The sequence below is a fragment of the Lepidothrix coronata genome, unplaced genomic scaffold, assembly GCF_001604755.1.
Source record: "Lepidothrix coronata isolate B3197 unplaced genomic scaffold, Lepidothrix_coronata-1.0 Scaffold62, whole genome shotgun sequence".
Classification (NCBI taxonomy): Eukaryota; Metazoa; Chordata; class Aves; order Passeriformes; family Pipridae; genus Lepidothrix; species Lepidothrix coronata.
The window spans coordinates 892,756-1,036,934 of NW_016690242.1; the positions used below are offsets into that span (position 1 = coordinate 892,756).

The following is a 144,179-nucleotide window of genomic DNA, read 5'->3' on the forward strand; positions in this document are numbered from 1 at the left end:
AAAACAAGAATAAGAAGGAAGTCAAGGAGTCAAGAGACTAATTCTTAATTCTTTGTGTACTATAAAGACCTCAATGTCATATTTGGTAAACAGTGCAGGTGGCTTTGGGCAGTCTACATGTTCAATATAGCCAGGGAAAGGATGTCACTTGACTAGAGCTGAAGACCCCCAATGCAGCACATGAAAGGTGTATCCTGTGTTGAGTGATGGTCCTTCAAAAGCTTGCAATGTGATTTCTTAAGACAGCAAATTCAGAGGGGTAGAGGAAGTAATTCATTCAGCAAAGTCAACAGGGGATAAATGGCAGGCCTAGACTTGGAATTTTGATCTTCTAACACACAGCCGTGTCCTACACACAGTCCTGTGGTTTTTTTGGAATTTAAGTTTGCCTCAAGAACAGAGTCTGCTGAACTGTGTCTTCACACCAAAATAGTTTGTCCTCAATCAAAACAAAAATCCTCTCTACATAAATATTTTTTAAACATATTTCTTAACATTTGTAAGTCTTAAAATTCAAAACTCTCAGAAGTAAGGCTTTGGTGTCTCAAATATTATGTATTACCAATGGAAGAGGTAGATGTGATAAAAACACAATATAAGCCTAATTGGGACAGAAAACTGTTAAGTAAATATTTTCACAGTTGATTGCAGGCTTTTGAGGATGGGACATTTGCCATTTGCCAAGGGCAGCAGAATCCCTGTAGTCAAACTTGCACATGTTGCTTTCATCCTAAGTTTTAAAAGCTTAATTTTGAATAAGGTGCACAGTGAGCAAATGGAGCTTTGCAATATGATCTTTGGAACAGTGAACCAACAAATGGCATGTGACCTAAGCTTATAATTTACAGACTAAGTTGCCCAATTTATGTATGTTCTCTATACATTTGTCATTCAAAACACAAGCATCAAAATTTCAAATCACTTAAGCTACAATGCAAATAAATGGTAGTGCTTCTTTTTTTAAATAAACTTAAAAACTTCAGCTTATACAACTTCAGTTACTATCTGGGCACCAAGCAAAAAAAAAAAAAAAACTTATTCCGATTTGTTCATTGTTAACTTTCTGCAGACATATAAGCATTGTCAGTACAATTAATCTCAGATGCTTAATAGAAAATCTTGTTCCATTCAGGGTAAGCCCAGATACAAAACAGAATGTTCGCAGAAACAAATGTTTAATTAGAACATGGAAGGGCCAGTAAAATGGTTAGAGTAATGGAGAGATGTGTGTACATGGATGGATGAAAAGTGTCAAACACCAGCTCCAAGACTGGCAGCTGCATTATCAATCACATCAGGCAAAGGCACTACATAATGACCAGCAGGTCCTATCTTTGTATGACCTGTGTTCCTATGATCACAACTTGGGATGTTCTGCACGTCAAAGGGGCCATAGCATTTTCTAAATTAGAATCCTATATATGCTAGGCTATATTTTTGCTGTCATTTTGGAGTTGAATTTCTACTAAATACAGAGAGTGGATGGATATTTGTGTGTGTATATACAAATACAAAATATGTGGTATTGTGTATTTTCCCTTTGATGGAAAGAGAGCTCTATAATGTATGTGAGTATTACACATGATATGCATCACTTCTGAAGAAGGCAGGTATGAAACGGGAGGGGTGTAGAATGCAAGCTGGAAAGGATGAAAATAAGAACTGTGTTGGTTACAGTCAGAACCATAAAGGTTTCTTCCTTGTTTCTGTTATCAATCCTTTTCCTATAAAAGCTGTCTGGAGATTCAAACATCCATATTAGCATTTAATAAATTTATTCACATATTCAAATGTTTCTTTGGAATCAGAGTAGTTAATTATTTGTCAATGAAAACTGAGGTTGGTAGCAACAGTGCCTGCAGTGGAAGACTTGGGATATGTGCATATCCAAAGTTACATATGTGCAACTTGTCCAAAGTGTATCCAAATCCTATTAAGGGAAGGTAAAGTGAGGAGCCCAAGAAGTGTGTCATCTACGAATCCCGGCTGCCAACTAAGCTTCCCACACCTGCTCACGGTGGAACATATTCATATCTCCATGTGCTTCTGTCCCTGCCTTTATTACTTTTTTGTATTGGTCTATGCAGAGAAAAGGTTCCTTTTCTCCTCTTCCCCGCAGCCAGGCTACCCCAGGCAGGACTGTCTGGGGTTTATCTAAGTGGTCTCCCAGGGTAGTTTTTTTCATGACTAGACGTTACTGATCGACCAGGCTCTCCCTCCAAATTCCGTTCCAGTGGGGGCCCAGCTCCCGACACCGGGGCGGGGCGGTCCCAGGGCCCGGCTGAGCGGCCGCTGCCGCCTGCCCGGGAGTGCGGCCCCGGCGGGCCGGGCCGCGGCTGCGTGAGGAGGCACCGCCCCGCTACCAAGGCAACGGCGCGGGCCGCGCTGGCGCCGCGGCCGGGCGGCACCATGTCCTCCCTGGCTGTGGTCGAGCCCCCCGCCCCGCGGGCGGCCCCGCGCTCCCCGGGCCCCGGCCCCCCGCGCAGCGGCGGGGACCGGTGCAGGAAAGCCTCGGACACCGCCCAGGTGAGCTCTCCCTTGGGCAGGGTCACCTCCGGCCAGGAGCCCCTGCCCTGCCGTGCCGTGCCCTGCCCTTCCTTGCCTTGCCTTGCCTTGCCTTGCCTTGCCTTGCCTTGCCTTGCCTTGCCTTACCTTGCCTTGCCTTGCCTTGCCTTGACTTGCCTTGACTTGGCTTGGCCAGGCCACTTCGTCGGCCTGAGAACAAGCCCTGGTCTGTGCTCCGCACAGAGCCTGGATTTACCTATCCCTGGAGAGATTCATGTCGGTTCAACGCGGCTCTTTCACAATTTAAGGTTTAAGCACCTTTAAACATAAATCTCAAAAAAAAAACAAGCAAAGAAACAAACAGTTTAAAGTGTGACTTTTTCAGGATACACAGTTAAGATCAGTGGATTTGGATCACGTCATCAAACTACTCGAAGGTTCGGACTCTGTAAGTAACCCCGATAGCTCTTTATCGCAGTTACACAGGTAGTAATGGGGCATAGACAAATGTTTTATAACAGTTACTTTAGTACCTGCACTAAATAAATCCAAATGAGTTTATTATATGCAGCACAGGTGGCTGAAGCTACAGAGCACAAAGCTGAGTATTTGTTCTGGTATTTGAACACTTCTGAAGATGGTCATTGTAATAGAAAATAGTATCAGTTCTGTTTTTATATTAAAACATACACATATATATAGGGAGAGGTAAAATCCAGCATGGCTTCACACAGGCACTTAAAAAAAAATGCAAAAGCATGTGCATTTAAAAACTAGACATGCAAAATTTCTAGCTCATCTGAGTTTAGAGTACTGGAACTTACAGCTGAGAAACAGAAATACATACAACCTTATAGAAAATATGTAAAGAATTTATGTAATTTCCCAAGTTAATTGCAAACAATTCTCTAGGGAGGTGATGACAGAGAAATATACCAAGTTCACTTTTGAAGAAAAAATATGACTGCCTAGGCACACAGGAAAGCAGCATCTCATGGGCTTCCACAGACTATTTTTGGTCTCCACAAGATGTTTTGGCAGATTCAATTCACTAAACCATCAGTTAATTTTGATCCAAAATACAGATAATTTATATTCTTAAAACAAGAACTTGATTAAACCTAGCACATTTTAAGTTAATGCCCCAAAGATAAGTAGTTCAGGTATCTCCCCTCCCTTTTTTTGATGCAGAGCTGATAGAATAAACTGAAGAAAAACGTGCTGGGTGATACTGTTTACTGCTTCTATGGAGAGCATAAGATATATGATAATATGTCGAAAGGATTCTGAGCTTGTAGATTCCTGAAACAATTTCCTGGCCTGCCTCAAATTGCAGGCACTCAGAAGCACTGGAATGAACGCTGCAACATCCCTGACACACCCTGACATATCCTCACTTCAGTTGTTTTCAGCTTTGAATTTGAACTGTTTCCTAGTGGCACAGAGCATTCTAAGCCACTTAGATCTACATGTGTACACGTTTCTGTCATGTGTGACGTGGGTTTGGTTTTCTCAGTTGCTTTCCACAGAATCCCAAAGAATTTAAGAGAAAGAACCTACACATTTGAACAAGAGTTTTAAAAAGCCTCTTCAGTTACAAGAGAGCAGATTTCATACTTAGAAATGAAACTTGATCAAGGAGTTAATTCTGCTGCAAAGTACTTTCAGAATTTCATTGTGTCTTGTGGTTTTTTTAATTTGCTTTCCACTTTCATTTAAAGGGGATAAACATAATCATTTAATGTTCCGAGGCAAACTGCAATTAAAACCTGCTTTTCTTTCTTTTACTTAAGAAAGATTTGGAAAAAGAGCAGCTGAAAACTCTCAAGAAGGTAGTCAAGCATTTTGAAAATGGGATTGTATCCTTTTTGCCACTGTAGAATTCTGAAGTCATGTTGTTTTATATATGGTAATACTCTGACTTCTCTGCAAAGCATGGAGACCAGGGATGGTTCACATACATCCTTGTCATTGGCCTCCTTGTGCACACTCAGCCAAGGCTGGTAGATCGGCAAGATTCTTGGATACTAGATTCATGTACCACAAAATTCAATAGAGGGATCTCACCTGTACAGTGGTGGAAAATGTCCAAAATGTAATTTGTGTACTTTCCAGTCAGAATAGACAAGCATAATAATTATCACTATTTAAGAAGCAGCAAATAAAATAGCAATGGCTTCCAGTAAGGAGACATTTTAAAAAAAATTGAAGTCAAACTAATTTATCTGAAACTATTTTCATGGTTATAGTACAAATGGAGTAATCAGAAGTACTAGGAAAGGTGTGGGCATATGGAAAAATGTGATTAATTTCATACAGTTCAGCTAATTGAACAGTGATTTCAGCTCTCACATTACTTCAAAATTGAGCTGTGGCAAAGTACTTACAGGCAGTTTCTATGAGTCAGTGGATTGGTAGTAGTTTCTCAGTCTCAGTTATCTGTTCAGTTTTGATTTTGTGCCTCTACCCTAAAATAGATAGTATGTTTTTGGGTCCAGATTTTCAAACTTCACTTAATCACTTGGGACTAGAGTAGAAAAGAATTTAAATAGCACAAGGCTGTCTAAGAATTTAGACAGGTAAATCTGACACCAGGATGTAAAAACTTTTCATCCTTCACTTTTAGAAATATAGTGCTGAACTTCTGGTGAGTTCAGCTAAGACACCTAAATCATATCTGCAAAAGTTATGTTTCTGTAAAAGTAGGGCTGCTTCGAAAAGCCTCAGTATTGACTCACATGCTTCTTTTAGACATCTAACTTTGAAAGCATTGGTCTTGTTTTTTCTTGGTCATGTCATTGAAGTATACATTCAACATTGAATACAATTTTCAACTTTTTCTTCTAATGCATAGCAGTACAGACAATCTGATTTCCTTAATTTCACATTAAAAGCCCCTTAAGGATTTAGAACAAATCATCAAAATTCTTAACCTGTGTTCAGAAAAAATGAAGCAACGAGAAACTTTCTCTGAGCCTTTGTGTGAACTTATTAAATTATTTGGGTAAGTACTTCCACTCCTCTTTTAGAGATTTAAACACTGCTTATTAACATGTTTATACATTTTCTAAGGCAAGTGACGTATCCATACAGAATCTATCTAGGAACACCTGTATCTGCAAGGTATCCTTTATATCACCTTTCCTTGTTATGAACTATGTTTTCCATGTGTCAAATTTCTCTTAACGTGAAGGAGGGACCCAGTTTAGCAGTTCAGTATCTGTGGAGCTAGGTATTACATCATTCAAAACTTATTGAATGTGTCTTGTTGCCTAAGTCATTCTGCGACTGCTGGCCTCAGAAGATTCACCATCCAAGTAGTGCTGAGAAGTTTTGCTGTTTCAGACAAGTTCCCTAAGTGAGTTTATAATCTAGGGTGACACAAAGACACTTTAGTACTTGAAGGTAAGCTTTACCAAATTACAAGCCATATTGCAGAAGAGAACAAACCACAGTAATTGGAGGATGTAGGATTTATATTTACTTTAAAAATGTATTGCATGAAATTTTGGGCATCTTCTTTGTCATACTGTACCTTAAATAATCTGTAGAATAGAATTTAGGTGTTACGCACAGTTGTCAGTAGTTTTCTCCTCAATAATTCAGTAAAATTACTTATAGTATGTTTGTAACTACAGTTACTTCTGTATTTAATTACAAATGAAGAGAAAAAGGATTAAAAAAACCTGTCAGATAGAAAATTAGTGACATGGTAAAACAGATATTCAAATACATGGCTTCCTCTCAGCTGTTAGGTTTAATAAACGTAGAACTTATCAACTGAATCTTTTAGTTCCCTAGAGCACCATCAGTTGTACTGCTTTGCTTTGCTGCCACACAGTGGAGAATGAGAAGGTACATCACAGTTTCATTTTCTTTGGCATTTGGTAGAAGCATGACAAAACTGAGAATGAGTGTATGAAGTCAATAAAATGTAGCTGTGAGACTTTTTGTCTGTTAGAGCAGTTCAGCAATAGTTGTGGTTTTTGCAATGAATATATTTTGGAAAATTGCACCCTTGGGTTTTGATTTAATTTCTGTACTATGGAAATTCCACCACAATTCACTGCTACTTCATATGACAGAGAAGTCTATAACTAGAGGCAGAGACTGTTTTTCACAGTTTAATTTCAGATACATGAACTCCTGTAGTAAAATATTCCACTCTTTCATAACTGCTTCTCTTTACCAGTCTTCTTCCCACTTTTTTTTCCAATGTCTGTTTTTCCCTCCCCCACCTTCCCCTACATTTCTTCCATTATTTGCTCTCTCCTTTATTTTTCTTTGGCAGTGTTTACAGAGGTAAACCTACCGGAAAGCTGCTTCTCCACAGTGTGCGGTGCAGAGACCTCAGCATAATATTGTAATGTTTACTGTTAGATAGTTTTTAGCACTTACATGTTTATATCATATCTGAGTATTTTGAAAATGCCATTGCATATTTCTTAATATCCTGTTTTTTAAAAATAAATTTGTTGTTGAGCTATTTGGAGTCAGCTTGTTGGTTTTACTTTTATCCATTTCAAGAGGTCTTGCCCAGAGATGTGATCCAGTTTTTTTCCACCTCTGCACGTGTCAGTATATAACCTAGCTCTGCAATAGCCTGACAGTGCCTAGCTTCCAGGATTTATCTTCCACATTTAAATGACATTTGTTTATTCAGCATTTCTTGTTTCATTATCTATGCATTGTGAAAATACTACCTATGGACGTGTAGCACTAATTGCCAACATGTACTTGCCAGATTATGAACCTGGAACTTTCAGTGAAGAATCAGCATTGCAAAGAATGTGTTCATTGTCCTTATTTGCAAAAATTATCAAGGAAGAAGAAAAAAGCTGTTGAGCTTTTCTTGTGACTTGATTAAAACATAGTTGTAATATTTTTAAATTCCATTTTGCAGGTTACCATTTCAAAAAAAGAAATCATCTGATGAAGTAAACTATTCCACTAAAGTTTCAAAATGCATTGCACAACTGGGTGAGTGGAACCTGATATGCCACAATAAAATCAACTGTATTATTAGCATGATTTTAATTTCTTGTTACCTTCTTAGTAAATGTAGGTAATTTCTTTTAATTATTCATTCAGTCCTCTCTGCTTTTTAGTATTAGAAACCATTCTCACTTTGCTGTGCAGCTAACGTGAAGATTAGCTAGCAGAATTACCTATTTGCCACTGTCAAAAGCTAAGTGAGATAAGTTTATCAGTACAGATGAAGAACTAAACCTGAATATAGCCTCTTTCATTTAATTTTGATCTGAGAAATTCGTGTATTACTATAAACACTGAAACCTGGGATAAGAGGAACATTTGTCCTTCCTGCTTCTTTGAAACCAAATGGAAGACACAAGTGAGAAACTGTAACTTCTGACTCCGAGCTCAAACCTTCAAAACCCAAAAGCCTGAGACCTATCACCTACAAAGGCAAAATGCAAGGCAGTTTAATGCCATGCCTTACTAGGAGTAGTAGTTTCTGGCTTCAGCCTCCTGCTGCATATGAGCCATGAGCATCTATGTTTCAGAAATATGTTTTAAGAGTGCTGTTGAGGAAAAGGTGTCAAAATCATATTTTAATGTCACTGGACCTCTTAATACCAAAATATCTTTTTACGACCCTTTTACATCTTTTTGCATGTCACATTTCTGATTTTCAAAAAAAAATACTGTAAGCACTGTAGGTCAGAAAGGATTCAGAATAGAGCAGGAGTGATATGTCAGCTCACTTAATAGTAAGATTTAAATGGTAGAAAGGTAGCGCAATCAGCCTGTCACTCATGGAAAAAAAATTATCTTTCCAATGGGTAAAAAAATACTTTTAGAAGTTTTTATTTTCACAGATCCGGGTAGACAGCAGAACGACCACCTGGTTTCAGGTAGTTACAGGTTCTCTTCAGAGTTACATGTCCAAAAAACCACTAAAATCTGAAAGGTTGTTTATATTGTCCATACTAGGCACTGGTAGCTGTCAATGAAATTATCTTGTGGAGAAAGATCTCTTTCTGTGCTCCCTTGATTTCATAACTGCTAGGAGCAGAGTTTCTGACATGGCAGTGATGGCAACAGCTTAGTGTAGTAGCTTTCTTTAGAATTCCACAATTTCTGGAATACCATCCAGTCTCTCTCTTGTAGCCATAAAGCAGAGAAGATAACTTTTTGATTAAACTTATGCTACTCTTCCAAGACCCCTTTGTCCTCTTCAGTGTGGGAGTCTCTGTCCCTTCAATATTTTATAATCAAAATTTGCATTAAATTACAGATTTGTAAGGGGTATGACCAAAGGAAATTCTAAGTGCTGTAAAGAGAAGTGTTAAAAATACTTTCTAAAAAAATTATAAAGTTTGTAAATTACAATTTTTTTTCCTGTTTCTGACAGGTTATTTGATGAGAGTGCCAAGCTCCCAAGTTAGAATACAAATTTGTAAGTGTGTTATTAACTTTTATAAAATGGAGCTACCAGGAAAACTACTTTCAGGTAAAGCACAGTATTTTTATTTTTTTATGATCCCAGCTACTTTGAAATGCCTATTTTAATAAGCTATGGATTAATTTTTCTTTATAAATGCAGTTACTTTATCTCATATATTAAATATATACCATTGGCAAATGTGTAATTAACATGTTTTTATAGAAATGTATGCTCAAAATCTGAAATTAGTTCACCAATGTATAAGGAACTGTTTGTTACATTTATGGAATTCAATAGCATCCAGAAAATATGAAGTGCTCACAAGTTCTCTGAAATGTGGATAATAGGGGGAAAAAGCAAGTTCGTTAGGATCAGAATTGTAAGAAGGGAATGTAGTTTTCAACTTTGTATATGTAGCCTGGAGAGAAGCAGCTCTGGTTTCACCTGTGTTTGTTTGTGAGGGATAGATCTGAGCCCATCTAAATTCTGTTGAGTTCATATCATATAGACATGTTTGAGCATAGGCTTTGAATAATTTCTGTGACTTGTCTCTGCAGAAAGAAGCTACAGAGAGCTCAGGCATGATCCTCTGGTATTATGGATAGGCATGCAAACTGTCACCAGAATCCACTAGTATTTATTCCTTTGACCCGTATGATGGTGCCAGGGGCTGTTATCAGGCAAAGACAGTCATGGATCCCCTCCCACAGGATGATGTGCCCTGAGACAGCACTAGATTTATAGGCAGCCAAGCCTCAGGTGAACATTGTCACAGTGTGGATCCAGAGCGCAGGTCGGGGAGCAAGCTTGATGTCAGTGTGCTCCTCTGCTGTGTTCCTGCAGCATGGCACTAGTTCCTGTGCTCCCTTGGTACTTTTCATTTATTTTAGGAGGCCTAAGCAAGCTTCAACTGGTACAGCCCTCACAAGATTCTAGAAATATGAAAGCATTCCAATCTGGTTTTACCTTTTAAACAAGACTCAAATTTTGCAAGCAGCTCTGTGTACACTTAGTTCTGTATCTGTAAATAATTCCATTAGGATAAGTGAATGTTAAATATTGAGAGATTTTATTCTTCTTCTTCAGATTTAGAAAATCAGATATGTTGTCACAAAATGAAGAATATGTTTCATTCTGATTTTTTTAAGTCAAATTTTTTATCTCTAAGTATATATGTAACTCTTACCAAGTTTAATCTTGCAGAGTTCTCATATCTATAAAGTAATATCAACTTGGAACCTATCAGAGTTTATGCTTAGTTAAAACTCATTTCACTATGTGCATTATCTGTATTTATCAATCCTATATTTCATGATGTTTGACATATATATATATTTATGCTGTTTAAGATAAACTTTACTTTCATAAGTTACTATGTAAAAGTAAATCTATTTTCTTGATGCTTCCCCTCTCCCCATAATTCAGTAATGAAATACAGATTTGCATATGCATGGCCAAAAGTAAAACCAGGAACACATTAGAAAGTCAAGCTTATAAATCAAAGATTGGATGTTTTAAGTAATATGATGATAGAAGGCATTAAGTCTGTAGTGAACAGGCTACAGAAGAGAACTAGGCTGTGCACCAACAACTTATTGCATGACTGAAGAAAGTTTTTCACCTCTCTCTAAGCCTGCTTTTACTTTCATTCTGTAAATTCTAAGAAGCAATTAATTTGTTTATATAGCATTTAAATCTGCTTGAGGGTGTCTGTTGGATGTGCTTTAGGCACTATTTAGATGTAAGAAAAGCGGGTCTTATTGTGTATTTTTTTTTAAAGTGCTTTAAGACTAAGGAAATATGATAGATGGTTGTCAATCCTTTCTTAAGAAAGGAAGAATATTTTATGAAAATATTTATGAAAATTCTGAGTATTTATTGCATCAAAACTAAAGCTATTGTATGTGCAGGTTACCAGCCAACAAGTGCAAGTTATAAAATCCAGATGGCTGAATTAGGAGGATTAGCAGAAACTCTTGTTTTGTCACTAGCATTAGTTGAAAATCAACTTACTGAGAAGTTGTGGGTACTTAAAGCTCTCCAGCATCTCTCCAGCTCTGGTAAGTACAAACTGTTCTTTCAACAGTCTCATTACTGCTGTTCTTAGACCATTTGTTCTCTGAACATACCTAAAACAATTACTGACCTACAGGGAATTAATTATTCAGATTTTCATAATTTCAGGAGCCAATTGCAGACTAATGATGAAGGCCCAAGCAGCCAGCAGGCTCTGTTTGTATCTAAATAGTGCTGATCCCTCAGGACAGCTGGTGTTCCGCTCCTCACATATCCTATGGAACCTGCTAGAAAACGCCTCAAAAGAAGAAGTTGTTAATCAGCTCAGTAGCTTGGAATGTGTTCAGTAAGTACAGGGAAGCATTTTATGAATTAGTATTGTAATTTTGGAGACATCTAAAGCATTGCTGTTATGTAGCATTTTGCTTGAAATTAATTGAGAGAAAATGCAAATGGGGAATGGAGGTCTCTCATTACATCCTCATTAAGTTTTCAGTATTGTCACACAGTTGTGACTGTTATAGGGCAAGAACAAGGTGTTCTGCTGCATACTGCAGGAGGAATAGCCCTATCTAGTGCTTTGTATGATGAAAAAGTTCATTGCAGCATTTTCAAGCTTGCATGTTAGTCTCAGCAGGCCAGTATTCCTTCACCGCTGAAGTGCTTATGTTATAAAATTAGTAGGCAATTTTGTGCTATGATATACAAGGCTTATTTCTAGATCTTCTGCTGGAGTAAATAACAGGTTCTTCCTTACTGAGTTACAGTGTTTTAACTATTTAAGTTTAGACCATTTCTTGTCAATAATCATTGAACAACATCCAGTTCCATGCTTGAGTAAATATTAGGTCTTTCTGCTAATTAGTTATAACACAAACAGTGGAAGGTGTAATTTGTAATACATGCACCTTGCATGTATACTTAAGTTGGATGTCTAGTGGTACACTAAGAATCCATTTTATAATAAAGCTCTATGTTATTTCTCTTCCAGTTAAACCCTAAGGCTTTTTATCCGTGTGCAATGAGAATTCATATCTGTAGAGCTGTCTAACATTAGAATATGAAAGGAAAAGGTAAAATGCATTTAATTTTCTTTAAAGTGCTTTGAAAGAAGTATTTGTAGATGCCCTGCATGGTTTCCGGCACTGTGATCGTCAGCTACGGAATGACCTCTTGGTGATTGCCACATTACTAGCTGAAAACCCTGCAGTACCTATGATTGTAAGTATTTATAGTTATATTCCAGAGACTGTCCTTTGTTATTATATTGCTCAGTAATTTTCCCCACTAGGGTTTTAATATTTATTCTACTGTGTCTCCAGTGCTTTCTTTTTTCTTGGATTTGCTGAGCAAGAAAGCATTCTTAATGAAAAAAAGGCAATTGTCTTTACCTCAAAGAGACTTCAGATCTGGAGGTCAATAGCCAATAGTGATGGCATCAACCTTATTTGATACTTAGAAAATTACACTAATACTATTTATGTGCAAATGTTAATCTTAACTCTTGTATTCTTGTGCAGATTCTCGGATGTGCCATTCTGTTACAATGAGTTTTTGCACTAAATCTTATTTGTTGTGTGAAGATATAGGAGTACAGTCTACATTCAGATGGCCCAAATTCAATCTGTGCCTCATAACCAGCAACAAGAAGGGTTGTCCAAAATCAGCTCAGAAGCTCTAAGTAAGATGCTGAGAAAATAATTACTTAGGTCCAGTTAATGAGAGGCACATAAATTCTTTTTAAGACTGGATCACATAATGCACTATCATGACTTGCCTGAAATGTAGATGACTCATTCTTCTGTAATATTTCAGAATTTTTATGAGAAACCTGAAGAGAAGTTAACTTTTTATAGATGTTAATACTCCTTTCCTTTCTTGTTTTACAGTTGAGATTTAGAACTTCAAATGAAGTTGTGGCATATGAACTGAATAATTACGCAATCAGATTCCTGTAGATCTGTTGGCTGTTCAGGAATGTGTTGCTTTCTCCTTGAGTAGAAGTTTTCCAATTGGCTGCATTACTAAAGAGATTTCCTAATCTGTAATGAAAATTACAGATTTTTCATTCAAGCTTTCCATTTAACGCTAACTAGTATGAAATGTCTGTTATACTACTGCAGCAACATATTTGATGCATAAAACATTCAAATTGTTTATCGGGCTTTAGAAATAGGGCAGTTTTTTCCTATAAGATAAGTAAAGAGGATGCATATTTTTAATTCCTTATACTAAAATGAACAAAAATTGTTTCTATGCAAAGAAAATATTAAAATAAATTAAATTCTGTACTCTCAGCCTTCATAGAGATTTTAAAAGGTATAAATATTGGAAAAGCATTAACATTACCATTTAATCCTGCTTTATAGATAATACCAGAGGAATTTGCTTCAGAATGCTCCCTTCTTTTCTTAATATACCATCCAAGCAACTTCAGAAATGTCAGTCTGGTATTTTACATAATTCAGAAATCGACACAGAAACCTGAGCCTTTGAAAAGTAAAATAGTTTTCTCACCACAAGCAAACTGGAAAATATATGTAAAGTAAAGCTCATAAGGATATTATCTCTCTGTTAGAACAAAATTGTCTATTTGCTAATTGCTTACTGGTTTCCATCAGAATTTAGTACTGCTTTAATCAGTAAGGAGAAAACATCAGTAAATTTTAATATTGCTTTTTATTTAATCACTTTGTAATGTCTTTGTACAGAGAATTTATACCATAGAGACAAAAGCTAACAGGTGATATAGTTGTATACTTCAATATTTTCTTTAAAATTACTTTTGCAACATTTTTCTGATTGTTAAAATCATTTGCGTGGATGCTAACTTCCAGAGTTAGCCCAGCCCAGCCCAGCCCAAACTTGAGCCCAGCTTTCTCTGGATGCATCTAAAAAGCTGCTATGAAACTAGAACTGCTTGATTCTCTTGGGATGTGTCCACAGTCTTTTGTGAGCTCTGCTCCTGTTGGAACTGGTGGAAAGCTCAGTGGTGGCTTTGCCACAGTACTGAAGCCAAGCTAATGTGTTATGTTGCTCAAGAAGAGCAATGTCCTGGTTTCTAATGTTTCTAATCACCTCAGAAAGAAAGCTCTTTTGCCTCTAGTGTTCTACATAGACACCTTTTAGCCTTGGTCTTATCCATACTTTTATTACACATTGCTGTCCTTCTGTTAGCTCTCTAAGAGCTACGAATTACAAGAGGGTTTTTTCTGAACTTTTAATATGTGGTATTTGTAAATGCATGCTGCCCATACATGCGGTTTTCATATGTTTACTTGTAAATGCACTAAAGTTGAAGTGTATTAATATGCACAACTGAAGCCACAAAATTATATGTACTGATGGCTCTGATGTAAAAACATGCACAAACGCATTTTAAAACCCACAATTCTAAGAGTACTGAGAATAGGGTTTTCCTGTGTGGTAGATTATAGCAGCGCATACATGTGTTTGAGAATTCCCCATAGAAGTTCAGACTTGTACTGAATGAAACATGGATTTAACTAATTGTACCCTTAGGGCTGTCATTGTTATTGTAAACTGTCCAAATGGCTGATCTCTTCTTTGATAAAAGTCTGTTTATTCTGCCATAGGATACATTAAACTCCATATTCTGAGGAAACAAATCAAAACTAAAATAAATTATAGGTCTTAATTTTGCTGCAATTTAATTAATGTGTGTTTTTCGAATGTCTATTAGGAAAGTGGATTTACAAAGCTCTTAATAGTACTTGCAACATTTAATGAAGGTAAGAGATTTCATACTACATAATTACATTATTTTTGCTTTTGATGATGATTTTTTTGTAACTCATTTACAATTTCCTTCATAGTGAAAATTCCCAATCCCTTGGTAGAAGGTCTTAAACTTACCTACTCTTATGAGGACTTTGAGATGAAGAAGTTACTATTTAACATAATAGGAGTCTTATCTAAAAATCCATCTGCTGCACAGGTGAGTTGTAACAGAACAGAAGATACATTATGTGGGAAAAAAAAGACAAGGGAATCACATGAATATTACTTAGCTGTCCATCTGGCATAGTTTAGTACACTGAAATCAGCTGTTCTCAAAATCAAGAATTCATACATAGCTTAGGCCAAATCCTGCTGCTTAAAGCAGCATACAGTTTCTATTTTAGAAAAGTTAGAAACTTAGACCGTGCTAGGAAAATTGCAGACAACTGATTGCAAAGTATTATTAAAATACACGTGAAGAACATAATAAAGTTTAAGAAACCACAACCTGTGGGAAAGCTACAGAGTATAAAGAACACTTGCAGTGTTCGTGACATGCTTTCTCAATAAAAAAGTAATTTTCTTAGTGTAGGACAGATAAAGTTGACTCATTGCTTTAGATTTTTCTTATTTGCTTGTGAAACCTGCAAGATGTCTCTCTTTCTGTTTGTCTCAACTCTGCAGCTCCTCAGTGAAAATGATGTGATGCCAGCTTTGCTTTATTATGTAAAACCAAATCAAAAGCCTGGATTTTATGACTGGTCTGCTGCCCAATATGAAGAATTACAGCTTCATGCAATTGCTGTTTTAGCTACAGTGGCTCCTGTGTTAATAGATAAATATTTGTCCTGCCAAGCGAATACTCTTCTCCTTGTGTTTCTAGAATGGTGTATAGGCCAAGGTCAGTAAGTGCTCATGGCTTTCACACATAGGTAACCTCAAAACACAGTTCAACTGTACGTACTTTCTTTGACAGGAAGGAAAAATGTAAAATTCATGAATTCATAATGATTCTTTTTCGGTAGGTCACTTAGAAAGCTAATGTTTCTGAAAAATAACCAACCATCATTTTTTTTTCTACTGAAGGATAAGCTGTTGCCCCTTTTCCTGTGTACCACTATACTGATATTCCTTCAGCTCTGTGGGCAGCCAAACACCTCTGCTGCCCGTGTTTTAAGCCAGTCAGATACTTCTATTGTGGCAGCAAGTCCAACCAGTAATTCTTGCTATGAGGGAGGACATATTAACTCAGAGGTGTGCACAGTAAGACAGCTTCCAGACTAAAGATGGTTTGTGGGCATCAGGTATGGGCTAAGCAAAAAGATAACTAACTGCACTCAATTTTAGTGACTAGATTGCTTGGGATAGATATTTTTATCATAAAATTGATGTTTTATTTGGGCCGAATGGATATCAAAAGATTGATATTAAATGTCATGCTAAAGGAGATATTTTCAGTTCTGAAGACTGCTCATTAACCTAGTATGGTTAAAAAATGTTAAAATGATTTTAAATGTTCACCAAAATCATACCTTTCTTATGCATGTACAAAGTATAGCCTTACACAGAAAGGCTTATTACTACAGGGTTTTAAACAAGAATCCTGTTTAATTTTAAGGGGGATTTTTTGTTAATTTTTAGCTTACGCTGATTTCTTTTTTTTCCTGAGAACATTCCTTTTCTGAGCATACACTGTGCCAACCCAATATTCATTGTGATTGCTCCGCAGATCCTTTCTTTGGTCAAGGTAACAGTTTCCATGGAACAGGTGGTCGTGGCAACAAACTTGCACAAATGCGCTACAGCCTCAGAGTGCTGAGAATTGTTGCCTCCATTTACGATGATGCTGTGAACCTTAACTTGTGTGACCAGGGAGCAATTAGCCAGCTACTGGGTAAAGCACAATTTGTATTGCTGTACTTAAATTAATGCATTTCTGTTGACACTAAGACTGCTCGTGCTTTTTGGTGTGCTGTGCTTTTAGTGTGTTATTCCTTTGCTGAAAAACTGAAAAACCTCTAATAATTAATCCAAGATGTAACTGATTTGATTTTTAATTTTTTTTTTTACATTACAACATACACTGAATGAATTAAGCAAAACAGACAGCTCTAAAAGTCCAGGTATTTAATTTCAAAGCAAAAGCTGTCACTTCTCCCTTTATGATACTGCATTTGTTACATCTTGTATTTTCATTGTGGTGGTCCCTAGGAACTCCAACCATGAGTATTTTCCTACCTAAGTCTATTATGGTGTCGCTTTCCACAACTCCTCTTTAGAGTAGAAAAAAATTAATAACAATGTACTTTTATATAAACAACATGAAGAATAAGAGAAGAATAAAACTGCTTAACTGCTGCTCCTGCAATTTTAGAGCATTTTCTTGTTTAGTAACAGATACCTACTATTAAATTTGGGGTTAAGTTCAATACAAACTGGTTTAAGTTCTTTTCTTACAATAATAAAAAGTTTTCAGTACTCTGAGTGAGTCATACTGAAGGAAACAAAACAGGAAAGATCCTTTGGAATTCAGAGAATATGTTCTAATAGAAAACCTAGAAATAAGATATTTTATAGCCTCAGTTGAACTCCAGTGAAAACTGAAAACTTACAGCTTCCAGTGAAAGCAAAATTAACACTATACCTGACAGATCAGATTTAAGTAGCTTTTCTTGCTTTGCGGGAGTCTTGTGTCCTAATGTCCTCTTTCACATAGTGGTTCCAAGGCTGATTTTCTCAGCAGTGGTAGTATTTTATGTCTCTTCTACATTTCCACTGTCAGTACAAATGTTTGTGAAGCTGTACAGTAGGGCAAACCAGTAAGTTTGTTGCTTTTTTCTGAGAGTCCCTGAATTCAGATCAGTTCCCTGAATTTCTTGTACTGGCCCAATACAAGGGACAGCACAGAGGCTGATCAGTGCAAACTGCTATCAAAACTGTGCCACCAAGAGTAAAGGCCATGAAACTACAGCATCAATGCTGCATTTCCGTAAGTTATTATAAAACACAGGAGATAAAACTGAACAGGACAAGTAGGTTACTTTAAAAATCCCTTAGTGTAAATTTGAGTTTTTTGAAAAGTAGCAGCTGTAATAGAATTTTGAGTTGTTTATTGAACATTCACATAAATAAAATATATTCATTTACAGACATTCTAAGGTATGCAGCAAACAAATCTAAAGAGAAAGAAGATGCCATTCTACTGGAAATCCAAGCTGATTCATTATTTATTTTGTCTGTTCTCTGTGAAAATGATCTCCACAGAAAGGTATGTATCTTTCTACTTTATACTGTGCAGAAAATGTCAAAACTTGTTATATTTTCATTTAAGGGATACTGATTTTTTTTTAATTCAAAAGCAGATGTCAACTGTAGTTGATTGCTAACAAGTTGGGTCTGGCAACTGGTTTCTGTGCAAAACCACTCAGAAATCCACTAAGAAGTGTTGAACCTATTTAATTGCTAACTTACATGATTTTGAAATTAATATATGAAAGTGTGTAAACAAATGAGATTAGCACTTTGGAAAAACTGAAAATCTCTTTTTCTTATGTATGTCATAACGTCTATATCCTGGTCTAACAAGTGGGCTAAAAAATATTACAATGCAAATATTTACATTTCCCAGTTCGCATTGTATTTCCTTACATATTTCCTATTTAGTAAATGTTGTTTAAGAGACATATTGCTTTAATTAAATGTTTCAACAGGAAGTCTTCAGCTATGAAGGAATTGGTATTCTTATCCCGCTCCTTAAGATGGATCCAAAGGAGTTATGTAGTGGATTAGGCCACAGTTATCTCCTCTTCAGTGCACTTGACTGCGTGTGGTTAGTAAAGTATTTTAGCAGCAGTAACTCTGAAAAATGTCAAGTCTTGTAATTTTTAGGCCTGCAATACTATATCCTTTCTCTGCACATATATGCCTTTCTTCTATTTATAATGTATAAAAATCCTTCATAAAATTTGACTAATTAAAAATTATGGAAAAGAAATTGAATATTCTGCATGTAAGGTTTTCTAAATAGGGATTCAGTATGACAGCCTAACCCCCACACAGTGACCTCCTGACATGCAGAGTTACTCAAGACTTTCTAAGAGAGGTATATGGTTAGAGTCTGTAAATAACTTCACAGAAGTAAACAAGGCAAGAATAGACCAATATTAGCAGAAAACTGTAAGCATAAGAAGTGTTTGTAAACTGGCTATATTGGGCTAGAAATATTTTAAAGATTGCTATTAGAGAATGCCAATACATAGGAGGATAAAAAAAGTTAATTTGTTTTAAGGCAGAGGTTGGTAAATACGTTGGAAACCAAATATGTCTGTTGGGAGAAAAGACTGATACAGAAGATCCCTTTCATTTCTCTGTAATGACCATAACTGAGGAAATAACAGAAGGAGGCAATTTAAGGAAGCAATAGCAACAAGAATGCTGGCTTTGTGATAATTTTAAGCCAGGAGAAGCAAACTGTTGCCAAAAAACACAAGTCTTGCTTGTCTCATCCTCTTGATTTTGCAGAGCCCTGCAATAAACCAGATCAGGGCCATGATCTAGCTAAATTTTAACATTTTTTACTGAGTTAGTTTTAGTTCCAATACACGTCCTAGTCCAATTCACATGAACTTGCCAAATTTCTTGGGCTGGTACAAGGAAGGCATGCCACCTGCAGGAGGAGAAAGAGCAGTCAAGCAGGGCATATTTAGTTATACAGTGTAAATGAAAAGGCATATGAAACGTGATTTTTCTACTCCCTGAAGGTATGAAGCCTATTGCATACCAAATATATTTGTGCAATTCAGTAAAATAAATGGGATGCTTGTAGAATGCTCTAAAGCATAAAAGTGTCTCTACATGGTAAAATTACTTCTGTTTAAGGTCCTGTGTCATTGGATGTTACATTGCAGAGGATCATTTTCTTGAAAAACAGGGCATTTTTCGTCTTCTGGATTTGTTGGCAGTAGGTATTTTTACTATTGTTTTTATAGAATGAAAGAATAGGAAAACAACATGTAAAACTGCATTATTTTTGTTACAGTATCTCCTAAGACTACTATAATACTAATAAAAAAATCAGTGTATTTAATTCCCTGAGACAGACCTGGATATCTGCTCAAAAATGATTGTAGGATCTTCCGTGTGTCTGCTTTTATTTTTTTTAATAAATATTTGACAGAGGGAGTTTTTAATTTAACAAAATTATACTATTTTTCAAAAGAAAACTCTAGCTGTGCTCTTACTTTGGATGACATCTCTGTTTAGAAAAGTACCTCAGTTCTCTACTTTGTATTGAAGTTAGTAAGAGCAGGGTTAATATACACTTCATGGCTTTAAAAGTTTTTATGTTTAGAGTTACTTTATACATGTATTTTGTCTGTGTAGCTTACTTCAGGGGTATTGGACATAGAGCTGGCACAGACATTTCACCTTTTACAAAATAAAAATGCACCTTCCTTTATTCATTCCCTCCTCATTGTCATTGGTTGTACTGTCAGCACTTGATGTCCTTAAGGCTGAAGGCTGCAGACCCTTAGACTCACAGAATCATAGAATGGCCTGGGTTGGAAGGAACCTTTAAGATCATCCTGTCCCAACCCGCAGCCATGGGCATGGACACATTCCATTAGACCAGGTCACCCAAAGCCCCATCCAACCTGACCTTGAACACTTCCAGGGATGGGGCATCCACAGCTCCTCTGGGTGACCCTTCCCTCCTCTCAGCTGCTGCTAAAAGATCTGTCCACAAACCAGAAGAGAAGCCAAGTGGTACCGCTCAGCCACTGCCTTCATAGTCTATTTCTTACAGCAATAAATCTTGGTAGCAGTATATTCGCCAGCATGTGAGCCTGGAGGCACATACCCAAAACCTGCTGTGTAATTCTACACACAAGAATGCACATCTTATATGATCCTACACTCGTTCCCCTCATGTTCCTTGATTTATGGAGCCTTGCATGGCAGGATTCCAGAAACTTGAAAGATTTACAAGTTTATACAAGTTTTGTGCGAATAGTAGTGATAAAAAGCTTGCAGTTACTTGATTACATGTTACACAATTTCTCTGAAGGGAGACATAGACATCACTGTGTTTTGAACAGTTTAAATTTTTTTTTCCTTTTCCCTTGACCAAGTTAAAGGAAAAGAACCTGTGCAATATAATTCTTGGAATCTTGGTTGAATTTTGTGGCAACCCTAAAACCACTTTGCACATCAATACCTGGCGAGGGGAGAAAGCTCAAACAGCAGCTAGCCTTCTAATACAGTTATGGAGACAGGAGGAGCTGGAGCTGGGAGTCAGACGTGATCAATATGGAAGGGTTGTTGGTAAGTTTTATGATGCATGTGAAACTGTGAGCGGTTCCACTGATTAGATAAAATAATGACAGTATTTGCTTTTGTAGTCTGAACCTGATGAAAGTAAATAACAGCATTTATAGCTTTATGCTGTAATTCTTACCAAACCCCAAAGATCTTCTATTTCATTTATTTTCTATTTTATTTTATTTATTCATTTATTTTCATTTCTTTCTGGCCACTATATGGCATTTTCTACATCAGCTAGGAATGAACCAGATACTGGACAAAACCATGACCAGCTTTTCTAATGCTGGACAGTTAAACTACTTAATTTCTTCCACAAAAGGCATTGTGTTATGTGTTGTAAAAAGAAGTGAGTGCTGGTCTCCCAAATTTTTAATCATGCCAGTTAAAATTTCCTGGCCTGAATTATGTTCAAATTGCTGGCCAAACTATCAAAATGATTCATGGTGTCCACAAAGTAAGTTGGATTTCCTCTAAGTTTGTGAACATACTACTTCTTCATTCTTCTACTCTGGTTTTATGTTTTGAAATTATTAGACATGAAGAGACCTATTGCTAGCAGCTTCCAGAGACAGCAAAAGGTCATTCCTGTGCCTGCCAGCTGTCCCAGCTTTGCCATCATGGAAATTTCAGAGAACATGCGGGCAAAACTTTATTCATTATTTTGCAAGTTGGGTAAGACTAATGAATTGCCTTGTCAGTGTCTTATTTGTCATTAAACTGAACTTGTTCCCTGGTGATCAATAAAGTGAAAATAAAAAGGTCAAAGAAAACTTTGTGATGCATCACCAATACTGTTATTAATAAATACTTGCTCATTCTGTTCTTAAAAGTCCCTATTCTTGGGGATTTCAATACTTCTTCAGTACTTTGCTGCCCCTACCATTAGGGAAGTTAGGAAGACTCCTCTAATTATTAGGAAGAGTTTTTGTAAGACTAAACCTGAAATTTGCTTGAAATTCTCTGTAATTTGTTTTCCCACACACAATATCTCTTTCACATATTTTAGCACTTTTACATTTATTTCCCTAGATTTAGAAAGACAGTACTCATTCATTTTCTCTCATTTTCCAGCATAGCTTCTAATTATTTTTTTCTGGAGTCTTTCCAATTGATTCAAATTGTTCCTGATCTGTAGTGTCCCAAAACTGACAATACTCCAGAAGAAGCTTCACAGCCAAATAGAGCTATGTTGCTCTACTCATCTCGTAAATAAACATTCAGAGACATTAATGTAACAATTGCTGTATTCGTAGTAGCATGATATTGTTTGCTTATTCAACTTAGATTCTTGTTCAGTCATCTACCATCCTGGATTTGTATAGATAGCTATTCCTGCATTTAGAATTTTTTATTTGTCCTTACTGAATTAAATTCTGTGTGTTTAGATAATTTTTCAGACTGGCAAGATTAATTTGCATTTTAATATTTTCCTTCAAAGTGCTGTGGTCCCTCCTAATTCTTCATTGTTTGCACACTGAGTATGAATACTCATTACATCCTTGTCTTAAAACCTAGATTGAAGTCAAGATAAGTGATAAATTCTTCCACATGCATAGGATTTTTTTATCTGTCTATGGACAAAAGTTAGGTCTTAGTTTTTACTAATTCGTGGTGGATATTATTTTTTTTCACTGTTACCATTTAGCTTCATAAGCATTATTTATTATTGGTTTCAGGTTTGGGGTTTTTTTTCAGGAACTGAACCAAATCAATATTCTCTAGCCTCTAAAAATAAGCCTCATTTTTGTTTTTTTCACATCCATCCTCCACAGGTTCAAAGGTGATCAGTAATTGTTCTGAGATTGCTTCAACCAGTTCCCTGGGTAACCTAGAGAATTAACTGGTTTGAAAACATCCTTAGTTTCTCTAATAATCTATAGCTAGTGTCTCCTCTGTTGTAACCCAGGTTCTTACTAATTTTAATTAGCATTGATTATGTTAAACGTTGGATCACAGCTGAATTCTTTACTAAAACAAAACGGCATAAGATTTTCTTCGAACTTTCTCCTATATTCACACATGCCTTAATGTTAGTTATATATATTGTAATGTCTTCTGTGAAGTACTGAAATGACATGAAAGCAGATAATATAATATGAAAATATTTTTGTAGTCTTTTCTCGGCATCTTTCCCTTACTGTTAGGCTCCACAACAGCCTGTAACATGGTGATCCAGAAAAGCAGTTTTAAATGGTCGTTATTTATGGCATTTCTTAGCTTCAAAAGATGATATAATATACTCTATACAAATGCTACATTCCCAGTTAGCACACGGATGGTATGATGAAATCTAGAAAGAGATTTGATAGACTATATATCGATTTTTTTAAATTAAGTACAATTAACATTCAATATTCAAAAATATTCAAATAATCAAAAATATTCAATATTCAAAAAAAATTAGGCATAGTCTCAGCAACTATCCTTCTCTGCCTTATTCTTTTGCACATAGTGGAAACGTATTTTTTAAAGATGGAGTCATGATGCTTGAGGCATTGTGCTGAAGGCACAAATCTACAGTATGGAGGACACCCTCTTTACACAGCTTTGAAACAAAACACTAATATAATTTTCCTATTGGCTGCTTCACAGTTAAAGCAAACTCTCTTTGTGCTGAGCTGCTGCTTTAGAAACTGTGATCTGTAGATTCAAATGTTTGTCTGCTTTAACAGAAGATTCAACCCTTACCACAAAAGTGTAGCAAATGCAGTACCATCCTGGCCTTCAAAGTGATTGGAAGGTCAATAGAGCCACTCCTAAGTAAAGATTTTAGTATAGAGAATTTATTATGGAGAAAACGAGGGTTTTATCAGCTAAAGGCTGCTCAGGATCAAGAATGACTGATTGGTCTATGTGTGATGAAGATTTTGCATGTGATTATATGATAAATAATGTCTTCTCTTATAATGTTATATTTTAAGATAAATTCATAATACTGTTAATATAGCAATTATTAATATTCTTTTAGGTTTTGAAAATTTACCTGGCTTATCTGCTGAGGATTTTGTTACACTTGCTATCATTCGACGTTATATTGACTTTAAAGTGAGTATTGTTCAAGAAAATATTACTACTGTATCTGCATTTCCAAAAATAACAAGTATATCTCAGGATACGACAAACAAATAATCCTTCAGAAGCCATCCCTTATGTCACAAGTCACCTATAGTTTCACAGAGTATAAACCAGTATTTTCCATCAAAAGAAACAAGCCCACCTCCAGCATTGCAACAATCCCCAGACTCGTCCCTTGTACTGCTACAAATCTTTGTGACCACACAGAAAATAAGACTAGAAACTAATGCTAGTTAAAAACACCTCAGAAAAAAGTAGTTTTAACTGTTTGCCAGCTCAAGAACAGGAATGCACCAGGAGTAAGAAACTGGGGCAGGACTGGTAAGTAGGAGAGTAGGATTGCCTTTTTGGGCAGTAAGGTCAGTTATGGGGGACACTATTAAAAATTATATTAAATACACATTATGATAAAGGTTCTTCTGCGCTTTCCCATCTTTATCCCCACATGCAGTAACCATCCATCCATCCTGTCTAAAGTTAAGAAAGATATGCCTATAGGAAACTAGAACAGGATAACAAGCATTGTAGGAGTCATCCTGCTCAAAAGATCCTTTAGTTTATGCCAATTTTCTGCTTAGGAACAAAGTCTCTCAAAGAGAGGTTGAAGTGTTCAGGAACTAGCGAGACTCGATCTTTGGTTGATAATTCCAACTTCCGTTCATGCCTCATGTCACAGTTTGCTCTGGTAATGTCTGCAATTTAAGATTCTAAGGAGCAGGCAGTAGGACACAACACTTCACTCTTGTAGTTCGATATCTTAAGAGTTATCCATATTTCTTCTGAATTTCTGTACTTATCAACATTCTAGTTACTCCTCTGTGAAATCAAGCTTGGGCTTGGGAAGGCTTAGGGAGCAAATTCATTCATGAATGAATTTGGCATAGCATTAGTTAAGGCTAACCTTGCATAAAAATTCTGGGAAGTCAAACAACAGTAAGGAGAGACATGGTTGCTCTATTACATTTTGAATGATTGAGTAATTTTGAAAAATGAGATCAATATCAAATAGTGTGGTGTTGTTTCACATGAAGGTTGGAGAAGTTTGGAGTGAAATATGTGCAGAACTAAAAGAAGAATTCAGGCCTATTATGTCAGATGAGGATGCCTTGCAAAGAATTTCAAAGGTATCAGAAGATATTGGAAAAGCAGTTAATGCTGTACAGACTCAATTGATTGAAAGTCAACTCCACCAAGAAATCCAAGAAGAGAACCAAACATATAGAAAAGTAAGACAAGAAGTATTTAAATATGTAAATAAGTAAATAAGTAAAGCCTGTGTAAGCTTTTTTGTCAATTTATATGCAGATTTTCTTGTTATAAAATGTTGAGACTTTTATACGTCTACCTTGCTTGAAAATGGTGTAATCTGTCTCAGCAGCAAAATTTTACCTTTAAATTACACTAGGTTAACATCAGTCCTCCCAAATACTACAATTTTCCCAGTATTTAGAGAGTAACATGAAAAAATGATGCAGTGTCATCAGTGATGCATCAGCAATGGTGTGAGGAGAAATTATCATTATGTTGCTATAGAGTTGCAGCTGTGTTCATCTGTAGCAGATAACAATTAAAAGTACCAATTACAACTACATCTGCTTCTTAAAACAAAATGTAAGCCTCTGTTATGAGTTCCCTTGGCTGAATATTCACAGAGCTTCATTACTTCAGAAAGTAGGGCTTTGGGCTTCCCAGCACGCTGAGGATGAGCAGATATAGATATTTCCCAGCTTTAGTTATAAGGCAAGTGTTTGGCATTTTTTCTCATCTATTGTCTCACCTTCTCCTGCTTTCTGAAAGTAAGATCAGTTGGTCCAGTTATCTAAAATCTCATGCTAGTGTTTTTGAGGGATTGTCATGCATTGTGATAACTGCACTTTTGTTACCTGAACTGATTCTATCTCTCTTGTTCAGCATTTGAGAGTAAGAATATATAGAAAGTATTCCTGAATGAACTGGGCCTCTTGCAACATATGTGTCCAATATATGTGTTGCAAGAGAGGAAAATAAGCTTGCACAGAGCAAGTAAGCTTCTTTTTGTTTTTAAAGGCAGTGCATAAATGAAGTTTTTAAACAACAAGTACTTTACTACGACATTATTATCCAATTTCAGGTGAGAGGGATGATCTAAGGTAGCTAAAGGGGCATAGGTGAACACACCTTTCAAACAGCACAAGCAGAGAATTCAGAAAAGCTCATGAGAATAGGATTGTATTGCACCTTGTAAATCTCACTTATATTACAGATCCGAGCTACACGTAAGCAGAGGGAAATGATAAATAAATCTTGGGAAAATTTCTTGACTCGGACATCAAACTATGAGGCACTGAAGGTAAGAAATCTGATGGAGCAAAAAATTTACATTGACTGTGTAGTTATAATTGCAAAGTTCCAGAGACATTTCTTAATGAATTATGAGGTTATTCAATTAGAATATAGTAAATTTTATATTCACACAGCCATAGAAGAAGTAACTGTAAGGTGTACTCGCTTTGATCCTTCTGCTCTTCTGATTAAAATCACAAATTGAGGATCAACCTTGTCACTTGCAATTGAGGGGTGTGTGTATATATGTATATTTGACCTGAAACTGTTGAAACTAAAAGTCTGTTCATTCTTACTTCTCTTAATTTTTTCTTAATTTTTTCTAATGCTATTTTTAGTACAGCAAACATCTTTCAGGATGGGAAATATTTTATGAAGGAGTTTCTTCTAGCAATACTTGTGCTTTCCCTAAAAACCATAAAAAATACTGGAGTCCTTGTTTGGGAATTAGATTAAGTTGTAGAATGAATGAAATCAGACTTAAACAAAGCTTTGGCAGCTAAATTTAATTTTCCTCATTTCCCTAAGATGTAAAGGAAAACAATTTTCTCCCTGTGCAAGCACCACCTCTGGCCTGTGGTAAAGATCTGTGTTAGAATTAGAAATGAAAAGGGGCCCAAAAAGGATTTGGAGAACTACAGACTCATTAGTTTTAACTGAGTCCCTGGGAAGCTATCTTAGGCACATGAGGGATAAGTAGTTTGTCTGTTATGGGTTTACCAAGGACAAGTCATGCCTTGCCAATGTGATTGCCTGAAAAAATTATTTGTTCTAGAGAAAGAGGAAGGTAGATGTCTTATTCTCTTGGCTTTAGCAAGGTTTTTGTCTTGTGGTAGCCTTCTTGTAGCCAAAATGGGGAGATACGGACTGAACTACATACAGGTGGACTACAAGTTGGATGAAAAACTGGCTGGACTGATGGGCTCAAAGGACAGTGGTCAGTGATTAAAGTTTAACTAGCAGTCAGTTTTGAGTGGTATTCCTCAGAGTTTAGTATAGGGCTGATAATATAGGGTTGATTTAACATTTTCATTGATTACTTGCATATTGGATCACTATCCATCCTCATCACATCCCCATTCCAGGTGTGGATGCCCCATCCCTGGAGGTGTTAAAGGCCAAGTTGGATGGAGCTCTGAGCAACCTGGTCTAATGAAAGGTGTCCCTGTCCACAGCAGAGGGGTTGGAACTAGATGATCTTTAAGGTCCCCTTCCAACCCAAACCATTCTGTGATTCTGACACTGAGCTGGAGGAAGCAATCCATATGCTGGGAGGTGGGGTTGCTGTTCAAAAGGATCTTGACAACCTGGAGGGATGGGCTCATGAGGTTCAGAAAAAGAAAACATTCAGCGGGGATATATTGAGGTTGTGTTGTGATGCCTCAGAACAGCTGGGGGACTGAAAGGCGATGTCGGTGTGTGCATGGGGTGACAAGCTGATCATGAGGCAACAGTGCGCTCTTGTGGCGGTGAAGGCTCACAGCAGCTAATGCACATCCGTGTGTTAGAATACAGCCCGCTGGTCACAGCCAGCGAGGATTCCCTTCCCTCCCTTGCAGTGCCACGTCCATTTATTCTGTTTTCAGGTCTTCAGTACAAGAAAGAGTCACGAGCCAGAGGGACGGTATTACAATTAAAGGAAATAGGATTATCACCTCATTTATTTTGTCATTTTGTTAGTATATTTTTGAACAAGTGCAAATGACACAATTAATTCAGATTAAAACAATTTTGCCTTTTTTTTATCTTCAGAAAGCAAAAAAGCTTCAGGAAAAAGCAATAGATGCTTCCAGACCTAAAGTAAAGACTCAAACTGGAGCAGTCCATTCTACTGATATTGAAGGTCTGCATACAACAGTAAGTAATCTTCAATGACACTGTTTTATTTTCATTAATATGAAAGTGGTTTGGGGGTTTTTTCTGGCTATATATGTGCTGCTGCTTATGCTTTCTTTAAGAATGTTTATGTTGACAAGCTCCAAGTATATAAGACAGAATCTGTATCTCCTGAAAACCACGATTTCCCGTTCTGACGTATCCTCAGGCAAGTAGTTGGTCAGAATGAGATTCAGATCTGCAAATTACTCTGAAAAAGTGTGGGCGAGATGGTCCCTATGCTACTTGTCATGTAGCTCTTCTGAGGCAGCCACTCATGAAAACCTTGCTGAGGTCAAGATCTCCTTCATTTATTGTTGGATAAATGTGTGGTCTCTAATAAATCCACAGAGGGGTTCTTTGTCAGTTACGTGTTCCTGACTGTCTGCAGATAAGCCAGTCATTGTATCTGCAGAAGACTTTGGTTTTTTCTCATTTCTGTCAGTTAATTCAAGTGTGAGAAAATAAAAGCCATAAAAGCCATTGTTAAGATCTCATTCAGGCCTAAGAGCATGTTTAGATGTTGGGTTTTGACAAGATGTGGTAAGGCATGAGAGAATCCCCATTCTAGTCAATAACTGGTTCTGAGCTAGCTGGATTGTTTCTGTGTAAGCATCACAACTAAAGAGGATTTTAGGGGGAGGGATAGTTTCATGGCTGCTTATAAGTTACTCTTACACATAAGAGAAACAAGCTGAGGTGCTGTTTTCAAACTTGTACAAGACAGATTCTATTATCATGGGCTCTCCACCATGAATGAATAATGACAACTCAGGTGGCTGCAACTTGAAAAAGTAAAGAGGCAGTTCACATTTGATGTGATGAAGAAGAGATAAGCTTAGTGAGAAGCAAGGGGATTGTCTCAAGAGTGCCGGACTAGGATTTTTATCAAATTATCTTTGTCCTAAACTTCAGAAAGATATGGAGGGAAGCATCTGTGAATGCAAGATGAAGCGGGCTGGAAAAGTTTACTTACTTGCATATACATCACTGATACTGTTAAACAGCAATATTTTGCAGAAAGTATCTGAAAAATTTAGATATAAACATGGGTGATCTGACAATTGTTAGTAGAGAGAAATATATTGTTAGATTTTATTTTAGAGGCTTGAACCTCAAGCCAAGATTGTTCATTTCTTTGAGGAAGAGGATTTAACAAGAAAATATCTTCATGATTCTATAAGAAATATTTCAATAACTGTAGATAAAAACAGGAAAAAGGTTAGTCCATTTTGCAAAATAAGTGTATTGAGAAAATGAATACATCAGCAGCATCATATAAAATTCCTTGGGTACATTGCTTAGAAGAATTACAAATGACAGATATGGCTAGAAAGTTTTTTTATGCAACAATTTTCTTCCCTCCTCTCTGGCAAACACCCTTAGCAGCATGAGATGAAGATTAAGCTACGATGGTTGTTGCAAACCAGTCAAGGTCAAGTAATCAAATGTGATCCACATGCACTCAAAGAGTTGCATTTTTTGTTCCAGTAGGTCACAGTTAGAAGACAGAGCTGTCACTCAGGAATTTTTGTTCAAAGACCTAAACCTATTCAGTATAAAGAGTAGTAATGAGACTGTAAAGGGTATGCCTCTTTCAGTCTTGGAGTCTTCCTGGAGCAGTACTTATAGGCAATTGCAAAGAGGATCTGTTCCTTTTTTTTTTCCTTTGAAGTACTAATGTGTAGCGAAATTCTGAGGACAAAATCTGTGGCTGATATTCTATACAAATCCAAATAGCATTGCACAGCAAACTTCTATTGTAATAAAAGCTTGATTTTCTTTTTTTCATTTCATAAGATCCGAATGAAGGCAGAAAAGCAGAGCACATAAAATCACCTGCTGAAAAACATTCTCCTTTTTTTTTTTTTATTGATGGGAACAAATTGTGAATTTAGTGTAAAGGATATTTTTAGTGGGCCTCAGAAACCTTGGAGGCATCTCCACCAGTTGAATAATATTTTCAAAAGACAGTTCATGATTTAACTTTCATCTTTTTTAAATGCTAACATGAAAGTCAAGCAGTGTATTTATTTTGTATTTCAGATCGGGCCTGGTCGCTTAGTAACTGTTGAAAGTACACCTCGTCAATTCATTCAAGGGCCACTGGCTGTTACAGACCTTGCTCATGGAAAGCCCTCTGTAAAGGGGGGCTCAAAAAAAGATCAAAAGAGATAAAACATTGGACTCAGTCAAGAAAAAATCAGTACCTGTAGAATAGACAATGTTCCAAACAGTGCTTTGAGTATTAATATATAATTACCTATATGTAGATACAGGATAAAATCTATTTGTAATGCTTTGATAAATTGCTTAGAACATCTTGAGAGTAAAATTGTATTCTCCCTTAATTAATATGAATATGGGGATGGTTTTTTAATAAAGTACCCTGTACAGTATGGTAGACAGGTATGTTGAGTCTATTAACTTTGTGAGCTAGTAGGTCTGCTATTTATATTTCCATCTCTTGCTGACACGTTCCACACATTGCAGTTTAAGTATCTCATTGAGCAGGGTGACAAACCTTCACATAAACACATTCAGTTCTTCATTTTCCTGGATACCATACCCATGTCGTTCTTGTCAAAGTCCATTTTGTTTCTTGAATTGCCACCTTTAGCATCAGGACTTCTGACACCTGCTTCTCTCAGTCTTCATCTAAACTCTCACTTAAAAGCTTGTTTATGCCAACAGTTTCTCTGAGCCTGTTGGAGAGACATGCTGGAATGTCCTGCTCCTTATGGGTTGTCCACAGCTCTTTAAATTGTTTTATTAATCTAATTATTTGTTGGGCTATTACTCATATGGTCTCTAACAAAAACTCATCCTCTTCCACCCTAGCACCTCTAGAATACCAACACAAGCTGGTAAGCAGCAGACTTTTATGTAGATAGCTCAGTTTCTAAGATATTTTCTTCTCTCTTAATTTGGGCAATGCCAGAATTTGCTACATTTTTGTTTCAAAATAGTCTACTTAAATTTTATAAAAATAAGAACTCTAAGAAAATAATGAAGTAAAATAAAACAGCTATATGAAAAATGGTACTTGAAGTTTAGAAAAGTCTCTAAACTGGCCCTCTGCTGACTGATACTTTTTAACTATAATCTACTTTCATTATGACATTTTTTTCCCAAAATTATCCTGATGTTTAAGTATGTTTTATAAAACAACCCTGGACGTGTATTTCTTGCCTGCCTGCAAGAAATGTTAGGTAAGGTATATAGATATTCTCTTACTGAAGTCCTCTGTGTCAAGTAAAGTCTTGCTCAGTTATTTATGTTTATATTTCTCTGACAACTCTGCAGCAGCTTTGCTCCTTTATTACTGCTTGAGAGATTGTATGCTCCATTGTCTTCTCACGATTAAAACCAAACAATAAATATTTTGCTAGGAGACCAAAGACTGTGACATTTAGAGGGCTTTTTACATGCTTGCACATATGTGAATGTGTGGGTGACTCATTACTACTGGCAGCAAGGCAAAGGCCTATTTAAAAATAAAAACAAAACTTAGAGGAATTCTGTAAGTCCTTCCAATTTTTGAGCAAAGACTACAGCAGTAGAGTGTAGCCAAGGTATGGATAAAGAAGAACTTTTAACTGGAAATCAGTTTTGCTTATGCAAAAACTAAATCAGGCACAAAGTGAGCCCCACAGAGTATCTCCCCCAGCTGCATTGTGCTTCTGCTACAGACACCCTGACTGCAAGCAAATGCTCTTGTTAATTGAGTGTTAATGAAAATTAATAATGACTGGAGAAGAAAGGGGATAGAATTTCCCCAAATGCTTACGTTTATACTTAATTAATTAATACTAACACAAGTCTTGCTGCAGCACAGACATTTAATTTTCCCAGCCAGCCATGGACCATGGTCTGGCCGTCAAGGGGGCAGGGGACACATGACACCCAAGAAACGGGGCTTGCTGTCCCTGCTGTAACCTAAGGATGGAACAGAGCAGGAGTACTGGTGGAAGAAAAGGTCTTCCCATTCCTTCCATGTTAATCCCTCAAGCAGACATCCCTGGGGTATCCAGCTGTGACTTTCCATGGCTGTCATAGACATGTCCATCATAGTATGTCCACCTGGAATTTGTTTGCTGCTGCTGCTTATGGTGCTGTGTTCCTGTGGTTCACAATCACCTGCCCCTTTGGCAGATGCCGCAGGGTGACCATAGTGTACTTGATTGTTCAAGCATTCTGCAGCCAATTTTGGTAGATGCTAAGCACCTTTGTCTCCTACAGAAAGCTAATTCAAAGAAAGACAGTGTGAAGAAAGATGAAGCCTTTAAAATTGCATAGGATACTTTGCTCTTACATTCAATTAAAAGACCACTCATAGAGGAAACATCACCTTTAAAATGTTATTATAGTTTGACAATTCTGTAGGTAATGAATAAAATTATTTGTGAACAAGGGGAATTTACTTATTTGATTCATGACAGTTAAAACATTTGTTGCCAGTGCAATATAGTACACCGCTTTATAAACTGGATATTGCTGGAACAGATTCCTGAAACTGCTGGATTTGGGTACGTCATGACTCCCTCTGTTTGCTCAAAAGAAAAGGTGTATTTAAAATATTATTTATATCAGGAACTTACAGTGATACTCATTAAATCAAGAAGGGTTTCATAATTACATATAAATACATATACAAACATAAAAATTTGCATAGGAGGCAGTGGGAGAGGGGAATAAAGTAATTTGGTTTTATTTCTCTGGGAGTAGGAGTGGAGATGGTCCAATCTTGGTCTAAAAGGCAGTTTCCCTAAAATATGCTTTATACTATGAGCTGAGCTCTGCCCACATGAATGCTTTAGAAACCTCAGTTCGCAACTACCTAGAGGCTCCTGGAACTGCTAAAGTCTCATGGGTAAAGAGAAATCTCTCACTACTTTTTTACCCTCTCCAAAATACTGTAGGAAACAAATTTTAGAAGATGCGGTTCAATATTGTGTTTACCTAAATAAACATTTACAAATCTATAAGAATTGCTGGATATTTTACAAACTATATGTGAGCTAGGCATTATGTGGGATGGATTTCTTGTTACTTATGGAGGTTTATATACCATTACTGCATAAGTACTCTTTCCTACAATAATAAAAACCAGCTGGAATCTCATAACAGTCTAGAATACAACAAGGGCTGAACAAGCTGCATTGCCCAAGGAGTAAAGCGGAGAACAGTCAGCATTTCTTAGGCTTTTTGTGCTCAGAAGAACTGGATTATCTAGGTGGTTAATCTCCATGAATTATTTTATCCATGCTCAATGGTTTACACTGGGAGCAGTAGTCAAGTCAGTCTCTCAGTCTTTCAAACCACTTGGTGCAGGGTCTCTTCTCACCCGTTGCCTGCTGTGACGGGGATGGATTGCATCACCTTCTTTGCAGGCTTGTGTAAAGCACTGTTCTTAATGTAATGTAGTGGTGGCTTTTCAAATAACATATTAATAGACAAGAAAATTACTAGTATTCAAACCTTGCTACTTAGAAAAATATTTTAATTAATCCATAGCTTAGAATAAGCAGTGATAAAATACAAAGTTTAGACTGCACAGGACATTACAATGAGCATAATCCTTCTCGTTAGCTTGATGTCACACTTCTGTTTTTTCAGTTCTTAGAAGTAAATAGTATCTGCCAGACACTGTATAAAATATATTTGTTGATATTTTCTCCATTGCTTAATGTATAAAAATATACTGGGTTTCCATCAAAATTAACTTTTTAAAAAGAGAATTATTGGTAAAGACAAGACTACAAAATTATGACACATGCAGACTTACAATCTTGCCTGAGAGAACAAAGGTAAAACAAAGTTCAAAACACAAAATCATTCAGACCATGCAGTGTGGAAAAGGCAAGATTGGTTGATTGCAAGACAGGAAAGCAAAAGTGACAATGTGGGAGCTCATATACTTATCAGTTTAGCAGTGATTAAGAACTTTATACAAGGAAAAGAAAAAAAAAAAATTAACCATGCCAAAGGATTTGTCTAAGCATCTACAATATATGCTGTGTTTTTGTGCTCCTTCATTTTGATGTTGCCTTGCTGAGGTATCTTAATTTTCTCCCCTTTCGGCCTAAAATCGGTTGGTGAAAGCAGACCCTGCAAGATTATGAAAGAAAGGTAGTTATTGTCTAAGCAGTATGTTAGGAAAGCCAGGATTAAATTATCTCCATGTTCAGTCTGAAAACCTAAATCATCTGACTGGGTACATCAGAAAAAAAAGTCCATTGCTGAGGAGGAAGGAAGATAACAGATCTAGGACTGGTTAGTAAGGTGTAAAGCCAGTACATGATCTCAGTACTCATCCTAGACAATGATAACCAGAATCTGTCACTGTTTAGTGATTCACAATGACCATTAAATCACATTATGTGTTAGTAGTTTTAATGGGAAGAATATGGTTCAAATGGTCAGGGATTTGGTCTTCCCTTTTCACAGAGGGATAATTCCCCAAAGCTGAGACTGAAGTCTGAATACCAGGAATAGTATTGTAACTATTGTATTAATGTATTATCACTGATATGCACACAGTGATAAACAGAGATTTCAGCATCCATTTCCATACACTCCCATGTGCATACCCAACATATTTTACACTTTGTTAAATATAGAAATGTAGTGCCCTGACGACTAGTGACTAATGTATTGTGAAAGCAGCTACTTTTGAAAGATGCAAACACTTTTGACAAGTAGAGATAGAAAACTGGAAATTATTATATTGAGTTGTCTAAACAATCAAGGACAAGGTTAAAGCAATGGTTCATTTTAATGTCAGTACATAACAGACTAACACCATATCCTATAATTACCTTCTAAAGTTCTGTGTGAGTATGTGGAAGAATATTTGGGAGATGTTAATTGCCTTCTGCCCATTCCATGGGATCTTGAGAGCACACAGTCTACATACATATCCCAGAAGTTCTGGGCTAAATCATTGAAGAGTTCATTGTGCTTGGGCTTAGGGGATTCCTTTAGGAACATCATGAAGTCCCAGAGAGCGATGACTGTATCTGCTACCTTGAGTTTCTTCATCTCCACCAACCCATGAGATGATACCTCCCAGCACTGATGGTCAATCTCACCCAGGCTTGGCGGAGTTTCTTTTTGATAGTCTAGATTGGCATAAACCAAATTCACTATCAATATACAGCCCAGCTGAAGATACCACCTTCGTTTCCATACAAATTCCATACTTCAACAAGATACCTGAAAATGAAGCATATACAATCACAGTCATTCTGCCATTATGTAGTTCAAGGGTACCCCAAGAGACTATTCATGCATTCATTCATATATACAGAAAAATACTTTTTTTTTTAAAACCACGTAATAAATACCAGTCAATGAACCCTGACACAGAACCTAGGCTGGAAATCGTTAATGCTGTTCAGAACATGAGACCCTGAAGCAGAAAGTTTGAAGTGACCAGACCTTATGTCAGAAAGGCTCCTTGAGACCAAGACTTCTTCCCTTAAACTCCTGCACTTGGATCATGAGTAAAATCAGGTCAATAGCAGATGTTTAAAGAATACTAGTGGTGTGCTATCAAACAAGTAACAGAGCTATAAATAGCCAGTCTTTCATGGAAAAGCTCAACTCAGAAAGATGGTAATGAAGGTATGGTAAACCAGACCATACACTCTACTGGGTGAGCATTAGCACGTTCTGAACTCATTCAGTAGGTGTTGAAAGACTGAAAAAAGGCAAATTCCTTTCTGGCTTATGTTAGAAAATTACGTAAACTTTTGGCACAATTATTTCTACCATATATTCAAAACACAGAAACTATCTGGAGAAATGGAGATGGAAAGAGCAATAATACAGGAGGCATAATGAGAACTTCAAATGCTACAGAATATGTATTCATTATTACACATGGATTCCCTCTGGGAAAAATGCAGTTTTCCTGTGATGTGTATTCCATATCCTTGAGGCAAGTATAGACAGAACATCACTAAAACACCTGATAATTTATTTTTTTTAATCAGTCCTTCCTGTCAGGATAAAGTACAGTGGAATAGCACTGTAAAACAAACAAACAAAACAAAACCAAAAAAAACTCAAATGAGCATAAGAAGTCTGAAAAGACAGTCAAGACTCTCAGATAGTGCCCCTTATATTGGTGTCCTAAATCAATTCTCTGTCAAGTAGCTGGTGCCATACTCACTCCCACAGTTTCCAATTCAGAATGTAAAAAACAATTATAAAATTATGTGAGGTTTTATGCAGATAAAAGGCAACATTTTCGGCAACTGTGCAAATTTTAGTGGGAACTTGGCCAGAACTGCAAGTGTGTTCTCCCATTCTGAATATCTCTGGCACTGTCAATATGAAAAGTTAGTCTATGATGTCTTCAGAGTGTTAACATCCTGATGTCCTTTCTGCAGCTCCTAGTGATGCAATTAAAGAGAGGCCAATCCATAGATAATACAACATTTATGTGAAATGTCTTTAAGAATACAGAGTTGAGGTGACACCATGGAGTTCAGGTCATACCAAACCAGGTCAGGAAACAGGACAGCTTGAAATGGGCCCTTTTGCTGTAGCCTCCAGCTCCTGGGATGATTTTTAGTTTGAATGTGTAATCACACTGCTGCAGCCATCTGAGGTCCCTAAAGTCATGTATTCCTTTACCTCAGCTTCAGAACCCAAGGAACTGAGACAAACTGATACCCCCCAGCCTAGCTCCTTTTTAAAACATCCTTGGCCAGCTGCATTCCAGCAGGCAGCAGGATTAACTGCCTCAGCATCCCAAGAGTTTATCAATATGCATTAAAGTTTCTCTTCCTTGCGCTTTACAAAACTCATTCCAGCAAATAAGTAGGGATGGAAATGCTTCTCTTCTCACTTCCACTATTCACTAGGCACCAGCATTCAGAGAAAGGATAAACTGTCAATTTAGCTACAATGTAGGAAAAAGGCAACCAGGAAACCACCAACATTTTTAGTTGTTTTGATTTCATTTCATGTTTTAATCCAGCTAAAAACTAAAATGCTAATGGTCCACTTGAATACCTCAAACAGGGGCAGAGACCACAACAAACCTCTTTTAACTAGTAACTCCTACTATTCAGTACAAGACAGATGAATTTCACAGAGGTAATAACTCAGGAGACACAGCAGAAATTGTACTTACAGTGTTTCTGTGAGGAGATGGAAAATAGTAGCCTTGAAGCAACAGAAGTCAGCCACTTGAAGAAAAAGAAAGAAATTCATGAGAGGGCTGCAAGTGCCCGGCAGCTGTTGGATGCTGGAATTACACTGCACAGGGACGACTGGCACTGGCAAAGCAGCAGCAGCAACAGCTGAACTCAGGTCGGTGGAAGGGTGGAGGGAGCTGTGGCTGTGGCAGCCCCACCTCTTTCTGCAGCAGTCACCAGTGTGAGCCCAGGCTGGGCTGGAGCCTCACCTGGAGAGACTGCCTTCGTGGAGGTGGGTGTCAGGGAAGAGGAGAGGCAGAGGGCTGTCAGAGGGAGGAAAACACAATGGACAGCAAATCTTTCTCCGAATCAGTAACATGAACACTCTCATTTAATGAACTCCTATTTCAAAAACCTAGGTTTCCATCCATGTTCCTGTTTGCCCACCAGAACATGTAGGGACAATGTTTGAAGTAATGGAAAAGGATAAATATGTAGTAAAATTGGGTCTGTAAAGGTTCATAATATGCTTTGGTGGACTTGAACATGATAGGAACAGTCTGTTATTTCAAGTGGAAATATAATGATTACTGTCTAAAAGCCAGTATACACAGTACTTAAACACAAATACAAATCTGCTCTAAAATGACAGTGTTCAGATTAATTTGGTATCTTCTGGAAGCCTTTGCAGCCAAGCAATGCCAACATCATTTCAAAATTTGCTTCAAAAAGTAAGCCATGTTTGAACCTACACAGTCATATAGACAAAAATATCTGCAAGACTGGAATACAGTTAGCTTATCTCTGAACTCTTTGTATCATTGAAAGGAGCTAAAGTGCTATTAGATATAATTACTCCTTGAAATTCTAAGGCAGCTTCCATAACCAAAGAGGTTAAAGTATTCGGAAGGCTGTAGAAAGAACCTACCTTTAAGAAAACTCCTTCATATCACTAATAAAAAATAACATTCAGTAAGTTTTCAAGTTAAGAAAACCTTTTCCCTTTTAGTTTGCTTTATGCACTATTGAATTTATTAGTGTGATCAATCTCACAGTGAAACAGCCAAATTTCAAAGGCATTTGAAGACATGTAAAGAAGTGGACAGTTGCACAGCTGCTTGGTTATGGCATCAATTCCTTCTTCTCATTTCATTCCTGCTTAAAACATCCACGTGTAGTAGCACAGGATAGTGGTGCAAACACAGTGATTTCATTTTAATCCAACAGCCACTGATGGCAGCCTTCAATAACATTTCTTCATCCTACAGATTTAATTTTATCATTCTCCTCTTGCTTTTCCTAATCTAGTTAATAAATGCACCATTTTTAATCTTAAAACAAGATATTCCTAGAACACAACTACAGAAATTAAAATGCTAAGGAACAGATTTTTCTTAGAAAAATCCTTTTGAATAAAAAGATCTCTTTTTAAAATGCCACCTCATCAACAGTGTTCTCTATTTATGTTAAAATTCTTCGGTAATATCTAAAAAATGTCAAAATGATTCTGAAGGCTGACTTTCATATTTCATTTTCCTTTCTGGTGTTATGCATCTTGTCAGTCAAGCACTGAGGGATCATCATCTGTGGGAGGATGCCACCTAGAACAAGGATTTAAGTTGACAGAGATCAAAATTATTGGCAAATAATAATCATGTGGAATGTTATGTGAAGTTTGTAGGATGGAAACACCACAAAGACAGACACTGATCATGTTTATTAAGTAAGTATTGTTATTACAATTTCTATTTCAGAACAAGTAAGGTCAAGGAAAGTCAATCTGTGACCACCTTCGTAAAATCTAACGTACCTGAAAGCTACATAAAAGCTTGGGCTGAAGGGAAAAGCCCTTAAAACCAGGGACCCTGTCCAAGGACTTGGAAAGCAGACTTTTTTGAGCTAGTGACTAAATATAAAGGGGATTTAGAGAAAAATTGTGTTGTGTTCTTCGTTCTGCAGGAGTTCAGGAAGAATTCCAAAGATGCAGCATATGCCACATGTAAACCTACAGCCTCCAGCACAGCTGTTTAACACTTAAGTTTTATGAGATGGTTCATATGGCTCATGGCTCATAGTAAAAGTGACTATTTCTTTGATTTTTAATTTTTTAGAATAGACAAACTTGGGCAAGATAAAATGTTTCCCTCAAAATTCTGCCAACATCAATAGTATTTCTATAGCATCTATTTTAAACTGTTGTACTTCAGCTTATTCCTTACTGCAGATGAGGTGCCTCCATCTAGTGGGACTTTGTTGTAGTGAAGAGTGTATCTTTGGCATTGGTTAGATCTCTTTATCTTTTTTAATAAAACTGTAAAATTAATACATCAATATTTTAGAACATTTGGACCTTGGGTATGTTGGTGTAGTTATTTCTTTTAGTTATAAAGACTTTCATGCCAGCTTCCCAGCATTGCAGTGAACCATTGTGTGGATGTTCAGAAAGACAAGGACATGAATACCTGACTTGCATTTTTTAATTATTTCAACTCTACTTTAAATAAAGCTATGTTGCTAAAATATTTCAGCTTAATTTCTACATATTTCCATTGAAGTTAGTTCTTTCCTAGACTGAGAAGAACAGCACATATAGCACAAATTGCAAAAAAACTGCTGGTGGAAATTTTAAAATTGTTGGGGAAAGAGATTTTATGGCTTCCTCTTGTTAGAGTTGATGACAGCACTCTACCTAGTGATTTATATCATGAGAGAAAAGAAATATAGTGGTAAAACTGTGATTTGATGTAGTTGTACCCTTGTGATTTTCAAGCAACCATATACAAGTATGTGAAGTACACAGTAAGAACAGAAAGAGCAGGAACTGAAGCATTATTTAGCATGGAACTCAGAATACACATTGACTATGTATAAATCCTTTTGGGGACCTTTAAAATGCTATCAACCTTTTGTATGACTGAATTACAGATATCTCTGTGACACAGGCACACTCATACGTAAAAAAGATTGATTCATTGAAGATAAAGACTTGAGTCACCCTCTGCATCACTGATTAGCAGCTTCTGAAGCAAAGAAATAACAGAGTGATGTTCTGCCACCAGGTTTGACAGTGAAGTGCTCACAATCCTGCTACTGAAGATCAAGTATGACACACACACTAGTGATAAAATCACTGCTGCCCTGGCATAAGAGAGAGTCTCTTTAGAGGACCAGATGCATTTCTGAAGCAAAGTATTTAGACAATGAAACATCTAAATATCCTCAAACTTCAGAGTTTTGTATTATTCCATTTCAGTAATTTATGTGTGATGAGGCACTTAATGGTATAAAAGGTTTCTCAAAATGCACAACGGCACTTTTCAAATTAAATATTATTTAATTCCCTGCTGGTATGAGCTTGCTGGTATAAGCTTGCTTTGTGTTGAAACAAATCTAGTGTTATATCAATAAATTTAACATCTTCAACTCATAGTATACAGCTTTTCTTTATTTCTCTTTTTTGAGGTTGAGTTGCGGATTGATTACATAAGTTGAATTAACATTGGTGAGTAGCTCTACTGGCATCTCTGGGCCACTTAACCTGTTAATCTTGTGCTGTATATTAGGGAAGTTCAGCACACTGATTTTAAGGCTCTGCTAAGTGGACCAGCTACAGATCCTGCTCTCAATAGTTGTAATGATTCCACAGGACTAAATTCTGAGAGTATGTACCACAAAAGCAGAACAAAGCACGAAAACAAGGGGTAATATCATATATACTTGTATTGGCATCCAAGAAGAACTCTGGCCTATGACTTGATCCTTAAAGAACTTTGCTGATAAACTTCTTGCCATCTGCAACTTCCCTGCACTTTCTTCATCTGACTTAGGAGCTCTTTTGCTTATCTCCTTTTTTTTGTTCTTTTCTATAGAATGCTGACATCATATGCTTTACCGAAGTCACAGTAGCACAATCTAACTTTTGCATATGTAAAAACTTCTGAACCTTGCCTACTATTCAGCTTGACTGACGGCTCCTTCTGTATTATGAATCATAAATCTGGACAAAATGTTCTGTTGTTTGTACTATGAACTGGCATGGTAACACAGAACAGAAAGGTCCTCCTGAATGACAGGGCCTAGTTCCCTGCCAGTACAGAAAGCTCTGTTGTACAATCACCTCGTACATTCATGAAGGGCCATATTAAAAACAGGTATATTTTTGCCCCCACTAATTCCATGAAAAAGCTGTTTCATAATTCGATTGCAGTAATGAGTAGAAACAGTGTTCTAATTTCCTGATATATTTATTACTGAATAGTACACACCTGTTTGTTCTTGTGTTTTTGCCCTGAAAATTAAATGGTTTTCATCCTTCATGTTTACCTTCCTGATATATTTATAGACAGCACTTGTGTCTCCTCTCTGATTTTGTTTTATTGAAGTAAACAAGTTGAGCCATCCTAAAATCTGTTCTTATGAAAGACTTTTAAGCTCTCTGGTGATGCACCTAACTTTCTTCTATCTCTCTGTCACTTCGACCTTAGCTCAGCTATAGAACAATTGATTAGACATTTTCACAGTACCCCAAATGAGATTTCACCAGGGCCTTAAACAATGACATTAATACCCCCCTACTTTAAATGAAATACATCTCCTGATATACATCTCCTCCCTTGTCATGGTTTAATCCCAGCCAACAACTAAGCACCACACAGCCGCTCCCTCACTCCCCCACCAGCAGGATGGAGGAGAGAATCAGAAGGGTAAAAGTCAGAAAACTTTTGGGTTGAGATAAAGACAGTTTAATAGAGAAAGCAAAAGCCATGTACACAAGCAAAGCAAAACAAGGAATTCATTCATCACTTCCCATGGGTAGGCAGGTGTTCAGCCATCTCCAGGAATCCAGGGCTCAGTCACTCATAACAGTTACTTGTGAAGACAAACACAGTCACTCCAAATGTTCCCACCCCTTTCTTCTTCCCCCAGCTTTTATTACTGATAATGATGCCACATAGTATGGGATGTCCCTTTGATCAGTTGGGCTCAGCTGTCCCGGCTGTGTCCCCTCCCAACTCCTTGTGCACCCCCAACCCACTCTGATAGGGTGGGGTGAGGAGCAGAAGAAAAGGCCTTAGCTATGTGTAAGCACTGCTCAGCAATTGCTAAAACACGTCTGAATTATTAACACTGTTTTCAGCATGAATCCAAAACACAGTCCCATCTTAGCCACCGTGAAGAAAATTAACTCTATTGCAGCCAAACCAGCGCATTTCTGTAATTAGGATGATTCCTAAGCATATCTCGTTTTGAGATTTCATGAGTATGCTCTTACTGATTTTATCAGGACTACAAAAAATATCAAATAAGACATCCTATAACAAACCCTTTAAGGTTTGTATTTTCCTTTTCAACTTTATTTGTGGCTATCTCACTTCACAATTTCTCTCCTAACCCCCATATTCTCATTCCTTCCCAGGTGATACTGTATCAAATGTTTTAGAGTATTAATATAGCCAATATAAGTTTTTCCAAAGCTTTGCAATGAGATTGAGACCAGGTTTTAAGATCTGTGGTTGGCCAGGTCACTTTTCTTATTTTCAAAGATAAGCAATTACAGTCCAAGTTCAGCCCGTCTCACTTCAAAGACTTAACAGAGAGAGATGGGGATCCACAGGCAGCCACTCGTGATGTAGCTTGTCCTCTGGAGACAGCTGTCACCAGAGAGTACCGAAGTTTCAGCCAACAAGCCCTGAGTTGGGACCCCTCAGTTAAATGCCTCAAGGACAAGGCCAGACCCATGTTTGCTATTTTCCAGTCATAAGATTCTTAACAGATCAGTTCAAAACACTTGCCGCTGGATTTTACGTATTACCTGTTTCAGAACTGCAAATGAAGTCCCCGTGATCTGAAAGCACGATGCAGGAGTTTTGCATTATTTTTGCTGCTGTAATAAATTCTTTTCTGCCATTCACATTGTGATAAACAAAGTCTCGACTTTCTATAAGTTTCAAATAATAGTTTATTATATGGTAAAAGCAAGCAGCCGGCTGGGTGACAGAAATGGGACCAGTTTCCCAAATCTGCACACCCCTACTACAGGGTACATTTAGTATTTATCTTAGCTACTTCATGCATATTAATTATATCATATACATATACATTCTACAGGTTTTTGCTGAGTATTTAATATATGGGTTTTCTTACAGCTAAAGCTAAAAGGGTTATCTCTACAACCAGACATAATTCATGCATTTTTGGACGAACAGGCGCCTAAAGATTTAAAGTTCTACTATACTTTATTCTTAGGATAGTAAGGAGGTTTTAGGCCTCTTGACCTTGTAAGGATCTGTTTTATTTCTGTATGGGGGTGTAATTAAGTTTTACAATCTGTTTGTTTTATTTTGATATAATCACCCATTTGTTTCACGAATCACAATTATTTGTATATCACAACATGATCCATCTTGCCTTGCGCCTTGGGGTGAAACTGCTTTGGCACTGAGGAAAGGCTTACATTGAATTTGGGGGACTTAGGCTAGATAACAGCCACATCCTCTCCTACTCTTCTGTTTATATCCCTGAAAGATTTTCTGCTCTAAGTATTCCATAACAGTAGGATGCAAGCATGTCCAATGAGCAGAAATTAAAAGCATTTTGAGCTGGAACAGAGTATGTGGTTGTTAAAAATAATATGGAGCGGCAGAAAAAGCAGGTCAGTAACAAGAACAGAGCGCAAAGCTTGTGAACGTGTTTAGGCGCTGCGGGGGGCAGCTCGGTCCCTCAGCCCCGGGGCTCGAAGGCGCCGCCGGGCTCGGCCGGGCCGGGCCGGGCCGGGCCGGCATTGAAGCGGCGGCTGGGCCGGGCTGGGCCGGGCCGCGCCTGCGCACCCGCGGGGCCGGGTCTGTGCTCCCCGAGCGGCAGCGGGAGCTGCTTCACTCCCTCGCTCAGGCCCTTTCCCGTTCTCGCAGCCCGCGGGGCCCGGGCTCCTCCCGCCATGGTGCGGTGCGGCGCGGCGGTGCTGCGGAAGGTCAGTGCTGCGGAAGGTCAGTGCGGCCGGCCCGAGACACGGCGGGGACGGTGCCGCCGGCAGGGCTCGGGCGGCGGGGAGGGCTGGTCCCTCTCCCGGGGCCTCTGCGGGAGTTCGCGTGGCCCGGGCCGGCGCAGGCCCCGGCGCTTGGCTCCGGCAGGACCCTCCCGCGCTGCCGGGGCGCCTCGCAGGGGCCGGCGGGGCCGGGACCGGGTTATGGTGCCCGCGGTGATGCCCCACGCGTGTCTTGGGCCCGGGGGTTCGCCCGTCCCGCCTCGCTGCCCGGGGCCATGCGGGCCGCGAGTGTCGCTGCCGGGGAAGATATGTCAGACACCCCCAAAAAAATATTTTAGAGTTTTACGCGCCTGCTTTCTGGACTGTCATTTATTGCCATCAGAGTTCTGTCCAAACACACGTTTTTGTAAAGCAAAATATGAACAGAACATAATACTGATACTGAAACTTGTTTTGTTAGTATGGCAACTTCATAGACGATTTGCGGGTCTATGTGAGAGGAGGAACTGGTGGAATGGGTCACCCTCGTCTGGGAGGGGAAGGAGGAAGAGGTGGTGATGTCTGGTTTGTCGCCCAAGAAAGAATCACCTTAAAGGGCATTAAGGAGAAATATCCCCACAAGCGATTTGTAGCTGGAACAGGAGCCAACAGCAGGTAAGAGTCAGGTTGATGAAAGCTGTTAAACAACTTTTCCAGAAAGCAAAATGTCAGCTTAAGTTACTAAGCCTGATTTAATTTTTCCCAGTGTTAGAGCTCTAAAAGGTGAAAAGGGAAAAGATCGTGAAGTTCATGTGCCTCCTGGAATTTCACTTGTTACTGATGATGGCAAGCAGATTGGTAAGAACATTTGCTTTATTTTAATGTATCTAATATTTGTCACATTTATTGGTAACATTAGCAGATTTCTAACACTACCATGTTTTAAGGTTAAACATTTCTCAAAATAGGTGTGTTTTTCTTTGTTTGGACAAAGAGTTGATAAACAAATACACTGTAGAAATTGTTGGGAAAGCAAGGACCTCTTCCAGAAATTGGCAGTAGTTAGTTTGTATCGCTAAATGCAACAGAAAGAAAATTGCTTTGCAAAGAAGTGTTAAAGGCTGGGAGCCAGTGATCCTCCACAGAACCATTCAAGACCTTACATAATTTATGTCTCCATAAACCCAGGTAAGTGTCCCTATAACTTTACTGAATTATTACAGTGCTTAAGAGACAAAGATCCTTGCTGAATGTCAATATTTCAGGTTACTTAAAATACATAACTGTTTTTTACTCTTTCTTTTAAAGAGTGGTGCTCCGTAGTAACCAGGAAGATCAGTTTCAATACAGTGTTCTTGAAATAGCTCTCAATGGTTCCTTTGCCGTTTTTCAGAGTTTTTCTTCTCACACTGTTTAGAATTCAAACTAAATTCATAAATTACCCTGATTTGGATGTTTAGCTAAAAGTGTGTGGCAAGAATTGTTTATGATGTAGGCATGTCAGCGTCTAAAGGTATCCAAATGTTGCCTTTTTTTTTTAATTTTAATTATTCTGACCCTAAGGGAGATATCAAAGCCTGCATCTTAATGAAAAAATACAGCAAACTCTTCAGACATTGTGTAGCCACATCTCTATCAATGCAGATTTTTTGTGGTATTCTTGAATTCAAATATTAGAGGCTTCAGAACCATCATCACCATCTTGACCATACTTTGCCTGCCTGTACCTAGCACTTTCCTTGAGGTGACGAACTGTATGACAGAGGGTAATGCTGGGGGGTGATTGCTTTCATTTGTTTCCAAAGAGGGAGAAACACCATGACCTTGAGGCTGCAATTCTTGCAAGGAACCATACAGAAAATTTTCTTGTAATCAGAGCCATTTAAGTGGTAAATCACAACTAAACTACTGCACGGGATTGTGCTTTTTCACTACTGAATTTATTTTCAGGAGAGCTTAATGCAGCAGGAGAGAGATTCTTAGCAGCTCGTGGAGGTCTTGGAGGCTCTTTGGCCACAAACTTTTTGCCTTGCAAAGGTCAGAAGCGAATTATTCATCTTGATTTGAAACTTATAGCAGATGTTGGCTTAGTTGGGTAAGTACTGTAGTTTGATATTAGAAAAAAAAATAAATTTCAAATGTGATTTCAAAGGAATTTGAGAGTTTGCAGGATGAACGTTATTGTACATTTGCATTGTCACAAATTATTTGCAGTTTGCAAAAATCAGATTGAATTTAATTTTAAAATTTGTAAAGTATTGGTTATGCTTTTGTGGAAGAAGAGCTTAATGAATCAGGGTAATATATAATTAGTAATATAATTGAATTTAGCAATTGCAATGATTATCAAAATACTATTAGCTAATGTTTATGAAGTAAGTAGGAGGTGCAAAACGGAGCCAAGAGCACTATCTGTATTGCATGCTTGACTTCATGGTGCTGGCATAAGTGGATCCTTTCAGTGGTAGTTTTAAAGAGAGTTCCAAAGGCTGTGTTGCCTACTCTCCCCAATAAACAGCTTGGAATGTTGGAAGGAAGTGATTACAAACTAGAATAGTAGGACTTGCTTTTCAATGTTGCTGCTTTGTAGCAACACAGATAAATATATTTTTATTTGACGAAAGCTTTCAACAAACTACAGTTGTAAAAGTATTGGTCTACTCACCATCTGCTACACATCGGTTGGCTCCATGGTCCTTATTAATAAAAACCATAGGAAACATGAAATAGCAAGGAGTTTGAGTGGAAGTAGTCTTATTGGTATATACCAGTAAAGAATGGAAAGATGCTTGAAGACAGCATGGTTTTCTAGCTGTGTTTTTCTTTTTTCTTATTAGAAATAATTCGGTTAATATAAAATTTATCTACAGTTGTGTAATTTTTGAGTGGTCTTCAGGAATTACGGAATTTTTTTCTTGGTTTAAAGTGTGTGAAAGTATAGGAGTTCTATGACACTGATGCTTCTTTAATCTTGCATTTTGGCTTGTATTTTAGCTGACAGTTTTCCTTCAAAATGGATTAAAAAAATCATTATCAGTCAATTAGAGGAGCATATAATTTTCTTATTGAGAATATGAATCAGCCTCTGATAGTTTGTGGCTGTACTTTGATCTCTTTGTGGTTGTTACTTTTACTTTTTTGCAAGTGGTTTGCTATTAGATCAGGTAAAAACAACATGTGGACTTGAGAGAAGCCCATCAGGTTTGAGTACACGTTGTGATGTGTTAGTCTAGGTTGCAATTTAAACTTCAAAGAACATATTGTACCTCAGTGGAACCAAAATGCTCACTTGAGGAGATGACCAGAGTAACCTTCCGGAATGTCTTTTAAGCACCTTCCATCATCAGAGTGCATTAAAACTACCCTCAGTAGTTTCCCTGTTATAACAAGAGTCATTAGGATGCTTTGTTTTTTTAAGAGAGATTTGTGTACAACTCCTTTATAAAGGCCCTTAATGTAAATCAGTCTTGTTAACAGGACATGGTTCTGCATGTTCAAATGGAGAGTGTTACAGTTTTCTGTGGGACACATGCCTTTGTATCTTGTGACCAACGTTCAGTTGCCTATAGACACAGTGTTCTTTGATCACTGCTGCCCTGAAATAGTGTGATGAACATCTGGCTGTGACTGGAACAAAAGTCTCGTGTCGTCTTTCTGGAGGAGGTGCGAAGAATGTGGTCTATCCTTTGACGTCAGAATTAACTTAAAGTTTGACATAGATGAAGGCTGTTGTGTCTTTTACAGCTCAGGTTAATCTTTAAAACCTGAGTGTGTGCTACAATTTCAGTTTTAACTTGGGTTTCCATTTCAGTGGGTAGATGTATTCGGTGAAGAAGCTTTTGTAAAAGGTAGCGTATCCCTAAAGGAATATATTTGTTGTGATGGGCAAGTATAGCTGTGCCTTGTAATCAACAGTCAGGTCTGCACAGATGAGCTCCAAAATCTTCACTGGTGTTCTTTTTAGTTTACCTGGTAACAAAGCAGGTTAGTGCTAATTTCAGGATCCCTCATGCAACTTCGATGCCCTAAAAGCATACACAAACTTGGCGTGTCTGTGTCTATGTACACAAAGTCCCTCTCTCTCTCACAGAGTTGGTTTGCTTTGCTATATTAGCTAAACTGTAGCATAGATATCATTGGTACTTAAATTGGAGGATTTCATGAACCATGATTTGTATGCCAAAAGACTGTAAGTCCAACTGATAAGATGTTCTTGCATGACAGGTTTTAGAATGTAAGCATAATTTACAAAATTAGCTATAGCACATGAAGACTGAATTCAAGTAGACCTGGATGGTCATGCTGTATTTCTGTCCGAATGACTTTGAAAGATTTACCTTAAATCTATTATACGTGTATTTATGTAACTCACCTGCCTCCATTCTTGGGAAGTATTGTTGGATTTAGAAAAATTAATCTGATTTTATAATAAAATAAATAAATTTATTTATTATAATATAATAAATAAATCCTATTGATCTGGGTAGTAAATGAGTGCAAAAATGAACTGATAGCATTGAATTTCAATAAGATAATGTAGTGCATTTGGAAATAAAGTATGCAGGAATCACATACTTGTTAATTCAGTGTATAAATCTCAACTTCCTTTCTAGGTTTCCAAATGCGGGAAAATCATCCTTGTTAAGCAAGATTTCTCATGCCAAACCTGAGATTGCAAGTTATCCATGTAAGTTGATACTCTTATTTTTAGAGCAGTAATATTTCACGAAAGCAAGAAGTCTTTTCTCTGACTTGGTCTGCAGGTTTATAATAAAGAATGGGAGATAACCATGTTGCCTGATTTTTAATTACATTAAATACTTCAAAATGATACTTGCTGTTTCAGTGTCTAGTTCTTTTAACCACCTCAGAATTTCAAGTGTACACCTTCATAGTATTTCAACCTGTGAATACAGGGTCTGTTTATTTTCATCTCAGCTCATATTATTCCGTCTGAGATGCACCATCTCTATGGTGTATAATATCCTCAGTCTATTGAATATGTACTGTCAAGTTCCTTTGCATATGCATCTTGTATGCTTTGGAATTAGCTACCACCTGTTTTTGCAACAGAGAAGATTTTGATTTTGAATCTATCCACTGAAAAGAGGACAGAGAATTTTTATTATTTTTCTATTGGTAAATTAGGATTAGTTGTCTGATCTTCATTAATTAAAAAGCAAGGGTGCAAGTACTGATAATTCTTACCGACCTTCTTGCACCACTCCTGATTCTCTACAGCCTTTTTCTCAGTTTGAAGAGTCCTATCTCACTTTACCTTTCATTATTTTTCCCTGTTTAGAAGCTATTCTGTCATCTGGATAATAATTTTTGTGTCTGAGACTTCTCTAGCTTCACTGTTCCCTTTTTGGGATGATGTAACAGAACTGCAGAGAGAGACAAGGTTTGGTGAACCAGTGGGTTTTTTGAGTGTTCTGGTTTTTTTCTCTCGTTTTACGCTTTCCTTATTCCTTTTCCTTTTTTAATTTTTTGCTACTGAACGTTTGTTTTTTAAATATAGTGACAAAGTCCTACAACATTTAAATGTTTTGTAACATAAACATTTTTTTAAATGTTAAAACCAGTTTTGTTTTCTTCCCTTTGTCTTTTTTCCCTTATCACAGTTACAACAGTACAACCTGAACTAGGAAAGATCATGTATGCAGATTATAAGCAGGTTGGTATGAAAGTTCACTGATTTTTTGTTAAAGTTATATATAATGATTAGTTATGTTGTTAAACATAATTTCAGAAAGAGAATGAAAACTTATAGTTATTTTTATATGTGTTTCTATAATTGTACATATCAAATACAATTACATGGACATAACAAGGGTTTTGGAAAAAGTACTATTTCATGAACTAATAAGAAGAAAGCTTTATAGCCAAATACAGTAATATGACATAGAGCTGATTTCAAGTCACTTTAGTCAATGGCTTCTCTACCTGAGAGGTGAGGTACCTGGGTCTAGTTCCTTTTGTGGTAGGCTGGAGAAGGACTGCTGGAGCTACTGCCCTACCACCTTAATTTTTGTAAACTGTGTTCCACCCAGCTTCTCCAGATAAAGTTGTCAGATAACTGTGTGGTGCCTGGAATCCTTTCTGCAGTATCTGCTTGGGGGAGAAACCAATGCTAAAAAGTTAAACTCTTAGATTTTGGACCCCAACTTCATATAAGGTTACAGCAAACATTTTCATTGCTCAAGCTTGAATCTTCTTTGATGTGCTTTTATGTCATTTTTGAAGTGTCTGATACATGCAGCACTGGAGCCATCACTTCCAAGATAAAAGGCAAATGCATGAAAGGATTTCAGATGAGTTAACCAGAAAAGTATACCCCTCCGATGTGAATCAATAATCTTAGGGGGATTCAGTAGCTGATGCTTGAAACTTTCATTTAACAGACTTCAACAAAACTGGGTATTAAAGGAAGTAAGTCTAGTTTGTCAGATTTGCCCTTAGACATATTGCATCTCTACAGGCAAATTTTTTTGTATTAATTTTTTCTACTAGTTTAGGGTAGCTTATCCTAGAAAGCTGTACTGCAAATAAATGGGATTTTTCATAGCCTTTTTAAAAACTGTCTTCCCTGAATGAGGACCTCTTTTTCTTGCTAGTCTATCTTTCTCCGGCAAGAGATCTACTTGCGCTCCTGGCTTTTTGTTTGAAGTCTGTTTCTTGTCATAGACAATGACACTTTTTGTTGGCTATTTTTACAGTTCCTGGTATTTATACTGCAGTGTTGGGTGCTATATAGGAACTATATGGACAAAATATCTCTTTTCTAAAGTCAAGGGAACTAGTGGTTGTGATCACAGGGAACATCTGTGAGTAAGAGGAAGTACTCTCAGCATTGCAACTGCTAAAATCAAAACAACATAAGCAACATAATTAGGAGCAATACTTGAGGCATCTTTCCTGTATCACTCAAGGAACAATGACTCATTATTTTTTTCTACAGAACATTGATATTTTTAAAGAAATATGTAGGAATTTGCTTATTTTATCTTAGTACATTATAAAGAAGTAAATACATGCGAGTTACCTGGTGCTGTCCATCAGAAAAGACACAAAAGTAGAGGATCTGAGTATGACTTTGGTTTAAGGTCTTAGTACCAGATCATGAAAACTAGCAGAAGCATTTTCATTTTCTGCCAGAATATCTGAGTCACCTTCTGCAATAGGTAGCAGACCTATTGTATGCTGGCTTTGGGCATTGTTTAAATGAATCCAGTTGCTGTCTAAATGGTATTAGATTTGAAGACCCTACTTTTACTCTTCTTTACTTCAGTATCTGTCTTAGCTTTCTGTGACTTACTGAGTAGCTGTTTGGTGGGTTTTATTATTCTGCTCTATTTTGGTCTGTCTCAGCTCTTCTTTACAACTGTGTACAACCCTCTCAACCAGCAGAGAAAAGTATAAGATCACTGTCCTTTGGAGCAGTCTTTGCTGGGCTCTAGTTGGAAGCTGATTGACTAATCAAAATCTTACTTGAGCTGAAGGTCAGAAGTCAAATTCTTGTAGCTTCTCATGCTCAGGGGAACAAGGTTAAGTGGGTTTGTATTTGGAGTAGTGATCCTCTGTATCCACAAGAAACAGACTTTATTTTGTTTTCCAGTGACAGTTTGAATTCTATACAAATGTGATAGCCTGATCTTCTTGCCTTTCGGAGTCTGTTTTATTCTGAGGTAATAGCTAAATTTTGCAAGACCTGCTGAGGTATTATTACCCTCTATTTTCTACTTTGCACACAGCTATAAATAAATAGATGGGGGAAACAGGAAGAGCACAAGTCTGTGTAATAGCAGCATTTTGTTTGATCTGCTTCTGATGATAGTTGAAGCAGCCAATACGTATTGCTTTACGTTTTGTTTATTTAAAATGATAATTGCTGTTGATAGTTTGAAATCCCTGGTTTTCCTTGTTGGAAATATTTTGTTTGAAACTTTTGTTTTCCTAGATTTCAGTAGCTGATCTCCCAGGACTGATTGAAGGTGCACATGTGAACAGAGGGATGGGCCACAAATTCCTCAAACATATAGAAAGAACCAAACAGCTGCTTTTAGTTGTAAGTTAAATAAAATATACAATTTATTAAAATCAAAGGCAGTGCAGTAAATAAAAAGCATCTTAATTGCAATGTAGTTGGAATTTAGGAAATCATTTGTAATTTGCATGTTTTATGATAAATATAGCTGTAATAGTGCTTACAGAATGGAACACTCAAACAACTGATGATAAATTAAATCTTTAAATACAATTTGTCGTGGAAAATCGCCAATTAATTTAGATCATGGAAGTGTTCCAAGCATAATTAAAGCATGGAGCAATTTTTTTCCCCCTTTTTTTTTCTATAAGATCCCCTTAAGAGGTTTGAAAAAAAACACCTTTGAGAAACACTGTATCAGAACTAACCAGTTTGTGTTTCCAGTGTCTATGATGTTAGTTTGGTGTAGAGTTGCCCTCTGTTATTTGCCCAGGAATGAAGGCCTGTACATGGACCTTCCACTGCAAAGTAGTTGATGGAGAGTACCTTGATACTGTAACATAATTTAATACCACAAAGCTTATTTTTCTGTAACTTTTTCAGGTTGATATTTCTGGGTTTCAGCTGTCTCTTAAGACTCAGTTCAGAACAGCCTTTGAAACTATATTGCTTCTAACAAAGGTAAGTTCTCATTTTCCAATTTGACAGTTGTAGTTATGTGTTGAGCCAAGAAAATGGCTCAGTTTTGATCAAGAAACTTTCAAATGTTAGTGTGCCTTCTGGATTTATAATGTAAGGCCAGTTAACAAACTCATGATTTTCCAAAATCATGAAGTCTTTATTTTTACCTGTCCAGGTGAAACTGCTCCAGTTTATGTTGGGCACAACATAATAATAAAATTCCTTAATCTGTGCAGCATATGGGATATTTCTTACAGTCAAGTAAAGGTAATAAGACACATCATTTTCAGTTCCCCAGTCTGGTATCATTTTAGGAAGCAGAAGTACATGTGTGTAGTTAAATACTTGCCTTGATGCCCTGACTGCACAGCCTAAGAGAGGTGAGACATCAGGCCCCAGCTTTGCAAACTTTCACTGTTTCCATCGCTTAACTATGCTTCCAGTTAAAATAATACATATCATGTAATGTCAGATTCATCTCTGTGTGACTTAAGTTGATGAATCTTCTGAATTTCAGCTATTGCTGTTTATTTTTAGTTTATTCATGATTGTGATTTTCTGATATTAATTGAAGTCCATTAAAATGCTTAAGAATCAGAAAACTTTCCCAAGAATTTTCTTATACGTTTTATAGATCTGAAGTTTTTCTGAAATTGATTTTGTGCTTGTGGATATCAGAAAAAAACAAAAACCAAAACTGTCCTTTTAATAAGAGGCTGTTTCAGAATGAGCTAGCCTGTTTACCTGAAATCTGTCTTTGAGCAAAAAAATTACTGAATCACTTATTCTCTTCTATCAGACTGCTTTAATATATCAGCCTTGAGCACCCAAGTCAATCTCACAGCTGTCTAGGCATGAAAGTCTATTTAGGCAATTAAACAAATGAGAGAGGACATGTAAAATTGAAGTAGCACTTTTTAAACTACAAATACTTATTAAGGTGAATTTTCTTTTGTTTTAAGGAACTGCAGCTGTACAAAGAGGAACTTGTAACAAAGCCCGCACTTCTCGCTGTTAATAAAATGGATTTGCCTTGTGCAAAGGATAACTTGAATGAACTTATGTCACAGCTACAGAATCCTCAGGGTAAATGAAATTTCAACAATAGCCTTTGACAGAAGTAGCATTAAGATTTCATTGGGTAACTCTGCATTGGCAAGGAGTTGTTTGAAAATGAAATCAGCTAGTAAATTTATTATATGAACATATATTTTAAAATCACTTCCTGCATTTGGAGCTCTGTTTATACTCATTGGTATTTGTATTGCTTTCACTGCTGGGGAAGGATTTTAATAAACTGGAGATATCCTAGACAATCTTTCCCAACTATGAGATGGGAGAGTAAGTTTCCAGTTTAGGTGTCTTGAATAAGAGTAACCTGCATTGAAGGTCCCCTTACATACACTGACATATATACAATTATATATGTATATACATATGAAAATTCTGCGCAGATCTATGTGGATTTACTTTAGTTTTGCAATTTCACTGGAGTGAATTGCTTTCTATTTTCTGGAGTGTGTAAGAACCAGAAAGGCTGAACACTACTGATCTCCCATATTCTACAACTTGGGATTTCTTTGTACTCACTGGAAGTGTATAGTGTCTTCTCATGACAGCATTAAGGATAGTATAACTGCTGTGATACTTCTTGTCTTCTGAGACTTTAGCTATTTTTTAAAAGACTAATTAAACAAATAATATGTGTTTACTAATTGCAGTTATGTTTATTACTATGATTTATTAAAGGTTATTTTCTATATTTAATGAGATTTTAGGGGCTTTGTAGTGATACAGTATTTGGGGATTGTACTAACTCTTTCAATGTGATTTTTCAGACTTCTTACACTTACTAGAGGAAGAAATGATTCCTGCAAATACACTTGAATTCAAAGAGGTAATTCCTGTATCTACATATACTGGAGAAGGAATTGAGGAACTAAAAGCATATATAAGAAAATCCATAGATGAGGAAGCAGAGCGGGAGAATGAAGAATATCGGAAAAAGAAACTACTACTTTTACAAACTTCCCAAGAAGAAAAAATGAATAGAAGATAGCATTCTTGGAGGGATCCAACATCTTTTAATATTTTTACTATGTACACGAAGCTGTTGCTATGCAGACCTTCTATTTATTTGATCTCTTTACCATCACTGCAGAGTTCCCCGCTCCCTCCCATTTGTTCCTTAGGCACTTGGGTAGAGTACAGTGGGGAAAAGGGCAAGTTTTTTTGATTTATGTTGGCTACCTATTCAGCAGAGTAAAGACCAAAGTTTGTGCAACTCAAAGCACAGCTCAACAGCTGATGATCCCTGGAATATTTTTTTCCAAATGAGATGAATGGAGGGAACATAACCTTCATAGGTAGCAAAGGAGCAAGTTCAACCACTCTGCATCTTTGGCCATAGGCATCAGAAATACAAAGGGAAATTTCTCATGGAGAAGTTTACCAGGGTCTGGTGTTCCTAAGGTGAACAGTAGCACAGTTCTGTTACTGTGACAGGCATTGTATTGTAGGGTTTTTGTTGTTTTTAAGAATTTAAAGAAAAACACAAATAAATGGCTGCAAGGAAATGACTTGTAGAAGCACGAAAAGAAAGGCTGATGTGTAATGTTGGAGAGTTTTTTTACACCTGCTGGTGCCTACTGTAGTCCTCTTAATTGTAAAAATCCTGATTCCAAATTTCCAGGCTTTATTTGTGATTTCTTCCTTTTGTGGAGTCGTTGGGTATATGTTACTTTTTGGTGAAAAAAATGATTGCTTTTAAACAGATCTACACATATTGGGGAATAGTCAATATTCTAGATTTTGTATTACAAAAGGCACACTTACATTTTAATTTTTTTAAAAAAATAGAAGTCCTTTATTGTCAAGGTGTTTTCTACCTCAAAGCTATTAAATGGATAGCAAAGCAAAATAAGACTGAATACATCAAAGGCTTCTTAGTTTGGTCTCTTGTTTTGTAAGTATGTGTATCAAACCCTGCTTCTCTAAATTTTGTTAAAACAGTCACTGGGAAGAAAGGTATGGTTTCTCATACATTTCTTTTATCTTTGTTATTGGTTCCTGTTCTGATTTTCCTCTAGTTTTACTGTGTTTGGGGCTAATATGTTTTCACCAAAGCTAAGTGTAGGCTGTCAATTTTTGATACTCCATTTCACAGACTCACAGATTCAAGTTGGAAAAGACTTTGAGATCAAGTCCAAGCTATGACCCAACACCACCATGTCAACTAGACCATGGCACTGAGTGCCCCGTGCAGTCTTTCCTTCAACACTTCCAGGGATGGTGACTCCACTACCTCCCTGGGCAGTCCATTCCAATGTTTAATAACCCCTTCTGTAAAGAATTTCCTCCTCATTCCAAACCAAACTTCCCTGGTGCAGTTTAAGACTGTCCTCTTGTCTTACTGCTAGTTGCCTAGGATAAGAATCCAATCGCCACCTGGACATCCAGCCATGCTGGAGAGAGTGCTTCAGCCTGTCCAGCCTGCTGTAGCTAAGGAATTGAGTCAGCCCCATATGGATTTGGGGTCTGTTTTGTGTCCTCCCTGCCAGGAAGTCTGGGAGGGCACTGGTTAAGCGCTGCCAGAAGGGCCTGGAAGACAAGAAAGAGTCCTGCCAAAACCCTGTGCCAGCTGGGTGTGGGGGCAATGTCCTGCTGCAACGAGAGGCCTGATCTGGGTCAGTCATCACAGGGGAGCTTGAAGTTACTCTGTTTAGGAGCATTTACCTAGGGAGATAAAACTTGCCAGCTGAGGGCTCTGCAGGCTGGGAGATGCTGATGCAATGGGATAAAACAAAGGAGAAAGCAGTAGTGTAACATTTATTGTGAGACTCCGGCACAGGTTGCCCTGAGAAGCTGTGGCTGCCCCATCCCTAGAAGTATTCAAGGCCAGGTCGGGCAGGACTTGGAGCAATATGGTCTGTTGGTGATTCTGTCAGAGAAGTGGTGGATTCATATCCCTGAAAGTGTTCAAAAAATGTGTGGATGTGTCATATGGAGGCATAGTTTAGTGGTGGGCTTGGCGGTGCTGGGGGAACGGTTGGACTTGATGGTCTCAGGGGTCTTTTCCAATTTTAGTGATTCCACGATTCCATGCTGCGGCTGTCCTCTGTTGACGTGAATCGAAGCGCTCCTGGGTAGAGGAAAGGCTGCAGCTTGTCCCTCCTGCAGACTTGGCTAACAAGCCCCGCCCTAGTGGGGCTCCTGGGACCTGGAAGTGAAAATGAAAGTGAAACTATGGGCATTGGCAGGAGAAGGGGCAGAGTGGAAGCATCACTGCAAAAACCCAGCGAGGCAAAGCACACCAGGCAACAGGCTGGGATGTGCTTGCATGTTCCCCAGAGAAAGATCCCTGTGCTGCAAGATGCTCCCACAGCTACCCCTCTAGGCACTCTCATCCCTGATTCCAGCATGTATTTGCACTAAAAATGCCACCAATTGCTCCAGCTGCTCCTTACAACAGCTACCTGCAAGAGCGCAGACATCAGTGCACGTTGGCTTTGGCTGCCCTCTGGCAGAGAAGTCCCCGGGAGCACAGGTCTTTGGGGCAGGGGACGGGCACCACCCTTGCCAGGACTCGGGGTGACGGCAAGTTCCGTGTCGAGGTGAGTGTGATGGCAAGAGCTGCCTCGCCGAGCTGCCTCTCACCTCTGCCCTCTCGCAGCCGCAGCTGCTCTCTTAGTCGAAAATAACTTTTTTTGTCAGGCTTCGTGAGCGCTGGTGTTAATCTCACACGTAACCGAGGGAGTGGGCGTGTGTTTAAAAAAAAGAACCAGCTTGGCTTGAACGCCGCTGGCCGCTTTGGGCAGTAGCTGAGTGCCGTAGTCAGGTTCCTCTGACTGCAGACAGCTGGAGTATTGGAAGAATATGCTTTAAAGTACCGGCTATCTCGGCCAGGAGCCGGAAAGCTGCCTCCTTTCCCGCTCACAAGCGGATAGACGCGGGCGGTCGCTGAGGGGCCGCCCCGGGCCGTCCCTCGGGGGCCGCCGGGAGTTGTGGTGCCGGGCCGGGCCCGCACTGCGGCGGCGCGGCCGCTCCGCCCCACAACGCCCCGCGCGGCCGCGGCCTCCCCAGAGCCCGGGCGGGAGCGGCGGCCCCGGGGCCAGGCAGCGGCCATGGAGCCTCGGCTGGGCGGCGGGAAGGTGAGCGGCGACACCGGGGGAAAGCTGCCCGAGGCCCCCGGCCCGGGTGATCCCGATCCCTGCGGCCCTTCCCGGTTCCCCCCTGCGAGTCCGGTATCGCAGTGCGACAGGTTCCGAGCGCTCCCGCGGGCGGGGGTCGAGGGTGCTCTTCGGGCGGAATCCGTGTGTTCTGTTTCTGCTCTTTCCAAATCAGTTGATAAAATAATTACCCGTGTTTCAGGTTTTTCTTGGAAGTCCTAATCTATTGGCTAGGATCGTTAGTTCTAACCCAGAATATCTGCATTTAATTTTCAGATTTGATTTTCTTTCTTTCCAGAAGAAAAAAAACACCCAAATGAGTAGTGGCACTGGTTCTGAAGCAGTTCCTTGCGGTTGCCTTGAAACAGGAGAGCTGTTGGCCTTTACTTTTTGGTGGCCAGTTATCCAAAACTCATAATAAATCTTAAACTGCTAATGCTGTTGTGGATAGTTAGAGAATCTATTTGCTTATAAATTGTGTTTATCAATTATACTGTGACCTGTCTTCTACAGGGCTTTACAGAACTGCAGTGGCTCCTGGACCATGGTCTTCTCAAGGCCATGCAAGGGAATGCACCACCAGTGTTAGACAATAAAGTCAGATGGACTAAACAGACAGAGGAAAAAACTTAATGTCTACAGAAATGGATGGCTTTCTGAGTTGGGTATTGTGGAATATTTACATAGCTGCTCTGTATCTGTTTATTACAACAGCTGGTGGCCACAGGTTTCATCATTTAATGGGAGGGACTACTGGGCTAGGCACAGCTCTCGTTCACAGCTTTGTTTGCCTGTACTAATTTTCCACTTAATTACGGTTGTTATGGTTGTTTATGGGTGTGAACCTGCTGAGGGAAGTCTGTGTGTTTATCTTGGCTTTAGTGCCTGGGAAGTGCTCAGAGAGCTTGAAAATTAGTTAGTAATGTTAGTGAACAAAGCTGCTGCTCCAAGCTGTGCAGTAATACTTTTCTTTTTTTGAGATCCAAACTTAAAAAAAAAAAAAAGGACATATTGTCTCCAAATGCAGTGGAACGTGATGATGCAGTTAGTTTGCCCACACTGCTACTTGTAGCAGTCTTGATGGACCTGGCAGTGGGAATCTGAAGGGATGCTTAATCTGATTGTGTGTGCATTTTCTGTGTATTATATGCCATAGCAGTCCATGTCGGAGGGCTTCAGATTTGGAGATCCACTTTCTCAATGAAAAAATTGGGATGCATGAGTGTGTGCTGTAAGTTCTCATTCTTGGCTAGATAGTTTGATAGCAGAATTTCTTTGGTGTTGCATCCCAGGAGCCTATGTGTATATGAATTTTATAATATTTCATGTTTTGATATAGATAATTTAGAATAAATTCTGTCCTTGTCCTGCTGGACATGTTAGTCCAGCAAACTCACCTTTAGGTTGTAGCATTTAACAGTCACATCATGACACACTTGTAGGTCTGACTCTGTCCAGTGGAAAAGTGATTTTACTATTATGACCTGCATAGTTGCTTTTGGGACTCAGATGTGGGGGTAAAGAGAATCCACAAGAGGATCCTTTCTCTTCCTCTGGAAAAGCTGGACAGCCATTGAAAAGGCATCATCTGTATTTCCTGTCTTTCTCATGTTTCCTTGAAATCTTTGTGTAGAAGCCAGGAAGGAATAGAGAACCACAAGTTTATAAACAATTTAGAGCCTGTGTTTTGTTTTCTGACATTAAATGATCATTGCACCTCTTCCTCCCTGCTGGTTAAGCACAGCCTTGAACCTAACATCTGAAGTAATCATTCTGTGTGATTTTACATGGATTTTTTTGCTAGAAACATAAAATTCAGAGTGTGAACATCTCTGTTCCTCAGAACACCCATAAGAAAGGGAGTTTTACGATCCTTTCTTATCTGTTGAGACAAGTAGGTAGAAAACAAGCTCTGGGAAAAAAAAGGAAGAAAAACAAAGTAGTTTGAGTTTTGTTTTTTAAATAAGAGGGAATTGTAAAAAGAGGATGGAGTTGACCTCATGCATCCTAATCTCTCAATTGCAGTGTAAACACTGTTGCTGAAATTGCATGAGACAAATGTGATGCTGACTCTTTTTTGTTCTGTTTCTTAGATGCAGTAAGACCCTTTTTTCTACTTCTAAAAGTTGCTAAGTTTTCTCTTGATTTGGACACACTGCTGGTAAGTACTGGATCCATTTAAGACAACATCTGTTTTGTTACTGTCTTAATCAGGGATCTGTAAATGTAGCTATAATTATAGCCAGCAGTATTTGCAAGATGGGACAAGTCTCCCCTGATGCAGGGATTATAGATAACTTACTTATTTGCAGTAATTTACTATTGTAAATGAATTTTCAGAAGCAGTGGGTTTCTGAAGCTGGTCAGTCATGTGTTTATTCCAACTGCTTCTCATAGAGCTTTGTTTTGGAGAATGCCCTATTTGCAGGGCATTCCCACCTGGAAGTTTTATCCAGGTAAAGGCAAGCTCTTTATGGAAAAGCAAAAGTATCAAGCTTGAGGAGAACAAAATTTGATGCTATATTTACCCCTCAAGCTCATTTGTTATAAGTTCCATTTTCTTGCAAGTTGATTGTGTTGACCTTACTGAAGCTGAAGTTAAGCATAATATTAAATCAATTATGGTGGCAGTAAGTCTCAGGTCCCCCTACCCAGGGGTTATCCTGTTAATGACCCCCCATCTGAAAAGTCTACTGCCATGAGAACAGCAGCTTGTCCACACTCAGCTACTCTTAGCAACAACATAATGCCATCTTTTTGATGAATAAGGTACATTTTTAGCATAAATGTTGTTGTCATTGTTTCTTTTCACCAGTGCTTCTAAAGAAGAGTACGATCAGCACTTAAATGGTGCCCACACTCCATTGCAATCCTTCAGGGTTAGATGGTATAACATAAATGACTAATATTTTCTTACTACACAAATTGGACTTCATTTTTTATCTGTAAATAATCAGTAGAGTGCTGGCTATCTATATGGCTTGCTTTTAGTCTGTTTCCAGTGTACATGAGAATTCCTTATCTGAAAACTGGAATTCCCTGGCCATTTGATGTTTGCAGATGTAGAAGGAGAGTGGGGGATCAGATCCAGGTTTCTCTTTGGTTGCAGCCTTGTCTGTAACCTTTCTGCAATACAGATACTCAGTTACTTGTGTATGTGTTAGGTAAAACTTCTGGTACCTAAAGTGTTTTATGACTTTAGACAAATATGCACGTTGCAGTATAATGATTTGGAAGAGATTTCAGGAGGAGTTTATAACAATTTACAAAGTATCTGGTCATTTTTAGGTACTATAATTCTTAGTGTCCAGCTTCAAGAACACACTAGGGTGAATGCTCAGTGCCTTCTGTAAATTGTCTTGAGCATGCAGAGAAGGGATAAGTCTAGTCTTTTCTTTTTTTAGTTTTCTTTGTTGTTTGTTTGGTTTTTAAAGACCCATCATTGAGACTGTTTCCCAGGAGCTCTGCAGGCAAGGGGCAATACTAGGGACACAGACAGTCATTATATTGAAACGGAAGCAGTATTCTTCAACACTAGGTCTGAAGAGGAAAATGTGAAAGGTGAAAAGTTGCCTGCTTTCTGTAATTGTGTGCTTAGACAGTTGGTTTTGAAAGGCAAAAGTAGTGTGGAAGAACTGTCAGTTGCTTTTGAAAAATTCCTAGTACATTACTCAACAGAGCCTCCACCACTAGCTCCCAGCTCTCTCAACAGTTTGGCCTATATAAAATGTGTATAGCTGCCTACATATGCATTCCATGCCAGTCTAATGATGCAGCTTTTAGGCAACTCCCTTTTACTCACATGACAGCGTGGTAGAACTGAACATACAGTGTGATACTACACCTGGGCTGAAGAGAGGGAGCTGCCAGCTGAGGACAGGTGAACTTAAATCAGGCTCACTCAGTGATACACTTTCTTCACCTGGACTGTGACAAAGTCCATGCAGTGACACAGGGTGAAAGGCTGTGTAGACTCACACAGTGAAATGTGTTCCTTTTTTATCTTGAACACAGTGAATTTAGCAGTCTGTCAGATGAGCAGTCACAACAGTGTGAAATAATCTGATGTTTCATTAAAGCGTGAATGTGGTAGTGTTACTGCTGTCTTAAGTGTGTCAGACAAAGAAGGTGCCACAGAGTTAGTGCCTACCAGCTGCCATGTAAATTTATTACATTAGTCAACTATAGTTAGTCCTGTGTCCATAAACTTTCACTTACTGATTTTCTTTTATATTTTTCTTTTTAATTGCAGGAAAAACTTCTGTGGGCAAACATGGGCTGCCGGGATGTTCATGCAGCGACTGTACTGGCCTTCCTCAGTGGAACAGCCTCAGTAGCCGGACTCCTTGCAGCAGTTCTGCTCCCAAACTGGAGGCAAATGAGACTGTACACATACAACAAGAATGAGAGGAATGTGACCGTTTACACTGGACTCTGGATTAAGTGTGCTCGCTTTGATGGGAGCAGAGACTGTGTGATCTATGACCCACAGTGGTACACTGCTGTCGATCAGCTGGATTTGCGTGTTCTGCAGTTTGCCCTTCCTCTGAGTATGTTTACTGCTGTCTCAGCTCTGTTTCTCTGCATGATTGGCATGTGTAACACAGCCTTTGTATCCACCGTGCCAAACGTCAAATTGGCCAAATGCCTTGTGAACAGTGCAGGCTGCCATCTCGTGGCTGGCCTCTTGTTCTTGCTTGCCTGTGCCATTTGTCTCACTCCATCCATCTGGGTCATTTTTTATAACAATTATCTGAACAGAAAATACGAACCTGTCTTTAGCTTTGACATCTCTGTGTTTATTGCCATTGCCAGTGCTGGTGGTCTGTTTTTCACCTCCATCCTGTTGTTCCTGTGGTACTGTGCATGCAAAAGCCTCCCTTCCCCATTCTGGCAGCCCCTCTATTCCCACGCCCCCAGTATGCACAGCTATGCCTCGCAGCCCTACTCCGCACGCTCCCGCCTCTCTACTGTAGAACTTGACATTCCTGTTGTGACACATTCATCTTAAGGAGACAAAGTCTTGGAAGCTGAGCTCTTGTGCTCATCCAAACCATGAAAATTGCAGGCTTGATTCTCTCCACTGCCCTGCGCTGAGCATAATCCTTTGTAAGGTCAAGTTTCCCAGGGCGCAAAGCAATGGAGATCCACATTCAGCAAGTTCGTTGCTGTTCTGGTCTGTTTGTTACTTCTTGAACAACTTGGTTTTTTGGGGGTTTTTGTTTGTTTTTTTTTTTAACTCTGAGCTCATTACAGACAAAATTGCTGCTAATGCTGGGACAGTACACTAGCAATAGTATCCGTCCATTGTTTTGCTTATTGACATCAAAGCAGGTTTGAACCCCTTAGATTTGATAAGCTATTACTAGATGCTGATCCTGTTGTAAGACCCTTGCACCCACATATTATGCAGATGCAGGCAGTGGAACTGAGTGCAGGAGATTCACTGAGTTTCCTGTTCATCTAGACACACATATTTTATGATGTGATATCTGAAAAGGGTATTTGGCAGACTAATTCAGTTCTGTGCACTGTTCTTTGTTTTTCACTGCACACACAAAAAGCTACTTGCTAAGGAACTTCTCTAGCAGAATTAATGCCAAATTACCCTTTATTTTCAAAGTAGCCATCAGAAGGAATAAAACTGATTTAACTAAGAATGTTGTTTTGTGCTGTAATAGCATTTTGTGAATTACTGGAGGCTAGAAATTTTTTGCAAATTTTATTTCTAGTCTCTTTTTTACTAAGTTAGCAAATTCATTAGATCTATTTTGTGATTAAAACAAAAACCACTAGTATTTAAGAATTCTGTTTAGAAGCTTGAATGTTTTATTTGAAGGCCTTCTTAAAAATGGATTTTCAAGTAGGATATAAAGTGTTCAGTTCTGGAGAGAAATGTCGCACTGCAAAACAGATTAGGAAATCCATGAAGAATTCTGAAGGCTACGGGAGATTCTTTTGGAACACTGTACACAAGCTATAACAATATCTCTCTAGGAAGGGGATTAATATCCCTGGGGAGATATTTTTTTAATCTAGATTTTTAAAAAAAAAAAATGTATATACAAGTAGCAATGAGCTTGTGTGTTTTTCAGAGTTGATCTTTATGGTTGTTGGACTTTTCACACCACTGCTTATTTAATTAGTGATTAAGGCTTAACCTTTTCAGCCTTGTTCTTCAACACCTTTCAAATTAAGCTATTTTGAAATCCAGTTATTTCCTCTGCTGCCACCTCTCAACTGCAGAAAGTTTCCCATTCCTATTTTCTGTAAGATGAGGTTTTGAATAACTTGTGAGCTTCACCTTGTAGCTCTACAAGGATGAGGAAGGACTGTAAATTCCCAGCCTGGGATGTCTTTAAATCACTTTTTTCCTTCTAAAATGCAGAGTGGCAGGTGAGCCCAAACGATCATAGCTCTTCAATGTGGGCTTTGAAATTACTTGGAAATTTGATGACAGTGAATTGAAGAGTGCTATAATTAAGGCAAGTATTTGATTCTTTCATATTTTGGCAAATTGAGATCTTATGTTTAAGATGTCATCCCAGTAAGGAAAGTTGTTTTGATTGGTGGCATTCTGGAGCTTAGTGGATATTTGCATTTTATTAATTCCAGAATAAATTTGCTTTTCTAAAAAAAATCAAGTTCTTTAATTCCAGTTCTGAAAAATCATCCAAGGTCCTGAAAATCAGTTAGTTTCCTCTTCTAGGTATTAGAAGTGGGAACAAATACTGTGCTGGGCAAATCTTGTTCTGTTAAATAACTATGTTAAGAGGAATGATTTGGATTTAGCTGATAGACATTGGACTTCAGTGGATTGAGGGAGGAAGCCAATCTCTGTCATAAATTCTCAACATAGTCAGTGAAACAACAGTCCTTCCCTGCAGAGCGCTTGATTAAATTGCAGTCTAAGGAATTAACACTGTAGATGATAAAGAATACTTAAAGAGATAGGCCTCTAAAGTTACTTGAGTTTAATACCTTCTTAGGTTTACAAGGTAAGAGAGTATGAAGTATCTTTTTTCTTTTGTATAATGATGTGCAAGACAGCTTTTTTTCTTCAAAACTGAGCTTTGCTTTACTGTTCCTCTGGTTGCTCAGCCATAGATACTGCTGCTGTTTTAGCTGCCCATGTCCTTGGATGCTTTGTAAGATCAAGGCAAGGGGGCCTCTGGTTTATGATTTCACATCAGCTTGTCTCCCCATCACTTCAGTGTCTTTTCTTCTTTGTGCCTTGCTTAAGTTACGAGTTGGTCAGTAAATGTTACTTTACAGTCAGTGTCTGATACGCTTTTTAAGCCTGAATTTACAAAGCATTTTGATCATTTTGGAGAGGTGATCGATAGATTTCTTGCCAATTTTAAAAGGAGCTGAATCTTCAGCATCTCCAGAACAAGAATGGCATCCTGGCAAAGTGTTTTCTACAAGAATGTAAGTAAGTGCAGCCAGTGTTGTTTTCTGTGCACTTTAATAGCAGATGTCTCTGACAGCTCTTTTGTATTCCGACTTTGGTTTTTATGCACAAAACTTTCAATGAGTATTTGCTGCTGCCTAAGCTGATAACTTGTTGCTTTGAAAATTGTGTCTTTCCAAAAGTCTGAGATGAATGAGTTACGAAAAGCGGAGATCCAGAAGTTATTGGATTCTAGTGTAGGTCCCAGCAAAAAGACTGTCGCATCATGTTGTATCACCAAAGCACGGCTGAGTTTCTTTCAACAGTGCTGTTAATGTGAGTTTCTGCTGGATCCCAAGTGAAGCTATCTGGAAGTGCTGTGCTGTATTTCCGTTGTTACAGAAAGAGGTGGCCAACCTGTGACACTTGAGTCAGCTTTTCTCTTGCTAAGGTTGCCATGGTGCCCATCTCCAGGGTTGGGAAATGACAGGCCTTCCTGTTTTGAAGAAAACAACACATGTATCCTGCATGTGTCTGCCAGGGAACAAACAGCCTCTGGGGAGTAGTTAGCACCCCTGCCTCTGATCAGCTGCACCTTCCTGAGCACTCTGCTGAGTGCAGGACAAGCACTCTTGGTCTTGAACACAGATTTTAATTTGTGGCTCATGCAGTCAAAGGTCGGGTGCTCTGGGATTACAGGAACCTGTATTCTTTCAAGTAACTCCCGTCCAACTTCTTAAATTGTGTTTAGTTACAGTGTTGGTTCTTTTTATGTGAAACAGAAGATATGTATTTTTAATAAAACAGTCTCATACAGATGCAGTTTATGTTGATTAATTTTGTGGTAAACAGTAACTACTAGAATACAAAAGACTTTACCTGTTTTGATAATGATCACCAGACCATTTCAGGTACCTTAACAGGTTTAAAATGTTGTGCATACTGCATTTTAACTCCCTAATTTTAGAGGACTCCTTTAAAAAAAAACTAAATAATTTTAAGAAGCACCAAAAAACCCAAACAAACCCTTCTGAAAGCTTGACTGATATATGTAATTTCACTCTATTGTAAGCTAGTTCTAAGAAGTTCTAGCATCCCTTTCCCCTTTAAAAGGACGAGATTGATTTCCCTTAGGCTAGAGGATTCCCTTTCTCTGCCTGTGGCCAGAGTGTGGTCTGGCGGGCAGGATATGGCCCAGCCCCACAGAGAGCCAGAGTATCAGTGTGGCAGAGCAAAGAGCACAGTCCTCACTTTGTGCCCAAAGCCCCATCTCTCCCTGTGTCAATTCTGCCACTTAACCAGTCCAGCTTGCTAACACAGCTGAAAACTTCCATGCTGGGATAAGATTTCCATGGACTGGTGAGATTTGTGTTGCGTTAGTGTCACACGAGGGGGATTGTGGCATAAGCCATCTTCCCGCCCTCCCCTTTGCTGTGCCGGCTGTGCTGTCAGCTGGAGAAGATGCTACTGCCTGGACACATGAAAGTTGTTTGGACATTCCAGAGACTTGCGACAGTGTGGAGCAACGGTGGTGGTTCATGATGCTTCACTCCTCTTGTGTGCTGCTTCTGGCAACTGCAGCTCAGCAGTGCTACAGTGACTCAGTACTGAGCCTTTCCACACTGTTATGGGGCAAAGTACAAACCCTTTGAGTGTTAGAAATGCTGATGCCATCGTGCAAGTTCACAAAACCTGAATTATTTATGCAGAATGGAGTGAGGCTTGCTGGTAATTCCTCTGGATTTCTAGTCTTCAACCTGGCATTCTAGGAGGCTGGTTTTTTGTCTGCTTGGGGAAGTAATGTTTATATGAGTTCTCATGGGGTCGGCACAGTATAAATCAGTTGTCAGTACCACAACTCACTTGAGGGGGTGGAAAAATGATTTTATAGTCTTCTTCATTTCCTCCTTTGCTGTCCCTTTCAGACAGGCCTCCTATCTCTACGAGCTGGTATAAACTTAGGGTCTAGTTGGATGTTTATATAAATACTGGGATGCAGCGAGCTCAACTTCTCCCAAAATGTGGGAGTGCCTCACTTTTTTCATATTAAAATTCCTAAAAAACTACCCCACCTATTTGTGCTTGTTGAATACAAATCTCTTTGCTGTTTTTTCCCTTGTTTTATTTCACAGGACTGGAGTTCACATATGTGGTTCATCAGGTATGTAATGTTACTTGTCCCTTCATGTATCTACTGAGCAGGCAGGTAACACACCTCAGAAGCAGCATAAGCTTTTTTGTATGTTTTTTGTTCCACTGCTGCATCAGTATTCATCAAGAGGGACATACAGAAGCCTCATCAGAGGGTAAGAAGGTAGTTTCTGATGTCAAAACTGCTTTTTATCCACATTCCAAACAGTCAATTTGTGTATTCAGGTATTAGACTCCTAGATATGGGAACTTTGTCTTTTGGGTGTGGCAGCTGCAAGGAGATGTAAAGGCTGAGCACAGGGCAGCAGCAGTTGTGGTGAGCTGTAGGGTAGGAGTGATTGACTGTTTTGAGGAGAGAGAACAGACAGCTGGACTTCAAGAGTAATTAAAGCTCTAAGTATCTGATTAAGCTTTACTCAGCACCAGACTCCCAGAAGGTTATAAGCGAACTCTGAAAACACAGCATAAAAGTACTGCCCAAGCAGTATGTGTCCTTGGGGACCACAGATGTTGACCAAATGCTCAGCACCACTTCCTAGCTATATGCCATGCCAGAAGATGCTGTTTAGCCACCACTGCCAAGGCTGGCATTTTAGCACCAAAGCCTGGTGCTCTTCAGTCTCTCTATGATCTCACCACCCCAAGTTTACAGACCTTCCACCAATCAGAGGAGTCTGTAACCATTGATATTACACTAGTTTTCTTCCCAAAGCCGCAACATATGTATAAATAAATATTTAAGATCACTTACAAATTCACATTGGAGTTTAAATAAATACTAGCAGTCATGTCAAAAATAAGTTGTTTCCTAAACCAGGTCCTGGTACTGCAGACACTTTCCAACCTACTCTTCAAAAGGCTTCAGCATGTGGTTTTTTTTTTTTTAATGGGCTTAAACAGATGTAAATATATTCTGCTACCGGAAGATGAAGTCATGTCTTATTGCTCCTTTTGCTATTTATCTTCTCTGCTTATTTAGTTTTCAGCCCCCTGGGTGGCTAATCTAGTCTGCCTCCTGGTCACAAACACAACTGCCAACACAAATCTGAGTGGAAGGAGAAGGGCAAGATGGCAGCTTTAGGTTGATTCTTCATGATGCCTTACTTTGATGCCTTTGTTTTCTCACTTAATGAGCAATTTGCGTGAGAAAGAGTCTGTTAATTTGAAAATTGTTTAAAGTGGTTTGTGTTTATTAATTGTAGAAGCTGTTGAAAAATGCTGCATTTGGAGAAAAATGTTGAACATCTATTAGCAAGGCAAAAAAATCATGTTTCAAAACATTTCAAAGTTTGTTCCCTTTCTTTTCATCCTAATTCACTTAGAAAAAGATGGTATGGCAAGGAAAAGAGGCAGTGAAGCATAAAAAAGAGTTGACTTTCTGAATTTGAAGATTACACTTCTTTAGAGTATGTATGCATGAAGAAATCTCAACTGCTCATGATATTAGTAAGAAAAGACGTAATTTTTAATCAATTAATAGTGCCAGATATTAAGATATTTGCATTAGCTTATAGGTTGTATGGGAATGGTTTAGTGTTATCTGTAGAGACTCAGCACCAGGGGTTACTATTATTTCACTGTTTTGACTCTAATCAAGTCAGCAACAATAAAATGCTCAGGTTCTTTCTACTGTTGTGCTAAGATATTCTATAGACAGGTTGAGTTTCCTGGCAAAAGTATCATCTTGGGAAGCAGCTGAAAAGTAATTGCATTCTCACAAAACGGGATGAGTGGAGGGCATATTTTTACAGTACAGCTTCAGATCAATCAGACTGCACAAATTTAGCTGCCTTCTGTTGCTGACTATTCTGCTTGATTAAATTATACATCTCCCAGGGAAGGCCTTGAGAATAACAAGCCCAGTCATCAAAAAAACATTCACCTTTCTGCTCTTCGTTAGGCTTGTGGTGCAGGCACTTTCAGGTCTAACTTGGTATCTGCAACTCGGACTAAATGCTGTTGACCTCCTCAGCTGCAGGGGTGAGGACATCTCCCTTGCAAATAATTGGGAGAGTCAGCCTAACAGCTGGGAAAGAGCTGGCTCTGCAAGCTTGGTGGCACACCGGCAGCCGCAACACGTGAGGTTTCTGGCACTGCAGCTTAGCAACTACCAAGGTGCTGGTGGGGCTCTCAGCAGTTCTTGTGTCAGCCGCTGCTGAGTTATGGAGTTCGTCGCTCATTAAGGTACAACAGTTCCAGTTGGTTTGCATGTACGCTGTCAAACGCCATGTGGCTGCCCCTTAATTAGCCAAGGAGTTATGAGAACCTTGAGAACCACTAATCTTGATGGCTGATGCCTCACTTGAGAAGTCCTCTGAGAGCTGTAATTCTCTCTGGCTCTCAGTGCTAATCTGCTTAGAGCTGCTATAGAAGATCTTGAACACTGGGCAGAACAGAATTTGCTTGGACTAGATTTCACTACTCACGGTAAGATTCGAACACATCACAAGGACTTCTTGGTTTAGAACACGGGTAAAGAACTCAAAAAGGTCTTATTAGATAGATAAAATGAAAACAACATAATTTGATGAAATATGCCTCTGAGCTGCTTGTGTATGCATGCTAAAATACTAAAACACTGCAGCTTTCATTTGATTCTCAAGTGAGCCAAGTAAATTACCTTTTCTTTAGAAGAAATGTTGCATTTGACAGTTTCTGTCCTTAGAAAATTGTCCTTTTCTTCTAAGAACCTTTCTGTACATCATACCTCTCTTTGTTTCATGGATGGCCTCATTCCCAAAACAATTCCAGGGTCCTTTGCCTGCTTTCCTAGCATGGCCAAGTCAGTTCTCTGGGTTCAGATGTCCAGAGCAGCCCTCAAGGAAGCATATTTTACAAGACAATATCTCAAATGACACCTCATTATTTTTGCAGGGCACCAGAGATGGCATGAGGGGCTGTAGAAGCTCCTGTATGATCTGTCATAGGTAACACAGCCTATGACTGGATTTGCTTGAATGTTCTTGTAAATTAGCAAACTAAAATCGATCATGCTTCCTGGGTTGGTTCTGGAAATTATTTTTTCTCACAGCTTTTTTTACAATGTTTTGCATTTCATTTTGTTATTGATAATCCTCTACTGTAGTAATTCAACACATTTTCTTGGCTTTATTTCTGGCCCTGCTGTCACTTCTGTGTCCTAAGAGGAATAAACACAAGTTCCTAATGGCAGAAAGCTATTAATTTGTTTTCTTGAGCTCTTAAAGTTTCCTCTGTGCTTTGAAATTACTATTATATTTCCTGAAAATAATGGCTGTGGCCAACCACTATGCCTGTTGTGTCTCTTGTCACTTATCCAAAGTGCACAATTGTAACTGAACGTAAGAAGGGAAAATGTAGCAGAAGGCAGGACTTCCTTTTCCAATGGCACAGACATGGAGGAAAAAAATCAGAAATTTGGACATCAGGTTTAAATTGAAAATCCCCATTCAGTATATGATCCACCCATAAACAAACCTGTCACCCACTGTCTAGAAAGAAATTATCTGTAAATCAAAGCAAGGATTTGATCAGAGTTGTTTTGAAAATGTTTGTGGTGTAAAGGCAGGCATTTGTAAACTCACAGACTCCCAACATCCCAGTTCCGTAGCACAAGCAAGGAGATTTGGACAGGATGCTGTGTTCACTGGAACATTTGTAATGCTACTACCTTCTGGAAGTTCTCTGCTTTGGGTAATACAAGTGAGTCTATATTGTGAAACTAAGCAGGGTAATCAACACTATCTTCTCTGTATCTGAACTTCTTCAAAGGAGCAAGACATAAGTACTTGCCACAGTCAAGATTCCAGGTGAAGTAATTCTGGGATGTGTGCTGGAATGATGATACATTCCTATTTTTAAATATGGGAATTTTATACTGCATATGAAAGAAGAATAAAAGGTTCCTTTTCTATGATGATGTAGAACTGGTATTGCACAAAATTGCTGGACAATAACTAGACACAAATACAATTTCTTACTTAGTCTTAAATTAGCCTTAGATCAAAGCTTCAGCAGGATGTTTTGGTATTAGGATTCTTCAATTACTTAAGTTGATTCAAGGACCAAATTATATTAGCACTTTTATATAGAAAATACTCAGAACAGAGATACATGAGAGCTCAGTACTACAGTCTTTGCATAGCTATATGACATTTTGAACCAAATCCAAGTCTGCAGCAGGGGGAGAATGGTTGAAGTGCTGACAAGCCAGGAAATACACAGTATTAAGAAAAAGATCCAACTGAAATAGTCTGTTAACTCATATGATATAGATTGTGAAATGCCAAGAGAAAATCTAGTCCCCTTACAGTTTAGAAAATGGACTAAATAAGAGCAGCTGCGTGGGTAAATAATTATCCCATTCTTTGGCATTAAATTGTTAGCTGATTTTTACCAGTTTTTGACAACAGAAGTCTTTCTGTTGTTAAAGCCTGGGAAATAAGAGCCAAGGGATATTTTCTGTCAGTTTGTAAGCCAATAGCTTAATTCAAGTGGAGTTACTAATTTCTGGAATGCGACAGAATCCTTCTTTTATTGGGCTGATCCATTTTGTGACTCTCCCATTTACCCTACCCCAAATGACCGTAGCTCTACAATGCCTCTCTTGCCCCAGCTATGACTGAGGCAAGACTTAATGAGGCAAAGCCAATGATAAATACAAAACATGCAATTAAGTCTCATTATATTAATTCATTCTGAGGAAAAAGAGCAGAATCTTGGAAACAGATTTCTCTAGAGATCAACAGCAATTTTAAACAGCACAAAGCAAAACAGCGTGATCTGTGTGGCATTGTGGCCATGTTCCCAGGCCTGGTTAAACCTCAAGACAGAGCCACATGAAATCATGAGTTGCCTATCTTATTTCACGGGTGGATTAATGCTGTTTTGCATGGTTTTCAGTTACAGAGGTGCTGTGGTATTTAAGTTTTGTGTGAGACAGATGAAAGTCAAGTCATCCTTCAGTTATAATTGTGGTGTAACTGGTTCTTAGGGGTGTCCCTGTGTGCACACTCAGTGCCCCAAACTCATTAACTCCCTGGATGATCCAGGAACTCCACAGTTAGTCCCTGCACAGAAGAGACAATCAACTGAGCAAACATAAGGTGACAGACCCTGCTCCTCACCACCTCCACAATAAAGGATCTGACTATTGTGAGAGATCTGCAGATGGGGATTTCAGACAGTCCTAAGGGTTCCTCCCAAGCAGCTCCTGCTGTCCCAAGACAAATTTCTACACCTAAAATTGTCACATAACATGCTGGGCAAAGACTCTGGCTCTTCCAGAGCCTCCTGGTGGTTCCTGCTGCAGCACTGACTGGATTGCATGCAGACAGGATGCTGTAAATTGTAGAAACTGTTCCTTTAGATGTAAAAATGGTCACACAGGACAATCTTTTTGCACACAGTTAATGCAGAACGATGCTTTAGTTTAAAATAATCTACAACAATGGATTATGCACATGCTGAAGTAGTCACACAGTAGCCAGCTGGCATGTGAAAATTGAGCAAAGAAGCAGCTGGGAGAGTCTCCTCTGATCCAGCAACTCCTGTCACTACTCAGACTGCAACCAACCATCCTGTTTAGGAGATCTGAGCAATATCCCTGTGCCAAGGCCCCAGACATTATTTTTCTTGAACAGTCCGTCCAGTTTTTGTACAACACTGCTCAGCCAAAAAACAAATCAACCCTGCCATCAAAGAAATGCTGCATTTAAAAATTAGTCTTTGCCTAAGTCCAATGTTTTTCAAAATAAATTAGTTAGCCCTGCTAAGAGTGATCAGTTCAGTACAAGATGTATTAGGAAACTCATCATTCTGTCTTGTTTGAAATATTAGAGAGGGCTAAATGTTAACAGCTGTTTATGCACTGTCAGATTTGACTGAAATACAAGTTTTGAAGCACCTGGCTTGTCATTTTGGTCACAGTAGTACTACAATAAATCTAACAATAGACTATAATTCAATTTGACTGCAATTCAGCACTATTAACCATTCTACAGAACAGTGCACATAGAGCTATTCACAACTATTCCTTTTCAAAAAAACTTCCCATGTAACAGGAGCTGAGAAAATTAGAAGGCAAAAATTTTCACTATATGCCTTTTTTGATGAGGCTAATATTTTTATCACTCAGTATAACCATAAGATAATTCAGTAATTATGCAGATACACTTTTGAAAAGTATGTTTATTCCCTAAATATTAAGTGAGTGGTCACCTGAGTACAGTGCAATGAAAACCAAAGAAAATCAGCTGCTACCACCACCCTTAGCAGAGACACTAATCGGATGCTGTATATTCCCCTAGGTTACTTCTTTGCAAGTGAAAACTCACTGTGGGTGCAAATCCTATTTCCATGACAGCAGAAGCCCCCATCAATTGAGAGAACTGATTTACTTTAACTGTCCCAGTAGTATTCTGCTGATCACGTCTGAATTTATTAAGACCATTTAGCAGCCAATTTAATCTCCTGTTTAATCTCAGGGTTTGCCTGAAAGATGAAAATGGGCCATGGCATTTACAACAAAACCACAAACCCCTTGAATAAACTGCATTCCTCTGATCCCTGCAAATATCTGCTCTCTGTGTGTTTGCAGGACTGACTCTAATTTGTTTATGATACTTAAAACTTCTAATCATTCAGATCTCTAGGAATTCTGTTTCAGCAAAGATGATTTATGGAAGAGTGGTTATTATAAGACAGAAGGTGGATATTGACCAGGAAGATCTAATTTTCTTTATCTGACCTTGAGAAATAGCCTGAACTCATGGCTGCACATTTTCCTCCATAAAATGGTATTATTAATATTTTTAATTTTAGAAAGATAGTTGTAGAAGCCATTTTATTGAAGTCTGAATACACACTTAGGAAGACTATATGAAGGTGCACATCCTTATACCCTGTAGGTATTTAATCAGTTAGTACTTTAACAAAGTACTAGACTGCACATGTACTCTCTTGCATGACTTCAGGGAAGCTGTGAAGCCTTAACATGAAGCCAACGTACATTTAAGCTGGTCCTGCAACTGAGAAATCAAAGAAACAAAACCCTCTGGGGTACAATTTCTCCTCTGCTATACCAGCACAAAAATTTGGTACCATGCATAGTGAACCACATAGGGTATCACTGATCTCACTGAAAAACTAACTTCCACTTGCATAAGTTCACTGTAGGCATGCAGGTACATTTATCTTCATATATCACAGTGGTTTTCAGATACAAGAACAAATATTCAGAGACAGAGAAGTACAGATTGATTTTTTTGAAACACTGATCTAATTACACATCAAATTGCAACCTGAAGACACATTCACACTCCAGCCAGCCACAAACTAAAACAAACTCTTTGAACAATGTATTGCTGTAGTAAAATACCTTTTACCAGGACCTACGTTCATAAGCCCAACACAGGAAAAAAAAAAGGTGACGTTTTAATCACTTTTGTGACTTATCAGCTGAATTATTTAAGCATATTGCAATCAGGCAAGCTGGGTAAACTCAGTCACAGTGATGAAGTAATACTGTCATTAAGGGAATCAACTGAACACACAGAGACTTTGTAACCCATATAATCACCTTTGAGATTGTTAGCGCCGGTAAGGATGAAAAATAAATGAGCTAAAAAAAGAAGACAAGATTCTGTCAGCCCAATCTGTTCTTTGTTCAGCTACCCAGGGAATGGCTCATTCAGCTGTTCTATCACTATGGAGGAGCTGGAGCAGAGAGGAAGAAAAGGGGCCAAAGGTGATGTTGAAAATGCATGAGTAGAAAAAAATTGTTCAAAAAACCAGGCAAAATCTACAGAGCACACAAAAAAATCCTTGTAATTTGAAATGCACATGGAATTATGACAGAAAAAAGCAAAAACTGGTTTAAGTTCTGAGATTTTATTTTTGTTTGCAATCTTACGATACACAGCTTGTTCCAAACCCAGTTTCTTGGTAGATCACTTTTTCTTGTCATCTACACTCCATTTCCTGGGAATTTATGTCTGCTGAGGGACTGGCTACCTAACCAAGAAAAAACGTGTTTCATTACTATAGAAATAGTTATTGTGAGAGAATTACCACATCTGTTCATAAATTATATTAATGTTTTCTTCCCCCAAAGGAATAACAAAGCTAAATCAGAGAAGATGGATATAACCATACTTCCGAAGAGCTCTCAGCAAATTCTATTTTTTCTCCCTCTCTCCCATAACACTTGGCTCCAGCTAAAAGATACTTCCTCTAACACAACCATGCCAGAGGCAACTCAAGGAAAAATTACAAAATCTGGCTTGGAATTTGAACTGTTTTATGAGAAGCTGTTCTTCACTGAATATATAAAACCATCCAATTCTAAGATATAAAAAAATTAGCTAGAGGACTTCCCCTTTGCCTCAAACATAATTCAGTAAAATCATGTAGAATATAACATAAGTTCTGAAGAAAAAGAAAATTAATAAGAACAGATATATAAAGTCATTTCAAGGGCACTTTTAGCTCAGTATCTCGCCTAGAATGGCAGTGAACAACAGATGCCTAAGGAAGAATGTCAGAATAAAGCAGTCATATAATGCATCTTCCTCAGCAATTGCACACAGCTTCTGGAAGTGTGGTTCAGGGACTTTCTGAACCAGAGGTAATATCTTGGTATTTAATAACTGTTAACAGACATATTCATGGAAAAAAATTCCAGACTTTTGGCCTAACCTGTAGTGTCCTTAATATCCAAATATAGAGTTTCACAACTTTAAGCTCTTTATTTTCTTCTAAGTACTTTTTTTTTTCCAGTCTTCTACTTGATAATTGTGTTCAATGCCCTTCGGGTCTTGTATTAGAAAGAAGTCCTTCTGTGTTCACTTTTTCTATGCCACTCATGACTTTATACGTCTCTGTCATATGCTCCGTAGCTATGATCTATTGAATTTTTACTTGTAAACAGTTCCTTATCTTTGGTAGTCTTTGTCACCTGTGTGTCTCTGCTATTCCAAGAGCACATTCCAAGTGACTTCAAGAAACAAGAAGAGAAGGTTTTCAAAGCATAAAGATTTATAGATTTGAACACGTGGTAAAACCTGGCAAAAGATGTCCCTGCTCATTGCAGGGGAGTGGGACTAGATGACCTTTAAAGGTCACTTCCAACCCAAACCATTCTACGATCCTGCCAGCTGAAGCAGGCTGAAGTCACGAGGAAGTATTGTCCTACATTAACCTCAGGTAAAAAACATCTTTGTGTCCATATGACCTATACACTCACGCTTTTGGTTTTATTTTTCTAACATCCCTGAAGACCAAGAAGCAGGGACCCTAAACCTGCTGCAAAAAATCAAAAGATGACATAGAAAAAATTAAATGTATATAACTTTTTAATGCACGGGTTGAAACTTAATTTAAGGTAAGGGCACCTTACTTGGGTTCGATCCCTTCAATTTTACATGCTGGCCTAAGCCACCAAAGTTAATAGCAGTTGTCATAATTCCCTCTGAACCCTTTCCTGGAGCTACTCATCTCTTACTTGTGGGATTTTAGGGAGATTAATCTCTGCAGTAAGGTGAATCAAGTGTCTAAAGATAGATAGGATGGCAAGGTCGACCGCTGTGAAGAACATTCCTCTTACTCCTTGTAATAGCTCAAGTGTATTTGCAAAAGCATCTGAAACAGCTCAGATCTGCTTTCTCTATACCAACAAACCAACTCAAATACTTTCAAGAGCAACAATGGTCTCAGTACATAAGACTAATAAAAATGGTCCAAATAGAAGAGGGGGAGTGTTTGAGAACAGTGGTCACAAGCAGCTGGAGTCACCACTGACTGAACAATGCCATATTTGGAGGGAGTGTTTGCTTCCTACTTGAAGCAGAATCTTTGAGCACTAACAAATCCTACACTAGTACTTTGGTTATTGATTGCCCAATATCGAACTTCCTGTTCCTGAACATGGTCACAGTGTTCAAAGTTCAGCTATGGGATCGTTTAATTAAAGCAAGGTTGGCTGTCCCACCATGGCAAGGTATCTCACTTTGTGGGCCATTAAGGATTTGATTCTAACCACAGTTGTCTAGGGCTGCTGAGATGCCCAACACGTCCTATGTGTCCTTACCCTGCCATCTCAGAGGGTTTGGGGTCTGTGTCTTTTGTTCCTGTGCTATAACTTGCAGGATACTGGGTGTTCTGTACACCCCATGGCATTTCAAAGAGTGTTAAATGCTTCTGTAAGGCCCTAAGAGGTGTGTCACTGTGCACAACCAACAACTCATTAGTCTTTTTAAATGGAAAGGTCACGGTAAATTTTCAGTTTGTCCCCATCTCTTTATTCTCTTCTCTGGTAGCCCTGGTTTGGGGATGTCTTTGCTGGCTCCGGCAGCCTGCAGGCCCATCCTCAATGAGGAACGACAACAGCAAGCAGGAGCCAGGGCTCAGGATCGTCACCACCTCCTCGCCCTCACAGGCACCGGAGAGTTCACACTGCAAAGGGAGGAAAAGAAGAGTGTCACATCCAAAGAACAACACGCCTCGAGGGAGGGGGAAAGGCCCGCTGTATCGCAGAACCGGCCTACAGGGACTGCAGATGAGGGGCCGCTCGCCCCGTGCCGGGCCCGCCCCGCTCCGCCCCACGGGGCTCCGGCGCCTGCGCGGGGCCGGGCGCGGAGCGAGCCCGCTCCGGACTCATCCCGGCGATGGAGGCGTGGCAGTGGCCGCTGTGGTTGCAGGGCCTAGCGCTGCTCTGGGGCCGAGCCGCGATGGGGCTGGCGCAGAGCCCCACTGGGGCTCCGCCGGCGCTGGGTAAGGCGAGGCGGGCAGCACGGGAGCGCGGAGTTCTCTTCCTTTGCCTTCCCTTTCGTTCCTTTCCTTGCCCTTCCCTTGCGCCCCGCGGGTGCGGCCGTGGGGCCTTCCCGGGCGGGTGTGCCCGCGGTCCGCGCTCGGCCCTGATCGGGGCACGGCGGGGGACGGCCCTGGGCCTGCCGGGGCCCAGCGCTGCCCGGAGCCTTCGGGAGAGCTGGGGGAGCCCGCGGCTCGCCGTGGGGCTCCTGCCCCGAGCCGGAGCTGATTCCGTGGGGCTCCTGCCCCGAGCCGGAGCTGATTCCGTGGGGCGGGGGGAACAGCCCGCTCCCGGCCGAAGGACAGGCCGATGGCGCTGGGGTTTGCCGGCCTGCGGGGGTGTCGGGAGCTTTGCTGCTCGGGGTCGGCAGTCACAGAGTCACAGGACGGGTCAGGTTGGAAGGGACCGCAGTGGGTCATCTGGTCCAACCTCCCTGCTCAAGCAGGGTCATTCGGGAGCACACAGTCGCCTAGGTATGCTCAGTCCTGATGGTGAGGAGGAACGTGGCTTGGAAGGAGAAGCTGATGGAGATGCTCTTCCCACCCTGTTCTCTTGAAATCGTTTATTTCAGAGCTGTTTTTGGCAGGCAGTTGGTGAAGCTCAGCCTCAGATTTGGTTGCTGCTCACAGATGTGGCCACAAAGGTGCATGTTGGGTTAGTTGGCATTAAATTAGGGTATCTCAAGTGGACCTTGATGGGTGTGTCTAGACTCCAGTTTGAGATGTTTAGTTGCTTTTAGAGAAGGTTTATATTCGAAAAGGGTGTCTCCGACTTTGTGAGACAACTAACTTGAAGCAGCACAGAAAGGGAGCTGTCAGTGTTCCTCAGCTGAGAGGAAGTAACAAAAGGTAAACCTATCAACAACTGCAAGTTAATCAGCTTCTTTCTAGTAGTTCTGAGAAATGTAAGCAAAATCAAAGATTGAGTTTGAAGTCAAAACCTTTGTTGAATTCATAGTGGGATTCCTTATGGATTCTCTAGGAAGAAGCTTTAATGTATTATTGTTCTTACAGGAGTATAGGAGTTTGGTCTTGACAGGTTGGTTGTTATGGAGAAGGAGCATGATATTACACAGAAAGATGTGGGTGACCTTTATGGAATAAATATTAGAAATATGTTTGAAGTGAAAAAAAAGAGGTAGATTGTTATGCCGTATGACTATTATGTATTATTCTAATCTTAAATTGAAACAGTTGGAAAAAAGTAGGGAGATAGGCTTGTTGACTGTCAGATGCATATCAGTTACTGAAGGGATACTCTCCTGAAGACAGAGAAGACAGTTCTGTGGTAGTTTTGCAAAACTGTGGGACCTTATATGCCATTCTTCTAAATATTCCACCAGTTCAGCACCCATGTTCAACAGGGCTGGACTGGCATAAAGCAGGACTACAAAGGCTGTATTGTTCCCCATTTCAGAAAGTACCAAGAAGAGTATGGCTTTAATTGCTGGAGCAGAAGGAAGCTTGAGGGAGAAAGTACTTGTGTACCAGAAGGAGGGAACAGCTGTTTTCCATTGAAGAATAGTGGTGTCCTAAGAAAGGAGACAGAGATGACATTAAAATAAACCAGCTGTGAATAAGCTTAATGTAGATGTTGGAAGGTTTTTGTCTGTCTGAGCAGTTGTGTTGTTTAGTTTTAGTGGGATGGTAAGAGGTATCACCCCCAATTCCTCAGTGATCTTAAGGGCGTACAGCAGTCATCAGTCCTTGTATGTGCTGTATAGACTCCTGTCTTCCTGGAGAGAAAAAAACAAACCAAAAAATCCCAATGCTGCATATACTACCTTCATGCATAAATACATATTGGGAAGGGGGAAAAGCTGTTCTTAAGCAAAACAGAGTTTTATTGCCAGTGCTGTTCTATTTTGCCTGTATTTGGTGGAGGAACAGACTGTGTTCTGTGTTTTTATCCTTGTCCATGAGTACGTCTCTTAAAAAAAGTAAGATCATAGAGATGGTGTATAGTTAACTTAGTACAATTCCTGTATGGCTGGGCAGCATTTTAGTTGTAATGAAAAAATAAAAGTGCATGGACAGTAATAGCTTTTACTTATCATGTGTGAATATAATCTTCATACAGCTATAATTCACTCTGTACAAGGTGTTGCACTAAAATATTTTGGTAAAAATTGCATTTGTCAAAATAATGCTTCCACTATTTAGTAAACCAGGCTTGATGTGTAAAAATAATTTCTCATTTTATTGTATGTTAGGTCATTAAAGCTGATGTTATATGGCAGTATAGAAGGAATTACTATGTTTGAAAAATACTGTTTAAAATACATTGTGAATTATTGTTGATAGTGATAGTATGGTTTACATTTATCTTTTTCCCCAATACCAATAATACAGTATACCCTTGAAATGCTAGAGGGAGAATGTCAACTTCATGTATGTTTAAATGTAAAACAATAATTCAAAGTTATTTTTGTTTAATGTGCTGGTACACATAATGCTTTAGCAAGGTAGATTGGAGGGGATGGCTGTGTTTTTCTTTTTCAGTTTGAGAGACATTTTATTCTATCTTCTCTTGTGGAGAACACTGTAACTGGTGGGAAATTTATATATCTTTGTAAGTGATGTGATTTGGAGAAATATATAAAGCAGAATGAAAAATTTTTGGTTTCAGTCACTTATAGTAATGTTAAATTTCATAACAGTGGTATATAAAGTTGTTTTTATTTTTGAAATATGTATTGTGATATATTTGGAAGTATTTTTGCTAAGACTTATGCTGTTCTTTAGACTTCTAGAATTTACGTTTAATCTAACTTTTTTAACAGTTTACATCTCCATCTTTTGATTATATGTCTGTAGAGCTTATCTGCTATAATATGACAATAGGAAGGCAGTTAAAAAAGAAACAGCATGAAAAGTTTGATAAAAATCTAAGGAATGTTATATTTCTTCACTTTGCTGTAGATTATTCAGATACTGAAAATGTAACCTAAATCTCATTTTAGAAATCTAAATCTAACCTAAATCTTGTTTGGTGTACTTGCATGTTTCTGACAGTGCTTCGCTAATTCATGTTTAGAAAGCTAGTTCGTTTGGGTGTTTTAAATCCTAAATTGAAAATGTAATTAAGTATTTTTATAATAAGTATGGTGGTACTCCATGCGGAATAATCCCATTTGAAAATTTTTGAGTTTAAACTGAGAACTGTTTCTAAAGCTGCTTTTCATGTTTTTTTTCCATGAGTTGGTATATCGGCCTTACACTGAAGCTGTTAATTGGTGCTGGTAACAATTTAATTGGTACCAGATAAAGTAGTAGGGTGTTTTTCTCTACAAAAATATTAATTAAAGCTGAATATACTAGTATATAAAATATATTTAATGTTAGGAATTAGTACCAGAAAGATATAATAATGAATTATGAAAAGAAAATATTGAAATATATAGTTGTCTCACAAGTAAATAACTTAGCTCAAATTGATAACTGCTTGTGACTAATGCAGTTTTTCATTAAAGCTATAATTGAATTCCTGATTTGGAGATATCTTCCCCTTGTATTTGTGATATTTATAGAAATAATAAAAAGTTTGTTTCATTAAATAGTATAAAAATTGTCATAGGAACTACAGTGGAAGAAAAATCCAGGGTCAGACCAGAAGAGACTCCCACTCATCTTTCGAGTAGTTCATCTAGGTCAAGACTTTGGCATGTATGTGGTCCTGTGGGCAACAAGTTATATCTGAGTTATGGATAAAAAAAGACTGGTCTTAAAATGATAAACATGCAGTACTTCTACATGAAGTAAATGTGAACACCAGTACATTTTTTTTCTTTTTTACATCCAAAGAGAATGTGCGTTAAGTGCTTCCACGTCACTTGTCTTTTCAAACTTCTGTTAAAGTTCTTGTTGAACACTTGCAAATTAACTTGTGTCCTATGTTTGGAGGTGGGGTTTTTTTAATTTAAAATCATGTTATTTGGGGAGCTTTATCTTTTAAAAACTTTTCCCCAAGAAAAAAGGTTAATATCTATGGAAGGAGATCAACCCTAGACAAGGGTCAGCTTTTGCAAAGGTTCCAAAGCTGCAAAATTCAGAATGTTCCCTAAATTGAAGTGTGGAGGTCCTAGAACTTCAGCAGAGATACGGGAAGGCTTTTGGGTTAAATCTCCTGTATTGTCCTTAGAGAAAAAAAATTGAAGTTAAAGGTAACCTTGAGTTGTTTCCCTGTATCAGAAGTTAAATTTAAATGTTTTGTATCTGTGTTTGCTGCAGTTCTTCTGGAATGGAATTACTGAGATTTCATTACCTCTTTCAAAATTGTTGCTTGTATCTAGAACCAGAAAAAAGAAAATGACAAATGTTATGATAAATACTTGACCTTGTGGAATAAAAATAAATATATAATCTCTGGGTGTTTGTTTGTTTTTCTAGCATGTTCAGCATTTTCCCAGAAGTCCTGTGATGAATGTCTAAAAAATGTTTCGGTAAGATTTTTAACATCTTTTTTTTGATTGATGAAAATTTCCACTTCATATGAAATCAAATTGTTGGGGTTTGTTTGGCTGTTTGGTGAGTTTCTTGTTTTGTTTTTAATGGTGAATCTACTCAAACTCCCCCTAATAAGAGGAAGTCAAGATCAGTCAGTTCTATTATCTGTTCTTATTTGAATGATGAAGTCAACTGATGTACTGCTTCCCCTGTGCTGCCAGTGTGCTTTCACTTTGCCAGGGGTGCTCCATGATTTGGTCACTCAGGGTGTTTCTCTGCTTTGTCTGAAGAGGACAGACCGAATCCAGGCTTCCAGTGTCAGTGTGTGCTCAGGGCTTTCATAGCTCAACTGAGCAAGTTGATGTTGGTGCTGGTTCAGACTTATTTTGTGAGCAGCACTTAGCTAAATGTCCGTCTTATAAAAGAACAAGATAAACTCAATTTTATGTGACTAAAATGCCTTGGATTTCTTGTGTACCGAAAAGAAAAACTGGGAAATTAATGTAAATAAACTGAAAGTGCCTTTCTCTGAAGATGCCCCAAGAATCCATTTATCTGAGGCAGATTGGATCAGCACTTTGTAGATGTCCAGGTGTGTTGGCCTCTCCATTGACTACCTCAGACTGTGTGTGCTTAAGACTGGAAGGTTGGGTCACTGTTCTGGTAGCAAAATGTTTAGATTTCCCGTGAGATTGCAATAGGGCAGACATTTAAACATTAGAATTTGTTTCTCTCTCCTTTGCTGAAAACTTTTTTGGCTCCACAATAAGGATTGTAATAAGCATGCAAAAGGCGTCAGTCCCTGCAGAGTAAAGTGAGAGATTATTTCAAATTCAAACTTGAGATGTCACTGAGAAGAAATATTTCAGGCGTCTTTAAGTTACATACGTCACTGCAAAACATTTTCTCTAGGAAAGACAGAACTATTTGAACTTACCTCCTTGTCTTATGCATATTTTGGCTTTTTAAGGGAAAAATACTAATTGGCGTGTATTGATGTGGTTATTGTGTATTGTCAGACCTGAATGTTTGTTGTCAGAAGAATGGCATTGTGTAAAGAACTCTTCATGTTCAGAAGGATCAAGTAGGAAAAGGAAAATTACCACTTAAATGTTCAGCACTGGCAGTAGCGTGACCCTAACTTCAAATAAGTGCTGCTGCAGACACATGAGCAGAGCTTCTATTAACCTGAGAGCTACATGTTCACCCTGTGGGAGAAATAAATCCTTTAGCTGTGTTTGTGTGCTGAAGACATAGAGTTACAGATACACTGTTTTCAGAATCTGTCAAACCAAAGACAGCGTCCAGGTTTGTTTTGGTGACAGAATGATGGATGATTCAGGGCAACTGCTTCAACAGCACCAGTGTTAACCTTGAAGAAAGGAGTTTAGACTTGATTCAGACAATTTGCACATACATTAAAAAAAAAAGGCTACAGAACAAAGCCATCAGCACTTCTTTGAGCAATACAAAAGCAACAGGTTGCTGAAATTACTTTTATTGCTTCAGTAGAAAAAAAATCAGGTTTTCATATTGGTGATAAAACAGATAGCAGCAGCAGATAAAAATGAAAATTAAATGTTTGGTGAATAGATAAAAACCATTCCAAACAAACCATAAAATGTAGTCATTTAGTTCGGTTAAATAAAATTATAATTCAAAATGCTCAAATTTTGTTGATCATCATTATGGGTCGATGAATACCTGTTTTTTTGTGTTTTTTATCAATAAGTTCTGAGTGGTAATTTGACAGATAGGCTATTGAATTTCATCTTATTCCTCACAAGATGGTACATTAAAAGGTAACACATAAGGATTTTGATTAGAGCTGTTGAATTCTGAAACTCAATTTATTTACTTCAGAGAAATATTTACTGCTATGATTAGCAGATTACCAGGTATATTAAAATTTGATAACTTTATCTCTTACCAGATAATATGTAAATATTTATTGATTAACACCTTGTGAGAGTTTTCTCTTCATAATTCTAACTCTGTGACAGTGTGTAATGCAAGTACTAGTTAGAGATAGGACTACATTTTAAAACTTGAGTGCATGTGTAGAGCCTCAGCATTCTGGAGAATTTTCCAAAGTCTCATTTTTAGCTTTTGAGTAGTCTACCAATATGCTTTTCCCCTCAGCTGTTTATTTTTGTCACTTTCAGTCTTTGTCCTAATATTAAATGTATGGAATCTAAATTCTTGTGGCAAGTGGATTTTAGGCAAACTCAAACCAGCTATAGGAAATTGTGGTCAAGAAATATAGTCAGTTTTTGGAGAGAAGGATAGGGATAACAGTCACTTGCATACATTTATCTGAATATAGAGGAAGAAGAATTCATTTTGTGTTCATAGTTACTATAGTATCTCTTTTAATACTGAAAATATATCTTTAAAATGAGAGTAGACTGAATTAATGATGTTGCACTTCATTATCCATTTGAGACTGTTCTAAAATAAAGTCACTGATAGCCATGTGAGTGTGAACATTGTTCCTAGCATACTCTGCAAAGGATATATGACTTAGCTCTGAATAAAATAAAGTCTTTTCAGTCTTCATTTTTAGGTTATGTAGATGAGGATCAAAGTTAAGGAAATGTTTCATTCTTGGGTGTTTAGGTGTTGGGCTTTTTCTAACTTGATTTTGATAATTAGCTCAATTTTTAGCATTGGGAATGAGTCAATTGAAATATTTTCGTGGGGTTCATCCCCTGCCCCAGTCAGTAGCTGTATCAGGTATTGCCTTTTGGGCTAGACACATTTTTAGTAGTTAGATGCAGGAGTCTCCATCAGTGATACAGCTGGCCTTTCTGGGCCCCTCGTCACCACCAATACAGTCACTCAGTTTAAATGAGACCTCATGAGTCACCCAGTCCAGCCTCTTACTAAAAGCAGGGCCAACATTACATTCAGAGTTTAGCAATGACTTTTACTATGCTTCCCTTTAGTCATTATTTTTTAACTGTTAATTCTTATTAAATATTCGATTAAAAAAAGGCATTTTTTTATCTAACATCCTTGATTAAAGGGGCAGGGTTTTTTGCAAAGTTTATTCTACTTTCTTAATTTTTTTTGTTGATGTGTCTTTATGGGTATGTTTAACTTGTACAGTCTAGCAACTACAAAATATTAATACATTTTTCTTGTGTCCACTTTTCTCAAGAAAGCAGAATCTGCTACAAGTGGTTTCCTTTGTATTTAACGTTTTCTAACTCGTTAAGAGGAAGATAACAGGTTTTGTGCAACTGAGGGCATATGACAGAGATGTTCTTGATAGTACTGTTAGATAAAGCATAGTTCCTCAATGAACTCTTTCTGTAATGAATCCTAAAAAAACATGTTTTGTCAAAGATTCCTATTACTGTTGTTCAAAACTACTTCACTGCTTTAGTTGTGTGGTAAAGGACTTTTGAATAAGTATTTATTTTAACAGATGAAAACCAAAACGTAAGCTTGATGCCTAGTGATGGCTTAAAAAGCAGAAATGGTGTGCTGGCATTGTAACTATAATATAAAAAATTTTAAATTTAAAAAATATCCATAACTGTAAGGTACACAATGTACTTTGCAGCACAGATTGGATAAGGCTGTATCATTTATTACCTTGCAGCAAAACCTCCTGTAGAATTGTAAGGGTTCTTTACTGTTTTATTTCTGTTGATAATCAAATGCAGGGCTGAAGTAAGATTATAAGTGTATTTTTATTCCTTAAAGATCCCAGGTGTTTGAAAATCCTGTACAATTGGCTTTCTGATTTTGTACCTCTTGTTAATTCCAGTAATTTTAAACCCAAGCCATTTTATCCTCTAGTATACAGAGTACCTCAATATGTTCCCCCATATATTTTCAGGCTAGTATAAGTATTTGTTGCCTTAAGTACAAAATGTTCTTATTTTCAATTCAGTTTAGGTTTTACTGAGAAATTGTACCAGGACTTCAGTAGTCTTGATAACATATAGCACTTTCCTTTCTACAGTTACTCACATAAGAATTCTGTCTTTGGAGAGGTGCATTAAGTTGTTAACTGTTTTTGAAGATGAATAATTGGGGGGGGTTTTTTGTTTCTTTTGCAGTGCCTTTGGTGTTACACCAACAACACTTGCATTGATTACCCTGTAAGAAGCATTCTTCCACCATCTTCATTGTGTTCCCTCTCTAATGCTCGATGGGGAGTTTGCTGGAGTAGGTACTAATTTTACTTTTGCTGTAGAGAGTTACTTATGAGTATGATTAAAGTAAGCCTATTGCTTGCTAGAGCTGTTTCCTGGTAATTTATGTGGAGAGGTGGGGGTGAAGGCAGTGGTTATGATTTGGAGCAATGATCTCTAATCTTCTGGACTTGTTAAGGAAGGGATCTTTGTAAACAGCCAGTGTAGTTATGTTGATCCAATGGCTTTAAAACTTTTTTACATTTTTAAAAATTTCTTGAAGTGTTGGATGATTTGCCTAGATCTGCAGTTCCTTTATTATATTCCCGTGGCAGCAGTGAACCAATACCACAGAAACAGAGTCACACAGGAATTCTTGAATGCTATTTTTGCTTAAACAACTGAAATAACAGGGTAGTCTGTGGGCACTGAAGGCAGTGTAGATAAGGTTAGATAAGATTAAATAAGGTTAAAAAGGAAGCTGCAGAGGACCACCATAGGTTTTAGTACTGCATCATTTAATTGTTTTTAGATTTCCATTTGCTTTTCATGTTTTATTACAAAATACGGTACAGACCATATGCTGCCATCACGGGCTAAATTCGGACTAGATCGTAACAGAGAACAAATAAGACATTGGAAAGCTTGTCATATGAAACGAGTACAGCTGCAGTCTAGCAAAGCAAAGGCTTGCTGCTTTCTGTGTATTTGTTCATGGACACTGGGAGGCTAAAGAACAAAAACAATTCAGAGTGAACTATCAGTGACTGTTAACTGTAACTTAGAAGAAAGTTCCCACGCTTAGCACAGAGAGATTATGCAGTAGTCTAAATTAGAGTAGCAGAAGTAGAAGATTGCTGTTAAAGTGGAACATGCAAGTTTCTGAACACTACCACTTGATCCCTGCAAACAGAGTGACTAGATTGAACAGTACAGGAGAACTTTATCAATTCTTTATTCTTACAGAAGGGCTTTGGACTTTGTTTTCTGAGAAAAAATATTTGTGCTTTTGAACTTTTTTAGGGTACAGTAGAGACATCATTTCAGTAATAAGGCACACTTCTAAGAAAACTGGGCTTGAAATATCATAGTAAATGCTGTTACTGTGAAATGTTTAGAAAACTTTTCTTCTGAAAGTGTGGAGGGTTGACTCCTGCCAATGGCTAAGTATTCACACAGCTGCTTCCTCCTTCCTTCCCTTGATCCCAGTGGGATGGAGGGAGAAAATAGTAAAAAAGCAAGAAAACTCATGGATTGAGAAAAGGCAGTTTAATAAGTGAAGGAAAAAGAGGGAGAGAAAAAAAAAGTCAAGCGCAGGAAATTGCTTACCACCTCCCACAGGCAGGGGAAGTGGTAAACTCCCACTGGGTTTGATGCCCCCAAACAGTAGTTGCCTTGGAAGCCAGTTATGCCCTGCAGTTATTTTTCTTTTACCTCAAATTTCATTGATGACCACAACTTTATAAGGTGTGGAATACCCCTTTGGCCAGTTGGGGTCAATTGTTTTGTCAGCATCCCCTCTTGATCTCTGCAGTCTCTTGTTTACGTCCAGCCCTGCTCACTGAGGGGAACAGAGGGAAGGGGGGAAAAAGAGAATATTTTGATGCTCTTCAAGCCTATTCAGCAACAGCCAAAAGCATTGGTGTGTTACCAGCACTTTTTAGCCAGAAATCCAAAGCACAGCATAAAACCAGCTGCTATGAAGTAGGTTAACACTCTCAGACCCACCAAGTAGAGAAACACATTTCTTTTGCAAAACAGTGATTACCAGTGCCTACTGATACTAAGGGTGTTCTTGACAGTTTACTCCTGCTGTAGAAAGGGCTTATAGCTTGGCTTATACATATATGGCTTATACATTTGTGTTTCTAGATTGACTGTAGCTTAAACACTAAATGAATACTTCATAATGGAGCACATTCTCAGAAAAAAAAAAACAAAACAGGAACAAAAAAATCCTCAGATACGCATTTCCTTAATAGATTTTTTACAAATTATAGGCAGCAGCATGCCATGGGGTTATATAGTCTTATCGAGACTGTCCCCTTCAGACACAGCAGGAAAATTCATTAACTTGTGACAGTGGTGGTGCTGTTTTTTCTTTGAGCAAATAAAATTAAGAGATGAATGTTGTTCACTGTTGCTGAAAATGAAGGTGGATATTGGAGCTGTCAAAATTAAAAACAAATGACTGGCTTCCAGTTAGAATTTTATATGAAATAAGATGTGTTGACAAATTATTAACCAGCATGAAGTGAAGAACAGCATAGAAGCAGTGTAATACAAAGTAGCTTAATTATGGATTTTTTCATAATTAATAAGCAAATGAAATAGGTAGTGGAGACAAGAATGCAGACTGAAAACTGACAGTCTTTTCTGTACTTTATTAAAAGGTTCAAAAATTTTTTTTTGCTTCAATTAAATAGTGTACCTTAAAAAAAATAAATTTTGTTTAAAACAATTTTTTATTTTTACTGAATGAATTACATACAATTGTTTGTAACTTGTAGGGAAGTAACAGAATGAAAAATGTGGTATGATGAAATGCATTACTTCCATAATTTACATTTTGGAATGTACTTGTGTATTGTAACTATAAGCTGTGTTTACCCAGTAAATGATAACACAGAAGCGAAAATGCTTGCTGAGATGTAATCTTTGGCAGGATATGTGAAGGCTATGCCTTGGCCAGGCATGAGATGATGAGATCTGCAGAGAAGTAACAGACTCTTTGGCTTGTGCATGTAATCAGAAAGCACAGACCCTCTGAACTTCATTTGCTAAATTTGGCTGTCTTACCACAGAAGGACAGAACTGTGAAATCACACCAGTAGATATGTAACACATAAAGTATTACAGATGACTTAATGATATAAAGAGAAATTTTACTTAATGTCTGTTCAGTGTGGATTATGTATAATAGCAAAATTTGAATGTGGTATGTTCATTTTAACTGGGGTAGTTGCACAGAATTATGTGGGGGTTTTTGGATATAGAGATGAAAAAATACCCGCAAAGGATTATTAGAAAGAGAAATGTTAATGCTGAAGTCTAACAAGTTGAATATGTTCATATTTTTCAGTAAATTTTGAGGCTTTAATTATTGCCATAGCTGTAGTAGCTGGACTCATTCTGGTGTCTGTAGCAGTCTGTTGCTGTTACTGCTGTTACTGCAGAAGACGTTCCAGGAGGTAAATACATATATTTGTTTCCTTTGCTAACATTGGATTGCTAACATTTCCTACCTACCTGCAATTTTTACTCTCCAATACACTAAGAATATTTTCACTTGGAAGGAATTTTGGTCACTTTGCTTTATTTGTTTGAGAAAGACAGCAAAAAAAGACAGGCAGTGTTGACACTGAAAATGATGCTGGAATGACACTGAAGTGGTGTTTCTAGTGGTAACAGTGCTGATGTGTTCAACTTTAGGTAAGCTGTTGCCTTACTTCTACATTTTACACTTTTGTATTAAGATTGGACATGAAATATTTCAATGACCAAATAAAGCCTTGCTTCTTGTGATAATGGAACAAATGATTTCTTTCAAGGCAAGCTCATGTACAGTAAAAAGGGACCAGGTGGATAACAAGTAACTGAGCAACAATGTCCTACAGCACTTGGTATCCACGCTTCAGTGTTGATCTAGAATCTGTCAGTATCTAACTGATTAGCTATTCTTGCTAAAAATATTCTTGAACAAAATATTCTAAATGTAAGATAATACTTCTTTTGCTCTAAGATGCTAAGAATGACTGACTTACTTTTAAGTAAAGTAATACTGCAAAAACTAAATGTTCTTGGAGGACTCTTTTTTTTAACTGGCTTCTCTAATTAGCTAATATCCTTCAAAGAGAGGGAATTAGTTGATGAGTAGCTAAACTAGGTGAGTCAGTGCTGCCTTGTGAACTGATCAGTCCTTATTCCCTACTGAAACACCTGGAAAGCCATTGAAGTTTAAAGCTCAGCTTTCTGGGCAGTGTAGTTTCATCTGTCTCTGTTCCTTATGTCCTTCAGTTCTTCTGATATGAATAAAACTTGGACCTTATTTCTTGGTCTGAAGTAATTTATATACATTTTCAAGTACTTGTGACTCATTGTTCTTGTTTGAGGGTTATGTTTGGGGTTTTTTTAAAGAACTTACATAGCTGTACAGTGTTTTGTGCTAACCTTCAAGCCAGAGAAATACAGTACATCTGTGACTTTAAAGAAATGAGAAAATAATTGTAAATAACATCTCATTCCTTCCTCTCTTCCTTCAAGGACCTATTTTGCTGGTAGGCTGGTCTACCAAGTCTGCCCTAGTGCGGACATGGATAACTCTTTAGCCCTCCTGTGCTGATAAGCCCTGAAGGTATATAGAACTGGTTTAGATCTTATGTAGGATCTGCCAACATCCTCTGCAGAACAACTGAGTAGGCCCCTGTGGCTGACATGCCAACAAATAAAGCTTGAATCTTGTGAGAAGAGATATTTGTGCCAGACTTCAGTTTTAGTAGCTAAGTTGTCAATCAGTACTGCAACATCTTAATTCTACAAATAGAGGGTTAGTTGAGAGTCATCTTATGCCAGGATTCCAAAGGTGTCAAGCTTAATCTTCTGACCCTTAGAGGATTTAAAGGTCTTGTCAAAGTGGGGTCCAGCTTATTTCAGGAGGATTCAGAATGTGTTATTACACTGAGACCTGATGTATTACTGGCTTTAAGCCCACTGATTCTTAGCAGGAATTCTTTCGCTCTCTTCTTCCTCATTTTAGTGGACTGATTTTCCACACAATTTTTTTATGAATTGGAGGAAGGAAAGTTTATAGAAATCTACTGTTTTATTCACTCTTTAGATGTCATCTGAGATCTTGGGTGTAAACTTTTGCAGAAGGATCAGTATTCCTTCTGGGAGTTCTTAAGCTGTGGTGTTTCAGTGTTTAAATGTTTAAGAAGCCAGCACTTACCTTTTCCTTGAACACAGAGAATACTTAAATGCGTTAACACCCATATCAGTAATGTAGGTGATTCACCCATCTCCATTCCTACCACAGGAATTCTAGGACTGTTGTTGCATTATTTCGGTTCATTATTTTTATCATGTGTTTTTGGACTTCTAATAGTCTGTTCCATGCACTTGAGATAGTTTCATGAATAGTAATTATTCATGAAACTATAGTAAATGGACTCTTTTGGAACTTCAGTTACCAACCACTTTTTTTAATTGTACAATCTCAGACTTTCTGAATTTTGAAGAAAAACTCCATCTCCTCAAAGTATCTACAAATTAGAAGATATTTAATGCTCTTTAATTATAGGGAAGAAATGTATTTTCTGAATCATATACCAGCATTTTATTTATTTGATGTTTTCATATTTTGCAACACCAATGTGAAGTGAGATTATTGCATACTTATAAGATGCTGGGGTCTCCAGTAAAGTAGTTTTACAGAAAGGTGCCCAAGAATGGGAGCTTCTAGTCTTCCTGGACATGCTAGTATGGGGAATTGATTAATTTTACAGAAGGGTCTAACATAGTTTTCCAGTAAAGGTGACCTGTTGCATGTGTTTCCTGCTGCTAAACTCCCACAGGATTTTTCTGATTCTTTATGTGGCAAACGGAGGAACTGGAAAATTTTTATATGAAACATTGCATGGATTCAGAATTACTGAGTTGTATTGAAATTACTGAAATGTTCAGAGATATATGGACTGATTGAGCACATTAAAGAATCGAGTTCAGATTTCCAGTTCTGGTGTCTGAATTTTGTATTGTAAAGTATTTGACGTGCAGTAGTTAACCACTGGATGTCACCCTTGCTTAGCTTGTAGGCTGGTTGCTGCAGGTGTGTGGTGCTTCAACTCTTCAGGTATATTAATATTGTAAATATTCATCTCAGACATCTCAGAAGTGCATTCACTTCTGGAAGATGATTAGCACCTGGGGAAGCATGGCAGTTGTCCATTTACTAATGAGGAAGAGCTGTCATTAATTCTATCAGGACAAAACTAAAGACAAAAACATTTAGCATTTGTTTTAGCATTCTACAATTCTTATAGTCTGTCTAATGATTAAGTGAAGCTGAACTTTTCCCAAAGCAGGTCACAAAGCTTAAGTGCCTATATTCAGTAGAGCGTATCAGCACATGCACAGCTCAGATGTACTGTGTAGGCTCAGCATTTCCCAGAATCACACAGCTGATGCACTCAGGTAAATCCTTGTTCATTCCAGAACAGACTGCTTTCCTGGGGGCAGCTTGAGATTGGATAGCGATGGTTGTTGAAAAGATAAATTGTTCTGGCATCAAAGGCTTATGAACCATCAATCTTCTTCCAGGGGACAACAATGGACTTAGCTGTGCACATGCAGTACATTTACTCTAAAATGGGGTGCGACACGTGGGGAAAATGGCAAATACAAGTCCTGTTTCTGGAACAGTCTGCAGCCTGTTCCTAAGAAGCTGCAAGTTGCCCTGTGGAGGCTGAAGGGCACATGGCTACAATGAGTGGAGCGTTTAGATATTATAAAATGTGAAAGGCTAATTACAGAAACTTGTCAGTTATACTATTCAGCAATTAAATTTTACATGGCTGTGAAGAAGTATCTCTGTTCAGACTATAAATTCTTTTTGAAAATAAATCAAGTGACTAAATAGTGATTGCTTAGCAGTGAAGTTGCTTTTTTCTCCTCTTACACTTTTCTTTTCTCCTTATTTTTCTAGTAGACCAGATGAAGAAGAAGAGCAACTAGCTAGGAAGAGAGAGGAAAGAAGACTACAGTCTCTTCAGAGGTGAGTCTGGACAGCTTGACATGCTTCTTGGTGCTATTGGAGTACTCTCCCTTTCTGAGGGATACATGGAGTACTAAACAAAGAAATATTGTGGAGTTAGGCGTGACAGTGTCAGGTTTTTACAAAACATGGCTTAATGTGAGATTGGTGAACCTGATTAGGAGCCTGTATTCTTGTAGGTGAACAGGGAGCAAATGGGTTGATGCTCACTGTGGGTACCATGAGTACTCTGTGCCAGCCAAGAGCAAACAGGAGGAAAGTGTCTGAAGTCTTGTCTAGTCTCTTCTGGACTGATGCCTGCCTGTGGCATGAGTTAATGCCCAAGCAAGGCTGAAATCAAGAGTTGAGACCCACTTGTTGGATTCATTCGGTTATTGGTTCTTTTTCTTTTAAAATCTGTCTGGGAAAGGTAGAGAAGTTGAGTGACATATCTATTCAAAATTTGGCTCAAGAATTGAAAACTTTGACTCAGATCTCATTGTAGCCCTAATTTCATATTTCCATCCTTTCTGCTAAAGCTGTATCACAGTGTAAAAAGAAGTGCAAGAGTCAACCCTCATACAGTGTTTCTCAGTGAGAACTGCATTCCTTCAGATGTGGATTTTTATAGCTTAGTTCTACTGTGACTTTTGGTGGGTTTTACATTTTTCTTTAGATAAACAATTTTCATAGATAGGGCACTGATGCCTGGTACAAACGAGATGTACCTTTTGAATCATACTTCCTTTCACGGTCTTCAGTTTTGAGATTCACAGTGGATTAGCCTTCAGCAAGACAAGAGTGTCCTAGCTGTCAGGTATGGGTTTGAATCCCCACATGCTGACAAGGAAATTAATCTTAGGTTTGCCACTTCCTGGTTTTGTTCTCTAAGGACTCATCTGCCAAGTAACAGGTGGGCACCTTCACTGCCTGCCTGATGCCTGCTGTTTTCTCCTGAACTTGGATTGATTGTTAATATGAGCAGGGAGTTAGGGAGCAAGGCATGCTTCCCCATGAGAATCCTCGTGGGGCTCTTGCATGAAGATGTAAAGTTTCTCTATTACAGATGTACATAAGGAGACGAGGCAGGTACGTTTCTGACTGGGCAGAAAAATGGAAGTTAGTAAGGTGGTCTTACAGATGCACTTGCTGTTGCTCACGTATCTGACTGGAAGGAGCTGAGAGAATCACTCAACTCCACGCAACTGTTTTCTGAACTGACAGGTTATATAGGCAAGTACAGCAACTGTTTGCCCTGAATCTGATGATGATTATGACTCTGAAGTAGCACTGTGATGTTGATATGGTTTGAAGCTGGCTCCCTGCCAAGTCTCCAAACCTTACCACAAGAAGTCCCGTCCGTCCCCCCCCCAAAACCTGAGGGAGAAGAGGGAGAAAAACAACCAAGAAAACCAAAACGAGAAAGAGACAGCTAAAGCAATATATATAAATATATTTACACTTATATTACAGTTATATACAAATTCACAAGGGAAAGGGAAGGGGGAAGGGAAAAGGAACAAAACCAAAATAAAATATATATATATATATATATATATATATATCCCGATTAGTGGCCCAATATCTAGCAACTAAAAGAGTTAGCAAAGAAATATCTCACTACTCTCCTTGGGACAACCGAGAGTTGCGTCTGATTCTCCTCGGTCAGTGTGTGCCTAAGGCTTATTTACTGTGCAAGGATTTAGTCACAGGTGAAGTGATGTAGTCGTGGCTACCTGTCAGAGTTTGAACATTTCGCTGATATTAATGGTTTTACCCTTCAAACTTAACTAGTTGTTTGGTGGTTTGTTTTGAATACCCTAGGGAAGTATCCTGAAGTGTTTCTGAGGTTTAAAGCTTGCACAGCATGATTTTCCACTCTCCCTTGTTATGCAGATTCTTAGTGCTTTCTGAGTTCAGAACTGATTCAGACTGACTGCTGAAGTACTGTTGTCAGTTGAAAGTCCAGCAGTGAGTCTCCATTACTTCAGATAGGGTAGGCAAAACAGTGAAGAAATGCCATTAGTACCACCAATAACAAACCTGGTTTATGGTCACATGATATCACATGAAAACTATACAGAAGAAAGTTTTGGCTTTATACAGGAGGAGGCTGCTTTTAGCAGAATTTCTCTTATTTTCTTCCTGAGATCCCTTGCCTCATTTAATATCTTCCTCTTATGTAACACAAAAAGCAGAAATCTTATTGTCAGGTTACCCTCAGTAGGTCAATTTGTCTTGTCCTTTTTCTGTTCTCTTCAACATCTCAGTCCTGACTGTCTTCATCTACATGAATTTCATCACCCTGACTCACCAGTTCCTCCTCCTGCATTTGGTCAAGTTCTTTACTGTGCAGCCTGGGCTTAATAGTGGAAAAGGATGTAAGGGAGATTGGGTATCTCAGGGAAATAGAAGTGGAAGGTTTTGAGACTGTCTTGCTTGGTTTTCCTCATTATGCTTTATGTGCTTGCTTTTCCAGAAGTGCAGTTGCTGGGAAAGGCCAGTTCAGCCCTTCAGCTCTGTAGGAAGCAGGATAATTGCTTCTGAGGACACACAGGATCTGTTTAGCAGTAGGAATTGTTTGGAGGTGGAATATGCATAGGGCAGTTGGGATCTTTGGTGAATTAAGCTGTCAGTGCTTAACAGCTTTCTGCTGAATATGTGCAAATTGGAATTCAGCAAAAGTCTCAACTTGTTTAGCTGGATTGAATTTTGACAGGGACAGCAAATGGTGTATTTTTAAATTTTTGTTAGAGGAACATTGTTTTGCCAAATTCTATGTCCCTTCCTAAAAATATATAGATTCTGGATTATACTTCTGAAACAGATATGTAGAAGCTTTTGTGTTTGTTTTTCAAACTAAGCAAAATATATGCTTCTTTTGAAATATAGGAAAACTATCTGAAGAATGATGGAATGATTTCCATTTAAACATCCTTTATTTTTTTCCCCCTTCACCTTTGCAAAGGGGAAGAAGAAATTGATTCATCAGGCTCTTGGTTTATGCAATTAAAGTTTGGCAATATTAGATACAGTCTTGAGAACTGTCCTATGATCAGAACGTAAAAAACAGTTTCTGTATAGCACAATATTTTAATTTATTCTCTGCATGGATGCCATGCTGGATTTTTGACACCAGTAGTTTTCACTTACACTTGCTGTACAGCTTAAACAAAACAGTAATACACATTTTGTCTTTTTAGAATTCTTACAGTGAATTAGGATTCTGAAGCATACTGTATTCACAGCTAAATTTTACAATTATGCTCCCTGCTGGAAAGCATTAGGGAGTCTTCCAGCATAGTGTAGTGCCTTGCTTGTTATGTAGACATGAATACCTCAGTGGGTGTATATGTAAATATATGTGGATGCATTACTTTTATATAGAAAAAACAGTATTTCTTATTGTTTATTTTAATACATCTTATTTTGACATTATTGGTTAGTCAGAAGTTATAGGGAGTCTTACAGATGCATAAAGTGTATATAGAAAGATAACATCTGTACCTGCTGAATGTGATTTTTTAAAAATTTGTAATTGCATACTAATGTAAAAAATGCTGTTGTCCGTTTTAGATGTAATTATATTTTGCTTACAGCTCAAAACAGTCTGAATGTTCTTTTGATGCCTTTATTTCTTGCAGGAAACATGAAAGAAAACTGAAGCATGATGAAATACGTAAGAAGTATGGTATGTGTTATCTTGTTTTGATACCCTGTATCTAAATGGATTCCTTTTTCCTAATTATTATTAAAATTCACAGCAGAAACAAACTGCTTTATGAGCAGGAGAAGTAATCAAGCCCAGTTTCCCACTGATGCATGTCTTCTGACACCTGAGCACCTGATCTCAGCACTATTATGTGCCTGTTCTCTTCCTGCACTGAGCTCCCACTGGGCAAGACACAGTGTGCTGGATGGGGTGCTTGCTTGGGATGGGCATTGAAATATATTGATTAAAATAAGTGATTCTTTCTGTTCCTAAGTAGGAGGACTGATCTGGGGGGCTCTTTTGTTTGTTCTTGAATGTGGTAAATCAAGCTAGTTGAACTTTGCCACTAGACTCATGGCTATTAAAGGAGGGTAGACTGGCTAGCAGATAGGAAGCTTTTTAAATCAAAATTGGAAAAGAAGGGTGGAGGGTGCAGCCTAATGTAGGGATTAAAATTGTTATTTTTTTCTTTGTTTTTAAGTGGAGCTATGGTCCAGTAGTAGAATATCACAAGACTGTAGGACCTGCTGTGCTGTGTAGGAGGCTCTTATTATGTAGGTTTGTCAGTGCTTGCACTTTTCATTTGATTTGTTCATAGGGTTAATAGTACTGTGTATTCAGAGAAAGATATGCTAAAACTCTGCTGCATTTTTTATTATGGAGATTGCACTAATGTCAGAGGGGGTGATTCTAGGGGTCTGAACAGTCACTCAAAGCCGTTAATTTTCATCCTCTTGTTAAACTGATGGGCAGAGTCTGGGGATGTCTTCATGAATCTGCAGCCTGCCCTTTGGCTGATGCAGAAGTGATACAGACAATCTCTATAGGGAATTCTCTGCCTGGAGAGCATTTGCAAAACAATGTTCCTTTGCTGGAATGGAGAAAAACTACACTGAAGCTTGAGCTACAGGAGGAAGAATGTTATAGAAACTGGAAGAAATTTTTTGTTAAATGTCAGTCGTTGTATTTCAGTCCTGTGGTATTTTATAGGATAATTGACCCTGTATACCAACCACAATTCAGTTTCTAGAGGTGTTTGAGTGGTTGACAACAATAGTTCAGATGTAAAAAAGCAAACAAAATCCAAACAGCAAAATACAACAACACAGGCTTTTTGTGTTTGTTTCTCCTTGGAAGAAACCTCAGAGTCAATCTCAACAAGTTTGAATCATTGGGGTAGATCTGGTCAAGAACTTAGGACAATGGCTATGTCCTCACAACAACTTGCAGCACTCTGTGCAGACATGCATGTACCTTTGCATCTCCTTGATGCAGCCAAGAGTGGACAGGTCCTGAATTCAGAGTCACAGTTCTGGTACCAAAACACTGCACTGGGAATGTTCAGAAGGCTGTGTTCCGTTCTGTTCAGTCAGTGGATGGCCCTACATTTTAGTGAAGACAGTTCTCTCTTCAGTGCTTAACTTTCAGACTTCTGCAGGATGCTTTGCTGGATCTTGTTGGAGTACCTGAGTTTCCTGAAGTAAATAACTGCATAATCAGTGCCTCTGGAATGCATACACCAAATTTAATAAATATTGCTTGTAGCTGTACCGTGCACACAGTCATATGAGAGCCAGTGTCATTTTGCCTCTGCTTGAAGCATGTTAGTCTGTCAATGACTTAACTAGAAACAAGTTCATACCGACATCTTCTTGCAGTTATTGCAGTTATGTTTTGCAGTGCATTTTACCTGCATAAGGTTGCAGTTGGACTATAAAACTTAAATTTTAATAGCAAACTTCTATATAAAGTTTATTTATTGGCAGGTTTGCTTTATTGCCTAAGCAAATATTAATTTATGTTATCAGATATACCAATTTGAGGCCTGGATTCTCATCATTAATTTTTGTCCTAAAGAAAAACCTAATTCTTACATAAATAATTGGCACATCCTGAAAGGATGTATGTAACTGAGTAAAAATTAAATATGAAATATGTATAAATTTTGAAATATCCCTAAATATAATGCTATTACATATATGGGTTGTGTTCTGATAATATGCAGACAAATGATTGTCAGAATAATTCAGTGAGACAATAGAGTAGACTTGGATCTTCTGTCCTCATTTTTTACTGTCTAGAAAATATAGATGTTAGCATATTAAACATAATTAATAAAAATTGCTGCAAATAATTATGGAGGCACTAGATTACTTTACGCTCTTACACACTGCAGAGTGGATTCTCAGTTAAGTAGGCATGGGTGAGTGGCAGAACAACAATGACTTTGTTAACCTGACTCTGTAGATTAAGATGATCATGCCCGAAATTTCAGTATTTGGTTGGCTTTAAGGGAATGCCTTTTCCCATTTCATCCACCAGCTTTCCATACCCCATTTAAATGGTAATTACACATTTATAATGCATTGCAGGTGTCACTCTAGCCACAGTCCTTTGGGAGCATTGGAAGCAATAGAGAGCTTTAGCAACCAGGAGTACGCACTTTGAATTGTTTCTTTGTTGTACAATTTCATAGTATTTTTCATTTGCTCACATATATGAATGCAATATGATTACACAAATTATATGTTGACTCTTAGGAAAAATTTAAAGTAGAATTCAGAAGACTTTGCAGCTTGTGTATTACACAAAGGAGCTACAATTTAATTCCTGCTGCATTTGCTGCTATTGTGTGTTCAGTATAGTATTAGTATAGATCTGCTTTCTTATTTATTTATTTCAGGATCTTGCCTGGTATTAGTAAAAGGATTCTTTCTCTTAATTTTTACAAAATCACTACCATTTTATTGCTTCAGTTCTGCAAAGGTTTTGATCAGCTATTTTAATGATATGTAATCCTATCTCCTTTGTTTTATGTGAGACATTGATTTTTATATTCAGTAGTTTGTCACAGCAAATGTTGCTCATGTTCAAGGTAGGTACTTTGCCTTGACCTTCTTTACTGTTCTGAATGCAAGATAGGAAAACCTTGCATTGCTGTACACTGAAAGCTATTTAGTTTGTTGTCAAGAATACAGTCGTCAATCTGGAGGTTAAAAATAAAGACGAAACTTTTAATAAAGGATGAAGACATGCAGCAAACTAGGTTGGGTTTTTTCCAAGCATAGACTTTTGTAAATATTTCAGTTGTTAATTCTGATTTTGGTCAGTGCTGATATGTGATGAGAGTCAGATCTCAGTGACTGCGAACCTGCATAATTAGATGGTATACAATATAAATGAAGATGCTGGAAAGAAGTATTAATTTCTTACCATTACTTTGTCTTTTCATACATATTAGGAGGCCTCATTATTTCATACAAGCTAACAGAAGATACTTGACTACTAAGTAGGTCAAATACTAACCTCAAAATGAGGGTAAATAGAAGTAAGATGTTAAAAGTTCTTGTAAGTGACCTGTCTGTCAATATTCAAGTTCACCAGTAACCTGTAATGGACTTGATTGCAAACAAGACTCCTAAAGCTACAAACATCTGGCTTCTTTGAATCCCTGAGTGTAAATGACAAGTTGGGCAGTCCCTCTCATGTCAAATGGGAAACAGTGGAGAGACAAGTCGTGTCTGGTTCAAGGCAGCACAGGAGCTTCAGCTGATCCTGACGTGCTGTCCCATTAGCATTGGCTCGCAGCTCCTCGGAGAGGCACAGATAAGAGCAGCTGTAGCAGCTGACAGGAGCTTTTTGTCATGCTCCTTTTTTTGTATGTCTCTCCAGATTGTTTTTGTCCACTTACTGGAGCCTGATACAACTTCTTTAGTAAGCACTGGTGAAAGTGATGAACTGCTGTCTCCCTCCTCTCACTGAATGTAACCTTACGATGTACTTAGAATGCTGAGGATAAAAGAAATTTAAACACTGGATGCAGGTTTGAGAGCAAGACTGAGAGCAAAGTGTATCAGGTGGTGTTACCCGTGGTTATTCTCATTTGGAAGGAAGGCTTGCCATTTCTCTTGGACTCCATTTTTCCTGGGAGATCAATTTCTGAAGTCATGACCAATAGTATTCCCACTAGATTGACCCATAGTTCTTAAAGCTTGTTGAGTTTCAGTATTGTACAATAAAACAGATCAGAGGATTTTAAGTTAAGCATACTAATGCCTGGTTGGTGGTGATTATATCTGTTCATTCCTAAACATAATTCAGTAAAATGACAGCAAGTACTACTGGGAATGACATTTGCAGTGAGGAGTAAAAGTTACACACTCACTTGAAATATGAGGATTAGTTTTCTAAAATGTCTTTTTAGCCAAATATTTTGGGGCAGAGGCAGAGAAAAGTATATTTGCTCCTCAGAATGGTATAGGAAAAGTTTATCAGGACTCTTACACAATCATCTGGTTAATTTGAAATTGGATTATTGGATGTAGAAAATCTTTTCCATTGAATTTAAGCTGTAAAGAACAGTATCTTTTACTGTACTGCTTTCAGACCTATGAAATGTCAAATATGTATCCTGAATGAAATATCAAAAAGACATACTAAGCACTTGCCAGACTCTATAGAGAGAAGTATGCAGCCTACATTAATTTTATCAGGCAGTCTGGTACCACAACTTGCCACTTTGTGGAAAAGTTTCTGAAGTTTGGTGTGTTTATTTCTAAGTGGAACTTAATGAATGCAGGGAGTTTATGCAATGGCAATTGTAATAATAATGGTAATTTCTAGTATTGATGCTGATCTTCTGTAAATGTTGTGTAGATGTGTTTTTTATTTGGAACAGGTGAAATACTGAAGTACTGCAAATTTTTTTTTAAAATTGGACTGCTTAGTTGTGTTTCAGGTAACTAAATGTATTAGGATCCATATATTCTAACTGCCAAACTATTAACATGTCTGGAGGAAGGAGGGGGTGGTTGTGATGGTCTGGAAATAAAGAAAATGTTTCTTCTCGCTGTGTGGTTTGGGCTTATATTAATGCAGGAATGTTACCTGAAGGCACTAAAGGTTGAATGGCAGGCCAAGGATAAGAGGGGTTTTTTATTATGTGTTAGCTTACTTGTCAGCTAGAGTAGACTTAACAGACATCACAATTCTTTGTTTAAATGCATGAAAGGTAAGAGTAAAATTTGACAAGTAACCGCTTTCTAAAAGTTTAAAAATATAAACATTTCAAAATCTCTAAATATTGTAGATAATTTTCAACCTAAGCATATTCTTATTACACAAATGTGTAATTTTTTTTTTTTAATAGTTAGAGAAGGGGATAGTGCCTCTGATGCAAGGTACTATACCAGGTAAATAGGATGTATTTCATGTTACCTGGCAGAAGCTTTATAAATGTGATTGCCTTACTTCTTTTTTCACAAGTAAGAGACATTGTATGAGGGCTGGTTTTGATATTAACCTTTTACAAGCTGACTGCTCGTAATCTTGTATATTTGAGTGATTATAGGACTTTTCATACTTATTCCTTAATATTTGCTGTTCCCTATCAGGTAGTTAGTTGCAGTAACTCATACAGTAATCAGCACTAAGCAGTTGTGCTTCTTGATTGGAATCTTAAAATAACCAGGCAGTTCAAACGAAGCTCTCCAACTGCAACAAGGTAGGCAAAAGTCTAGTCTGCCTTCGGCACCATTAGCTTTTGACTTTCAGGTAGAATAGTGAATGTTCAATATATGTGTGCAGGTGCATGTGGAAAAGAGGTATGGTGTGAAAAGGTCTGAGGGGAGTTCTTACAAGGTTTGGCAGTGACCAGTGTAATTTTGTTTTCACTGTTGTGAATCTGAACATTTGTGATTTGCCTGGCTGCACTGTCGTTGTGCCTCCGTGCCTAAACAAATGAGCTAGAGAAGAGTCCAGGTTTGCCAGACATCAGTATAAAATCCCCAGTGGAAAAGACAGCAGTAGTGTTCTTCTTGCACAACAAAAGGTCAGCCTCTGGACTCTTACAGGACTCCTTTATTTTTAGTATGTACTTCTGCCTACCCCAAATCTGGTGGGTGATTTCAAGTCTCTTCGAAATAATTACTATGTGGAACAGTGATTGCTCGCTAACCCTTACAGAGGATGGTCTGCATATCCAGACACTCAGAATAATTGGATAGCTTTGCAGTGCTTACTGTGACAATATTCTGGTAAAGTCATTAAGAATCTTCATGATGGAAACATACTGCAACCTGGATTAAGTGATGCTCTTGTTCTGGTCCCTGGAGGTTTTAGTGCATGTAGAAGTCATCTTCATTTGTTCTTAGAGATTATTGTCCTGTTGCAGAAAAACTGTAAGTGGCTGAATGTGACAGATGGTTGGGTATAATCGAAGTAGAACTAAGTCAAAGTAGCAGCATCTTACATTTTAAAAGGATGATGATTTTATAGTCACTTGCATTTATAAACTGGCAAACCTGAATCTGTTCTTCCTGACGCATCTCTATGCTTAGATTTTTGTCAACTTGACTCTCATAAGTGCATTTTTTAGGATATACCTCACAAATGAGAAATAATTTTTCATACAGAAACGTTCTTTCCCTGCTAAAACATGAAATACTTATTTGTGATTATAGTCTGAGAAATACAAATGCTTAAGAACACTTTCAATTTATTGTAATACTTGAGTGTTTAGGTAATAGAGCAATTATTACAGGAATTGCCTTTTGGATTTCTTTTATGGAATACCTATTGAAGTCAGTAACTCAAGGTATTTATGTGATACTGGTAAGAAAGTGATAAATGTGGTCCTGTTTTGTTTTACAGGTCTTCTTCAGGATTCTGATAATCCGTACAGCAGATTTGAGAATGAATAAAGCTGAGCACCTTCCACTAGAGCTGTGACTCCGGAAGACAGGAAGACTCTTCATTTACCCTTTGTGCTCTTTTGCTTTTGTTTTTTTTCCCTGAAGTGTTTTTTCCTGATTGTAAAACTAGAAGCAGCTAAAGACTTTATGAAATAACATGTTTCTATCTCCTACTCATACAGAACTAATTTTTATAAATGGTTTTTTTGTTGAAATGTTTGCTGAATTTTATTGTGACTATCTTTCCTCTTCTTAAAATTGTATTTTATTACTTGATGTAGATGGTTAATAGTCACAATTGTGTTTGAGTTCAGTCGTAATTGCCATTTAAAGCAGTTGTTCCCATGTTCCTAAATAAAGATATTTTATATATATATATATATATGTAAAATAAAAAGCAACATGGAAGCACAGCTTCACATGGCAGAAATAGTTGATGAGAAAATACAGCACGCACATTCTTGTGGGTGGAGGTTTTTTCTATCTCGAAAAAGATCTTCCAAGAGTGTAATGTGTAAGGGTTGAGAGAGGGGAGCATATTTGTCTTTGAATAATTCAGTTCAGTTGTGGAAATGTTAATATGTACTCTGGATATAGCACTGATGTGAAAAAGAAACTACTTCACTTAGCAAAATTGGAAGAAGGTCACTCTTAAAATGTACATGGTTATGTGTGCCCAGATTTAAGAAACATCAGTAGTCTGTGTGAAATCTTTCTTTTGTAAGCTTAATGTATAATGAAAAAAAAAGTAAAAAGTTGCCCAGATTCTGCAGTTTACCAGAGCTGACCCTGGCCAGCAGCTAAGCACTGCCCAGCTGCTTCCTCCCTCAGAGGGATGCAGGAGGGAATGGGAACAGCAAAGGGTTGAGGTAAAAACACTGTAAGTGAAGAAAAGGAGGGTAAATGGGAACAAGTCATGCAAAGGGAATTACCACCTCCCAGAAGCAGATCTCTGCCCAGCCTCCCCTCAGTTTTTCTTGGGGAGCCTGGAATGTCATTTGGGTCAGTTCTGGCCAGCTGTCCCAATTGTGTCCCCTCCCATCTTCTTGCTCACCCCTGGCCTACTTGCTGGAGCGGTCAGAGTGGGGAAAAAATGAAACCTTGATGCTGTGCAAGCAATGTTCAGCAAAAGCCAAAGCACTGGTGTGTTACCAGCACTGTTCCTGCCACAAATCCAAAGCAAAGCAGCACCATACGTGCTGCTGTGAAGAAGGTTACCTCAATCCCAGCCAGACCCAGTATAGTAAGAAAGCGGTATTTTTTTAACCTTTTATTGTTCTGTTGATATTTCTATAATGTGATTTATTCCCTGTCTTTCTTTTCATAGAGGTGTTTCCTTGAGCATTTTTAGTAGCTTAGCAGTACAATGTGACAAGCAAATGGCTCTTCTGCCCCCCCCAGTCTAATGTACGTTCCCATTTATTCTGTACACATTAAATAACCTCCCTTGCTGTATATTATCTATTAAACAAATGTACAGTATTGAAGATGTCCATGTTATTTTTATCCACATTACAAAAATAAATACTTTAACATCTTGAATTTGGTTCTGTTCAGTTCTCTTGTTCCATAGAATTTTAAATTATCTTGGTTTAAAAGAAATTATCAAGTATGAGTTTGGGAGAAGAAAAAACATTGCTGGATTTCTGTGGCAGGAATTAGATCTTGCCTGTGGGTGAGGAGGGGAATTGCCATTCTTTCCAGTGCCAAAAAACCTGCTTCTACTTAGGCTTTAGTAACTATCAAGGTTTGGGCTTGATGATTTCGGAGGTCTTTTCCAACCTGGTTGATTTCATGATTCTGTCACTTATCACTGATTTTGGTACAGTGTTTGCTTCCATTTTTTCACTGGTTTTACCTATGCAAACAATTTCTGTGTATAGAGTTTCTCGAGAATTTATATAAAAATATGTTTTCCTCTTCCTGAATCTGTATTGTAATTAATGTTAATGGAATATTGGTCTAGTTTTTCTTTTTTTCTTTTTTCCTTAACTGTATTTAGCACTTTATTAGTAGGCACTGTGTTTAATTTCATGTTTCTTTATCTATCAGCCATTGTCAAGTCTGAAGTATTATTCAAATGGCTGTCTTTGAAGAATGATGGTCTGTGATAAGAGTGAGTTGATAGTGTGGAAATAAAACATGCTGATGGTTTTCCCTGGAGATAACTTTTGCAAAAATGATGAAGGTCTGCCTGCTGTCTCACGACCCAAGTAGTGACATTCTTGACTTAATAGAAAAGCATTTTTCTTCAGCACCTGCTACAGCATACAAAGGGCTGTCATGTATTCTAACAAAAGGGGGAGGAGGGACAACCTTTCTTACCATTTCAAAGACAGTAAAGTATTTGGAGAACCAAAATATTGAGAATAAGTAATGGGAGAATTAACATTCCTAAGTCGCAGTTGCGGGCATCAAAAGGTAATGACTGCAGTCAAATTTATCTTAAGTAGATTTACCATATACTAAGCCGTAACTTTAGGCTATAAGTAAGTTTATACAAAATGTTAAGCTGGACAACTAATACAATATAATTTTGCTTACACAGTTAATGAGTTTAATGAGACTGTTGTGGACAGCAGCCTAGAGCTTAATAGAAAAGGCAAAAATCCCCAAACAAGCGCCAGACTTTTTAGATTATTTAACCTTTTTTTTCTCTGTTCATTGGAGCAATTAATTGGATGGAAAATACCCATATTTCAATATATTAATTACCTTCTCTGCTTTCCTCTATGTCAGTATTTCTTTCTTTTACAGAAATACTGGCTTTGGCTTATCAATAAAAGGGTTGCTTGCCTTTGTATTTCAGTGTAGCCAAAAGTAATTGGGAAAACAGCTGTAGAAAGAGGTATCATTGTATCTTTGTTTCTCAGGTGTGTGAACAAAGGGATTTTGTTTGTGGTAAACTCATGTTTTCAGTGTGAGTTTCCCCTCCACACTTTTTCAACAGAAGAAATAGAAGGGATGCAACATAATAACAAAATGGAAGTAGGGAGACAGGATAACCTAAGCCTGAGAGCTATATCTCTCCTAATCATGTGTTTTTCTGACTTCCCCTTCATTCACAATCTCTTTCCTCTATGTACACTTTTAGTGGTTATTGCCTGTTAATTTTAGTATTGAAGGTATTACTACCTGAAAAGAAGAGCAGCCTCTGAAGTAAAAAAGTTAAAATTTGTGTTTGTCTTTCTGCAGGATACAACTTCCAGTACTGAAAAATCAAGCAGCTCAGGTTTAAGACTGATGTAGGTGGGTGTTAAGTAAAGAAAATTTTAGTAAACTGAAGCATGTTGTTTTAACTTATCTTAATGCAGGAACATACTTTTTGCCACATCTGAAATCTTGAATTTGATGATAACTCCATTAAGTTGTCTGCACCATGTCTTACTTGATTGTTATTTGATTATTAAATAGACACCAGGAAGTAATTTTGGAAAATGGTAATTTTTTTTTCTTAGAGTATCTTTGTTTCAGACTCCCATGCATAGCTCTTATCATCTGTCCTTTCAAAAATTTCTAATTACACCAAGTACGTGTTTTTAAGGAAGGGCCCTGGACTGCATGCCGGTGTCTTGCAGCCCTAGGATGCCCCCAACTGAACTGCTGAACATGCAGTTCTCTAGATTTTAGCTGGTCCAGAAAGAAGTGGGAGGGAATCAGCTGGCATGCTTTTTTTCCTATATTCCTTCTGAGTGTCAGGGACCAAATAGAAACAGAGTGAAAAGCTAAAAAGACACACTGAGAGGAAATCATGGGGAGATGATCAGGATGAGACTGAGGAGGTCAGTAGCCTGGGGAGACGGTGAAGTTGGCAGCAATTGCATGTGGCTGTGCCCCCAGTTTCTGCCTGTATCTGGGCTTGGTCATCTTCAATTTTGGGGTTCTAATCAGCCAGCATCTCTGACTGCCCTTGTGCTTCAAAGCGTGAATTGGGGAGGTTTTGTGGGTGAAAACTTTTCAAGGTTCACATATGCTCTCATCTTTCCTAAGGCAGCAGGGCCAAGCTTGCTGTCCATTTTCTGATGTATCTTTTCTGTGGGTCCTAGAACAGCTACTTGAAGGGCAGAAAAAAGGCACGCTTGTCAAAGCGCATAGAAAGTGGCATGTCATCCCTAAAGTATTAATATCTCCAGAGTATTCCTAAAGTTGTGTTTCTGCTTGGTGACACTTGACAGAATCCTCTCAGACCATTCCCCAAGTGCTGCTTCACCCAAATGTGAAGGGGTCATGATTCTGATACCTTCAAACAATGTTCAAAACCTTCATTTATTTTAATGGCTTCACATGGTTTATACTCAATATCTGACTGAGCAAACACGTTTAGTCTTTGTTGTGGCATCATTAAGGCTTTGGACTTGGCATGAGAGGATCAAATGTCTAAATGTTTAGAAGTGTGCGTTGGCTCTCAAGCCCAGCACTATTTTGTCAACTCTGTGTCAGCTTCCTGGCTAGGTCTTCCTGTCATGTGTCTCTGGTTGTGTGTGAGTTCAAGTGTGTTTGTCCTCAACAACACACTTTAGTTATCAAGAAAAACAATCTCTGCTTGCTTGTCTGATTCTGAGTTCCTACAGCAGATATTAAATGTCATAGATGAAAACAAAATTCTTTGTTCCACTCTGATTGTTCCTTGCTCTTTTAAACCACGGTGAATTGGTGAAGGCTCGGATATGTGCAAGCAGTGAATGAACCAAACCATCCACGAATGGGAAGAGTTGTGAAGGGAGGCAAAAGGGAATAGATAGGGGGGAAACAATAGAGCAGTGGTCAAAAAAAGGTGTTCTCTTTTGCACATCTTTGATGATATTTGATTTTATATTTTGTTATGTCCTGTCATCTTAAGTAGAAATCAAAATACACAGCTACGCTATATTGCTCTATCAGACATTCCCAGGTTGATTTATTTGCTGCATCAATAACCAGGCTTAATGTGTATAGGAAGACTGGCTGAAAATCACTAACTTACTTATCTTTTCCCTATCTTACACAGTTTACAAAGAAAATATTTAGTGGCGTCATACGTGAGCTTCCACAAAGCAGGAAGGACAGAATGTAAGTCTAGACCTAAAGAAACCCGCCAGTGGATTTCAGCAGCTTAACAATTTATCAGTCTTCTGACTGAATGTCTCGACCATCAGTATGTATTATTAATCAAATGGAGTGACTTTTCTCTTGCTGATATAGCAATTGCTTCTAAACAAGAAAAAGTAATAGAGGGCACAGTTTTTCAGCTGTCACTTCGAGTCAAATGGTTGTGTGGCAGATAAGTGGGTGATAGACTAAGCAAAGTCACTTTGAGAGCCCTCTAAGCTTGAATCTTTGTATTAATATGATGAAGTAAGATACAGGATGAAGATAAAGTTATTTGCAGTCTGTCCAGAGACTTGGTTTTGTTTTGGGGTTTGTTTTTTTTTTATATTTGACCTTCAGTCTAATCTGTGTAAGGAGCTGTCAAGTTGCAGCACAGCAGAAAGAATTAGGAAATGTTTAGTTACTCCAAGTTGAGGTGGATTTTCATAGCAGTGTTTCTGTCACAGTTCCTAAGCACTCAACTTCACTGGTCTGCATCTCATGGGCAACCTTTACTGTACCCCTACTTGTCACCTGACTTGAAATAGTATCAGGCCCTTCATGTTCTCAGACCTACCCTAATTACTTATTTCCCATGCATCAATTCAGGAATCACACACACATACCACTCTTGCCCTCAAGGGGAGTCCTTCAATCTCCCATTACTTCTTTTCATTATTTCTTTTTCCTTTCTGTGAACTTGGCACTTCTTATAACCAATGACCTCTTAAGTTCTCAGCCATGGCAAAACAGGGTTTGCAATGTATCAAGTTGGTGATCTTCACGGTGACAATTTTGCCTATTGTACTGCAGAAGTACCATAGTTTTCTTTAATGCTGCGGTCTTTTTCATGTATATTCTTGAAATTCCAATAATCAAGATCACCATAGAGCGAATTCAGATCAGTTACGCACTGGACAAATGAGTTTGGTATGCAAAAGAGTCAGCATGGCATCTGCAAAGTGAAATCCTGCCTCCCTCACCTCCTGGGTTGTAGGAAAGGGATAGCGAGCACACAGGAAAAATCCATCTGACTTTGAATAAACTTCGGTGAAGTTGAGTCAGTGGGATCAGCTGGACTATGACTTCCAAGGAGGAAATAAACACCGTATACTCAAATTAGGCTGAGGTAGTCAGGATCGAAGCCCATTTCCAATTTCCCTGTTATCAGAATTGCCATTCCCATCTGTGAGGAAAATATGAAGAAGAAAAAAAAAGTCATGTTTGTAATAACAAATGGTCAACATAGGAATATTTGCATAAGGCAGAATCACTCTTGTCTTCATTACACATCCATGTTTTAGGAATATCAGAAGCACCAGCTTCATCATACTGCAACGTGCTTGACATTACCAAAATAGGTTAATAAATTCTCCCCTAGAGCTTATCATGCATGCATATGGGCATCTATGTCATATTAAGAGGGTGTTTAAGGCTTTAGCATGGGCCATGAAACTGGAAAAAGAGAGTTTTCAAGGCTATCACAATGCTGAGCTAGTCCCCTCATCAAATGTAGAATATTATGGTTAGCCAAAGCTGCCCAGGCTGATGATCATAGAATCATAGAATCAACCGGGTTGGAAAAGACCTCTGAGATCATCAAGTCCAACCCTTGATCCAACACTGCTGTGGTTACTAGACCATGGCACTAAGTACCACATCCAGTCTCATCTTAAAAACCTCCAGGGACAGTGGATCCACCACCTCCCTGGGCAGCCCATTCCAATGTCTGATTACTCTCTCTGTAAAAAATTTTTTCCTGATATTCAGCCTAAACCTCCCCTGGCACAGCTTAAGACCATAGTTCCAAAACAGGCAATAAAATGGTTGGATGCAGGGAATCTAGCACAAGGAGGTTTTGGGCCTCAAAATAAGAGTAAGGGATGATTGTGGTTGTGCATCCCCCTTTCTCCCCCATAGGCCACACCATGATCTGAGAAATTTTTTGAGGAACCTTAAACACTCATTTTATGACAATGGTACAAACCCCTCTTCCTAGAGAAATTTTGAGAATCCCTTTTTCGTTGGGTTGATTTTTGATCAGATGCATTTTGTTCACAGCCTTTGCTCTGGGCTGCACTGCACTGGGCCAGCCGTGCCTGACACTTGACTCTGGGTTTCATCACTCTGTGTGTGTGTAAAACCGTTACCAACCTTGTAGCTCATTTCTTTTTACATAACTTGCAATAGTTCCAGTTACTCACCCTGCATTTCTATTAGTGGCATGAAACCCCTAATCACCCAATTAGAATGTGTAATGATACTGTAAAAATCCCTATTAGACTGAGCAAAGGAATATTTAAAAAAGCTTGTAATGGTAGTCACTAGACATGATAGTAGAAGAGGGAGGATAGATACATGAGGTTTATTGCATACAGATAACATGGTACTTTCTAAATTGAACTTCAAAGGACTATGCCCAGTTTATTAATATAATTACTTATATGAAAAATTATCAGAATATAATGAATAAATTAAAAATGTTATCTATACAGTATGTTATCAGTCTAGTTCTCAGACTGGAATTAAAAAGAACACAAAGAATTACAAGAATTTAGGCTCTTGCTTATTTTCACATTCACACAGCATTTAAAATACTTCTAGATCCTTTGTTAAACTGTATTATAAATCAGATTAAAATAGAGAAAGATAGAAATCTCTTTGCTTTCATTCGGAAGAATACATGATGTTTTCAGACATATATTGTTGAATTTGTCAACTTAAATGCTAGATTCCTCTCCCCCAGAGAATAAATCAGGAGTTTAGAAACTATTGGGTGAGTGGGGAGGTAAATAAATGAAACACTTTGACACCTGTTGCTTACCTACACTTCAAGGTAATGTGTACTATCTATTAACCCTGAGGCAGTGTTCTGCACTTGCCACCTTCTGTATCATTTTGCCTTAAACTACTCCAGATTTAATATGTGGTTAGGGTGCAGGACTCTCACTGCTGCGACCTGGGTTCGATTCCCAGCCCCCCGGGCAGATGGAGCTCGTCAGCCCTGTAAGGCAATCCATCTAAGAGAAGGTCACTCTAAACAAACCTACGTCCTGGGGACCTCACTGCCACTGTCCAAGTCTGCTTGGCCCCGGCAGATGAACCTCAGGATTAAAGGGTGGGCTCAGTTCAGCGCACGCTGGGTCTCACCTAAAAAAATCCACTGCGCAGGCTCGAAGGGTTAATGACCTTTCCCAAATCTTCGCTCGCGAAGACTGGCCATTATATAAACTCCAGATTTATTAGCATGTCTGTGAGTAGCAAGCACACCCCGGCTGGGCCTTCCTCTCTCCTCTCTGTGTCAGCAGCAGAAGAGGAGAAGGCCACGTGGGAGTTACTGCGGGCCCTTTGGCTGGCTCTGTGTGTGTGTATGAATCTCCAGCGGAATCCCTTCTCTAGCCTGGCTCACTGAGCAGGCACACAAGCCCCGGTGCTGGATTGTGCAGAGCAGAGTTCCAGCTGCCTGCCCATGGCCTGGCGTAACTCCTGGGGGTGTTGGCCATTGGAACAAAAGCACGGTGCTGGCTTAGTTTTCATTCGTGAGGAAAGATTCTTCTTTCAAAAGATTTTTAAACTTTGGAAAGCACGAATAGATAGACTCTGCAAATAGACATGAATGTGTCAGTCAGAGAAGGTATTCAATGCCCTCAGGCTAGACACCAGCAAATCTGGTGATCAGACAGTCCTGTGATGGACTTGGATCCTGAATATGATGGAATTGTTCTACAGTGTTGGTTTTGATCATTGCATTGGTTAGCAATGCATTTTCTTAAATGAGAATCACAAGGGAGCTGTCATTTGAACGAGTACCTAATTAGATCATGTTGTGAAGCAAAAAAAGCCATAAACCTGTCTTTTGTTACAAATTTCCATCCTGACATTCTTTTCAGTACACCAAATAGATTAGAAATACATTTTTCCTTTTATCCCCTAGATGAACCTGATGAACTTCCCTTCTAAAATACAGACACATGACTTTCTAAAATACAGATACATGACTTTGGCCAAATTAAGACAGGTAAAAATATACTTAATGAAAGAGAATACTGAAGCACCAAGGAGCAAAACTTGGTAACTGGGACTTGCAGCAAGACACAAAGTATCAGGTATCTTTTTAATTAATTTTGAACACGGTAAAGCAAGTCTTCTAAATTATTCTCTGAAGATCTATGATTCAAAACTGGTTTTACTCAACATGAAAGCTGCTCAGCTGGACAGAAGGCTAGATGCAGCCTGAGCTGTTTGTCATTAGTGGGACCAATGTTCTTGTTGACATCAAACACAGACCATGAATCACAGAAGCTGAATTGTTTATTTGAAAAGACAGATAATCTTTGGACAAGATTGCACCACAGAAAGCCCTGCTAGGTCACTGGCTATCACTTTCCAAGGCCAACCTCTAATCTTCAGTGTAAAAGGGGAAAAAACAGAGTGATGCTATGGAATCATCCTGTTTCTAGTAAACAATAAAGAAAAGCAAATTTGAACGAGGTTAAATGACAGAAAATGTCAATCTCTGTATAGTATCTGGAGCTGCAGAATCCAATGAACCCTTTGAGAGCAGCAGGTCTGTGTGGTCGCTGTGCCTAGAAGAACACTGGAGAAGGATCTGGCTTGTAGCAATGGTTGGGTACTACAATACTGCTGGTTTGAAGGTCCAAAATGATCAACAGTTTAGAAACAGCACCAGGAATATCTCTCTCATGCAGTAAATAAATAGAAAGAAGTTACCCAGGATCTACATATCACTGCTGAGAAGTTCTTTTCCTCTCTCTGATGCAGCTGACTACAGCTGACAATATCTGTCTGTTCCCTTAAGGACCATGTACTTCACCTCCTAGTCTTTTTTATCCTGAACAATGTCCAGAATATACTCCCTTCTGCTTGATAGTCTCTTTTCTCTGCTGTGGCTCTCATAACAAGGAGCTTTTTGTGAGGTCATGAGTTATTCTGATTTACTGGCTTTCCATCTTTTCTCTTTCTGTTCTCAATAGCAATTGAAAAATAGACTGATAAATTTTTATAAAATGTAAGGTTTAAGGTTTTTCTATGTCAAAGTAGCTATCTATGAACCTGAGGAACTAGGTGAAAAGAAGGGTCTAAGGCAATAGAGGTTTTGTTTCATTTAATTGGCGTGGAGGAATGAGGGCTTAGTGTCACCTCCTTTGGGATGCTTGGAGCACCACATGCAATTATGAGAGACTTGTTTTGTGAACTCAGGAAGCTGGAATTATCAGGGGCTTTCCTTAGGACTGTATCACTCACAAACTTTTTTTTCTGAAAGACATTTTTTCTAACAGGGACTCTGTCAAGTGAAGCTTTAGCCAGAAAAATATTACTTTGCAGTTAATTTGTCTTCCAAATCACTCCTCAGGGATTTTTTCCCCTGGGTATATGCACTTATTTATATTGTGTATCACTTTTTATAAAACTTACAGACACATCTATTCTGGATGAGTGTAACTGCAAGAGGAATTTCAGAAATAGTGTGAATACTTTAGCAAGTAATGTGGGATTGCCTACTTTCTTAACTCTTATTGTAATAAACTGAATCACACTGAAAGTCCTGTCCATTTTGCCACATTTTGTATATGTGGCATTTTATATATGTGGCATTTTATATATGTTTGCCACATTTATGTTTCTCCTTATCATGGAGAAACATAAAATACATATTCTGAAAATGTTTGTACAAGTAAATTAAGTGCTCCTAGAGTACCTTGTGACTGGTAAATTTTTTGTATATACACTTAGAAATAAAAATTGAAATTAGTTCTGAATCACCTACTTATTTTCATCTAAATTTTCATTCAAAGATTTTACGCACTTCATTTCAAATTTGAGGTTAGCAGACGTGAGTATGTCCCGGGCTTGAAATCAGTGATTTTTAAATCTGATCTTTAAATCCTCAGTAAGGTAAATAATAACAAAATACAAATTTGAATAAAATTAGTTGCAATATTGCACGTGTTTTGGGATCGATTCATTACAGATGCAAGCAGGCTTATCTTGTAATAATCCATGTTTACATATAGACCAACAAAAGTAATTGAGAGGTCAGTGGGACCTCTTTTAATTAAATTCTGAAGCCACTCTGCAGTTCTGGCTTACAGATTTGCAGGGATGACTCATAGGTCTTCCTCTCTATCTTAGACTGACTTCTGCTCAGATCCAAACCTGCTTCTCTCTTGGCTCCTCTTGCGTGTTCAGCTGAATTGTCCCAGTCCACTGCCTTCCTCTTCATGTCATCTTCTCACCCACACCCCTCTGCTGTACCTCCTTTCCTCCAGCTCTGGTACCTCAAAAATGCATGTTTCAGAGAGACTGCTCAGCCTTTGGAGAGCACTCCCTCCACCCAGTACGTCTCACAGAATCAAAGTGTCACAGAATATTCTGAGCTGGGAGGGACCCACAAGGATCATCAAGTCCAGCTCTTAAGTGAATGACCCATATGGGGATCAAACCCATGGCCTTGATGTTATTAGCACCATGATCCGACAATATTTGTTCACGATTCCATTTTTTCATTGCCTTTGGAGAGCTGTATATTTTACATACAATTCCTCCAAGAGGCAGCAGGATCCCAATGGGGGCTGTTGCTGTGCAGCCCTGGTCAGATAGCGCTCAGGCAATGCATGAAATGGACTCTGGGTAACACAGGCTGCAGGAGTGAACTGAAGATTCCACTAAATCTAATGCAGATGCTCGCTGCTCTGACTTGTTTATTGCTAGTTTGTATGAACAACTCTTCATTAAAATAGCTTGTGTTGTCACCTGGTTTATAGGTCAGCCACTGTGAGTTTTCACAGCACTGTCCTGACAAAACTGTCACAAGTGCCATAATTAGTTGGTGTGCCTGGAGTTCATCACAAATTCAATACAATAACCTGGGCTTTTCTCCTCCTAATTTTGCAGGAGGTTTCACCTTTTAGCATTTACTCCATACATTATTTAAAAAAATACTGAGGAAATTGTCACATCTGATTTTCACAAGGATCCAGGCTCTTTAAATCCAGGAGCTACTTCTTGTCCAATGTGGCATTTCCTCTTCCTCCATGCAACTAAAACTCTCTTCAGCTCACAGGCTGGCTGCCATAAGCTCCTAGCCTTCAGGTTTGACAAAGGTTCTTTATCTTGCTTCCAAAATCTGTTTTATAGGTCATATTTCCCGCATATCATACTGAGTATTTCTTTCCCACTTTGTTTCTTTCTGCTGCCTCTCCACCTTCTGCTGCATTAAACACCCCCACCTTTTCTTTCCTTTTAAATCTCCTAATTACATAAATTCATGCACTTCTTAAGTTCTGCGGTGGCACCAACCCGTGCCTCTAATTAGTGTTTCCAACTCTTCTTCAGTTGAATTTTCCTTAAAATGTCTTTATACTTTTTCCCTAACTCCTGGAAGCAGGGCTTTAAAGAAGCACAAAGCCTCTCTTTCATCTTCCTCAAAACCTCATATTTCCTGGGAGTTATACTCCATAGTGGCCAATTTGCCATGCCCTGTGCTTCTGACTCATTTTGCAGATGATGGGTACTACAGTTCTGCAACTATCACATCTACTGCGACAGTCCTCCACTGACTGCAACACTTTTGTGACAGGAAAATACCATAACTGGCATGTGCAGTGAGGGGAACACATTCCCTGAGCAGATATCTCTTCTGTGTGGCTCCTGATCACTATATAAGCCCCTTAAACAGCAACCAGAGCCTATACTGCTATTGCATTGTAAGAAAGAGCTGAGTTGAGAGACCTGGAGTGCTCATTTGTGCTGACTCTATGAAAACCAACTATATTGTGATCTGGTAGCGAAGGACAGTACTCAGTTGTGATTCTGTGGTACTTAATTTTGTGCAGTACTTCGTTACCACAGTGATAGGAACTAAATAAAACTGTAAGATATAGTTTCTGAAATCTTCCATCAGCAGAGTGGCATGTGGGCTGGGCTGGGCTGGAATGTTTTTAACTGACTTAGATGCTGATTTTGGGATAGAACTGAGTGGAAAGAACACAATGGTTGCCTGCATGCCTGAAGTCCATCTAGATTTTCATATTAAGAGGGCATATCTCCATTTTGACAAAGCAGCCTTTCATATATAAGACTTGCAAATGTTTTGTATTATTTTTGAGAGAGAGTTTCTCTCTGCACAGGCAAGTAACATTCACATTATGCTCTGTCCTACAGACTCAAGCAGTCCAAAAAGAAACAGAGAGATATGAATAAATGGAGTCCATCCAATAATACTGCTTCTCTAGAACACTTCTCTAATATCTGCTGTAAATTATAGTAATTGTAAATGATTTAACTAGATAAGGAATGGGGAAAAAATTCCAAAAACAAATCAAGAAAAAGTTGAGAGGTCTTAGAAATAAAGTAGGGTTAATATTTCAAGCTTGTTTCTATGAGATATTAATATATGGGGTTTTAATTTTACATGTAGCGCTTAAATTCACACCCAAAATAAACTGGCTTTGTGTGCCTATGTGTTTTCAAAATCATGAGTTACGTACAAGAGACCCTTACCCATGAGAAAATTCCCCTTGCTGCACATGCCAGTTATGATATTTTCCCAGCCCCATCCAGTTGGGCTTTGTGTGTGTAGAGGCACAGACCTTCCAGTTGTACACATAGTGCTACAGTGCTGATGAGATTTTTTTGCAAAGAAAAGTGATGATGTTACAGTAAACACCCTTTATTCAATGTTTATGATCAAATGACATGATTCACACATACTTTTTGAGTGCATCTAAGTGGATCAACCTCAGCCCTCCTGCTGTTTCATTTTGCAATGTTTTCATCATGAGAGTATTTGTTGAACATTTTGGTAACTTCAAAACATTGGGATCTGATATCACAGTGGTTGAGGCCATTACATATTAAATCGCATTTTCCCTTTTACTACACTTTTATCAAGATGGCACAAGAAAAAAGAGCTTTTTAAAAGGTGTTTCCACTTATTTCACAGGAACAACGTTCAGCATCAATGCTATGTTGCTAGGTAGCCAGGTGATGTTAAACTCAGCTCATTCCTGCAAATCTAACGTATGTATACTTGCCCAGCAGAATCTCTGAGATGGCACAATTTCTACAGTAGCACATACTGTAAAAGCTTTAAGTTTATAATCAATAATTATGTTACTTTGAAGTATGTAGGTTTCTGACACATTGTCATGATTTTTTTTTTCTCTGCGCTCACTATCGTCAGTGTGATTTCCATCCATCTGTGTGTACTGGGTCTGGCTGGGATGGAGTTAAATCTCTTCATGGCAGCTTGTAGGATGCTGTGTTTTAGATTTATTACCAAAACAATGCTGATAGGACTACTGCTTTAGCTATTGCTGGGCAGTGCTTGTACAGCATCAAGGCCACCTCTGTTTCTCATGCTGTCCAACCAGTGAATAGATTAGGGGTGTACAAGAAGTGGAGAGGGGATACAACCAAAAAGATGACCCAACCCGTCCAAAGTGATATTCCAAGCCATATAATGATATGGTCAGCAGTACACTGGAGAGGAGCGGAGTTTAGGTAAATTAGCCATCTTTTGCCCCAGAAACAGGCTGGACATCATTCTGTCTTGAGAACGTGGCAAGCGATTGCTCTTGTGTCACTTATTTTTTGTTTTCTTTCTTATTCTGCTTCTTCTTTGCTTATAAAATTATCAATCCACGAGTTTTCTCATGTTTGCTTTTACTTTTCTATTCTATGGGTATGAGTAAGCAGCTGTGCAGTGCTCAGCTGCCTATCGTGGTTAACCTACAATTCTATGTCATGGCCAAACCAAAAATAATTCATGCTTCCCTAGAAATGAACTACTCATGTACGCCACAAGGAAGCTGCCTAGCAGGGACAGGAACTACAAGCTTCAAAGTTAAAGATGCTGTGTTCCACCTGTAGCCATTTCACCCCTGATGTGATGGTGCAAAGTAAGAATGAAACAGAAAGCAAGTGACCCTACACGTTATTAGTACATGAAATAAAGTGACCACGAGAGGGTACTAGAGACGTAAACCATGGGTGGCTCAGCAGGTCACTTCTAACCAGCAGCCAAACATAAGGCACCAGGAAAACCACTTTTTTTCCATTATGACTTTGGAATCATGTGTATGAACCCTAACTTATCCCTTCCTCCCCCACAGAGCAGGGTTTGGTGACAGCAGGCAGGCTGGAGGGCCTGTGTGCCCTCCATTCATCAGCAGGGATGCATGGAATATCAACAAGGGGAAATTTCCCCAGGTTAATAAAAACTGGGATTTCATGACAATCACCAGTAAGGCAACACATGATATGTCAGCTCTGAGACCTTTTTGGGGGAACAAGTTCCAATGTGGATGTAGATTACACAGGTACTGTTCTGTAATTGCCAAAGTTTACTTTTTGTCACTAATGCATTTTGCTGGCAGAGCTTAAAGGTTGTGTCCCTAAGGATACAGCACCATTTGTGTTAGCAGAGCCTGGCTTTCTCTTCAGACAACAGTCATCTTGGATTGGGTATTATTAGAGGACAAGTGAAAGTGAGACTGTGGGGACAGGGCGAGGAGGGGGAGCGTTATGTGACTTTACATCCATCTTCATCACCGGAGGGTCACGAAAAGATTGCTGTGTTAACAAGCAACAGAGCTCCAAGCACTCATGTCCCAGACGCTGCAGCAGAGAGATCTTTTCAAGGTGAGCAGACTGGCCTAATGGAGAATGTCTCCAGCCAGGGAGATTTATGAAAATCTACTTTATACTGGCAGCAGAAGGCCTGACAAGACTGTTCTCTCCCCAGGGGAGCTACACTGACTATCTCATCACCCCAGAGAGTCTTACTCCCTGGACAGACCACTTGATGCAAGGTCTTACTGTGCCCACATAACAGTCCAAATCTACAGCATTAACCACCTCCTCCACAAACACACACTGCTTGTTTATGTGCTCTTAAGGTTTCTGAAATTCAAACACTTGGCCCAGGAATGTAACTTAAGTACACTGCCTTTCAAGATCCCCTAAGGAGAAATGTTACGGAGGTGGGGGATGGGGGGGGGGACGTGACAAACACTGGGGTTTAGAGAGAGCTCAGACCACATAAAATTACCCCGTAAAATCAACAGCAAATGCCCTGAGATCTGGAAAGTGCACAGATCTGCATTACACCCTGAGCCACCATCTGCACCATGCATCACGGATTTACTTTTTGTCGTTTCATCTTACCCTGCAAGTAATGAATAGCGCAACCGCGGCTGCTCCATCTGCAGCAAGGAGACTGCTGGCACACCCTGTGCTCCGGGCCCATGACCACACTGCTTAGAGCTCCAAACAATATGTTCTTTTACACAATAATGAACAAACTGCCAGCCCTGCTCTCTCCCCATCTTCAGAAATAACCTATGCCTCAGTGTGAAACACTGAAATGATGAAGCTTGCTGGCTCACATGATATAGGGAGGCAAATGTTTCCTGTTGTCCAACTTACAAGTGATATCTTGGCAACTATTTTTCCTGCACTTGATAATACTTACATTTGTAGAGTGATTCAGCATGACTCAGTGTTAGCAGCGGAGGCCAGGATTTACAGGGAGTTCTTACCAAAGCCAGGCAAGGAGATGCTTGGGTCATAAAGTAACTGCAAGCAGTTTTTGTTTAGGGTGTATCTTCGGGGAGCTGATGTGAGAAAGGATGCTGTAAATAACATCTGGCTTTTTATTATCTAGATGCCCCATTAAATGCAAACATGCTTTAACTTGGTAGAGGCTTGTGAAAGAAGGCAGCAAAAAGCAGTATCATTTTGCATGTTTTTCATGTAAATTTTTTTATGCCACAAATTGCAAGACTTAAATATAAAACCGGAGCTGAAAGGCTGTCCCTACAAGGAAGCAAAACATCATCATCAGAGTAGCTGCTATCTCTGTGGTTTACAAATTACATGTTTCTGCTTTACTGATTTCCTGAGTTGGGTGATGGAAATACAGAGATGAGAAATAGGAACCACCAGCTTGTGAGCTTGATCAAAGCTACAAAAGTGATTCCACATTCCTGGATTCAATGAATTTTCAACACTAGTGCCTTTGGAAACAGAAGAGGTTTGGGTTGGGGAAAGAACAAAGAAGGAAGGACTTAGAAATATTTCTGTTGAGTAAAGACCATGGAGGGAAAAATGACACGAATTGCAGTGTGCATTTTGAGAATCTGCGCACAGCTGGAAGATCATCTGTCATCTGGAGGAGAAAGTCTATGTAACACTTCTGTATCCTGAGGTTGTACAATTTTCAGAAGACAAGACCTGGGTTTCTCTCACTGGCATCACACTGGTGTCTAATTTAGACAAAATTTTCATTGATTTAAAAGACCCTGACATATGCTTGTAGATAATTCCCAAGCTGCTGCAAAGCCAAATGCCTATTAGAAATGTTTGATTGCCTATTCTTCTAAGAAAGCTGAACTCACTGCAGTAGCCTGGCAGAGACTTATCCTTCACAAACAATAAAGTGATAGTTTACCTAGACATAGGGAGAAAAACGAGAATATCATTCCAAATTCACTAGGTGCTAGGACCTAGGCTAATTCACTATGTAAGACAGCATCTATCAATTAAGCATGGTTAATTACAGGTTCCTGAGAAGCTCTCAGAAATGATATCCCTAATTGCTGAAAGCAAGCCGCAGACTGAATTATAGTGGTGTTGGTACAAGTCTCAGCCGAGCAGCAGGGCTGCACAGAGTGAATGGTATGCAGAGAAAATGCAAAGAGCTCAAATGCTGAACTCAGTTTCAGCTCCTGGACCAGAATATTTTATTTACAATGATGGCATTTTCCTCTCCACTCAGAGCAGGGGTAGTTATGTTAGATTTAAACAAAGATCAAATTATCAGCTATTATTAAGGACTTAAATGTCATTTTTTGCAGTAATTGAATTAAACATCCTTACATACCTGTGTCCTCCCTCCCTTTTTCCTTCTATCCCCCTTGCCTGTTTCTTCCTAGTTTTTGTTTCTCCTCCTTTTCCCTGCATTGCTCTCTGCAGTGTTCCAGTTTCCACCCGTTCTCAATTTCCTTCCATAATATAACATAGACAACATTGAAAAGGCCATTTTAGTTCCTGTTTCAAAGATGTTAACAGGGTCAACAAGATTCAGGCTTCTGAAAACCTTTTTATTAAACTGTCTGTAGATTCGGGGTTTGAGCATAAGACATTTTATCAGTGTCACTGTACCGCTTATATAGCAGGACAAGTTCCCATTATCTTTTATGCCACAAGAGACAGATGCAGTCTACACAGAGTAGATTAAAGTAGATAATTATAGAGTTGCACCTTGAGATGCTGCATACTGTCCACCCCATTGCATTGTAACAGAAAGGTCCAATCCTAGAGCGTAGAGTTGCAGATGGCTTGAACCCAACTCACCTAAACGCTTGTCTAGACAAATGTGCTTCTAAAACTGAGCTTAGACACTGTATAATCCCAGTAAAATGTGTTAGCTAGCCTCATTAAAACCCAAGTTCATTTTAACCAGATAACATGCATTAAAATACAATTTGAACCACAAAAACCTTGGCTTTGTGTTACCTAACATATACTGTTCTCGAAAAGTACCTGCTTTGTATTTTAGACTAGACATGACCATCCATCTTGATGGGTTAAACTGGTTTATTTTTCAATAATGTTGGTTCAAGTGAGTTAACAAGATCAAAAGCTCCCAACACCCGTTAAGTTGCAGGCTAACGCACTTGGAAGGCACATTATAGGGCTGTGCTTGGAGACGCGCATGGAGAGGAGCCCAAGTTTCAACTTGACGGGCCGGGTGCTTACTGTGAGCGAGGTGCCCATTTCCCACCCAGAAATGATTTCCCACCACAGCAGCAGGGGCACGGTCCCAGGGGTCAGACCGGGCGGGCTCCTCCTCCCGTCGCCAAACCCCCACGACTCGCACCCGCCTCGGGCAGCCTCGGCCCGGGGCCGAGCAGCGCTCCCTCGGCAGCGCCGGCCCCGCCGGCCCGGGGGCACCGCAGCGTGTCCCCAGAGACCGCGATGCAGCAGCGGGGGGCGCGGACACCCCCAGGAGGACACGAGGCATCTGCTCCGCTGGCAAACGCCACCGCACACTCCTTTCCGCGCTGCCCCTGCCCGAAAAGCTCCCCACGCCCGGGACGCGCCGCAGACAGCGCATCCCTCGGGGCGGCCCCAGCGCTCGCCGCCGGCCCCCCTCACGCCCCCGCCGCCACCGCCCTTCCTCCCCGGGGCTCCCCGGCCCGCCCAGGCTCCTCCTCCTCCTTTCTCTCAATGCACCCTCCCTCCCTCCCTCCCTCCCTCCCTCCCGTCGCCGGCGCCCGCAGCCCCTCGCCGGACTTTCCTTTCGCTCCTCCATCTCTGCTCGGCGCCCCGAGTCCTCCCTCGCCCTGCCCGCCTTGTCTGGCTGTGCCGGGGCAGCCCGGGGAGGGGGCGGGACGGGGCGATGAGCCGGGCGGTGGCGGCGCGGAGCCGAGCAGCAGCAGCAGCAGCCGCGGCCACGGCGTAGGGCTCCTCTCCCGGGCGGGACCGGGGCTGTCCCGCGGCGCTCGGCGGCTTCTCGGGGCAGTGGGGAGCCCCCGAGCCGTAGGGGAGTTCTCTCCCCCGGAGTCAGGGCAGCAGGGGTGGCGGCAGTCGAGCAGGGGTGGGTCGTCCCCCGATGTGTGACATGATCGACTCGCAGTCCGCCGAGAAGATCAGCAGGATGAAAAAGTTGCGGAGAACTTTATCGGAGAGCTTCGGCCGAATAGGTGAGTCCCGCGGCCGGGCCCTGCCGGCGCTGCCCGGCGCCCGGGGGTCCCGGCGGGGAGGGGGCGGTGGGTCAGCGCTGCCAGGCTGGGAACACGCGCGCCGACACCGTCCCCGAATGACGTTTCTTGGCAAGAAAGCTCGGGAAAATAACAACTCTTGCAGTCCCAGCAGTGCTGCATGGGTCCGTGATGGAGTTAGCCCAAAATCGGCTGGGAAGAACAAATTATAAATGAGAGTTGGCTCGCGTGCCCCCGCTGCCAAAGGGAAACCTCGACCAAAAGCAATCGGTTATTTTCGATTTGTTGCAGGTCTGGTAATTTGTGCGGGCTGCAGGTTGGTTTTAGTTGAGGAGCGAGATGCTGAAGAAGGTAACGGTGGCCCGGGGATTTAGGAGGCCAGACAAAAGAAGTCTGTCTGTCATCTGCTGCGAAGTCTTGTCGTTCTGTCACTGGCAGAAAGCATCGTGAGGTAGCGTCATCTGAATGCCGCTGCATGTTACCTCCTGGTGTCACCACATCGTGTTTGGTTTCGACACCAGTTTATTTTGCAGTTGACTTTTTTACAGAGAACAATGCCAAAGAGTTCTGGTCTGCTTGGACTGGTGTTTCTCTTAGTCTTTGGCACTCTGTGTTGCTTAATTCACTGTTTAAAACGTTAATTCCTGCTAAAAGCATCAACACACAGCTGAGCAGGGAGAGAAGGTACATCAGAAGAGATGTGAAGTACCCCCAGTTGGCTGAGCAAAGCAGCTGGAGATAGTGCTGTAATACCTGTGAGCAGATGCAGCAGCCCCTGTCCTTGCAGACCTTCTGTAAGGGCCCTTCCACAGCCCTTGCCCATTGGTCTTCCCGCTGAGATCTTTCTCCTTACAGTCAGTCTGGCTGGCAGACCTGGGTCAGTTGGCAGGGCCTCTTTGTCCCAGTGAGAGAACGTGAAGTGCCTGTGCCGCAGCCATGAGCTGGGGCACTTTTCTTCCTCAATAACCCTACCGAGGAGGTGCGCTGGAGTACTTGAGCATTAGGATTTTTCACATGTTGTGTATGCATTCTGTGTACCACCTTTAGCTTTTAAGGAGTGCAAGCTTTTAAGTGTATGATCGGATTCAAAATCAGTTTTTTTTTATTGTCCTACTGCAAGATGAAAAAGACTGAGAAAAGCTCATTCATATTTGTAAACCAGAGAGTTCAAGGGTAAATGCAAAGTTACAGTTGTGAAGCAAATGTTGAGTCACTGTTATGAATCTCTCTGTCCCTATATGAAAATAGCTTTCATCTATCACCAATCTTAAACTTGTAAAATATGTTTAACTTTCTTTGATTGTTAAAAAATGAGGCAGTCAGGTGTTTGGTCTGATATGTGTCTCCGTGCGTGTATAGATGCAGAGAGACACTCTTCCACAGAACTATGGGAAGGTTTTACTAATGGTGGAAGTCATTAACAAAGAAAATGTTTTGAATGAGGATGCTGCTTTGTTGTAACAGTGACAGTCCTGTTAATGCCTTTTAGGGAGCAAGGCCCCTCTGGCTGGTAATTTCTGCATGTTTTACTTACCTCGGTTGGGTGATCATCTATTTTTGTCATTTTGCACAAATGAAACAACCTTTTAGTTTCCTTGGGAGCTCTGGCCTGATTTTAGGTACATGGATTTTTATGTTTTACAGCTCCTCCAGTTCTGTGTTTATATGTGCAGGTGTGTAGGAGTGTGGTTGGGTGAGGGGTTTGTTTGTTTGTTTGCTGGTGGTTGTTTTGTGTTTAAAACAGCTGCTACCAGCAAGATTTTTCAATCTTCAGGTGCTATAATATTTTGGCCATCATTCTAGTAACTGCACTTTGAGCGAAAAACTTCTAATTTATCTGTATGAGGTTTGAACATAGTCCGTTTCTGATACCAGAGCCACAGATAAGCCCAAGCAAAGAAACTCTAAACTTGCATACCAGGAAATCCTTGGTTAAAACATGTGCTGTACTTAACTCTTATACTGAAGTGGAGGAAAGAAAACCAAAATCTCACTGGAAAAAGTCTTTCTGGGTATTTTTCACATGGGTTTTAAAGTTCTTTTTGTAAGAGCTAGTTGCTTGGTGAGATTAACAAATTACAAATTTTATGGGTATCTAATTGTAATTTTGTCAGTCATCTGTTCAGTTGTGATTTATTATAAATAGTAAATTCCTGACAGTGTTCAAGGCTAGGTTGGATGGGGCTTTGAGCAACTTGATCTAGTGTAAGTTGTCCCTGCCCATGGCAAGGGGGTTGAGATGATCTTTAAGGTTTATTCCAACCTCAACCATTCAGTGATTCTATAAAATAAACATGATCTATTAACTTTTCTTGTTCTGCTGCAGTTTCTGTGTTTTCATGGGTTTAAGTACACAACATAGCATCATGAGCGTAGTCCTATAAATGATATGAGAGTAATATGGTGTTTGAATCAAACAATTAGGGAGTCAAACCTTCCTGTGCTGCAGTAGGGAAGATCTAATGACCATTCTTTCAATGGTAAGTCACCGCTAGGCCTCCCTGCTGTGTTTGCAGCCTTCCATCTGCCAAATACAATTCTCTCAATACTGCAAGATCCCAAACTTTTGATACCAGATTTCAATACCAAAGTTTATATTAGCCTCTTAGATAAGAGTGGTGGAAATGTATCCTAATTGTCATTGGCAGTGTTTTTTTTTCCTTAGGGCTTGCAGGTTAGTACTCAATAAACTGCCTTTCAGACCACCTTCTCTCTACCAAGTAATACTATTTGAGAGGTTATATTTGCAATTCATTTATAAGATTTTTTTTTTACAGTGTGCTAAACTATGTTAAGTAATATTTGAAGCTGTTTCCCCAACATCTCCAGATAAAGCCATTGTAGTTATTCAGGGGGCACAGCAGAGCCCAAAGAGTACCAATGGCAGGCTCAGGTAGACCTGGCCCATTTTCTCACCTGTGAACTGATGCTTTGGAGCCATTGGCTTTTCAGTGGCTGGCAGAGGGTGATGAAGATCTGGCTCATCATGCAAAACTGTGATCGGTCCCATAACTGTTAGAGTACCTATTACTGGAAATGTTTATTTTGCTGAGCTGAAAAAGTGATGTATGAAATTGCCCATCACAGAGCCTTTTCCTTAGCATTCTCTTTGTGTCATTATGTGCAAATCTGGCAAAGGATGATACAGCACTGTGGTATATTGGAGGAAATGTGTGTGGCCTGTGGTGCTAAATTGAAGTTTATGTTCTAAAAGAGACAGGGTGGCTTTTTGCTGTAGAAATTACATGCTCCTAGTTCTAGAGAAATGAGCTGTCTTTGCAGCTAAGGTACCCTTTTCTCCTGGCAGAAATTTTCTGGTATTTCAAGGAGTGTTCCTCTAAAATTTATCTCATCATAAAGAACTTATATTACTAAGAATATGAAAAGTTTACATCATTCTTTTCATTGATATGTTTGTGTCAACCTATCCATTTTTATACAGACATCCATATTAGTTTAAAAGATCTGGTTTCCTTACATACTCTGTTGGCCATATAAATGAATGCATCATAACTGTATGTTAAGATTCAGTTGACTCACTGTTTATTTTAGCATTTAAACCTTTATTAGGGTTCGTTCTTAGTTTTTCACTTTGATAATTATGTAATTAAAATTAATAACGAGTAATTTCATAAAATTAATATTAGTAATTTAGTTATGTAAAGAGTTCTTAGCTATGCATTTGTTGAAATTCATATAGTACCAAAATCATATTTGAGATCTCTTCAGCTGACGCCACTTAACTTCTGGTTTTTTATACAGTTTCTTTAGTCAAAAACTAACACCAAGTTGCAAGGAAAGGAAGGAAGAAAGAAAGAGAAAACATTGATGAGATTGATCACAGTGTGCTGAAAGCAGTCTGTGGCCCTTCTGAGCATCCCTGGGCTTTGTTAGTAGCTACTCACTAATACAAAGGTTATCTCCACTAATCTCCTCTGATGTACATACACATAGCTCACATACCTGAGATAATGAGAAGTTCATTTGTAAACAGTTTATTTTTTTTTTAAGTTCAGCAGAGCTTTTTTTTTTTACCAGTTTAAAAATGAAAGGGTTGCACTGAGGAGAAAAAAAAAATTTAATACAGTTTGTTGTATAAAATATACTACTTTGATGTTTTCTTTTGGAAATGCTATGTTGTGAATTGGTTGGGACTGATAATATTATTAAACAGAATATTATTAAAAGGGTGACCAGAACTCTCATTTTCTTTGGTGATTCTTAAAGGCCCTCTTTTAGTCAAAGGTAGATGTTAAAGGCAAATGAAATATGTGCAGTGATGAAAGATTCCCATTTCTTCTTGTTCTGTTAGGTGGTGAATTTTGTTTAGCAGTCTGTAGTTTGGCTATTTCTGGAATGTTTTGATCATGTGAAAATCTTGTGTTTTGGTAAGGGAGAAAAGCATGACCTCGGTGTGTCATATACTAATTTATAGCTTGTAAGTCATTGTGACCTGAACTGTAATTGAGAAGATAAAAAGTGTATTCTTAAAAAGTGTTCCACAAGTTGGGGTATTTTCTTTCTTCCTTTCTTCCTTTCTCCATTTTTCTTTCTTTCTTTTTCTTTCTCTTTCTTTTTTTCTTTCTTTCTTTTTTCCTCTCTTTCTCCCTTCCTCCCTTCCTCTCTTCCTCTCTTCCTTTCTTTCCTTTCTTTCCTTTCTTTCCTTTCTCTCTCTCTTTCTCTCTCTCTTTCTCTCTCTCTTTCTCTCTCTCTTTCTCTCTCTCTTTCTCTCTCTCTTTCTCTCTCTCTTTCTCTCTTTCTTTCTTTCTTTCTTCTTTCCTTTCTTTCTTTCTCTTTCCTTCCGGTTTTTTCTTTCTTCCTTTCTCCCTCCCTTCCTTTCTTCTTTTCTTTCTTCTCTTTTCTTTTTCTTTTTTGAATGTCCTGACTCATAGTTCTGAGTACTTGGGATTGGCAATCTGAAAATGTTTTGTTCACCCTTCATAAAAAACCCATTTCATTATAAGAGTGTACAATGTGTGCCTCAGATCTCCTCAGCAAAATACCAGGGTTTGTTTTATTTTTGTTGTTGTTGTTGTTGTTGTTTGTTTTTTTTTTTAACTGACCATGAAATCTAGATGAGTAACTGTAAAACAGTGATCTTCAAAGATTTGAGAGAAGATATGTTTAAAGGAAGACTGGACCTTCCTTGGTTTTCTGTATGAGAATAACTGGGATTCCTGCCTTGCTGCCCTTGGTGGAGGTTCTGGAGCTGCAGCACTGTTTGCACAGGTGTCCTGCCTCTGTTGTACCTCTGATGCAGCTTCTACGGTTGTTTTTGTTTTGGTTTGGTTTCTTTGTTTTTGAGCTGATAACACAGTTGCTCCTGAAGACATGTTTTAGAAGAGGTGTTGGTTTTGAAACTACTAGTGATTTGAAGGCAGAAGGAGCATCTAAAAGAGCAAAGAAACTACTGGAGCCTAGATCCTCAGCCATGCTAGGTGCTTAAGTATTTATATCCCGCAGAAATAAATGCATTTGAAGTGTAAGAAACACTACACTGCTTAAACGATGAGGAGGGACCCTTCTGGGGCAGCACTGCACAAACCATACGGTCTTTCAGATGACCTCGCTCAAATTGTAAACCTTCGTGATTTAAACTGAAAAGAAACAGCACAATCATCAATGCAATGGTTTATCTAATTTTAGCTCTTCAAGAGAAGGAAACAAAGAGCACTTTCAGGTCATGACGCGCTGCCCCTGGTGGGTTTGGTTGTGGTGCACAGAGAAAAGGAACCAGCCTCGTACCTTCAGACTGACACGGTTCAGTGGAGATTTGGAGAAATTAATTTTCTATATATTTCAATAAAGATGTCCAGTATGCTAAAGGAAAACTCTTCATCAGCTTTATCTTTGCTATGACTTCAGAACTATTCATGTTTTTGTTTTCTTACTTTACCAGTTCACATGTCTTCTGCACTGGTTTCCCCTTCCTTGTTTGTTGATTAATTGCTTGTTAACAATGTGAGAAAGAAATCTCCTCTTCTTTAGTGTAAGCCATATTAAAATAATATAAAAGGAAAAAAATTCTACAATGCATTCTACATCATAAAGGTTTAGTACTTGAGAAACTGAATATGTGGTTAGGTGTTTATTACACTTTTCCTATTTGAAGTTCAGTCAAGCTCTTCATAAAGGGTTTTCACACTCACTAGGAATTAAAATAAAAAATAAAAACCACCCTTACAAACTCTTATTTTCTTTAACCGGAGAGGATAATATTTTTCATAAATATGTAAATTTACTTTCTTGGAAACACTGTGCAGTCCTACATTCCATTTACAGATTCAGATTTTGAGTATAAAATTGTATTCATGCCAGCTAGTTCTTTCCTACTATAACAGGAAAATGATGCTCTGTTTTTTCTGGTGTTGGTTACTTTGTGCTCATTGAAATGCAGTACAGATAACAATTTCTTTTTTCTTTTTATTTTAAAGCCTTGAAGAAAGAAGATAGCAGCTTTGATGAGGTAGGTTAAATATCTTTGTACCTTACATAGCCCAGGTATGCCTTAGTATTTCTCAATAACTCTAGAAGAAACCCATAGATAGTAATGTTATGATGTGCATGTGTGTTAGTACATGCATATTGCTCGAATGTATTTTCCAAATAACTGCCAGAAGAATTTGTTAGCTGAAAGCTCTGAATGGAATGCTGGGGGTTTTTTGGAATATAATAAAACTGAATGTTGTATGAAAGGTGCTCATTGACAACCATTCAATGCAGAGGAATATTGCATGCAGAGAAAATACTTTATAGAACTTTGCCAATGGTAATTCTCATAATTGTAAACCTGTATTGTAACAGAGGGGGAAAAAAACATCACTCTTGACAGAACACCTTACATAAAGTGCTGCTACATTGACTTCTTGATGAATATGTCAACTGAGAGAGATGCTTCTTAGGAAATTAAAAAAAAAAACACAAAAAACCAACCAACCCAACAGCACAAAACCAGCAGCTAGTTGTATTGATTATTCAATGTAATCACCTTGTGGTCTTGACCTATCTATGATATGAATGTTAATTTGTAAAATCTGCTGCTCACGATTTGTGCCTGAGAGGTCCAGGTCAGTGCAAGTTGTCCTGCAGAGCAAGTTTATGCAGGAAGAGGTGTAGGTCTTGGTGTGGTGACTTGTCATATTGTAGTCAATACTTGCCTTGTACTTCCCTCTGCCACCATAGCTGGAAGCAAATGGAAGTATTTTCATGCGTCGATATTATGCTTCTGGCATTTCTGTGTTTTCTTCTTCATTGCATGCTGCAAGCTTAAATTCTTGGCTTATTACAGTGAGATAGCTGTTGTGTAATGCCAGATTCTAGAATAAATAAATGATGATGTAATGTCCTGGATTCTGGATCAAATCAGACTTCTCTTTCTAAACAGATCACATTGATGCTCAAATGCAGTAATAGCAATATAGATGTTTTGTGCTTTTCTGACATGCCAGAAAGCTGTTTCTTGGCTTGACCCCTCCCAGGTCTGGAGTGAAGGTCATGGGGTCAGGCTCTGTTTTCAGGAACTCTTGTTGCATCATGCAGTGGTCCCAGCTATTTTATTTCTCTTGTAACACTGATAGAATTTGTTCCCTCCTAGAAGTTAAACCTGTGTGGATATGTAGTTGGTAAACTTTGAAGCCTTGTTTTACAACCCTTGGTCTGTTTTTGTCCAATAGTTTCTTCTGAAGGCTGCAGTGGTCTATTTGTGCTGTAACTTACCCAGTGAGTACCTCGTATTAAATTTGATACAGAATTTGAAAGGGTCCATTAAAAAAAACTGTCTTACGAAGATGGCAATTTTTCAGTCCCCTCTCCTTCCCCAGGATTGTTTATCTGCAGGTTGCATTTATTTTCTTTAAACCTGTTTTTCTGCTTGAACAGGACACAATTTGAGCAAATTTTTGTTTAAATTTTGGAGATTGGGGGGAAATAATCTTTCAAATATGTTTTCAATGGAATCTGATAGATTGTTGATGTGAGCTACTGCAGAGACAGTGAGAGGTGGCTAGTGAGAAGGGTACACAGAAGAATTTTCTTCCATCTCCTGTAAGTAGGGAAGAGCTTGATGTGACATAAGCATCAATTGGTTCCATCATTTTAGGTGTCATTTCTTAGAAGAAAGAAAAGTGTGCTGAGATTTTATGTTGTCATCTTCAAATTCAACAGAACAGTTCTTGGTGATTTTCTAGCCTAAAGTGTGAATCAGAGAATGGGCTGTACCCCATATCACTTAATTCCTTTCCTTTCAAGCATCCTTCAGATCAGAAGAAGAAACAGACTTTGGTAACAATAGTATACCTGATTGTAATGAAACGTACTTCTATGGGAGACAGTATCTGTGAGCAGAGGAGTGGGCACATTTGTTGTGTGATCAGAAGATCACCTTGAAAAACACTACTAAGACCATACCATGATATAAAAGGAAAGCAATCTAGTCTTCTGACTAGTATATGTAGTATTCATATATCAGGGTTGCAGTTATGAAGGAAGTTAGAATAACAGTAAGTGGAATATCAGATGAGAAGAAGAGAGGAGGTAGTTGTCCAAGCTGTCCGAAGCTGTATGTCAGCTTTGTAGGTCTCCTACTAGAAAAAAATGAAATAGTCAATTATTGGAGGAGAAATTGCATTTAACAAGCAGCACATTCTTCCTTTATGGTTAGTGGAAAGATACTCTTTTTCCTTTCGTGGTGCTGAAAGATACTGTGTATCTCTTCTCACCCTGTGCTTCCCCTTTCCTGCAGGGAGGTTGACCTGTGAAGCAGGACGTGAACAAGTAGCAATGAACTTGCCAATGGATTTTACGCTATTGGCAGGTGGAGAAGGAGGAACTTGTGTTTTAGCCTTTCCAATTGTGATCAGAACACCAGCAGCAGAAGCTGGCCAGCAGGGACTTGAAATCTCTGAGGGGGGAGGGAAAGTGGGATGAAGAGGAAAGATGATCCTTATAAAGCTGCAAGGTTTGGATTGGCAGCTGAGTCAGTTGTTAGCTTATTCTGTGCATTGTTGGTGCTACATGAAGTGCTTACTTGTTTGTCTCTCAAGAAGCGAGGGGGAAAAAATTGAGCTGTTCAGGGGCTCTTATTTTACCTGCTTTAATTGCACACAGTAGCTGAGAAATGTACAGCACTGCAGGAAGTCGTCTTTCTTTTCAAGAGAAACTACTAACAATTAAGATGTCAAACATGACAGGCAAGTGTACCACATAATTGCTTTCTGTGGGTTATGAAATTAATCTCTCCAGTAAATTAGGACCAAAAGAATCATAAGCAGTGAATCCTGTGAATGAGTTGTGTGTCAGAAAATATTTTTATTTGTAGAATTGTTTCAGGGATCTTAGTGGTGTATTTAGTCCAGCCTGTAAGGTCAGAGCACAACAATATTGAAAGGAGTAGTGTAGGATTTATCACTTTTTTTCTGCCTGCTGTTGTGTTGCTTTGATTAAATTTTGAGGGGAAAAAACCTCTTTTCTCTAGATGCTGCCAGCTTTAACTTTGGTCTGTGAGATCACTTGAATTAATCCATTTAATGGATTTAGTGGCAGTCTGCTCACCTTCCTAAGATGTTATGACATCTTCCAGAGACTCATATGACTAAAGGAGTGGATATAGACCACTCTTTCTATAGTCTTTTGTTCAAAGCAGTGAAGTAATCGTGTGGTTTTGTTTTTTTTTTTCTTTTTTTTTAATCTTTAGTCTGTTCCTTTTTGTCATACTAGTCACATTGTGGGAACTGAAACACGGGCCTGCACCAGTATGACTGAAATCAGTGGGAAGATTCTCTGTGTTTTCGGTGGTTTGTGGATTGGTTTCTTCTGTCATGAAGTATCATGACTGGGGTGGCGAGGGAGGGGCAAGCTGTTCTTCCCTGTTTTCAAAGTTAATCTGTTTGAATGGGAGTGAGTAAGGCATCTTCTTGTATCCTGAAATGTACCTTGCCTGTTCTCCAAAGCAACCTAAGTTTCACTCTCTGAGTATAGGTTTTGGCACAGTTAGCATCTGTTTTGCAGTTTTAGGCAAAGCACTGATTATCTAGTCAGGATACCAAGATAAAATGAACATCTCTGAGGAGCAGCTCTACATGAAAAGAGCGGTCTATAAACAAATGTGTCCCTTGAGTGAACATTTTATTTGTGCTCCAGTAGTTTGTCAAAGTTTAGATTTAACTTCCAGCTACCCAGGATTGCTTTGAAGCCTTTGGACTATTGGTGTAACAAGTGTCCACTCTGTCTTAAAATGATGGAGCATTTTCCTTTTCATTTGAATGTGATAAAGGCCAGTAACATGTGGCTGAATTGTAGCATGTTTGTGGGAATGACATCCAGTGTTGATGTTGTGACTAAACACAAAGCTGGTAACCTCTTCCTTTGGTTAGCTGCTTATTGTTGTGATTTATTTCTAAATTATTGTCAGTCAGTCTCGAGCTGTTGGTTCTTCTCCTTCTGTTGTTGATTTCTCTAAGCACTTATGTCATGGTTTAAGAACTTCAATCGTATGTGTGCACACTAAATACATTAATACCAATGTCACAATGAAATCAAATTGCTTTGATTATTGCTTCTTATATAGTGAGTCGTATTGCCATTGCTTAGCTGTATTTTAATCTTAATTTTTCCTAATATCAAGAGCACTATTTCTTTGTTACGGCCGCCTTTCTTAGGAAATTAGGGTACTGTGATTGTGCCTGCTACATGTGTAATACTGTCTGACTTCACCCAGTAACTTTGAAGCTGGCTGACACTAGATATTTAGATGCTTGATGGAAAAGCATGTGAGCTGGCTGAGGGATAGAGATAAGAATCTCCTTTGATGGAAAAGCTGGAATGCGAGTTCTTGTGAGTACATGAGGATCTGTTTGGAGGTGTTATGAATACTCTGAACTCCTCAAAATCCTTGATACCCATCTACTCCTTACTACATTTAGAATGTCCAACTCTGAGCAAGCCAAATTTCGTTTATTTCACTCATGGAACAGCTTCCATGTGTTTGAAGTGGAAGTGTGTGAAAGGGGAGGGAGTTTTGCCAAGTTACTTCTTGATTCTGTAATGTGCTTGTTCTCACAGTCTGTCTCTCTCACCCCAAACTGAAAAGGCTACTCCCTCTGTGGGATGTTGGCATGAAAAATGTCTTGGTTTAAAGGACACCCATCTCTGAACCAGAACTTTTGTGTAGAGATTATTTGGAATTTGAAGAGTTAAAGGAAAGGGTGTAGTTGGAAAAGAGAAGGGCTGTGTAAAGCATGAATGAGAGGCATTTGAATGCCATAATGCAGAAGGCACATAATACACTAAATAATTTTTCTGTATTTTTTTTAAGTTTTATTTACAGTAAGTAGTTTGAGAGAGAAGTACATGTAGAAAATATAGATACAGAACTATACCTTTTCCTCCTGCAGGAATTATGGGAGATGGAGGAGAGAAAAAATCTCGCTCTTTTGAGACTGTTACTTTTTGTAGGATCTTGGAGTAAACACTGATCTTTTTACTCCTTAGAGACTTAAAAGGTGGGGTTGGTATGTGACATATGTAGAGAACAGCTTGTGATAACAGGGATTTTGAAAGACTGCTTGTTGTCCCCTCTTCTCGGGTGCAGTAATTCTTTATTGGTCTAAATACAGTACAGTCATTACTAGTCATGGCTGAGCTGTCAGCTTCCCGATGACTCTGTTTATATTTAGGAAGCAGGACTCTAGTGGCTACTGAACTGCTTTATGTTGTGATATGTGGTATGTTACGGTGGAGAATTTCCAGAGAGTGAGTATGGGTAATGTTTATAAATAGCCTGAATATCTTTCAGGTGGTGCTGAGAACTTGTGTTTGACTTAGGGTGTGTGATGACTTTGATGCAGTTCTCATCTGCTTAATGCTGGGGCAAGGAGCTAGTATGTAGTTAGTTGTGATATGTGACTGAAGGCTGGTGGGGAACAGATGTAGGAGGGAATGTCATAAAGATAAAAAGTCTTAAAACTGAATTTGGAAAAAAACCCCCAGAAGTACAGGTGTCAAAGCAGTTTCTAAATAATACCAGGGAACTGTGTCAGAAAAATTTCATCTGGTGGTTTTAGTTACTTTGCCAAATGTCTACAGAGGTGTTACAAATATCTGGGAAAATATGTTCATTCAGATACATTGTCATAGAACAAATAAGAGGAAACATAATTCCAGACAGAAGATAACTCAGTATTGGAAGTTGCGGCTTTTGAAATGTTATTAGAGATATGAGACCAGCAAATTTTTGGGGGGAGAAAAGAGGGAGATAAAAGCTGAATAATGTAATCCAATGCTTCCTGCAGGAGGACCATCCTCATTTATGCTGTTTTTGGGTTCACAAGGTCTTTCTGTGTCCAGTAGAGATTTTTCCAGACTGCCACCTTTGGGAGAGAAGATTGTTGGGGATGTTGTTGTCTCACGCACCTGTCCATTACAGAGGAGATTTCCCAGGAGATGGCTTGTGTTCCTACCTCTCCTAGTTCCCCTTCTTTCTGCCAGTACTGTTCACTTATACCACTGAGGATCTGGTGCTGGCCCAGTAGTTCCCTGGCACAGATGGTTTAGATAGCAGCTTGCCTAACTGATTTACTGGCGTCTGCTGCCATGTGTCTTTTGAGGCCATTCCAACAAAATGATCCTAATTGTGTCACTAGTTCTTAGGACTGGTGTGTGATGTTCGTGTGTATGCATTTGTAGCAGAATAGTGCCAGCACTTTGGTTCTTATAAAAACATTGTCAGCTGCTTAAAGGGGATAATTGTTTCCTCTAGATGAAGACTGATAATACTATTAGCATTGCACTTCGGGTGAGTCTGAGAATGAGGAGTGGGAATGGAAAAGAGCAAACACTGTCATTCTGTTAGAGCTCCTTATTAGATCAGCTGTGGGACAGATGTGCCATCGATCTGTAAACATGCTGGTTTGTGAAACTTCCAATGACTTAAAGCCCAACCCTTGGTCAGCCTCACATAATGTCTCAGAGAATTAGCAATATTTATATGGTGACCAGGGATTCCTGTCACTTCCCTGAGCTGTGTTGCATGTGGAGGAAAGTTGGGGTCTGGAAGACATGAGACACCTCAGAACCAAGTCTAGGTGACCACAATGCAAGCTGGTAAGTAATTGATAAGTGGCAGGAAAGCCACCAAGAAAAGCTGACTGTGAAGTAACTGTTCTGTTGAGTCCAGTTTCAAGGCTTTGAAGCAAAATCTGAGATGGTGTGGAAAGTTTTGAGATTTAATTGGCAGTGACTCTATACCCATTCAGTGCAGGAATTGTTCTTAACGTTGGGGGATGGATGTGGTCTTTAGGAGATGAAAGTTTGAGAACCTTCTGTCGTGGCTGAGGAAGAGTTTTAATCTTGAAGCATCCCTTAAATGTGTTGGGTGTCAGTGGTTTGAATTTTTGCCCCAGCCATCGATGTGTTCAGTTGCGCATTCTTCTGCCTGGCATGTTTGGTAACAATGCATCCATTTACCTTTCAGAAAGTGTGTATTATTTTCATGGACTAAGAAGAGTGTTTAAGTCAATTGTGAACCTGATTAGTCTCCTCCTTCTCCACCTTCTCTTCTCCTGTAGACACTGGATGAAGGAAGGGTTCATGTTATGAGTTAATATGCATGTGTCCTTTGCTTAATTTTTCTTTAAAAACGGATAGAGCAAAGGAGCAGAACTTGGTCTGAATCCATGTCCACAGCAGTGACTCGTGAGCATCTGGCCAAAATGCTGACATATAAAGCTCTGTTCTGATCTACAGGCAGAGAAACCTTGCAAAATGAAGATAAATTTCCAGGCCTAGTTCTCTCACTTGTGCATGTGTATTTTGGGATGTTTCTGCTGATGAGATGAGAGGATATGTGCATTCCAGAAATGTGGACTCTGAATGTAAGCTATTATTATTTTGATTAAGTATACTTAAATGTAAATCCTGCTGTTTATTTTCTTGGGATATATGGGATATAGTAATTTGTTGATAGATTAAATAGAATAACAAAGCACAGTACGTTATGTATGGGATCCATAGCTTCTTGTTCTTGGCCTTGCTGGACAATCTCCTGATTGTGAGGTGAGAAATAATCATGTCACTTACTGCTTTTTTGCTTTTTTTCTTTCTTCCAAGCCACACTATTAACAGACATATGACTATATCTAAATCTTTTTCTCATGAAGGCATCTAAGTGAGAATTAGCTCTGTATACTTTTTGGCTTTACTGAGAAATTCTGCATGTATGATGCCTCGTCTGCTGTGTGTCACAATATCACTGACAACCACATATTTGCAGGATCCCATCCATGGTAATCAAGGTTTTGAGTCAATTGACAGATCTTGCTATTTATTTGGAAGGGAGAAGAAAAGGAGATTACAGGCTCTGACTAGCTTATTTAAACCAAATGGATTTTATGTGCACGGAACAATGTCATTTTGCTGATATTAAGACTAAAAGAAATTGTCATTGCCTTATACCTCTTTTATATATGTTCTGGAATTTATCCATTTCCCCTTCCAGCAAACCTTTCTACTTTGAAGCCAGTTGAGTCAGAGTCCTGCTAGTACTTCTTGTACTCTTTTCAGATATAGCAATTCTCCTTATCAAGTTTGAAAATTCAAACTTGACTATTACATGTTGTTAAATATGAAATATTGGCTGTAATTTAATAACCAAAAATAAGTGTGAATGCTGCAGAAAACTTAATGATAAATGACAGAGGCAGGGCTGCTGAGTGAGCACAAAATGCATTATCACCAATTCTAAGTAACAACTGGAATTGATTGTATTTAGAGTCTCCTGACATAGTTACTTAAATTGAATTATGTTTCTCAGTAGAATCCAGGTGTTCACCTTTTTAAGTGTCTAGAAATAAAAACAGTACTAGCTTCAGAAGCTATTCACTGCTGTGCTAACCCAGAAAACCCAGTGGCTTACAGTGTTTTTCCTGCTGCCATGTATTCAGCAGGGCTTTTCTTTTTATGTGAACTTCTTTGGTAGCTTACATGTACAAAAAGATGTTCTTCCATACATATGTATTTGAGGAGTCTTCCTGTTTCTTTTACTGAGAGTAAACTGAACTCCTTGTTGCCAGTGGATCATTACTGTACATAATCGCACTCAGCAGCATTTTGTTTTAGGGGTCTTTACCTTTTCCTCTGCTGAGACTGCACATTGAGACTGTACCTGAGGCTGGCTTCATGATGTTTTGGACTTGTTTTCTGTCTTCTGTCTTGAAAATTCAACACTCTGAAGGAATTTGTTTGAGGTCACTTGCTGTGATTAGTTAGGTCAGGTATGCCCTTCAGCTTTGAGATCTGGATGACTTTTTGTTATCCCAAGTATGTTGTAAGAAGTAGTGCAGAAGCTAGGATGCATGTTTTGGCTCATGTTATTTTTCTTAAATTAGTGCCCTCTCAGATGAAGTATTTTTCCTGACTGTATTGTTAGTTAGAAGGAGAATGTGTTGAAATACGTATAGAGCTTAATCAGTGTCACCTTATTTTTATCTCCTTTTCTTCATTAACAGTTATTGTTGCTTTCTGACAGAGAAACAAGATTTTGACATATTATCTTTTGGGAGTCCTTCTATTACATTTGTTTTGTTGCTGTTGTTTGTTTGTTTTTTCTTTGTCTTTTTTTTTTTCTTTTTTGAAAACTGTCTACACACATACCTGTCCTGTCCCCTATGGGATTGGTGTGTCCAACCTTTTCTTTATTTCTTTGTTATTAGTTGTCCTCTTATTATAACAACTTCTGGTTTCATTTTAATTATTTATTTTTATTCAGTATGGTGTCAAAAACTGTATCATAGTTCAAATACAGTGCCATTAGCTGTTGGTTAGCTCTTAGGCACAGATACAGTTCTTTGATTTCTCCTTTTTCTTTCTTGTTTGTTCCTGTTTTCACTTATAGCTTAGCCTCAGTGTAATTATCTATGTTCTTTGTATGTCTTTATTCTATTTGTCATGTTCTTAACTGGTGTTTTTACTTTGTCCATGGTGACAAAGATGCTACTGAAGTCCTTGGCAGTTGTTGAGGCAGCTCTCGGGGGCAGGAGAGCACAGCCGGGTGGGAGCCCATGTCCTGAGTGGAGTGGGCAGGGAGAGGGGAGCACCTGCAGGCTGCCAGAGGCTGCTGGCACTGTCAGGCACTGGCAGAAGCAATACAAAGTGTGATTTGGTGGCTTTCATTTATTTATTGGCCTTCTAAATAGCCAGACTTATTAAATGATGTCCAACCTGCTCTTCATTGTCAATGCCAATTCCTGATGCAGTTTTACAGTTAAAAAGCAATCTATGCTTGCACAGAAAAAAGTTTTTTATCTTATCCATGGGAAGAATGACACCAGTTCCATTTGTCAGATTCATTATCATTCTTACCATGTCCTGGCTTGTTTAGATGTGGGAAGTCTCTCACAACTGCAGGTTTGCTCATTTTGGAGGGGAAAAAAATTCTGTTTAAAAAAAGAAAGAAAAAAGCAGTCATGATTTATTTTGGCTCTTGATGCACAGAGAGGAACCAGATACAAACAGGATGTTTGTTAGAGGCATCTCCTGCTGACCTTGGAGATGCACAGAATTCCAGAAACTAGAGGACAGCATCTGGAGAAATACTTGAGAGTTTTTTTTTTGTTTAGTTAGTTAGTTATTACTGTGGTATGGCTCAGTTAAATGTGATTTGTCTGGCCATCATCAAATAGGACAGAAGCTCAGAGAAGATGAAGGGGTATGCAGAATTTGCTTGCCCTTCAAAGATGCTTGCCCTTGAAGACTTTTTCTGTACAAATCAGTTAGAAAATGGTATTTTTATCTTTGAAAGTAATTTTGCAGCAACTAAGCAGTTACGAGTTGTGCTCGTATTTTTTATATCTTAAGAACAGGCCTTTTCAGTGGTGTGGAGAGAATGCTTAGTCATACATTTTATATGGACATATAGACAATGGGCTCAAACAATGAGATTTGTGATGACATTCGGCAACCAAAAAGTTGTGATATTCAACAAAATGCTCCTTCAAAATTAAAAAAAATAAGTTACAGTTACAAAAAAAAGTTCTATCATATTTGAACAAATAGTGTCAGGAAACACAAGACTCTTTTCCTTAAATTTCTGTCTTATGCATTAATTTCAACGACTTTCTAACTGAAATGCTCTGGTAGGTTTATCCCTAATGTTCCTAATTCTTTCCTAATTCCTAATTATTTCATTCATCCACAAGTGGGGAAGAAATGATTTAGACTTTTACAGTCAAAGTGGTGTTTCATTTTGGTGTTGGCAGTTAAGCTTCAGAGAGGACACCGGTGTGAATCTGTGCCCAAAGGACCTAGTAGAGTTCATGAGTATATTTAATACTCACTGCTGGGGAGGTGAGACTAAGAGGTGATTTCAAGAGGCTGCTGGTGTTCAGTGGTGATGCAAGACTTTGGAGAAGATGTTCTACTGTGAGTGGATCCTCATCTTAGAAGCCTATGTGAATTGGGTTTATTTTATTGTTAAAATTTGGAAGAGTGCCATGGCTATCTTCCTTGCTCAGTTTCTGTCTCTTGTGAAAAAATGGAGAGAGAAGGCCTCTTGGAGAGAAAGGCAAAAAACAGAAAATGTAATTCTTTTTCCTTTTGCCAAAGAACGCAGACGGAATTGGAGATATTCAGTGGGAATATTTTAATTATCCTCTGAGTTTACTTCTTAGCCTTCTTCAAAATTTCAAATGTAGATATTAAATCAGGAAGAAGTTAGACTGAACTGTCATGATTCACAACCTCACTGTGTTACCACAGGACTGCATATCTTGCACTCATGGTGTGTCAGTAATGGTCTGAGCTACTCTGAGAGACAACATCCAGCATAAACCCAATGTCATCCACCACAGCCTTTAACTAGGTACAAGAAGAAATTTTGCCTGGAGTGAAAAGAAGAGGCTCAGTCTCCAAGTTTAGACAACACTGTTTCCTAATACTCATTATGCTGGGGACTGACCAGGTTTGCAGAAAGGAACCTGGGGGTCCTGGTGGACATGAAGTTGAATGTGAACCAGCAATGTGGCCTTGCTGCAAAGGCAGTGTTATCCTGGGGTGCGTTAGGAGGAGTGTTGCCAAAGGTGAAGGGAGGTGATCCCTCCCTTTCACTCAGCACTGATGAGGCCAAACTTGCAGTGCAGTTCAGTTCTGGGTCCTCAGTACAAGACAGACATAGAGAAGAGCCACTAAGATGATTAAGGGACTGGAGCATCCCTCCCATGAGGAAAGACTGAGAAAACTGGGACTGTTCAGCCTGGAGAAGAAAAGGCTCAGCGGGTGATCTTATCAATGTCTACAAATGCCTGAAGGGAAAGGCTCTTCTCGATGCCCTTCTCGAATCAAAGGCAGTGGGCACAAACTGAAACACAGGGAACTGAAAAGCTCTGAACATCAGGAAGTCGCCCATTAAGATTGTAGAGTCACCATCTGCAGAGAAGCCATCTGGACAACCTGCCCATTGTGTGCAATGTGATTTAGGTGGCACTGCTTGCCCAGATAGGTTGGACCAGATGACCTACAGAGGAGCCTTCCAAATTCCACCATTCTCTGATTCATGAAGTTTATTACAGGCTACTTTCTTTCTGCAATCGTCTGAAGCTTTTTGCATTGCTTGTCACAAACAATTGACTTATCGATAAGTTTTGTCATTTGTGATCACCTATAATATTCTACGTGTTTCTCTAAAGAGACATGATTTGCTTCATATGTGATTCCGTATGGTACATTACAAATAATTGTTGTCCAAGTTCTATAAAGACTGTACCAAGTACTGTTTCAAACCACTTGTTTATAAAATCTTAGAAGAAATCTCAATGCAAAGATTCTCTAGAAACATCTGTAATACAAAGTTTACATTTAGAAGCTCATTCCTATCCACTGCTCATCTGCTGGAGACACCTCTGGAAAAGTCCTTCTGTTTCTTTCCCTCCTCAAATCTCAACACTTTGTATTCCAGAGCAAGCAACACAGAGCTTATTGATGTGGTTTGAATTCTTACAGTAATACATAACTTTGCCTCTTATCTCCTATTTCCATGAGGATTTTAAAAAAAAAAAAAGGGACTCTTGTGCTGTTTGTTTATATATATATACATATATCCACATAATATGTGTATTTAAGCTTCTCCTTTCCCTGCTCTTCCATGAGGTTAGTTTCAAAAGTGGGAGGCTCTGAGGGAGTAACCTATAGATGGAAATCACCTCTATTTATGAAGCTTTAAAAGAACTACATGCTTCCAACAGAAATGAAGCATCTTTTGCCTGGAATTATTCCTTCATAACAAACATGCAGTCATTTTGGGGCTCCAGATTGATTTATCTGGAAAGAGGAAATATTTGCTGCCAAAAGCATAAGAGCAAAAATAGTCTTTGTCTTATAAAGGGAATTCTGCACCATGTCTTGAGTTTTCCCTTTGTAAAGGACACTAGTAAAGCTGGGGAGGGACAGTATTGGAGAAAAGTGAAGAATTTTCTTCTTTTTTTGTGTTTGATTTGTAGGGGTTTTAGGCAGTAGAGTGAGAGGGGCGATACTTTTTTTAACACATTGTTCTTCCTTCGTAAACCTAGGGGAAGGGGGAGTATCCCATCACACTTAGTACTGCTGTGCACAATTTTTTTCCTTGGTTTTCACATTTATTTATTCTTTACATATGTTTCAAGCTCTTCTTAAATACACACTATGTGGACTTGTGTGGAGCAAATCTGGGTTAGTTGAAACTTCTCAATTCTTAATCTGAAGTGCGGCCTTTAAGTGCTTCTTACGGTGAATCGCTCTGCTTATGGACTTGTTCCTGAAATGTTTCCAGTTCTGGAATTGGCATTAACATTAGAGAAATGTCCTGTGAAAAAAAATAGCTGGGGAACCAGAGTCTAACCAAAATTACTCATTTCATCTTACCAGCTGTCAACAGGACTCCTGGTCGTAATTCTGGCTTTAACACTTTGGGGTCTAATGCTTGATTTCTAGGACAGGGTCTGTGGGTTGATGATGATAATAGGGGTCTATTCCTAACTTGAAAAAGCTGTGTTGTACCTGTAACTTGTCTGCTTATGCATAAAGCTGCTGTCAACATCAAAGAAGC

The 144,179-nt window shown here is 38.8% G+C and overlaps 4 protein-coding genes across 12 annotated transcripts in view; all 4 read left to right on the plus strand.

Moving 5' to 3' along the window:
- The first annotated feature begins 2,489 nt into the window (after positions 1 to 2,489).
- On the plus strand, positions 2,490 to 56,173 carry LOC108498687 (GTP-binding protein 10-like). Of its 3 annotated transcripts, none has more exons than XM_017817692.1 (31): positions 2,490 to 2,526; positions 2,891 to 2,953; positions 4,303 to 4,364; positions 5,400 to 5,509; positions 7,409 to 7,485; positions 8,882 to 8,980; positions 10,825 to 10,974; positions 11,099 to 11,276; positions 12,031 to 12,151; positions 14,634 to 14,682; positions 14,767 to 14,888; positions 15,356 to 15,572; positions 16,401 to 16,565; positions 17,821 to 17,939; positions 18,382 to 18,500; positions 19,550 to 19,631; positions 20,803 to 20,995; positions 21,530 to 21,667; positions 23,964 to 24,040; positions 25,102 to 25,296; positions 26,313 to 26,399; positions 28,145 to 28,249; positions 44,862 to 45,055; positions 45,147 to 45,238; positions 46,331 to 46,475; positions 48,994 to 49,067; positions 50,005 to 50,057; positions 52,341 to 52,448; positions 52,971 to 53,048; positions 54,011 to 54,134; positions 54,887 to 56,173. In XM_017817692.1, exons 4-31 carry the CDS (start codon positions 5,454 to 5,456, stop codon positions 55,105 to 55,107), a joined length of 3,438 nt encoding a protein of 1,145 aa, XP_017673181.1. In that variant the 5' UTR covers positions 2,490 to 2,526; positions 2,891 to 2,953; positions 4,303 to 4,364; positions 5,400 to 5,453; the 3' UTR covers positions 55,108 to 56,173. The 3 variants fall into 3 exon arrangements, with proteins under 3 accessions (XP_017673181.1, XP_017673182.1, XP_017673183.1); XM_017817693.1 differs by having other exon boundaries at positions 25,102 to 25,194; XM_017817694.1 differs by lacking the exons at positions 2,490 to 2,526; positions 2,891 to 2,953; positions 4,303 to 4,364; ... (17 more) ...; positions 26,313 to 26,399; positions 28,145 to 28,249 and adding an exon at positions 44,264 to 44,386 and having other exon boundaries at positions 54,887 to 55,990.
- Positions 56,174 to 57,604: 1,431 nt separating this feature from the next.
- Positions 57,605 to 66,429, plus strand: CLDN12 (claudin 12). 3 transcript variants are annotated; one of them, XM_017817699.1, is made up of 4 exons: positions 58,122 to 58,198; positions 60,310 to 60,377; positions 62,469 to 62,766; positions 65,584 to 66,429. In XM_017817699.1, exons 3-4 carry the CDS (start codon positions 62,490 to 62,492, stop codon positions 65,649 to 65,651), a joined length of 345 nt encoding a protein of 114 aa, XP_017673188.1. In that variant the 5' UTR covers positions 58,122 to 58,198; positions 60,310 to 60,377; positions 62,469 to 62,489; the 3' UTR covers positions 65,652 to 66,429. The 3 variants fall into 3 exon arrangements, with proteins under 3 accessions (XP_017673187.1, XP_017673188.1, XP_017673186.1); XM_017817698.1 differs by lacking the exon at positions 58,122 to 58,198 and adding an exon at positions 57,605 to 57,661 and having other exon boundaries at positions 62,469 to 66,429; XM_017817697.1 differs by having other exon boundaries at positions 62,469 to 66,429.
- A 1,312-nt stretch (positions 66,430 to 67,741) lies between these two features.
- Positions 67,742 to 105,776, plus strand: LOC108498715 (pituitary tumor-transforming gene 1 protein-interacting protein-like). 5 transcript variants are annotated; one of them, XR_001875281.1, is made up of 9 exons: positions 67,742 to 67,770; positions 78,056 to 78,294; positions 82,935 to 82,987; positions 87,065 to 87,173; positions 90,222 to 90,330; positions 93,843 to 93,911; positions 97,535 to 97,581; positions 102,996 to 103,105; positions 104,254 to 105,776. XR_001875281.1 is itself a non-coding variant. In XM_017817754.1 (8 exons), exons 1-8 carry the CDS (start codon positions 67,757 to 67,759, stop codon positions 104,301 to 104,303), a joined length of 690 nt encoding a protein of 229 aa, XP_017673243.1. In that variant the 5' UTR covers positions 67,742 to 67,756; the 3' UTR covers positions 104,304 to 105,776. The 5 variants fall into 5 exon arrangements, 4 of the variants coding, with proteins under 4 accessions (XP_017673243.1, XP_017673244.1, XP_017673245.1 ...); XM_017817754.1 differs by lacking the exon at positions 102,996 to 103,105; XM_017817755.1 differs by lacking the exon at positions 102,996 to 103,105 and having other exon boundaries at positions 93,846 to 93,911.
- Positions 105,777 to 123,901: 18,125 nt separating this feature from the next.
- Positions 123,902 to 144,179, plus strand: part of CDK14 (cyclin dependent kinase 14) — a 316,963-nt gene continuing 296,685 nt past the window's right edge. The window contains exons 1-2 of the mRNA XM_017817641.1: positions 123,902 to 124,093; positions 130,546 to 130,577. Coding sequence (XP_017673130.1) covers positions 124,003 to 124,093; positions 130,546 to 130,577 — 123 coding nt within the window. The 5' untranslated portion in view covers positions 123,902 to 124,002. The remainder of the gene's footprint in view (positions 124,094 to 130,545; positions 130,578 to 144,179) is intronic.

What these genes read in the sequence shown, in the direction of transcription:
- LOC108498687 (XM_017817692.1), top strand. Translation starts at nt 5,454, where the DNA reads ATGAAGCAACGAGAAACTTTCTCTGAGCCTTTGTGTGAACTTATTAAA. An exon ending in GAACTTATTAAATTATTTGG is followed by an intron (nt 5,510 to 7,408) that starts GTAAGTACTTCC and finishes TCCATTTTGCAG; the next exon opens with GTTACCATTTCAAAAAAAGA. An exon ending in TGAGATTGCAAGTTATCCAT is followed by an intron (nt 49,068 to 50,004) that starts GTAAGTTGATAC and finishes CCCTTATCACAG; the next exon opens with TTACAACAGTACAACCTGAA.
- CLDN12 (XM_017817698.1), top strand. Translation starts at nt 62,490, where the DNA reads ATGGGCTGCCGGGATGTTCATGCAGCGACTGTACTGGCCTTCCTCAGT.
- LOC108498715 (XM_017817754.1), top strand. An exon ending in TCGATGGGGAGTTTGCTGGA is followed by an intron (nt 87,174 to 90,221) that starts GTAGGTACTAAT and finishes CATATTTTTCAG; the next exon opens with TAAATTTTGAGGCTTTAATT. An exon ending in TGCAGAAGACGTTCCAGGAG is followed by an intron (nt 90,331 to 93,842) that starts GTAAATACATAT and finishes TTATTTTTCTAG; the next exon opens with TAGACCAGATGAAGAAGAAG.